Source organism: Cyanistes caeruleus, chromosome 6, assembly GCF_971803275.1.
Source record: "Cyanistes caeruleus chromosome 6, bCyaCae1.hap1.1, whole genome shotgun sequence".
Classification (NCBI taxonomy): domain Eukaryota; kingdom Metazoa; phylum Chordata; class Aves; order Passeriformes; family Paridae; genus Cyanistes; species Cyanistes caeruleus.
In genome coordinates this window covers 1,350,136-1,472,031 of record NC_141706.1, presented here as the reverse complement: position 1 = coordinate 1,472,031, position 121,896 = coordinate 1,350,136, and the positions used below count along the sequence as shown (strand labels likewise).

At 42.3% G+C, this 121,896-nt stretch overlaps 3 protein-coding genes and 1 long non-coding RNA gene across 67 annotated transcripts; 3 read left to right on the top strand and 1 right to left on the bottom strand.

Annotated features, from left to right (window-relative positions):
* The first annotated feature begins 2,021 nt into the window (after positions 1 to 2,021).
* Positions 2,022 to 7,753, top strand: PTH (parathyroid hormone). Its single transcript, XM_023929106.2, has 2 exons — positions 2,022 to 2,107; positions 2,830 to 7,753. Exons 1-2 carry the CDS (start codon positions 2,022 to 2,024, stop codon positions 3,089 to 3,091), a joined length of 348 nt encoding a protein of 115 aa, XP_023784874.1. The 3' UTR covers positions 3,092 to 7,753.
* BTBD10 (BTB domain containing 10) lies at positions 2,994 to 35,684 on the top strand. Of its 33 annotated transcripts, none has more exons than XM_086893751.1 (11): positions 7,827 to 7,883; positions 8,594 to 8,628; positions 14,038 to 14,136; positions 14,830 to 14,959; positions 27,381 to 27,574; positions 28,242 to 28,527; positions 30,183 to 30,285; positions 30,983 to 31,103; positions 32,107 to 32,304; positions 32,902 to 33,012; positions 34,689 to 35,684. In XM_086893751.1, the coding sequence occupies exons 4-11, from the start codon at positions 14,859 to 14,861 to the stop codon at positions 34,997 to 34,999; spliced, it is 1,425 nt and encodes a 474-aa protein (XP_086749877.1). In that variant the 5' UTR covers positions 7,827 to 7,883; positions 8,594 to 8,628; positions 14,038 to 14,136; positions 14,830 to 14,858; the 3' UTR covers positions 35,000 to 35,684. The 33 variants fall into 33 exon arrangements, with proteins under 33 accessions (XP_086749855.1, XP_086749870.1, XP_086749859.1 ...); XM_086893736.1 differs by having other exon boundaries at positions 7,837 to 7,883; positions 14,801 to 14,959; XM_086893732.1 differs by lacking the exon at positions 8,594 to 8,628 and having other exon boundaries at positions 7,755 to 7,883; positions 14,801 to 14,959.
* Positions 35,685 to 35,973: 289 nt separating this feature from the next.
* BMAL1 (basic helix-loop-helix ARNT like 1) lies at positions 35,974 to 83,200 on the bottom strand. 32 transcript variants are annotated; one of them, XM_086893704.1, is made up of 21 exons: positions 83,083 to 83,142; positions 72,568 to 72,716; positions 71,343 to 71,480; positions 59,555 to 59,678; positions 58,727 to 58,874; positions 55,971 to 55,991; positions 55,030 to 55,068; positions 54,656 to 54,697; positions 53,961 to 54,118; positions 52,527 to 52,606; positions 51,456 to 51,548; positions 50,368 to 50,485; positions 48,256 to 48,405; positions 46,036 to 46,282; positions 41,889 to 41,995; positions 41,399 to 41,549; positions 40,720 to 40,808; positions 39,835 to 39,943; positions 38,110 to 38,203; positions 37,011 to 37,113; positions 35,974 to 36,669 (listed from the first exon to the last, which is right to left on the bottom strand). In XM_086893704.1, exons 5-21 carry the CDS (start codon positions 58,864 to 58,866, stop codon positions 36,509 to 36,511), a joined length of 1,902 nt encoding a protein of 633 aa, XP_086749830.1. In that variant the 5' UTR covers positions 58,867 to 58,874; positions 59,555 to 59,678; positions 71,343 to 71,480; positions 72,568 to 72,716; positions 83,083 to 83,142; the 3' UTR covers positions 35,974 to 36,508. The 32 variants fall into 32 exon arrangements, with proteins under 32 accessions (XP_086749830.1, XP_023784899.1, XP_086749833.1 ...); XM_023929131.2 differs by lacking the exon at positions 83,083 to 83,142 and adding an exon at positions 78,689 to 82,580; XM_086893707.1 differs by lacking the exon at positions 71,343 to 71,480 and having other exon boundaries at positions 83,083 to 83,150.
* A 105-nt stretch (positions 83,201 to 83,305) lies between these two features.
* LOC111930854 (uncharacterized) lies at positions 83,306 to 86,246 on the top strand. Its single transcript, XR_002865342.2, has 3 exons — positions 83,306 to 84,313; positions 84,743 to 84,863; positions 85,926 to 86,246. It is a non-coding gene; the product is annotated as an uncharacterized LOC111930854 (long non-coding RNA).
* The last annotated feature ends 35,650 nt before the right edge of the window (positions 86,247 to 121,896 follow it).

The following is a 121,896-nucleotide window of genomic DNA, read 5'->3' as shown; positions in this document are numbered from 1 at the left end:
GAAGTCAGAAGAAGCATCTAACACAGGAAAAATATCTTGCAGCAAAAATGATCTTTCTTCATGCATATGGGTAAGTACTGCTGATTTACGCGTTTCACTTCTTAGGAATCAGACAGAATTCTATATTTCTTTCCTAAAATTTATAAAGTACTAATTTTTATCTCAGTTGTTTCAAATGTCTTCATTCTACTTAGCACATTTGGGATATTCAGGACTATTCACAGGTATTGGTAGAACAGAGCAGTGAGGGTCTAACACCATTTCAGCAACATTTCAGTGGCCCCAGCTTCTCATTAAAAACTTGATCCTCTATCATTCTTGGGGCTCCTGCTCCTTTCCAATATATTCTTTCAAAAATAAACCTTGCATCTGACCTGAAGTGACTCTTCTTGTTTTCCACAAGTATTATATGTATTATCTTCTCAGTATTTTGTAAAAATATTTAGTTGCAATCTTTCACTTGTAGATCACTAACCTTAGTGTCTCATTGAAGTTTTACCTGCCTGCATCTAACAACTCAAAGTTTTCTTTGCAAATCCTTCCAATGGCTTCAGAGCTCACGTTATCTTAGGCACAATTCTGAATTTCAAACTTGCCAGGACTTTCTTTCTGTTGAGGCCTCTTTACCCTGTAAATGAAATGTCAAATCAACGAAAGCATCTGAGGGTGGGTACATGAGGGTCAGGAGGGTGTGTGTGACAGTGACATCAACTGAGACAATAAAAGGGCTTCCAAGGTGCTTCCAAGCTCTATTTTAAAGTTACATTTAAGGGGTCCACTAAACCAATTCAGTGGTCTTTAAATATACTTGACATCAAGAGACAGTCATCTGCTGACATACCCAAGCCAGAAATCTCTTTAACATTCTGTCTGGTAAGTATACTCTACTTTTTTCCAAGTTCTCTGGAAGACTTATTAGAATGTTTTATCATTGATTCTTTACCCATTTTTATGTTAGTTTCTTTTCAGACTGTCTTAAAAAAAAATAAGTGAATATTAATAAGATCAAACTGTTCTGTTTTCTGAAGTAAATTTGTGAAATGAAGAAGTCAGGGACAGCGAATGAGCAATATCTTGAAGTGAATTCAAGTCCTGAATTTATAATCCTGGGTTAGATGGACTGCCAGGACCTTATTGATACTGCCATGTAAGAGACCGTGTTATAAATGCTTTTCTGACCTAGAGCAAAGCTGCAGAAACTATTGCAAAAAATGGCATTGTGGAGTTTTATATCTCCTAGGTTTCAGTTAGTCTGTATCAAATTTATTAAGTGGTCACAAAAAATTCCTTTTCTGCCTGCTACTACTGAAAATCCAGACTAAAAACTGACATTGGAACTGTGTCGTTTCTGCCTGTTGCGGCATCATCAGTGGTAAATATTTTCTAAATATATTCCAAATGGCAGTTCTGATGATGATGTAAAAATCAGAGGGGAATTCATAGAGGAAATGCAGGATAATCCCTGAAAAAATGAGGGACTTAATTCTTCTGTAACTCAACTTCTGCCTCTATGCAAAATCGTCAGGGAAAGTGTCAGCCTCTTCGTTCTAAAGAATATGCAAATGAAGTAGAGAAATAAAGAAGGTTTAATCTACGGAATTTTTCATTTGAATAGCTGTACACAAGTATTCCACTGGACTTGAAGGCTACAAAGTCATTATTATGATGGTGATGACAATAATAATAATACTGGAAGAACATGGTGCTTTTCACCCAATTATGCAAGAGATAGGTATAGGTACCTAGATGATGATGATGATGATGATGGGCAGCTAAAAATTAACAAAATCCATGGAGTTGCCCAGGAAATAAAAATGAGCTGCTCACAAAATTAGTATTAGAAGTAAGTCCTTCATTTGCATTCCTTGCTCTAACCTGTTTCACAAAAAACAAAATTATTTTTCAAAAACTCTTGTCTGATGTTTTTAAACTTTTTTTCCCAGTTTAAATTTGTTTGGAACTAGCATAAATAACTTGAATTACAGACTTTACATGTATTCATTCCTACGTTTGTAGACAAAATGACTGCTGTAAGAAACCTGGCCCGGGCTGCAATCATTTTATGTGCCATGTGCTTTTTTACAAGCTGTGATGGAAGACCGATGGTGTAAGTACATTATCTCCCACTGGATGGCTTTGGCTGCTGCTGGTTTGTCTGTGCATGTGTGTGTGAGTTCTGTCCCTGCTTTTGAACCTTCTGGCCAAGCTCTGTCCTCTAGAAACACCTATAGAGGTCTCAAACACTCTGAGTGTACAAATATTTTCTGAAAATAGGCAGCTGAGCAGAGGGAGAAGAAAAGTATAAATCTTTTCTTATTATTCAAATGGGATAAACTTCATGTCTTGGCGGTCTGCACAGGTGAAAATCTTTTGTGCTGTGAGAATCTAGCTGTAACTCACATTTGGGCAATAACATCCACCAGCTGAGACACAAATCCACAGGGAATCATGCTTCTTTAGCTCTAATGATCCCAGAAAACTGCCACTGAATAAATGCCATTGTTTCATTTATCGCTTACCTAATATTGGATAAGCCCTAAGCTCCTCTACAATAGCTGAAATAAATTATAGGGACAATATTGTCACAAAACTGAACTACTTCCCATTTTTGATGCCTTCTCACTGATATAACCATTACCAATAACACATTACCTCCCACCCTGCCTCTCTGCTCCAGATGTCATTCTATGCCTCACAAATCAGCCAGGCAGCTTCTACAGCTCTGTATTGTGGTTCCTTGCAGAAGTTCCCAAACCTGGCCCTTTGAGCCAAGTTCTGGAACCCAAGAACACCCCCATGTGCCTCTTCCTCTGCTTTGCTTTGCTGCAGGAAAAGGTCTGTGAGCGAGATGCAGCTGATGCATAACCTGGGCGAGCACCGGCACACGGTGGAGAGGCAGGACTGGCTGCAGATGAAGCTCCAGGACGTGCACAGTGCCCTGGAGGACGCTCGCACCCAGAGGCCCCGGAGCAAGGACGATGTCGTGCTGGGCCGGAGGCTGCTCCCGGAGCACCTGCGGGCAGCGGCGCAGAAGAAATCCATGGATCTGGACAAGGCTTACATGGATGTCCTGTTCAAAACCAAGCCATAGTGAGAGCAGCCGGAGCGCTGTGTCTGTCCACGTGAGCACGAGGCTGTGTAGCTTTGATCAAGTAGGGAAATTCATTCATATTTATTCCAGCTGCAGTAAGGATTAAAGGCTCTGTTCAAGGTTGTAGCCCCCGCCCCGAGTGAGACATTTCACAACCAAACAATAAAATGTATTTACAGTCTACCCAGGACCACTGCTGGGTACCTTTTGGCTGATGTATCTTGTAAATTGCCAGCATAAAAGGAAAAAAGAAACCCAAGCCAGTAAAAAAGTTGAAAAACCATTAAAGGGCAGTTGCACAACTCTTACACGGGCAGAATTTGTGTGTAATCACTAGGCCTGCTTGAATTGTTAACCAGCAAGGAATAAATGCAGGGGAGCCTGTCTCCAGAACAGAGACTAGGGTTAAACTTTGTTCAGCTTTGTACTAATGGAAATACATAAATTAAACCCACACCTATTTTCAGAAGAAGGCCTGAAATCAGAAGAACATTAATTACATAGCAAAAGTTGCACAATAATAATTTAGGATTACAGAGCGCAAACAGAAAAGAAATAGGATAGGAAGGCAAAGCTTAAGATTAAACTACAAAGGGATAAAATTAAAACAAATTCTGAAGAATTTTGCAAAATACAGAAATGGAGGGAAGGTTTGATTACCTTCCCCTCCTCCAAAAGTTGAAAGCCTGTAATTAACTGCAGAAACAGTGGGAGCAGAGGTGGTAGCACATATGTAAGCATGGCCCTAACTATAGAGCTGGGAAATGATTCTGCAATTGCAACTGAAACAAAAATCTTGTGGTACATACTTGTTGTCCCTCATTTTCTCCATAAACTACCGCTCTCTGAACTCGTGTATGTTGTGCTAGGCCTCGTGTGTAATTTTTTTGTGAGACCAGTGGCTCTCATGAATAAAATTACTCATTTCCATATGCAGTTTATAGGAGAATTGGGATCTTGGTTTTCCAGACCTCCAGAATGAGAACCATTAACATGCAGAAATCAATCTGGGAGAGGAACCATTAGCTGGAATATATTCAAACCCCAAGCAAGACTCAGAAAGAGATGTAGGGAAAAATCAATCACGGCAACAATTCTGCAAAGCAGCAAATACAAAATGACTCTGCACGGTCTAAGCACGTACGTGCTCAGGAGCCTCGGTGATTTCTGATGAAGAAGAAGGTTTTCCCAGCAGGAATACTGGTGGCTGCCTCCAAATTTGCCAGTGGCAGAGCTCAAAGCCAGGTAAATTGCTGCTCTGAGCCCAAGTGGATGCATGGATGTTGCTCTGATTTGTTTGTTTGATGTCTGGCACTCCCTGGGGAGCCTGGTAAACCTCTCCTAACTCCCTCCAAACAGAAATGCAACCTGCTGAGGGCAAGGGATGTGTTTGTAGCTAGAGACCTGCAGCCCATCCTTGTAGCAGAGCAAAGGCCCTGGTGCTGGAGCAGACGGCACAAGGGTTCTGTGCCACCTGTCTGGTTGTAGGGTCGAGGCCTTAAGGTGCACTTCCTATTTATTCTTTAATCAGGCATCTGTGCTAAGCTCAATAAATAAAATTGCGTTTTTGTACCTATGTCTCACTTACATATTACCAAATAAAGTGGACCAAAAGCTCTTGGACATTATTTTAAAGCATAAGAACTGGCTGGCCTGTGACTGTTTGGATATAATTTAGCATTTGCAGTAAGACTATGAAGCCATTTAATTTTATGACAGCAAAATAAGCACAAAAGTAATGATGAGAGTAATTTTTATTTTTCCTTTCATTCTTCCTGCATACAAAATCACAACAGTGGTTACACAGAATGGGGTTTACCTGGCACAAACCAATTTATGTCCCCTTGCAATAATGACACACGCAGAAACTGTATAAACTTCAAGCGCCAAAGTCATTACTGGTTTCATTTTGATCTAAACAAAAAAATTCTACTCTCCAAACAACAAGTCCTCCTAATCCTCAGCTATCCAATAGATGAATGATGATTACACAAATCTTTAAACTTGCTGTAGACTTACAGTATGACTTTTCAGGACTAAAGACAGCACAGTGGCAGATTATTTGGTGCTAGGTAATGCCCATCAAAAATAAGATGTAATATTAATATGATTACTTACTAATTGTCTAGAACATAGATTTGTTATGGCCTTTCAGCTTAAACCTCTGATCAGTGTAGCAGCAGTTAAAACAGCAAAAGGTTCAGCATGGGGCAGAGGATGTTATCAAAAACATTTTAATGTCAAAAAATGCCAAGATTCATCTTCACTGGACAAATGTGCAATTTTGGTCACCTCTCTTTCATAGACAGAGGAGACCAGAAAGAGGATGGTGAGAAATTATAGGACCACAGAGACACTTAAATATGATAATAAATCTCATCATAATAAATTGTAACAACAGCAGTTGTTAAAGAAATAAAAGCTGCACGATAAAGGTATATCAAATTGTCTGTGATGGAAGAGACAGGACCCCGTGGTTTGCAAGCATGGAGCCGTTTATTAATCCCAAAAGCTCAGTATTTATACCTTTTCAGCTGTAGCTAAAAATAGCAGTGAGTACAATATGTGTGTATCCCAGCAATGGTGCTGAATCACAGCTTGGTACAGATCCCCACAGGCGTGTGAGCTCTTGCAAACACAGCACACCAGAACACATCGTTATCTCTGCATTCAGAGTTCTGCTAAAGCAAACACATCCACTTGTGTCGTAAGCTGAGCAGCGCTCCCCATTCTGCTCTCCAGCTGCAGTCCCACATTTAATAACCAGATGTGGCCTTGCTAGGGCTGAGGAGAGGGGAAGGATCACCTTGCCTTATCACCTGACAAAGGGCTGTTCTGCCAGGACCTGTGGCCTCGAAGGCCTAGCCTGTGCAGATGCATATTGACTGTAAACACCTGGTTTTTATAGAATCCTCAGTGAAAATCAATCGTGTCTCTCACTGGTGACTCACTGAAACAAAAAGCACTAATATCAATATCGATCCTCAGGGGAAGCTAAACAGTAGCACATGAAAAAAAAACAAACAACAAGCTCATGAAAATTTAGCAAAGCCAAAATCACAAGAAGTCAAACAGAAACAAGACAGACTGTGAAATCTGTAGCTTAAAACTCCTGCTGGCTATTTGGCTTTCTAAGATGCTCCTGCCTGCTGCAAATGCTCTTGTTTGGTGTTGCTCAGTTCACCACTGGGAGCATGGCATCTGACTCCTTGCCTTGTTTGCACATTCTGACAGCTTTTGTGCCAGCTGCTTGCCCCTCATTGTTCTGCTGCTGGCTTTCTAGAACTGTGTGGTTTGTCTCTCTGGCCATTGTTGAAGGATGGAAAAGAGAATTAACTTAACAGATTCACGGTTTGCTGTCTGCTGTAGCAAAGCTGCCATCCTTTATGGGGCATTTGGATATAGCAAAGGCACAAGCCTTCACTCTCTTGCCCCCTCTTCCCCTCCTGTCCCCAAGGAGGGGCATAAGGAGTTCTAAAGTCCTTTCATCTGCTATGGAAGTCAAACCCTGCTTGTATTTAATGATGATGCATCATTATGAGATATTGATTTATATGAGAATATATAGAAAAATTTTATTAAAAATGACAACTATTTTCTTTAGATCTGAATCTATACTGATGGGGGTCACTATTGAGTTATTCTTCCTCCTCTGTCCCATGAGGAGTGGGAAGGTTTTAGTGCCACTTGTGACATTTCAGTATACCGAGGATGCCTAAACTGTGGGACAGGGTAGTTCGGAATGACAGCCACGTCTACTAATTGTATTCCTTAACAGGCTACACAGACTCTATATTTCCTAAAGGGCTGTACAAACACAGAGTTGTGATTTAAACCAGGAATCAGTTTGAGGATGAAGGTTGAGGTATCGGAGTCAGGTCACCTAAATATAAACTGTATTATATGGCAGCTGGCCTGCAGTCATTCCCTCAGTGCTGCTCTTTAGCGGAGATGCCGGCTCCACAGAGATCCCGGCTTTTCGGGGAGAGCCCGGATCCACAAGGGAGATCCCAGTTCCTCAGGGGAGATACTGGCTCCACAGAGATTCCAGCTCCTCAGGGAGATGTTGGCTCCATAGAGGAAATCCCGGCTCCACAAGGGAGATCCCAGTTCCTCAGGGGAGATCCCGGCTCCACAGAGATCCCAGCTCCTCACGGAGATTCCGGGCTCCACAGAAGAGATCCCGGCTCCTCACGGAGATCCCGGCTCCCCCGAGGAGATTCCGGCTCCGCAGAGGAGATCCCGGCTCCTCAGGGAAATCCCGGCTCCCCACGGAGATCCCGGCTCCGCAGAGGAGATCCCGGCTCCTCACGGAGATTCCGGGCTCCACAGAAGGGATCCCGGCTCCGAGGAGGAGATCCCGGCTCCTCTGGGAGATGCCGGCTCCCCCGGCTCGCCGCTCCCCATGGCCGCTGGGCGGCGCTCGCTCTCCAGCACCGCCCGGCCCCTCAGACCGGCCGGCCCACTCTCGGCGGAGAGCCGCGCGGAGGATTTATCTTGTTTCTACACGACTCGTTGCGATTTCGGCTTTGTTAATTCACTTCATTGGCCGTGCTGTTTTCCCGTCGGGTTTTTATCCACAGGGCGCAGGTTTTCCATCCCCCTCCCCTCGGGGAGCCCCCGGCCGCTCCCTGGCAACGGCGTCCCGCGCGCGCCCCGCCCCGTCCCGCGAGTCTCGCGAGATGCGGGCGCTGCCGCCGCCTCCTCTGCTGCGCGGGGGCGGCTCTCGCGAGAGCTGGCGGCGGTGCCGGGCCTGGCGGAGCGGCGGCGGGAGGTGGCCGCGCCGGAGTCGGTGAGTGCGGGCGGCCGGGGGCGGCCGGCGGGCCTTTGGCACACTTCAGCTCCCTTCAGCGCCCTTCAGCCCGGCATCCCAGGCCTCCCGCCGGCCGGGCCTGCACCGTTTCCCCTGCTGCAGAGCCTTTAGGATCGGAAGGGGTCCCCGGAGATCCCCCGCTCCGAGGCGCGGCGGGGTCAGGCGGAGCAGGTGGCACCGGAGCGAGTCCAGGTGGGTTGGGAGTGTCCCCTGAGGAGGAGGCTCCGGGAGCTCCCCGTGTGCTGCCGGCTGCTGCGCTGTCCTCACCCCCAGAGCCAGATGTGCCTGCCCCGGCAGCTCCGTGTCATCCGCAGCTCGAATTCCTGCCTTTCGTCTGTATTGTTTCTTGTGGCACCTGCAGTCGCTGGGAGGCCTGCCGGGAGACAGTGGTGTTGCTCAGGACTGCCTGACAGTCGTCGTGTAATTCCTGAGCATTTAATCAATTTCACAATGGGCTCAGTCTCTTTATAATTTTTTTTTTCTATGTAACCATATTTTATTTGCAGAAAATATCAGCTGTTTATATGATGAATCTGTCATAGTACGATTACTTGTTGCAGTTGCCTGTCATTAGGTTTTTTTTTTTTCTTCTTTACGTTCACTGTTGCCTGTAGCTACCGTGTCTGCATCTTTTTCTTCTTTATGTCTGGTCCCATCCAGTGTGTCACTTTAGAACCCTTTTCTTTCAGAATTTGGATCGAGCTCCATCATAGACCTCTCCCAGGTTTGTTCCTGTCACTTGTCTGGCTTCTTTGTCCAAAGGAGTGGTTGAGCCTTGTGTCTTTTTGTCCTTTATTATTGGCTGCTTCTTACAAATTTGAATACATGCTTAAAATCCGGCTTCTCAGTAGCCTTTTGACTGTTGAAATGGTTCTCCTGACTTCTGTTTGCCTATATTCTTCACGAATCACCTTCAGTGATTCATTTAAAGAGTACTTAGCTCTGTTGTTGCTTCAGCTTTGTTGATCCTTTCCCTGGAAGATGCTTTCTTTCCCTCCTAGGTTTGCCAGAGAAGCCCAGTGTCCCAGAGAAACAATTCAAATTATCAGCCTCACACTATTCAGTGTTTATAACCTGGTGGTGTGCACTTGGTATCTTTTTTCTGAGCTAAACTCTGCATCATATGGTGTTGGCTACCTGGAATTCCTATAGCTTGAACACAAGTACAGTCAAAAGGAACTGGATGGGGGTTTTTTTCCCTTTTTTTAATCCATTTTCCTGTAATTAAGGACGACTGTTGCACCGTGTCTGGCCAGTCTGTCTGTGTGTCTTGCACCGAGTCTCTCACAAAACATCACAGAGATTCTATTTTCTTTTCCTATTAAAATCCAGATTACCAGAAGCCTTTGAGTATTATCCCAGGATCTGTACCATTTCTGTCTCCAAACCTCATCATGCATCCTGCCTGTGCTCGTTGTTGCCCTCTGTGCAGATGGTGCTGTTTGAGGCTGCTCTGGGAAGTGTTTTCAGCACGTTTGTGTTTGTGTGTTAATGCCAGGGAGCCCGGGGGTTAAGAAAGACAACAAGCTACAGCAGCTTTCACATCCTACTCTGAATTCCTTCTTGAAACCCACTTTTCCTTTTAGGCACAATTGCATTTGAAAATGGTGAACAGCTGATGTGTGGATGACATTGTGTGTTAAATTAGTAACAGATGTCATCACTGTTGGGTTTTCTGTCACTTTGTTATAAACTGTGTGTTTTTGCAGCTTGTGTGCTTCAGGCTGGGGCTGCTTTGTCCTGTATTCATACACAAAAATCAGAACCTCATCCTGTGCCAGTTCATTTCAGCACAGCTTTCCTTCAGCAGCGTTGCTTAAATCTTGGCCTTGTGCTGCTGCTTATCAACAAAAGTATGTATCTCTTTCAAATATGTATAAAAGCTAATTTAGGCTTCATTTCAGGTGTGAAAAACTGTGTATGTGTATTGTCTTGCTCACTGAGATGTGTTGTCACTGCTGGGTGCAGCCATGGGTACAGACCTTGCTTGAGCCTTCAGGAAAGGTGGTTTCTGCTCCAGTGCCAGGTGTGATGGAGCCCTGTGCCTTCCTGCTCTCTGTTGGAGGACCACCAGGGCAGGGGGCAGTGGAAGGGAGTTGACTTCTGCTCCCTTTTCCTGCTCTGAGAGCCACGATTCTGCTTTTGGAGGGAGAAGTTGCTCCCTCCACTGGGCCTTTGACAGGTGGAGCTGGGCAGGTTTCACACAATGAGCCTGTATACGGAGGGGGAGCTGGGAGTCATCTGCCTCGTGCTTGTTAGGCTTCCAGTGTCACATAGCTGTTTTATCATCGTGTTCCTTTGGGAGTTACAGAGTTAAAGCTTGCAGGCTAGTCACTAGATATCTGTTGTTTATGCTGCTGTAGATAGGAATACCATTGCTGGTTTTTTTTGTTTTCCCCACTTGCTCATTAGGAGGAGCTTCAATCCTGACCTGCTATGCTAATGTTGAGCCTGTATTGCAAAGGATGTCTGAGCTGTGCTTTAATCAGTGTCAATTTGATAATATTTTAGTGATGATAATTTATAAAGCTATTTTGTGTGGCTGAATTGTGACTGATGTCTGCACTAGTTTGCAAGAAACTCACTTGACAGGTATGGATTTCCATGGTATGTGGTGTTTGCATTATGAGCTTGTGTCCTTTGAACTGTATTTCTTAATTAGGATGTAATGTCACCATGCTTGCATTCCCAGTAAATCTGACTTGGAAGTTCCTTTTTGTTGTTGCTTTGATGACTAGCGGCAGTGCACAGCAGACTGTCACCCCTTACAGAAAGTCTAAATATTTAATCTGAGTCTTGCAGTTTATTTGTCACAACTAATGCCAGGTTTTGTTCTTGCTGGTGACTTGTGTGTTGGAGCTTCCCCATTATCCTGGTCACCTTACCAGTGCATTTGGTTGAGGGAGCAGGTTAGAGCAGAGGAATTTCTGAAACCTGTCCTGCTTTTGGAAATGCTTCTGACCAAAGCTCAGAGCTGAGTAGATGCCTGAAGAAGTACATGTTAGTTATTTGAATGTTGTCCTCAGTACTGACAGCAGGAGCCATCAGATCTTTGCTCTACCTGATGAGCTGGTGGCCAGAAGACATCTTGGCCCTCTGCCTCAAAATTGCAGGGTATTGTAATCATCTTTTTTAGCAAGACTCCAGATTTTTGCAGCCTACAGGTACTCTCAGCAATTACAGAGTGACTGGCTGGCTGGAAATGCCTTGATGTTGGTTTTGATTAGCTTTGATTTTATTCCTGAAAGATTTCCAGAGAGCATTTTCTACCCCCTGCTGGCCTGCAGTGCCTTGAAAAATGCAAGTTCTGCATTTCACAAAAGTGCATGTCCACTTCTGTCCAGCACCTGATGTTGTCCAAATCTTGCTTGATCTGCTCAGCAATCTTTGTGCATTCTGTTTTGTCATGGCACAGAACTGAACATGCTTTAACTATTATTTTAAGTAATCTGTTCAACATCTATCACAAATTGGTGTATGATACATCCTTTCATGAGCTCTTTAAGTAGTGCTGTAAACACATTAATTACTGTATTTTGCAATGTCTGGGGTGGATCTACCATATTGACTTTTAACTTCTCAAATCCCCTGGGTCTTTTCAATTCCCTTGTATTTCAGTAGCCTACAACTTTCATAAATTAGTGCTGATTCTGGCTTCAAGTTGATGTTAGCAAATCTGAAGTGTTCTAGCTGTCTGTGCTGAAAGTTTTGAAAATTAAAGTTTGCTTCCTGATTTCCTATTACTCCCTGTGATGATTCTCTGGAGTATTTGCTTTCTGCAGAAGGGTATGAAATTCATTCTTTACACCTGGAGAATTGCTAATTAGCTACTTAGAACATCAACCACTTTGGCCAATATGCCAGTGTTGTGTGATCTGCTGAGGGTATTTGGATTTGATTCTTTATTTCATGTGCTCCCAGTGCCTTTTCACCTTCACCAGTGTTTCAGGTGTGGTTCCTTCTTTTCATGGAAAGCTTGGAACAGTATTTGGGGCCAGGAACTCTTGCTGGGATTTTTGTTTTTTTCTTGTCCACAAGGTCAGAATGTTCCTCAAAACATGTTTTGTTTATTGCCTGCAGTGTGGATCCATGCAAAAAGCCCAAAAAACAAACCACAGCTGAAACATTCTTTTCTGCTGCAGGAAAAAGTGGGTTTGCAGAAGTGTTTAAAAATTAATCAGGATGACTGATTAGTTACTTCACAGAGTTTATACAGCATTTTCTAGTTCAAAAAGGAAACTATTTTCTACAGAGCAAAACAAAAGAGTTCTTTATTTATAGTCTTAGAGATTTGTTAAAACTTAAAATTAAATTGAGGAGTACATTTGTTTATAATTTGCACAAAAGCGCTATCAGCAGCAGTCAAGGAGAAAAAATTGTCTGCGCTACAGCAAATTGCTTTTTAGAGAATTGTTAATTGTTGAGATCCTGTGGAGTGGAGGAGGATGGAGGGAAAACTGTTCATAGTGTGACACCCTTGGAACTGAACGAGAAGTTTCCCAAGATGTAGCTTTGGATGTTTGGGATCATTTCCCCTCTTTCCATAGAGGGAAAATACACCCTGGCTCTGAGCTGGGTGCCAGCCTGGCACTTCATAGTGGCACTGCTGGGATTCCCCAGGAGCTGGGAGAAGGGAGAAGGGAATGCTGTTGTTCAGGGGAAGCTGTTCCATGTCTTTGCTTGTGTCCTTCTGTGGCATCTGTTGTTTGTAAGGGCTTAAGTGTGGAGCTGCAGAGCAGAGCACATGGAGGAGCTGATCTTGCTCTGAACAGGCTTTTTCCTTGTGTGGATCTGCATCTTCCTGCTGAATTTTCATTGTAAGAAAGATGGGGAGAAGGCAGAGAGCGTGAGACAATTTAAATTGCCTTTAAAAGGCTTTAAATTGGCCTTTCATCTGCAGTTCTCATAAAAGCAGCTGCTTTTGCACATGTTTGGAGTAAAAAAACTAAATTCAAACATTGGCCTCTATGCAAAGAATCAGAACTGGGTGCCTCTTTGTCCTCAGGTGTGTACCTGAGAGGGTGAGGTGCCCATAAAGCTCTTAGATAGTTTAAAAAGGAAGAGAGGTTTTGTGGAACGAAACAAAAGCTTGTAAGGAAAAGCGTGGTGCTGCTTGAGCCCTGAGCTGCTGCAGTGCTTTAGCAGGGCCCAGCCAAGGTGGGAGCTGTGGCTGTGTCCCTGGGACCTTGCTGCTCCTGGCTCCCTTCCACAGGCTCTTGTTGCCTGGAGCAGCAGGGCTCGCTGTGTACCTGGCTGGAGAGGCTCAGTCTAATGAACACACTTGGTTTCAATCAAATTAGGATACAAAATGTCTTTATTCTTCTCTTGCTTGTGTGCATGGTTGGGAGCCACTGCTCCTGGATTTTGAAACCAGCCTTCCTTCCCCTGTCTCTTTAATACTGCTTCTGTTCTGACACAGGTTGTAGGTTTCTCCTTGTTTCTCCTGATAAAAGTGTGTAGATCCTACAACCATCTCTGTGTAATATCCTCACAATTGGCTGTGCTTTGCTAACCTGACTTTCCAGGTAAAACACAATGAAATGCTTATCAGGGCTTCTTTTTTTTTTTTTTTTAATGAGAAATTTGAGTGTTTCCTGTAATTTTAAATAAAATGCTATTTCCTTTTCCTGACTCTATATGAACACCTGACCGTAGGGGTTTCCAATCAGACTGCATTTAATTATAGAAACTGTAGCAAGGAAAAGACCCAGCCCTGTGGTGGAGACTGTATACTTTGTATTAAACCTGTTTGCTTGCGTAAAACTGAACATGAAGGCAAAACTTGGATGCAAACAACATTTTTAAGAAGTTTGCTCTCTTCTTCCCCTGTAATAAAAACTTTTGGGTCTAAATTTAGCTTGGAGAGTCTAAATTTTCCAGGAGAGCTATTCCATGTTCTTTGACTTAAAGGACAGTTTATTTGAGAAGTGACTTTGTTTTAAAGAGGCCTCAATTGCTTTGGGACCCACTTCCACGTAGGATAAGTTTAATTGAATGTAATGCAAGTCTATTGAGGGTGGGGTGAAGTAGAGAGACGCTATTTCTACAATATGTAGCTTAAAATTGTAAAGAAACATAATAGATTACCCATTACTAGGAAGCTTTATCTATCTGTAATTCAATTTTTTTCCAGATGTGCAGTCATCAGCTGCTCACTTGTGGCTGCTTTATGGTTTTTGTAACCAGGTCGTTGTGAATTATCCAGCTCTGTTGCCACAAGTGTCACTTAGAGGTATGATTGAACACCAGTCTGGAGATTGGCTGCCTGCTGGCAGTCACAGGGTGGTTTGATCTGTCAGAGAATTCTAAAGGGGCTTGAACATAACATCAGATCCCACTTAAGGAAGGGTACTTATTATATCAATTTTTATTAAGTTTTTGTGGCTTTTCTGCAAAAGTCAGTGAAGCTGGACCACATTGAGTGTTTCTAAGGATTGCTGTTGATTCCATTTTGGTGTGAGGACTCAGATATAAATGTTAATTCTGTTTTCCTCTTGGTCAGCCATTCAAATTGTAAAACTGTTGGTCTCTGTTCTGCACTTGGGATCTTCCTTTAAATTAACTTTATACATTTGAAAGAAAATCATGATATGTTTGTCTTGTGTTTTATAACCGGTGACTTTTCTGTTTGGACCAAGTGAATTTAATTGTTCCAAAATTGAAGTTGCCTGACAGCATTTCTAAAACTATTTCTTGTAACAAAATACTCTTTTTAGTGCAGGTATCAGCAAAATGTGTAAAATATTATTGTCATGCAATTTCTGCTTCAGTGTATCCTAATTTTCTGTAATCTGCTTTTAAAAAATCTGAACCTAACAACACTAAATTCTGCATGTCTGACCTTTTTTTTTCCTGTGTGGCATTACTTAAAGGTAAACACTGCTCTCTTAATGTAGGTTGTGAGTGCTGCATGTGTGCTTTTCAGAGCAGTAGTGTGAGGAAGCTGGCAGTGGAATGGCAGGACGGCCTCATCCTTATGACAGTAACTCCAGTGATCCAGAGAATTGGGATCGGAAATTGCATAATAGACCTCGTAAACTTTGTAAACATTCAAGGTAGGTGCTGTGTCCCATCTTTTGCATCTCAAAAACTACACTGAAAATCCATCCTAAAGGCTACTGTATCTGGTTGTGGCAAGTCCTGTCATAAACGTTGTAATTCTTCTTACAAGGAACGCTTCTTAATTATTTTATAAGGTGTTTTCTGACCTGATTTGTCAGCTTCCCTTATCTGTGCTTAGATTTGTTTTGCCATGGGTTGCATTTTAACCCTTTAAAAAAAGCCAAAAAAGCCAAAAAAAGCAAAACAAAAAAAACCCCAAATGCCTTGTGTGCATATCAAAACACCGGTTGAGTGATTAAATACATGAATTTTTTGGGGGTGCTTGATAGGAGTTGCATCCCCAAAATATGTGCAGTTATCCATGTTGAGAGCTAAAGGTTGCTTGCATGCCAGTATCACTTTCTGTAGCACTTTCTTTGTTAAGCTGTGTGTCATATCTTGCTTTTGCTTGCATCCCTCACAGTAAATGTGTTTTTTTTTTTAAATGCTTCTTGATTTGACAAAATGATGAAATTAATTAGTGTTTTTCCAGCGTACAGTGTTCAAAAATGAGCTAAGCAAAGCAGTTAGTCACCTTGCAAATGTATGAGAAGAAACATATTGCTGGAAAGATATTCAAGCATCCAAATAAGTGTGTATCTTTCAAGTACTTTGCCCTTTTGGAAGTGCTAAATATAACTGAAACATCTCTGTTAACAAGCTAAAATTGTTAGTTATTCAAGCTTTCCTACTGGCAAGATGCTAGGAAAAGAGCTAAGGAGCAAATTCAACTCATTTCACATTTTAGTTGTATAGATGCAGATAAACTAGACTCAAGTGTTGTCTGAAGTATTCTGTAGGCAATTAATATTGTGGGTTATTTTCCTGCCATTAATTCTTGAATGATTGTGAGAAATCCAAGAGGGCAGGACAAGAGAATGCAGCAGTAATTAAAAGGCTCACGGGGAGACCCGTGTAATTAGAGGCTGTGAATGATGGAGTGGTGAACAGACCCGAGGAGGGTGGCTGGTGCTGCTCAGGGTGGGTTTGTGGGGTGGAGCTTTGTACAGCTGAAGATTTTATTCAGGAGCTGGTGTCTGGTGAATCTGCTCCCTTTTTGGGGTTTCTGTGTCTGGTGATGCTGCTCCCTTTTTGGGATTTCAGTGTGGCACAGCCAGGGCTTTGGGTGGGAGTGAGGGCTGGGCAGTGCCCCCAACTGAGCCCAGTCCAGCTGGTTCAGCCCTGAACCTCCTGGGGATGTGGAATAAAACCTGAAACTGCTACAGGACAGAGCTCTCTGTGATGGAACTCCGGGTTTAACAGCAGGGAGCCAAGGACAGGGGCCTGGTTTGTCACCTGCCAAGGACAGGGGCCTAGTTTATCACCTGCCAAGGACATGGCACTGCCACTGCAGGGAGAGCAGAGAACACAAGTCTCCAGCAACATCATGTGGTCTGAAGGGCTTTTGGGTGGGCAGTGGAGTTACTGCAAGTCTGGTGTCAGCAGTTGAGAATTGCCTCTAATCAACATCTGCCCTGAAGGTTCAGAAGCTACCGAGTATCTTCAGAGACAGGGAACACCCAAAGGTTAAAGAATGATTTCTTGATCAGTCACAGAAATTACAATGATGAGCTGTAGTCAGTGAGCAAGTTTGAAATAAAGTGTGGTAGCTGGAAGCCTCAGCTGGGTAAATCCAGCCCAGAGGAACAGGACACATGTCTGACCATGTGTGGTCTGGGGTGGATTATCTATTTTGGGGAAATGTCTCAATAAAAAGCTGTGCAGCTTTCTGCAAAGATTATTGATGTAGATAGGAGTTAACTCAAGGACATCCGTGGCCTGTGCTTTTCAGAAAAGCTGCTCTTGGTCATTTCATGCAATCTGAATTCAAGGGTCACACATCAAAAGGTAGGAAATCTATGCCTCTAAGATAATTGCAGCTATTTGCCATATTTCTGGCAAAACACAATTTGTTTCCAATGCTGAATAGCATTTTTATGGAAACTTGACTTGTATGCTAGGCATAAAGTACTCAAGCTAACATCTGATCATTTTAATTTTTTTCCCCAAATAAAGTGTTTTTGGAAATCCTTGAGAATGAGAATCTAAATAATAGTTTGACGTTGTAATAGAATAAGGGATAAATAAGGATAAATATTTTGTTACCTCATTCCTTTGAGATACTTGATTACTTCAGAGAATCTAATTATTAGGAAATGGTGTACTTTATTCAAAAGCCTGAACAAAATAATTGGATTTTCTGTGGCTAAATATAGATATATTACTATAGTTTCTGACTTAATTGACACTTTTTCCTCCAGACAAGTGAAAGTCTATGTGAAAAATACAGTGTGAGAGGGGAAAATGCATTTGGGAGTATAAGTTGTAATAATATAACAAGAATTGTTCTGTTAAAAGGTTTCCAGTATTCCAGTATTGTTTGTCTTACTCAAAATACACCTTGTTATCATCAAGAGAATACTTCTGGTTTGGAAAACATAATGGTGAAATAAGAGCTTTGTAATGAATAATCTCAACTGGGGAGTAATATAGGAGATGGATGCTTAGCTTGTCACTTCTTGGTGCTTTGGAGTGTTTAATCCTCCTGCCTTAACATTCTTAAAATAGCTTAGATAATTTTCTTGACTCATAGAAAACATAATCTGGGCTGTGAGCAGCTCTGTGTGTAGGGCTTGTGTGGCAGCAGGGAAAGCCACGGGTCTGTTTGTGGCCGAGGACAGGGGACAGAAATGTCCAAAGGGGAATGGATTGAATCCTCGCACAGGCCAGCATTACATCCTGCTCTTTCTAGCCTGGTGAGTGTCCACTTTATCAACCTGCCAACATGTCCTGCTGTTTTCTCTCCTCCTGTTCCTTACTTGTTCTGAGATGGGCAATGGGATGGATAGCTCAGAAGGGAGAGATGTGGAAAATAAGGACTAAAAATATAATGCGTATGATCCCTGCTGTAAATCTGCAGGGCCTGTCAGGATGAATTTATATGGTGTTAAAGATGACTAAATAATCATACAAACAGCCTTGTTTGTCCAAGCTATTACAGAAAATTCTTGCAGATGCTTTTTATTTAAGTACCTGAATAAGATGAAAGAAGATGTTCAGGATCCATATGTTGAATTAATAGTGGTGAAGGTTTAAATAAATGGCCTCTGAATTCGTATTTTCATTATTAGCTATTGCTGGTCTGTACTTTTTTTTCAATTTTTCATCAGTTATTAGTTTCCCACATGTAATTTCACTATAGTGTTGGAGTTTTTGTTGTTGTTGGAAGACTTTAATTCTAATTCTCTTGCAGTGAGTGCATTTCCTAGAGTTGTGGTGAAAAACCTTTGGCTTAAATTTGTCTCTTCCTTAAGATTTGTCCTGGATTTAATTTTCTAAATCTGCTTCTGTTTTAGTCCCTTTTGACAGTTTCTTATTTGTTCATTCTATTTAGATATTATTAGATCTTGCCTGCACTGCTGCATTTATGAACAAAATGTGACTCTGATTCTGTTGCCATGACTCTTTGAAAATCTTCAATTGCTTTTTAAATCTTGTCCGTAGATGAGAGGTTATTGTGCAGATGCTAAATGCTGGGATTTTTTGTTCCCCCAATATTATTTTTTGCCTGCTGGGAGGATGCATTCATGGGTTGTGAATGGAAGTGCCACGTGTCTCAGCATTTTGTGAAGTACATGAGGCATCCCCAGAAGAGTCCCTTTCTCATCTGTGGAAGGATATCAGAATGTATAATCCGTTTTCCACTGTGGGGACAGGTTTTATTTCTCTTCCTGTGATTTCCTGAAGATTTTCTGCAGCTGAACATTTTGCAGCATGGGGCAGGCCTGCACAAGGTCTGGCATGAAAATAATGAGGCCTGATTTGCCATGGGCTCAGGTCATAGTGTGCATCACCCGCTTTTGGTTCTCTGCAAATGTGTCTGCTCCTGATTGCAGCCTGGCACTGGCAGGTCCAAATCGCCTCATCCGGGCTCTGTAGGCACCAGGATGGAAAGCCCTCGGGAAGATGAGGTGGGCTGGGAAGAGCTGGGCTTGGAATCCAGAAAAATGGGCTGCACTCAGTGTGGTAGCTTCTGAAAAACACCGATCTGTTCATCTGTTGTAAGGTACCCAATGTATAGTGAATGATCTTAGAGTTGTGAGGACTTATTTCCTTTTTGACATCCTTCAGGTCTGCAGTGGCAGCTTGCTGACACTGCTGAGAAGGGAACCTTAGCAACTTCCCGGGCAAAGGCACACACTAAATCCTCCTGAACTTCTTCAGTGCCCAAATTGCCTTTCCCAAATGTTATCAGATATTATTTGTGGTGGACTGCGGCACATTTCATTAGGACACAGCACTTTCCAGGTGGCTATGCTCAGAACTAGAATTTTTTTATGGACAGCTCTTCATTGTTTGTACCTTTAATCTCTGAGAATTGAAACTGTAATGGCCACACAGAGTTTGTGTTTGGTTCTGGTTCTTTTGAATTTAAATTTTGAATTTCTGAAGCTATTTTTTAATAAATAGAGATCCTTTCCAGTTCTAAGGAAGATAATTATACTCTGAATTTCTTAGTCTGATTTTCATTTAACATCCATGTTGAAAATGGAGCAGAAATTGATATATAAATAAAGGCAACCAGCGTTCTTTTACGAAGGTCTTGTGTTTGGTAGAAGTCATAAGGTGTGAATGTGTTCCCTCCTAAAGGTCAAGTCCTTGCTGCTTTAAGAAATCCCTTTGGCAACTGAACACTCCACTCATGAGATCCTTTCCTGAAATGGAACTGCATTACTAAGAAGTACATTACTCATGGCTGAGAACCCACTGAAGACCAGAATTATGTGAATATTAAAGAATTTTGAGGGTGGAAAGTGTTGACAGAGTTTCTGCTTCGAGCTGAAGTAAGATCCTGTGGCAGCCCCCAAATGAAGCAGTGAGAATTCTTTCCGAGGGCTTCCTTCCATGGAGCCCCAAGTCAAATGTGGCTCCTGGACTGTGTCTCTGTAGGATTTTGATGGGTGCCTGTCCTGTCGAGAGGTGGTTTTGTGGGATTTGGGAGCCATGCATCCAAGGCACGTTCTTTCTACTTGATGTAGGAGTAAAGAAGAAAACACATCCTAATTCTGCTGTGGAGAAGAGACCCCATGTAGGGAGCCAGGGTACTTTCTCTTGCTGTTGGGGGCTGCTCTATGAGAGGCAAAAAATGCTGGAGAGAGGTTTTTTTCCAGCATGTTTTCCATGCAGTTTATTGTAGCCATGTCTGTCTTGGCTTATACTGAAAGAGGAAGGAAAGGCTTACAAGGCTGATGGTTATTCTTCCCCCTGGGCATGGGGAGGGTGCTTGCGTGTGAACCATCACAAGACCCCAAAACCAGGAGAAAATTCACTGGTTCGGGTAACTGAAATTGTATGAGCAGGAATCTTCCTTCCATGTGTAAAGAGCTGACTCTTCAGCCTGGAATGCTGATGTTCTCCTGCCTTTCTAATCACAAGTCTCTTTCCTACCGACTTCTCTCTTTATTACAGCAGTCATCTGCTGAACAATCCTCCTCATTTCTCCAGCTTGCATCATGTTTTAATCTCCACCTTACAACATCTTTCTTGGCTGTTATTTATTGCAGGACTTTTAAGCTATTCCTCCGGTGTATTGTGACTCCTTAAAACAGCCTGCAGACATTCTAAAGAGAATCATTTAAATAGAGCTGTCTCGTAGCGCCTAGTTATCCTCCCGCCAAAAAATCATTTAACACACGAGTCGCTCAAATTTTCTAAATTTTCGCTTTGTTGCTTTTTGTGAGCTTGGTGGGCTCGCCTCGATGGCCCACTGTTGTGAAAATGCACAATGATTTCTGATGGGTAAATGTGCCGATGAATATAATTATATACTAACGATGTTTATTGCAAAGAATATTGCTGGAAAAGGGGTGCTCGTAGGAGCGACCTCAAGAGGCTTGATGAACTCGGTGCCGGGTGAAGTCCCTGGAAGCATTAACCGCGGCGGGTTTAGGGGGGCACAGGTGGCTGGAGGAGCGGTGCCGGGGTGCTCGGGGGGGAGCGGTGCTGGGATGCCCGGGGGGGAGCGGTGCCGGGGTGCCCGGGGGGGAGCGATGCCCGGGTACCCGGTTGAGCGGTGCCGAGGGAGCGGTGCCGGGGGGAACGGTGCCGGGGTGCTCGGGGGGGAGCGGTGCCCGTGCCCGGGGGGAGCGGTGCCCGGTGTCCGGGGGGGAGCGGTGCCTGTGCCGGGGGGAGCGCTGCCCGTGCCCGGTGGAGCGGTGCCGGGGGGAGCGGTGCCCGTGCCCGGGGGGAGCGGTGCCCGTGCCCGTGGCCGTGCGGGCGGCGGCAGGACCCAGCCCAGCGGCAGGACCCAGCCCGGCGGCAGGACCCAGCCCAGCGGCAGGACCCAGCCCGGCGGCAGGACCCAGCCCAGCGGCAGGACCCAGCCCGGCGGCAGGACCCAGCCCGGCTGCGCCGCTGCCTCCTGCCCATCAGCGGCTGCGGGTCACACGTCAGCCGAGCTCCGCGCACGGCTGAGTCAGGCTCTGCCCAGAATCCCGGCTCTGCCCGCGCTCCATGGGCTGCACGCTCGCTTATCCTGCCGGAGGAAGGTGATGGAGGGAAAAGTGAGGCTCGCTGACGGTACCGCGGACTGCTGAAGAAGTGATGGAAATATCAAATATGCCGAACTTAACAAGTAATGCCAAAGGATGCTGATCTGGCTTTCAAAGCTGCCTTTTTGGGAGGAACAGAATTCCTTTGTGCTCTGATCCCGAAATTGTTCCCGTGCTTCTGTGTTTCCTCCCTGATAGACACGAGAGGAAGGTGCGTATTCGTTATGGGGAATAACGTGTGGGCATTATTGAGGAGAAGGAGGAAAAGGCAGGGTACTGTCCTTTGTGTGCACAGGTCAATTGAAATGTCTGCTGACAAAGAGCAGGCTGGAGGGGGAGGAAGAGGGGCATAAGCGCTGTCGTTGTGTAAGTCCTGGCAGGATGAGCAGAAGGGATTTCTTCTAAAGCCTCAGAGCATGGCAGCTGTAACTTAGTGTATAGATAAAGCTCTATAGCCTGGTTCTACAAGTGTTCGTTATGGGAATCACCCTAGCAAAGGGTGGATCTAAGTTTATATTTTAGGGGGAGTTGATGTAAGTTTTAGAAGATAACAGGGGGGGAAAAGGGTAAAAATCTTGGTTAATTTTCCACCGCTGTGTCCTTTTCATTTATTTAAGACGTCAGGGTGGGTTTGGGAGTAATAAGTATATTGGTTAAGCACCATAATTCTGTGTAGACAAGAGCTGGTTTTATAAACAAGTATATTTATTGGCAGGATTCAGTAGGATGCACATGGAGTTTTTATGTTGGAATACATGCTAATTGTTTTGGCAGCAGAATTAATTCAGTCTAATTACTTCTTTTAATAATTAGTAATACATTCAAAGCAATCTGTTGTTATGTATAAAGACAAACTGAAGCTCTCCTTCCACAGATGACTCCAAAGCATCATTAAATTGAAGAGCATTTACATTTTTTAGAAACAGCTCTTCCCTTAACTACAAAAATAGGAAGCCTTACCAGTATGACAAGTTGCCATTTTGATGGTACTTTTTTTTCCCTCCTTCACATCATATTAAATAGATTTGCTTAAATAAAACCTTGAGCTTATTTGGTTTTCTTCATGAGGCAACTGCTTTTAAAGAAAATGCCTCATTCCTTTACAAAGACAGAGCTTCCTTGATCCCTGTCTGAGGGGGGAATATAATGACTGACTTAAAGTTCTTGAATGGGTGTAGTGCACATGTTCCTTTGGAGCCAGGGAAAAATCAGTATTGAATTTGTGAATATTGCCAAAGCACATGAATATTCATGAGGTTGCTCAGTTGTTTTGGTTTGGGTTTGTTTATTTGGGGGGAGGTGTGTTTCTTTTTTCCTCTGTGGGAAAGTAATTGATAAAGCAAGATATTCTCCCCTTTCATGAACTTCTGGGTACTAGATGATCTTACATACAGGGGGCTTTTTCCAGCTTTAGTGAATGAAAGGGTGAGGGTTTAAAATGGTGTTTTCTTTGTTCCTTTTCCTCTCTGATGCTTTTAAATTAAATGGAGTGTCATTCAGCACATAGGAGAAAATTCTGCTTATGGGTTGGTGCTTATGGCTTCCATAGCCAGGAGTGCAGCTGGTGGTCATCAGCCGAGGAATCCCCTGAAAGCTGACTTTGCACACAATTCAGGGTGAGATGGTCTCCTCTGAAAGCTGACTTTGCAAACACTTCTTTTCAGGTTGAGATGGTCATTGGAGCTTCAGAGCTCTTCCTTGGAGGTTTGAAGTAAGGCTCTGTGTGGGCTCCACTGGGTGCTGTGGGTGAGATTTTGGGTGAATGCAGCATGGCAGCCGTGGCTTCCTGGCACTTGGAACTTGCAGTGTTTCACTGCTGTTGGAGGAAGGAGTCCTGGTGGTGTGTCTGGTCTCTGTGGTGCTTCTGTGGACCACAGGAGTTCCTGTTGGCCTGTTCTTCAAATGGGGCAGCTCTGCTTTGGTCAGTCCTGTGTCCACAGGTGCAGATTGGTAGGAAGCTGCAACATCACGGCTGTGGAGCTCCCCAGTGAATGCCAATTTGTCTTGCCTTTGTCACTGGGGCCAGGTTTGTAGTCAGTCTTGCTTGTGAGCAGTGAAGGCTTTGTGCATTCCCTGCAGAAACAGCCTCCTGGCCCCACTGGTTTGTTAGAGGGGGAAAAGAGGATGTGTGACCAAGTCCTTCTATCAAATAAATCAAAATTACTTGGTAGTTCTGATGTCTTCCTTTTCCTTTGAACACTTGCAACCTCTTCTAAAGCCTCATTTCAGGAAAATGAAAGTCACAGGTCTTCTTTCATACATCCTGGCCACAAATGAGCTCCTTTTTCAGAGTAACATAGAGCAGCTCAGGGACACAACTTTCCTGGTCAGGTATCGCAGGGTAAAGCCAATGCCTGTCTCTTCTGACATGCTAAGCTCCACCTCTGTCTTTTCTCTTTCTTCAGATTTAAACTCACATTCCTTTGCTTGTTCATTGTAGAGCAAAGTTGTATTTAAGGGGTAGCATTGATCCAAGTGCTCATGCTGTTGAACACATGGAACTTCAAGTTTGTTGAGTATTTATCCAACTGATCAAACAACTGTTTTTTGTGAACTGTGACTCAACAGTGATGAGATTTAAGATTGACATTTTAAATTGCTGTTACTAAGATGAATGAAGATTCATGATTCAGCCAGAGCTTTCTCAAGCTTTCTCAAGAATCTTGCAATTTTGGCTTGCATCTTGTGGCTAATAGGTGATGTGTGGGTCTCACAGTTAGCATTAATCTGTACATTAAAGGAGGAAAGTACAGCATAGGAGCAAGCAAATGCAAGTGCTGTGGCCAGCTGCAATTTGAACAGCCCTTTGAAATTATTTACTAATCTGTCTGTTTCAGAAGCAGGTGATTTACTATTCAAGGATCGTGTCCTCCTCCAGCTGGCAGCCTCTGCCTCTCGCGGTGCGGAGTGCTGAGCTGAATTGATGGCCCAGGCTCCGCAGGGATGGCCGTGCAGGAGCAGGATAGATGATCCCTGAGCCTGCCCCTCTCCTCCAGCCTTGCACCGAGGCAGAAGGAGCCCAGTTGCCACTGAGGGAGGTACAGCCATGCCTGCCATGGCCCTTCCTTGGGGCAGGGCTCAGGAGGAAGCGTGGTGCCAGCTGAGTCAGTGCCGCTTCCTGCAGCACCTGTTCTTATCGGCTGCTGGGAAGAGATTATTAGCTAGGGTTTGCCCTGCTTCACTGGCAACTCTGAATCACTGCTTGGAGGGTAATGTGGCTCTAGATGGTTTTCTGGATTAAGAATCACATTTTAATTGCCTTCTCTGTTAAAGGGGAATTCATGTTTGCTCTGCCAGGATGTGTGATAAGCCTGCATCCCATTACAGTGGTTCAGTTTCATTTTCTAGCGTGTTTCCCTTATTTAAAGCAAATAGAGCTCTTCAGTTCCTGAGAAACAGTGAGTCATGCATTTTGATACTATAAAATGTGACACCTGCAAAACTCTGTTTTCTCACAGCATGGTTGGAAATGTTATCAGGTCTAGGATCAAAGCTGTGCTTCAACAGAGGCCCGATCACATGAGGCTTTATTGGGATTTGCAGAGATGTTTTGTCACCAGTCTGCTATGTAGGTGTTTGAGTACTCCACACTTACCCCCTTTTGTGGCACCCTTGATTAGACCATAGCATGCAAATATAAATGCACAGATGAGATACAAAGCTTCTTTTTTTTTAAAAAAAATAAATAAAATCACCATTTTTTGGAAGTTCAGCTGTAGTACTAATGAATATTGTCATGTTTAAACTGGGGCTAGACTTTGGTCTTGAATTTGAGACAGTAATCCATGTTTCTAATAATTTATGAGCATATTTTGTATCTATTTAAACAGTTATATTATGTAGTTATATATCTGTCTCAAAGGAAAGGTGCAAAGGTTTTCCTAAATTGTTGATGTTGGTTTTGTGTTGTGGTTTTTTGTTTTTTTTTGAGGTTTGCAGATCTCACTCATGCAAACTTTTGAACATTTCTCTTTCAAAATAAAGAATTTACCCTTCTCTAATAGAGAGGTGAGACAAGTAAGGAGACATGTTAGCCATGCTGAAATGTTATAAATCTTAATACCTTCAGAACTGCATTGGAACTACATCCTCAGGAAATTTCCTTTTAATGGAAGTGCTTGGATCATTATTCTTGCATTGTAAATCTGTGTGTTTTCAGCCAGAAGCAAAGCTTGCAGTTCTTTTCTCTGATTCAATAGACCTTTGGCTGACTCCACATCCCAAAGATGCATTTCTTACTGCAGCATATTTTAGGCTTGGCAGGAAACAGGATTGCAGTAGATTCCCTCTGCACCAAACTTGTGCTTTGTCAACAGGGAATCCTGCCCTCATTCAGAGAAGCTCGTGTGCCTTAGTGAGAGGTACATTTCTGACTCCTTGCCTTGTGCTAAACTCTCATCTGTCACAGCCTTTTTGTTCTTCTGTTCACCTAAACTCCTCTTCTTATCAATCACTGAAACTGCAACATCTCATGCTAATGGAAATCCTTGATTATTTTTTTTTTGTCATTATTTTTAAGCAACATAAAAAGAGGATGCTGCTCAATCTGCTTGTCCAGTGAATGCTTTTATATTTGTTGTGCTTGTCTTAGCCAAGCCATCATTCTTCCCTGTCTGTGTTCTCCTACAGCATTCCTGCAGTCATGATTTCAGGTCTCTTGGTGGGAGTTATGGGATCTGCTGGCTGTAAGCAAGTGGGGCATTGAGGTTCCTCTGGGAAATCACAGCTCTGCTTTGTCTGTCAGACCTTGTAGCTGTGCAGGTGTCTGTCTGGGTTATCCACTGCCTGGGGCTTTGGGAATTCCTTCAGTTAAACCCATAAATAAGGAGTGTTGTCATGCCCATACTTGAAAGCCAAACAGCAAAAGAACTGCTTTAGGAATTCTGGTGGGGTGCAAGGACACAGACATGTCTGTGCTGTCCAGACATAAATTTGTCTCTTTTTTAAACAGTATAAATAGAAGATTTAAGGATTTTTGGTAAATTCAGCAGCTGTTACAAGTTGATTTTTAATTTTTAGGTAATTTCTGAGAGTTACAGATCTCAAAACTGACTAGTTTTGTTGGTTGTAGTTTAATAATTGCAAAATGTAATTGATAAATTGAGTAATGTAACTTAGTCACAGTCTAAAGCATCTTAAACTATTATATTAAATTTGCTGGTTTGGAACAAATACCCTACTTGTTACTGACAGTCTGGTAAGTCGTGGCTTTGGTAGTATAGTTCATGTTTGCTGCCTGGGTTGTGGTGGCTTACTATTGTTCTTTGTAAGAATAAGTGAAAATTTAAAACAGAATGTGCAGAAACAAACTCTTGCATGGTGTGTCTTGATGTATCCCCTCATTTCAGACTGACTACCTTGGCAAAGGGCAACTGCAGGAAAAGTGTGAAGCCAGCCTGTGGTCTGAGAAGGTTTTGCCAAAATAGATGGCATTGGGGAGAAAAAAAAATGACCCCTAACTTCTAATTTAATTTAACAGTAAATTTAACATTTAATTTAACAGTAAGAATCAAACAGAAATACTAATTTGTATTTGACCTACCCGTTCTGGAAGGGATTTGTGCAAATTCATCTTCAGAGGCAGGCTCAGCTGATCAGGTGCTGTCTGTAAATCACACAGCAGCAAACAGGTAATTCCTGCTGCCTGCCTCATGTTCCAAGTTAATTGTTTGTAAATACAAACATGAGTACAGCTGAGGAAATGGAGCTGGATAATCCTAATCTTGGAAACATGTCCATGGACTGTTGAATGCCTTGAAAATTTAGGTGTGTGATGTCTGTGAGATTTTGAAATGCTGAACATGTCGCTTGTTTCTGTTTTCAGCACCTCATCCCGTGTTGCTAAAGGAATAGACTACACCAAAATGAGCCTCCATGGTGCGAGTGGTGGACACGAGAGATCGAGGGACAGGCGCAGGTCCAGTGACAGATCTCGTGACTCGTCCCACGAAAGAGCAGAGTCTCAGCTCACTCCGTGCATCAGGAATGTCACTTCACCCACAAGGCAGTATCATTCTGGTGTGTGCAGTTCTCTGTCATTTCAGGATTAAAATTCCCTAAATCTGAGTACTGTTTTGGCAAAGGAATACAATAAAAAGTGTTATTAGTAGAGGGCACAAGGTACAGATTTCTTACGTGTGTCCTGGTCTGGGTATTCCCTTCTTTGATAGGCTGTAGCTCTTTTTTCAGTCTGCAGTGTGTTTTCCTGCATGATGCTCTTTATTTAGTTCAATCACAAGAACAATCTAATTTTTCTAAGGCAATGGACTGAACACTTCCTCTTTACTGTGTAGGGTCTAGGTATTTGGAAATAGAGGAAATAGGGATTTTTTTAAGTGGCAAATCATGGTTTGTTCCTTTGAACTATAGCACCAACTGTGATGCAATAGCTTCTGTATTATGTTGAGTTCCTTTTTCAGTACTAGAGCAGTAAGTTTTCTTTGTAAAGCCTTTTGGGGAAGGTGAGGTGGGTTTGATGTCTAGGTGATGCAAACTTCAGACTCTCATAAATGAGAAGTTATTTTTGAAGGTGTCTTTACCCAGAATAGATTTAACCAAAACAATTTGTACTTAACTTCTGAAATCGATGTGTTTTGTGCCTGGAAAGGCACAAACCGTTCAGAACTCCCGTAAATCTTTAATTTAATTTCCTGTTTTTGCTCCTTGCACCTCGTTGCCACTAAAGATCGGGAGAAGGATCACAGTTCGTCTCGGCCCAGCAGCCCCCGGCCCCAGAAGACATCCCCCAATGGTTCAGTTGTCAGCATGGGCACCAGCAGCAGGAACAGCAGCCAGTCCAGCTCAGATGGCAGCTGCAAGGCTGGTGGGGAAATGGTGTTTGTGTATGAAAATGGCAAAGAGGGAGCTCGGAACGTCAGAACTTCCGAGCGAGTAACGCTCATCGTGGACAACACCAGATTTGTTGTAGATCCTTCCATCTTCACTGCACAACCTAACACCATGTTGGGCAGGTTTGTATCTTTTGTTTTGGGTTTTGGTTTTTTCCCTTAGTCCCCAGCTGTTACAGAGAAGCATGAGTCCTTTGTGGATATTTAACTGTTTAAATAGCTCTTGGACTCATATTGCTGCAGCTGGTCTTGCTCTTGTTTAATATTACCAATTTTCAAATGTCTTTAAGTAAAAATCAAATGCAAGTTCTCTGGTTTTGGCAGGGAAGCCAAGAGATGTCTATTACCTAGAGATGACAGCTGATAAATAAATTACCATTTCATGATGTTCCCATTTCTTTCTGCCTTCCTGGGCATTGCTTCTGTGTTCAGTCTGCCTCGTTCTTCCTCATTTTTAATGCTTCATAAAACAAAAGCTTCATAAAGTTTCATAAAACAAAGTGGCACAGTGAGTGTAGACAGTCTCTTCCAAAACAGCAAGCAGGAAAATCTTGGAGGAATTTATTTTGCTTAGTGGGCCTACCCTGACAATGTTCAAGCTCATCCCATTTATCTTCTGAAATGTCAGATAATCAGTATAACAGCCCTGAGCCGCTCAGCAGAGAGGCTGAATGCTCAAAATGATCAACACTTGAATGCAAGTCCACAATATGAGTGTAATGTTCTCTGTAGAAACTACCATGAGCACCATATTTAACATGTTTGCATGGTGGGAAAAGATTCAATACTTGCCTTGCTGCAGCCAGTTCTGGTTGGTTTTGCCTTGTCCAAATACAGAGGGCACCACTTAAAACCTTGCATCAATAAAAGGAGAGAAAGGTGTGTCTGTGTTGCTTTGGATTTGGCTTTTTCATTAAAATACAGCTATTTCTCAGCACACAAGGATATAATCATATTCAAAATACATGTATAGAAATCTCTTTGCCACTGTACAGGTAATAAATGTGATTAAACAATTTCTGCTCTGTTTAAATCACCGCAGTGTGGGATAAATAGTACCTTGGATTCCCGTTTTGTGAAAAGTTGGGTGAGTCACAGGGAAGGCAAGAAATACTTCTCTGTCTAAACTGTCAAAGGAAATAAATGGAAGTAAGAACCAACAGAATTAAATAATTGATTTAAAGCACTTGGATACTATACAATACATGCGTGCATGTAAATATCCAGACAGACTGGAAGTGTATCAGCTGAGATAAAGCCTAGGAAATAGTTTCCTTTTCCATGCCCAGCCTCAGAGTAAGTGGTGCTGCCTAATGCACTGGGTTTTTTGTGCATGTATGACGCTGAGTTATTCTCCCTTCGGGATTGGTTCAAGGAACAAGCTTATTTTATCTTCTGCTAATTGAAAAGTAGGTTAATAAAGATACGGAAATACTGCTCTAACACGCAGGTTATTTATAAAGCCACTTTCCCTCAATGTCAGTCTGCAGGGCACTAAGCAGGGACAGCTTGGGAGGTAAAAGTAACTATAATAAGAATGTATTATTTGCCTTAAGCCTGTATCCTGTTAGACTACCTTTTTCTAAATATTGTTTCTTGAAGAGTGGTCAGAAAAGACACGTCAGGTGGTGAAGTGAAAATCGTGATTCCAGCTGAACAGAGTGCCCTGCTTTCTCCCTGCAGTTTCCATGCAATTCCTGGCATTCTATTTTTCTTACTTACAAACAAGAAAACCACAGTAAGGGATTCTAACCCAAATTACTTTCATTCTTGAGCAGGATGTTTGGATCAGGCAGAGAACACAACTTTACACGGCCCAATGAAAAAGGAGAGTATGAAGTTGCTGAAGGAATTGGTTCCACTGTGTTTCGTGCTATTCTGGTGAGTTTTCAGGGGCAAATGCTGTTAGGACAAGCACTGTTAAGAAGTGAAACTCTTGGTTTGACCCAGCTTGCATATTCAGATTTTGTGGATGGCATAGATACTGCTCTTTATATTGTTTGATAGAGGGGGGATCCCCCTTTTCCTAGACATGAACACGTGAAGCTGGGGAGAGAGAAAGTACACATGAAAGAAATCAAAAATTACTGCTGCCAGCAATCAGTTCACCTTCTCCTGTGCATTTAGTTCACCAAACTCAGGTATATTCTGTCCTTCTAGAGCTGAAATCAGGTGAAACAGAATACTGAGAGTGAACTTCCCACAGCTAAGAGGAGTAAAGCCAACTTCAGTCTGAGATGGAAATGGCCCCTTATTTAATATCCATACAAGAAAGTAGAGCTGCTGGACTGCTTTGTCAGCAGCCTTGGAATGGGAAGAGCTCAGTGAAGTCCAGATAAAAGACAGCAAAATCATTAGTATGAATAGTTGTCACTTAAATAACAATTTTAACCAGAACCAGCTGCTCTGAATGCAGCTCTGAAAACTGATAAAGCTGAGGACAGGAAGATTCACAAAGTTTAACATTTGTCTTACATTTTGGGGACTTTCTTTGTGGAGAGGGTGTGATGAATGAAATGATGAAGTGTTTCTGTTGGTGGGTGTTGTGCATTGTGTTATTTCTCGGTGCATTCTGCAGGATTACTACAAGACTGGGGTGATACGCTGTCCTGATGGGATATCTATTCCTGAGCTGAGAGAAGCGTGTGACTATCTCTGTATCTCCTTTGAGTATAGTACCATAAAATGCAGAGATCTGAGTAAGTACAGAGCTTATTGAAATAATTTGAATTATACAAATCGACTTCAGTGTGTGTGTGTTAATTCCAAGTCATGTCCTTTATTGAGATAAAGAAGATGGCTGGCACTACATGAATAAAATCCATCCCTTTTTATCTCTTATGTAATAAAGCCCTAAAACCAATGGCTTTATGTTCTTTGCAAAATAATGTCTGATATTTCAGCATCTGATTGTGTGCTGCGGCCACCCTGTGGAACACTTAGCTGTGTGATTGCATTTGCAGTACAGATACAGCAGCATTCAGTGGTAGCTGATTTTGTAGAGGACAGGGAGGATAATTTTTTCAGCTCCTCACTTAGGAGAATGAAGCTGTGTCCCTGGTGGCAGCAGCACAGCTTTGCTGGTGGAGTGGGCAGCTCCAGGCTTCCCAGCACGTGCTGTTCTCTCCTGCTCCTTCACCCCTGAGCACAGCCCAAGCCTTGGCCTGTGCCTCTGGTGCTGTGCTCTCCCTGTGTGTGCAGTGGGATTATTCCCATGGCATTCCTGCTGGGAACGCTGTGCAGGACACCTGGGCCTTCCCCAGCAGGGCCACAGCCCGAGCTCCCTGTCCTTACAGGGATTTAGCAGCTCCTGCCATGAGGGCTTTGAGAAGCTTTGGTTTTAAGCTGCTGCTTATGAAACGTGGGTTGTGTGCTCTGCTCTCCCAGAAACTGGCTCAAATGGTGTTTCTTTTAGGAAAAGCAAGAGCAGCCTTGCACAGTTACTGAGTGTTTAGTGGTAGTAAAGTGCAGAGGAGCTCTCAAAGTCACTCCCCTGTCTGCCCAACACTATGTTCACATCTGCAGGACAGGCTGGTGGATACTCAAATGAGGTCTGAACTTACATAAGCTCATAGACTAAGTGTCTTTACACCTGTCTGCATTAATACTTCAAGATAAACACATCTACTCTTTCTTATTGCTGCTTTCTTCTCTTTACCAAGCTCTCAAATGTGCTCTCAAATGCTTAAAATTTTCTTCTAGGTGCTCTGATGCATGAATTGTCAAATGATGGTGCTCGCAAGCAATTTGAGTTTTACCTGGAAGAAATGATTCTGCCATTAATGGTAGCCAGTGCCCAAAGTGGGGAGAGGGAGTGCCACATCGTTGTGCTGACAGATGATGATGTTGTTGACTGGGATGAAGAGTATCCCCCCCAGATGGGAGAGGAGTATTCACAAAGTGAGTTTATCCTCATTGTTCCCACCAAGCCACGCCGTGGTAGAGGTGGCAGTGCATGTGCTGATTTAAAGTTGTTGTACTGAAATACAACAGAAAAAAATGTTGTACAGAAACCTCTCACTTTGGGTAGCTCTGCTTAGTATTTTGTTTCACAGAAGCAAATGCTGCTTGTTATGTTCAAATGTAATTAGAAAGAGAAGCTAATTTTTATTATTAAGGTATTGTCAGCCAGTGAGGGGGAAGAAAATACTTCCTCAGAAAGAGCTTGAGGACAGAAATGGGTAGGAGTCATGTTTACTGTGGGAGAACAACTAGAGGGTTTTTTTGAGGAAAAAAAAACAAGTGTTACTATTTTTGGAGTATTACAGTTGTGTGGATGATGAGTTCAAGCACCTGTAAATGGACTGCACAAGATGTGCACCGAACTCATTCCCCTGTATCTTCAGCTGTTTTTCTCTGCAGTTCTCCAGTTTCTCCCTCTCTTCTGAAATAGAATTACTGGACTAAAGCAAAACAGTGGAAAAGATAAACTTTCTTTAGGCTAATAGGTTAATATTTGAATACAGAGGGTTTTTTCTCATTAAAATGTATTTTTAGTTATTTACAGCACAAAGTTGTACAGATTCTTCAAATACATTGAAAACAGAGACGTGGCCAAATCAGTTCTGAAGGAAAGGGGGCTCAAGAAGATCCGACTGGGCATCGAAGGTAAGGGAAGCATGGCTTGTACTCTCCCTCCTTGGCCTTCAGGGTCTGCTGCACTTCTCTGCTTTATGGTTTTCTCTGTAGCTGGAGAGCCAAGGGGTTGGTGTTGTCTTTCCTGCTGAGGCTGGGTGACATTCCCGAGGGGAAATGGTACCCAGCAAGCAACAGGCCCAGCTAGAAAACCTGATTATGGGCTCCAGGCTGGTGTCCAAGCTGTGTTTGGCTGATGGGCTCTCTGCAGACAGGTGCTTTTTTTCTGCTGCCTTCATGACTTGCATCTCATGCCCTTTACCCTTTAGTTTGCACACAAAATCTTCCCTGGGCTTTGTTTGAAGTAACAACGCGTTTGTACAGATTTGGATATTGTGTTCTTGGGCCGGTGTCCTTTCCAGGGTGTGAAATGAAAAATGTCCTGTTAAGTGGCAGGCAAACATTGTCTTTCAGGAAGTACAAAACTATCCAGTGGATGAGTGAAGTGCAAAGAAATACTGATCTAGTTAAACATCATGTAAGTTAGGAGGCTGCTCTGTAAAATCTCACTGAGTAATCCGATTTTTATCATGAATGTAAGAACCGGGTTTCTTTGCATTACATTTTTCTTTTGATTGTTGACCCAGATATTTTAGAATCCAGCCTTTATAATTAGCAGGATTTCTATCATTCACTCACCAAGTTGTCATAGTTACGTTTGTAATTTGCCAAGAAAAAGCAAATGCTTTTAACTCTGAAATAACTAATTTCAGCTGAACAAGGTGGGAGTCTTTTAGCTAAACAAGAACTAGCCCTGCCTTTAATGCTGGCTAATAGCAGATTATTTCTGCTGGCGTTTCTTGGTCTGACAGGGAACAGCTGTGGCAGCGAGCTGTGCTGCTGGTGCCCTGGAGGAATGTGTAAAATGGACATTATTGTTGGGCACAGGGGAGAGGTGACTTCAACACAGCGGAACCACCTGCGCTGGCAGTGCCAGGGGGGCTGTGCTGTGTCCTGCAGGGCTTTCTGGGGCTGGGCTTTCTGGGGCTGGGCTTTCTGGGGCTGGGCTTTCTGGGGCTGGGCTCTGCAGGGCTGGGCTTTCTGGGGCTGGGCTCTGCAGGGCTGGGCTTTCTGGGGCTGGGATCTGCAGGGCTGGGCTCTGCAGGGCTGGGCTTTCTAGGGCTGGGATCTGCAGGGCTGGGCTTTCTAGGGCTGCGATCTGCAGGGCTGGGCTTTCTAGGACTGGGCTCTGTATAGTCAGGGCTGATGGGCTGTGCTCTGTAGGGCTGTGTGTGTCCTGTGGGGCTGTGTATGCCCTGTGGGGCTGTGTGTGCTCTATAGGGCAGGGCTGATGGGGCTGTGCTCTGTAGGGCAGGGCTGATGGGCTGTGCTCTGTAGGGCTGTGTGTGATCTGTAGGGCTGTGTGTGCTCTCTGCAGTCAGGGCTGATGGGCTGTGCTCTGCAGTCAGGGCTGATGGGGCTGTGCTCTGTAGGGCTGTGTGTGTCCTGTGGGGCTGTGTGTGCTCTCTGCAGTCAGGGCTGATGGGCTGTGCTCTGTAGGGCAGGGCTGATGGGGCTGTGCTCTATAGGGCAGGGCTGATGGGCTGTGCTCTTTAGGGCAGGGCTGATGGGGCTGTGCTCTGCAGTCAGGGCTGATGGGCTGTGCTCTGTGCTCTGTGCTGACGGGGCTGTGCTCCTGCCCTGGCCAGGTTACCCCACGTACAAGGAGAAGGTGAAGAAGCGGCCGGGCGGGAGGCCGGAGGTGATCTATAACTACGTGCAGCGGCCTTTCATCCGCATGTCCTGGGAGAAGGAGGAGGGCAAGAGCCGGCACGTCGACTTCCAGTGCGTCAAGAGCAAATCCATCACCAACCTGGCGGCGGCGGCCGCCGACATCCCGCAGGACCAGCTGGTGGTGCTGCACCCCACGCCGCAGGTGGACGAGCTGGACATCCTGCCCATGCAGGCCGGGCCCGGCAGCAGCGAGCTGGAGGCCGAGGGCCAGAACCCCCCGCTCTGAGCGCGCTGCCCCGCACAAGCATGCTCCCCGCAGAGCCCTCCCCGCCGTGCCGCAATGCCCCGCGGCTCTCCCCGCTCCGGGATGCGGCGGGGCCCCGCGGATGCTCGGGGAGCAGCGCTCCGGCGCTGGGCTCGCTCTCTGTGTCTGCCCGTGGGTTTGTGACCTTGGGGACTCGAGAGCCGGCCTGGCCCCGCCGCCGGGGCTCGGCCAGCGCGGTGGGAATTGATAGTAGCACTTTACAAATGGTTGAGAAATGGAATTTGAAGCCATTTTTTATAAATGTATTGCACAATACTAACAAAAGTGCTTCTATCAAAGGTATTAACTGTACATAGTTTTGCTCTGAATAGATTGACCCTTTTAAAGTTATTGTATATGGTTGAGCACAAAACTACTTGCTCTTGGGTTTTTGGATTGAGGACGTGATTCAATGACCCGTGCAACATCTTGTCCGAGTTCTTCAGTGAATTTTTTCACTCGTTTGCAGCGTGAGCCATGTTCAAAAATTGTGAACAACGGACAGGGGCTTTATCTTAAATTTTGCCTTACCTTAAGCTGTTCACAAATATTTATTTAATACATTTTTCATAAGTGTCATGAGATAGGAAAATGCAAATGGTTCATTCTTCATTTATTAATGATTGTAAACAGGTTTTTCATGCAAATAAAGTTTCCATTATTTTAATGGCCTTGAATTATCTGTGAATTATGAATTTGGCAAGTAGCTGCTTTTCTTTCCTCAGGGGAAGGATGGTTAATATTAAGTGAAAAACAAGTATTTCGTAAAGATAATCGGCCTCCTTCAACGCACCTGCCTGTTGTGCTTTTCTCAGGCTAAATCTGGATCCAGGAGTAAGTAACAAAAGCTCCTCTGGGAATTTACTGTCATGACAAAGCGGTGGAGGTGTAGGTAAGGCACTGGCTCTCCTCCCTTTTCCCCCGAGGCTAAAGAAAAGATAAATACCAAGCGCTTCTGGCATGCACCTTCAGCAGGGTTTTATCAAATTTATTTATCAAAGTAAATGCTCCATCTTAGAACAAGGGAAACATTTATTTTAAAAATATTTAACTGTCTAATACATTACACTTTAACAATATTTATAGTAAAGGATTCTTACAAGAAAGAATAAACAGCTTTATGGTACAATTAGTATAAGAAATATCCACATGGGGACTGTTTTGCAGTGTAAAAACACACCATACATCTGAAATGGTCATTTGCATATAAAAGCTACCACTGATGCCAGTGAGTTGCACAGTGATTTAAAAAAAATTTCAAACAACAGAATCCAAAATATACAAGTATTGCAAGCTATACACAGCTAACCAAATCAACACAGAACACTGTAGCAGGTTATTCCACTTTGTCTGAAGTTACACATGGTAGGATGAGTCGCATTCTGACACAGCTTTTATGAAGTTCCCACATAAAAGCCTCTCAGTCCCGCGAGTTTCACAGACTGCAGAGCTCCACCATTAATGCACTTGGCTGTTGGGGTGCTGGGTCATTTACAAGGGCCAGGGCAGGTCGCTGAAGTCCACGGGGCCGCCGAGCCCCGCGTCGGCCTCCAGCAGGCTCATGATGACGGCCATGGCCGCCTCGTCGTTGCTGGGGCTGCTGGAGCCCTGCTCCGTGTCAATCATGTCGATGCCGATGTGGGAGTTGTCCCCTGCAGGAACACAGCCAGCGCTCAGTGGGGCTGGCCCTGAGCTGCCCCTGGGGACAGGGGGGACAGGAGGGACAGGGCTCACTGCTGCCAGCCCCAGGCTGCACTGCTGGGCTCCCTCCCACTGCCCCGCGAGGGCACCGAGCCTTGCACGCCCCACCCCGAGGAAACCAAGCTATTAACAGAGTAAATAAACCCTGCAGAATAAACCCTACAGAACAGAGGCCAGGTGCCTCTCTGGGCACACACAGCTTGCTGTGGGCTTTGTGCTCAGAGCCAGCATCCCGCTGCAGTGTCCCTGTGCTGAGCTGGGAGGGAGGCTGCTCACCTGGGACTCCACTTACCCAGGATAGAGGAGTTGTCGGAATACGGGTACCCAGAATTATCCTGGATTTGCCCGGACAGCAGCCCAGCTGAAGAAATGTCTGGAGTGCCACCATTCAAGATCTTGAAAGACAAAACAGAAGTTCTAAACCAGCATGAAATGGTGTGTTAATAAGTCTTAAATTGTCCAATACCAGAATTTTTAATAAAGGGTAGATGGACTTCCCAAAATACCCATGTGGTTAAGAATTGTTTATAATAATTTCTAACAATCTCCTACACAAGGAGAATTATCAAGGGGGTGCTGAAAACACCCAACCCTCCACCTGTGCTTTTATGCCCTGCCAGCAACCACTATTCTGTCCACATGTTGAAAGAATAACTAGAATTACTAGAATTGTAATGCTAGTAATTGGAAATCTGTTCCAACTCGGGAGTTTTATTTCAAGAACAAAGAGAGCTGGGAATAGACAGAGATTTTTATATTTAAGAAATAGTTACTGTCTGTTCCAGTACAATTCATCATTTCTGAGAAAAAAAGGTTTAAGTAAGCCTGAAGCAGTGCACAAGGATCAGGGTAAGTGTTCTTGCTTTGGATAAAACTTCCATAAGCATTTAGAGATTGCTGGAAGCAGCCAGGACAAGTGGCTCAGTGCTGGTAATGGCACCTGAGTGCTACTCAGGCAATCTCAGAGCAAGGCAGGAGCTCGGTGTTGACTTCACAAGCACCTCTCAGTGCTCCAGCAGCTCAGAACTGGCCCAGTTTGGGCTCCAGCAGCACGGAACTGACCCAGTCTGTGCTCCAGCAGCACAGAACCAGCCCTGTCTGTGCTCCAGCAGCACCAGTGGCACTCAGTCGGGCACAGCCGGCGTGCAGCAGCAGCACTTCCAGCGTTCACCAGCACGGGGTGTCAGAGAGGTTTTGGAGGTGGAGGGAGAGGAGGAGAGCAGATCCTTGCAGCTCTGCTGAGAAAATATAACCTGAGGGGCAGGGGAGTGTCCAGGACCTGCTGCTGCTGGTGAGCACCGCAGCGCTTGGGCTCTGCTTTGCTGCCAGGAGCTGTTCCCTGGGCACAACCCCACGTTCCCTGAGCATCCCCAGACTGGGGAAGCTTTTACCTTCTTCCCTCCTGGAGAGGATGTGTCGGGCGGGGGGGTGCTGGTGATGTTCAGGGGACTGGAGCCACAGCTGGAAGGTGATGAGCCTCTTATCCTAAAACACACAGAAAACAGGGCATGGGTGTACAAGGGACTCAGAGACCTGGGGTTTTAGATGCTGACTTCGGTATCAGGTGCCAAAAGCATGAGCTTCACTTTTGTAATCTCCCTTTTTCAGTGTTCCTCACAGCCAGACCAACAATCCTGTGTAAATCCAGCCTGCTTGGTCTGCAGCCTTTACTTCCTCCATGGTTTTTATTCCTGGGCAGCCTTCACAGAAGAGACAGAAGGAAAAGGTCCTGGCAGCTAAGGAAAGGCTCCTTTTTGAGTATTTCTCTTCTATTTCCACCAGCTACGAGTTCCAGCTGCCTCAGTCACAGTAACCCAGACTCCCCCAGTGAGCTCCTGTTACAGAGGTCCACTGGACACTGGAGTGTTTGTAACTCATTGTTCATCTCCATTTTCCATAGCTTGATCAAACATCGTTAATAATGAATAATGTATTGACAACAAATCTCCAGCCTAGAGGGAGGAGGGGTAGTTACAGAGAAAAGCAATGGAAATGGGAATCTTCTCCTTGGCAGAGTTCCCCTGGGAAAGCTGAACAGAAGGCAGCTTTGGAAAATAGTAACAGCTGCTGAAAAAGGACTGGAACTAACCCAGGGTCCGAACTGAAATGCAAACACGGGTGGAAACTGCACTACTACGCTCACTTGGGCTAATTAATTAAATGTTTCACAGCTACTGAAAGGGATGGTTAAGCTTCAAAGTATTGGCTCAGCCATGTTTTCCTTCTTTTCCTCTCTCCCCTTTTTCCTACTCCTCAGAAAGGATTGAAGCCTTAGGGACAGGTCTGCTGCTGCCTTCAGTGAGGGTGGAGGGAATCTCCTGCCTGCAGCAGGAACAAACCTGTGGGAAACAGACTGGATGAGCTCTGCACTGCAGCTCAGTCCAGTTAAATCGCTACCACTGCACAGCTGCTGGCTGAGACCCCTCTTGTAGGGAAGGAAACAGTTCCCAAGAGGAGATCCGTGAGCAACAGGGATTTTTAGCCACCAGAAATGAAGTGGTACCCACTGAAAGCAGCTGCTCACACAGGTGAGAACTCCAGAGGCAGCTGTGGATCCCCAGAGTCCCTCAGTGACCCCGTCCCTGGCCCAGCCCCACATCCTGACTGCCATGGGAAGGCCCCAGCGTTGTGTCCTTGCTCCAAGAGCTGCAGGGGAGCTGCACAAGCTCATCATGCACATCTAACAACTCCACAGAGTGAATGGATTGCACAGAAACAAACACTGCTGCTCTGGCACACAGTCAGCAGCTTTGGCATTTGGAGGCTGTGCCACTCACAGCCTCAAGTCACTGGGAAAAGAACAGCCTGGAATGGATTTGTTTCTAGGTAGCTGCTCTTTTTAACTCATGTTTCTGGTGAACAGGCCATCATCATCATCACCACTGAAAAAAAAATGCCAGCATCAGTCTTTTGCAACAGCAAGGATGTAACCTGATGCCTTCCCTGTGGGGGCTGACTGCTCAGGGATGCTGAGCAGGAACCTGCAGCTGTCTGAGAAATACAGTTGGATCACTCCTTATTCAGCTTGAATAAATTGTTCTTTCAGAGGAAATTAAAGAAGTCTAACTCCTCTTAAAGAGCAGTGAAAAAACAACTTCCACACCATTTTCACTCACCTGTGAATCTCCATGATTTCTTCAGCAATCATTCTGCCTATTTTACCTGCCCCAGCTCTTGTTCCACCTGGAATTCCAGGAACAGTGGGATGGGTCCTTTTGGGGCCACCTGAAATGAGCAGGAATTTTAAGGTCAGAGAAAAGCTTCCAAACCATCTCCAAAGGGAAATTGTATTTAGGCTTTGAGCAGCTGCAGGACCTTCTGAACTGGATTTATTGGCAGTTCCACCAACTGGTGAGTGCCTTCAAATGGATGGAATTGCACCGAGCTGTGCTGGGTCTCAAATGTCCCTCTGTGCCAGCAGGGGCAGAACAGACCCCAACTCTTTTAGAATCTGGCTGTTCTCTCTCAGAATTCAGCACCTGGTGCTCCCTCCTGTCCAGAGCTGCTACAGAATGGCCTTGTCAGACCTGCCCTGTGCCCAAACAGGCTCTTCTCCACACACAACAGCATCTGTTCTCTGCTTGTTGTGAACAACTTGCCAGAGAATATTCCATTCAAGATGGGATGACTGCAAAGAAAGCCCCTGGCAGGTAACTGCAGGAATCTGAAAGTGGGAGGAAAAGTGAGGTCTGACCAAGTTGGGAGCTGGTGCTGTGATTTCACACTTGCACAGCACTTGGGAGGTTGTCAGGAAGGAGCCTGATACACTCCAAGCAGAGAAGAGCCCACATTGAGAGGGCAGGAAAGGCCTCAGCATGGATAATTGTAACTGGATAATCCTGCCTCTGAAAATGCATTTTTAACACCAGCAGCCCTCAGCAGGTGCGGCTCAGAGCTAAACCTGATTTTCCTGAGGCTATTGGGCAGTGCAGAAGGGCAGCCCAGGTGTGCAGGCAGGAGGAGCTGCCCCCTGGCAGGGATTCCCTGAGCACAGGAGTTACCTTCTCCAGCCTGGAGCACGCTGTCCATGCTGTGGGGGGACGCTGCCAGCTGGGGAAAGGCGGCGTCCCCGCTGTCCAGGACCGCCGTGCTGCGGAGGGCGAGGGTTAGAAAAGTCAGTCAGAGAAAACCCTACAGGTGGAAAACCCTAATAAAGTGATTAAAACCCAAGTCATGCAGCCAGAGCTTCGGCATGGGGTGCTTCAGGGTGTCAGCAGTGTGTGAGTCAGTGTCACCCCTGTGGCTGACACCAGGGCTGGATGAACAACAGGAATCAAGCGCCCTGTTCCACCCCAACGTGTGCAGAGCAGGACCCCAGCAGCTCCTCTCAGCACACAGCTCCTCTACAGCAATTATTCTGCTGAGAAGTCACCTCAAGAGGAGGGAAAAGGGGAGGGGAAATACCTGCCAAAGCAAAGGAATGCACATCCCTTAAGTCCCTACAGAGACCGAATCCCAGCTTTCCCCCCAAGCAAGAAAATATTTCTATTTTCTGCAAGCTTTAACAATTTAACAGAAATCAAATTCCTGCAATTGTTAAACCAAACCCCCTCTCCCCAGGGTGCTATCTGGAGAAGACACCCACTGAGATACAGAAGGTGTGCACATATTTTGGGTCAAATCTCCCAGGAGAAAAGGGCCAAGCCGTGGGCACCCCCAGGCTGAGGGAAGAGCACTTACGAAACCACCGTGTTTGTGGAGACAATGTATTCTACTTCTTTGGTCCAAGGGTTCATGAAACTGAACCAGCGACTCCTCAACGTAATAAAAGAGCCATCTTTTATTTTAAACTTGTAGCAGTTAGTTGTGATTTTTTCTCTTGTCTGCAAAACTGAAGAGAGGCAGGAAGCAAGTCTTTTGTGTCAAGCAGGCACCACAACACCAACACTGCCCTTGTCAGGGAAAAGCCAGTTTATTTCTCCCCACATCCCTCAAGAAAAATGCTATTCCTCCCTCATCCCACCCATCCTGAAGCTCAAATATCCCCTACAAATCCATGCAAATCTAAAATAATCACAGTGCTTGGCACATCCAGCACAATGCTCTCGACTAAAGCATTTGCAAACAGCAATACCCAAATCTTTTCCAGTCTGTTTGGTTCCCTTAATGCACAACAACTGCTCCCAATACTTTGAACAAAATTTCTCTGCTGAATTATTAATGACTGTACCTTGTCTGTGACATTCTGCAAGATGTGCTATATCATCTTGATGAAAATACTCGTAACACGAAGTACCTAGAAGCTCCTGGGGTAAGTATGCCAGGATGGCTGTTGCCCTGGGGAAAGGGAGGGAGAGGAAGAAAATAAAGAGAAAGAAAAAAATAAAAGAATCTTTTCAAGCTGAGGTATTAGTCAGAGATTCCTAAAGCTCACACTGAGGCTGGGTAAGGCTCAAATAATGCAAAAGGGAATTTTCAGCTTAGAAGGTAAAAAAAAAAAATAAATTCCTTGAGAACACTACTTTAAATTCTCAGGTAATTAAAAAGGTACCTAACAGCCAGAGCTCTCAGGCATTACATCTGACCTAGCAGAGGGGATGTAAGACTTTCTGAACAGCTTTGCAGATTTGCTGTCATTTTGGAATTTAAGCCTGAAAAAAGGGGCCTTGTAGCAGCCACAAGATAACACGAAGCTTTCTGCATGGAGTGCCACTGCAAAACTGACATCAAAGGTTTGGAGAACTCAAGAGTGGGACAGAACAGCACCACACCAAACTCAACTTGGATTTTGTATATTGCTTAGAAGAAGAAAATTCCAGAGGGAGAAGTGACAGTTCCTTGAAGAAACTGAAGTAAGTGTCACAATTCCAAAGTATTCAGTGCAAGTTAAACACCATGGGCAATAAGGAACAGACATAGACCAACACCCCTTCTGGAATCTCAAAAAAGCCCAAATTAAGTATTATAAAATATAGAAATTAGTACATATTAGCAATTATGAATAAGAAGAGAAGGAGAAAAGCTGCAGCACAAAAACCTGGGGCATTTTTGTACGTTCCCAAACACAGCAGGAGAATTCAGCAGCAGCTGAGGACACCCCAAGCCCTCCTTGACAGGGAGATCTGACACCCTTGGAGAAGGAAACAAGAATTCCAGCTGAGTTTTGTCTGGTGAGCCTTATCCCAGGACACCTAAAACTGAACAAAGCAATCTCCCAGAGAACCACCAAGCAGCAAAACCAAACCTGTCCTGAAAATGGAAGGGCTGGGAACCAAGTCAAGCTTCTCTGAGTGTTTTCCCCAAGAACTTCAGCAGCCAAGGCTTTTGGCAGCACTGCTGTGGTGGGACACACAGGCAGCAGCAGGGAATTTGTCCACCCTTTTCCTCCCACTGCAGGATGAACAGGTGCTGTGGAAAGGAGAACCTGCACCAAATTGCAGACATCAATAGGCTGGGTGCATTCAATATCTGACCATGTTCTATTATGCAAGGGAGGAAATTGTTTGGGTCCTGCTGGAATTTCATCCTCTATTTCCTTTTTTTCCTCAGCTCGCTTCTCCTACTTAACAAAGCAGCTCTGAATCCCTGAATGGCATCTGCATAGATAATAAACTTAATTTCACTCTCAAATTCACCATGCAGACCAATTAGAAGCCCTGAATAAGTAAGAGGGGAGATGATTCTCTTTAAAACTCTGCTGCCATTCCAGCAGTGAATTGTTAAGCAGTTCCCTGGCTGTGGCTGCCTAATCCACAGCTGGGATTCTCCAGGAATCATGCAATCCATGAGGACATAAAGGGGCACAGGGAATTTAGGAAGTGTTTCTTTCCTGAGTTCCTTGGACAAATGATAAATGAACACAGCAAGCCTATAGGAACAAAACAACCTGACTTGGAAATAAATGGTTTTCAGCTTTTACAGGTGCCTAAATATTCTCCAGGAGAAGCAAGGATCATTGGATGTCAACTTCAGGCCTACAGATGAGGCTTTCTTCTAAAGAAATTCCCTTTCAAAGAGCCCTTTGAAGTATCACAGACATCCCAAGGACTGTAAACAACAGCTGGAAAGCGATTCAATAAAAGCATAAGTGTTTAAATCCAATGGGTCAACATTTCCTGAGTCTCATTATTTTAGAAATGCCTCAGAACTACACATCAGGGGAATATTCCTGATCTTCTGAAAATAAAACTTGTCTATAAACAAGACAGAATGGCATTTTGTGAGCAACAGAAAGCTACGAGTGCTCCCCCAGCTCCCAGAGTGAGCACCAGCTCTGAGCTTTCCATCAAATTAAAACCAAAACCACCCAACCTAGCCAAAACCTACAAATCCAACCACCCCAAAACAGCATAAAAAAAAAATAAATACATATTCTCCATACTGCACTTCCTCCCATGACTATCCTCTAAAGGGGACTAAAGCCCAGCTGAGTCTCCCCTGAAAGCAATTCCAGCAGGTTCTGTCAGAGTTTGGGGCTTTTCTGTGTCTGAAGCAGCTGAGCCAAAGGCAGAGGGAAAGTGGAACAGCCTCAATCCCTGGTGCCAAGGAAGGGAAGCACACAGCCCCTCCCAGAGGAACCTCTCCATCAACACCCTGCAGCCTCCTCCTCCTCCTCCTCCTCTGCCCTCCACCACCCAGCAGTTTTCGAGGAAGATTCAGGCCACCTGTGCCTGCCACTGAAGAAAATCCAAGCCTTTTCTTTTGGGAAAGGCAAGAAGGAGCCTTTTAGATAAGAGATGTGTGTTTGAAAGCAGATAGCACAGGGGCACAAGGTTTCCAGGAGATAACCCTTGTGCAAAGCTCTCCTTGCAGGCACACGGGGTCACGGGGAGGAGCACTGAGGCAGCAGAACGTGTCCTAGTGAACAGTTACATAAGGGTACGTGCCAGCAAAGCCTAACCCAGCTCTGCAGCCTCTTAACTCAACCTCTGCATCTGCAGGAGGCTGCAGGCAACACAGCAAGCAATCAGGGTCCAGTTTCCAAACATTTTCTTCTGAAGATTACCCACATACACAATCCCCCCCTCTCCCAGGAGCTGGCAGAAACGATCCTGCCGTTTTTCTGCCACGTTCTTGGGAAGTTTGGGGGATTTTTTTTTTTAAAATTTCATCAGTCACACTGAATAAATGTGTAGTAACAGCTTTGAGCTGCACCTCAAAAGCCAGCCCAGCTTGCAGTAAAAAAGCTAAAAAGGGCAGCAATTTTATTTTTATTTTCACTGCTGCAAGGGAAGCTGTCCATGAGGCAGTGCCCCAGGGTGGAAGTTGTTAGGGGTGTTATAAATAACTGCAGTTATCGGCTTTTGCTAGCACATACTGACTTTGGCAAATTATTTTGCTATAGTACAATTTGTAATCACTTCTAACTGCTTTTGATAAAATGTAATTTGGGGCAAATTCCCTGGCCCTGTGTAGTTTATGTATTTTGGTGTGATAAATATGTTATAGTTTAGGCTCTGGCACAATACTGAAATAAAGACTGTGTGCTGTGTATTAACTGTTGCAGAAATAATTAATGCTTTTATAACCAACTGACACTGGTAAGAATAACTCATCTAGTTCTGTGAAATAGATAATGGTGATTTAATGTAATTATAGAATACCCTATCTGAATAAGAAAACCTTGAAAATAACCAGGACACCAAGAAAAAATGTACTACTGACTCTCTGGTTCTCAGGAAGTGTCAAACAAACAGAAGAGAGCCTTGAGAAGAAATAAAATATATTGATTACTTTATGATTTATTTTTATACTGTTTTTTTTTAAGAAGTTCTGAAAATGTGTAGAATTTTTTTTATTTATTTTTTCTAATTTTTTGATTATTTTTTTAATTGTTTAATTTTTAAAATTTGTTTTGTTTTCATTTTTAAATTTCCTTTATTTAATTTTTTTTAATTTTTAAATTTTTTTTTAATTTTTTAAAAATTATTTAAATTATTTCTAATTTTTTAAATTTTTTATTTTAATTTATTTTAAATTTTTAAATTTTTTTAATTTTTTTTTATTTTTTCTAACTTTTTTATTATTTTTTTAATTGTTTAATTTTTTTAATTTGTTTTAATTTGTTTTAATTTTTTAAATTTCTTTCATTTAATTTTTTTAAACTTTTAATTTTTTTTATTTTTTAAAAGTTATTTAAATTTTTAATTTTTTTAATTTTTTATTTTAATTTATCTTAATTTATTTTAATTTATTTTAATTTATTTTAATTTTTTAAAAAAAAATTTAATTTTTTTTTATTTTTTCTAATTTTTTTATTTTAATTTTTTTAATTTTTTTTTTAATTTTTTTTTTTTTTCTTAAATTTTCCTAAACATTTTTTTTTTTTACTTATTTCTTTCCCAAAAAATCCCTGTGGCTGGTGGTTGGATGCTGACCTCTGATCCACAAAGACGAACTTGCCGTCGATGGCGTGGCGCGACACGTACTCCGTGGGCTTGACGCGGATCTCGCCGTTGGCCGGCTGCGGCACCACGTGGGGATGGAGCCTCCCGATGGCAACCAGGCAGCTTAAATTGCAGCCCTCGTTATCTGGCTCGTTATCCTCGTCCAGCCCCATCTTGGTGGGAGGCCAGCTTTTCAAGTAGCCCGTGCTGTGAATCGTGCAAAAGCTCTTGCGGTCTGCTGCCAAGGGAAAAGGGAAGGAAACATCAACCAGCAGAAGGGGTTGGGTGGTGGGTGCAGCTCTGGAGAACTTCAGCTCCGTTCTGCCAACAACAGCTCCTCTCTCACCTGGGGAATTTGGGATGCTCTGCACTGGGCAGGGGCTGGGGGTGTTGGGGCTGGAGAAAAGGAGGCTCAGGGGGGACCTTGTCACCCTCTAGAAGGGGCTGACAGGAGCGGGGAGCCAGCTGGGGATCGGCCTCTCCTCCCAGGCACTGGCACAGGATGACAGGACACGGCCTGGGGCTGCAGCGCTTTCCTCACCCAATGTGGACACGATTTTCTGAGCCTGAGAGGGTTTCCAGCCTGTCACTGGCTGATCTGTTTCACAAGGGAAAGGCTTTTGGGAAACCTTTCTCTCTCAAGGACTGCTTTCTGTAAATAGGTTTTGGTTCTCAAAACCGATGTTGTACAGATGTTCTAGATGTGTTTTTCTCTTGTCCCACCAGTGGGATGAGAAAGGTGTTGTTCCTTGTCCCAGTCAGGTTAACCTGTATCAGAACACCTCAAAAAACCCTGAAATAAAGGCTTTTGCCTCCATGGGATTGAAAAGCTCTGCTGCTGTGACTGAACCCATTGCTCCCATTTCTCTAGTGACAACTGAAAGGATTGTCAAGCCTTGGAAGGGGCTGCCCATCCCTGGAGGTGTTCAAGAAGTGACACAGCACCTGGCTGACGAGGGGATCTTTGGTCAAAGCCTCAATGCCCTTGGAAACCTTTTCCAGCTTGAATGACTCTGAGATTCAGAGGGATTTTTCAGCACTCCTGCTGTAATGCAGCTGATCTCAGATAATCCAATAAACAATTTCTCTTGGCAAAACTGCTGTTTATGCTGAAGGATCACATAGCTGAGAGCAAGGTTGCTCTTGGTAATTTTGAGCAGAAATTGCATCACATCTTACTATTCCAGCAAAGGAGGCAAATAACCCAAATGTATGTATGAAGGAATTAGTAGATTAATAAATAAAAAGCCTCTTTCATCTTACCCTGAGGCGCCTACAAAACCCATTTGGTTTGGCAGAGCACACACTGCCTGGGGTGTACAGGGGACAGCTGTACACAGGGGTGATGATGGAGACCTTGCAGTGGCCAGCAAAAGCCAGTATCCAAAAGGAGAATTGCTATTCTTCAGCACTGAGCAGGCCTGCAAACTCCAAGGAAGCTGACTTTGGTGGGGAGGTGGAGTAAAAGGCTTATCCCAGCTACACAAACCAACCTCCTCAGCAGCCAAGCTGAGCCTGAACCTCACAGGGAGTTGGGAGTTTGATGTGTTCCAGAAAATACACCAAAACGGCCTCTGTCCTCTTGCTGTTTGTCTTTTCACTTTGACTAACACCAAATTCACAATAGTCAAAGAAGAAACCTTGACATTTGGGCTAAATATATATTTCAATGTGCCCAGAGTAATAGCCTCAGATAAAAAATATTACCACCACTGCTAATGCTACCAGCAGATATTCCAGGTGTAGAAATGCCAGGTTTCCAGTATGCAGAAGGTACCAAAGCCACAGATGAACTCAGAATTACACTCATTTTTTGAGGTGGATATCCATCCCCACATCACTGGGCAAATATGGAGCAGAGAACAAGGAGCACTCCCCTTTACTGGAGACACTGGCCAGGTGGTGAAGACAGAACGTGATCTGACCGATGGCTGGAGATGATGCAAAACCCCCAGAACTGTCGGCACAAACTGCCTGACAAAGTTTCAAAGAAAGCAGAGTGGAGAATTTAGCTTTAAATGCTGATACAGGTGTGTAAGAGATACTGCAGGGGAACGAGGAGGAGCTTGAAGAAGTAACACATCTAGACATAGTTCAGAATCTTAACAAGAAACATCAATCAACGTAAAAAAATTTAACCACTGCAAGCAAGCAGTATAAAAAAAATAAATAAAATCCTGACAGCCTTGGTAATAAAAGCATGATGGTTACCTTTCTTCTTTGAGCAGGTTGAAGGGAAATCCTTGTCTTCTACTTTGACAGAGGGCCTGTTGCACTTCATCCTGCAGAAGAAGGAGCGGCGCGCTCCGGAGCAGAGCCGCGAGGGCCCGGGCGTGATGTCCGTCTTGACCGGGAGTCCGGCTGTGCGAGAGCGAGGGAGGGAGGGTCAGCTGCAGAGAGAACTGCCCCACAAACCCCACCCCACACTGCTTCCACCTCGCTGGGCTCCTGTTTCTGAGGTTTTGGGGTGTGTGAGCGGGCAGGACCCAGCTGACCACAGCACACTGCCGCTCCTGACTGCGCTTTCTGCTGGTACAGCACTGAGGAGAGCTCGAGGACACGGGGCTCTGAGTGCAAGAGACTGGACAACTCCACACAAGGCCCGTGGTAAACACTGCCATTTCTCTGAACTGGTTAAAAATAGAGATTACTTCTCCATAACCAGAGCAGAATTCCACACACAGTCACTCAGGAGGCTCCTGGCCCCTCAGACTGGCGCGTTTCTATCACAACACCCTCCCAGAAAACACACAGAGCCAAAGAGCCCCATGACAGGGCACGGATAGAAGGAGGAAAAAAGGTAGCAGGGATCCACACAGGAACTGAAAATCCCCAAGACCTCCAGTTATGTCTCAGAAGTCTCTCTTGCCTTGCAGAAACAAGTGCACATGGACCTGCCCTGACAACAAATCCTGACCTTTACCATATTCCCACAGTGGATTATTGTTCCGTGGGAAAACCAACCAAAAGCCATCCCTCTGGTGCCAGCAGGGCTCTGGGAAGCCATGGAATGCTCCCATGGCAGGCATCAGGAGCACAGGTATCAGTGCTCAGCACAAGGCCAGTGCTCCAAGGGCTGATGGAGGATTGAAATCCCACTTTTCCACCCCCTGCCATGCCTGCAGGGGGATGTGTAAAATCAGGCAGCTGCCAACATCAACTTCCCAGGCCTTGTGAGCTTTTAACATAAGGAGGAAGAGAGCAATTCCAGTGTCTGAGTGGGAAGTGTGGCTCCCTTACAATTCCACTGGAGTGAGGTGATCTCCAGGAGGTCAGGCTGCCCTGCACCACATGCCCTCCAAACTGCTGCACCGTGGTGTGAGTACAAGCTGTGCTGAGTTACTCATGCCAAGACAAAAATAAATATGTGCATACATCCTCATACTCTTCACCAGTATGACTTCTTGAAATTCTACCAATCCGTCTATCATAGCAGATGGGAAGACTGTAATTCATAGTATTTATTTTTGCCCTAAGTTTGTCAGAGGCATACAAAAAAAAGGAAAAAAAAAAGCAAACCAGGAGGCAGCACTGGATATTCATGCTTGACAACCGATGAAACCAGGAGCCAGAAAAAACTTCAGCTGATTCTGCTGAAGCCTCCAGGCTCCCTGCCCTCGAATGATCTCTCTCAACTTCAGTTCCTGAAGTTGAGCTGGTGGCTTCTGTGAGCTGAGATCCAGGAGATTTCTGCTCCTGACAAGCATGAGACTTAATGACCTGGAAATCTGCGGTTGTAAGATTCCACCTTCCACTTCAGCAGTGCAGACTCTTGTTATGAGAGGGAATTAAACACCCACTCACCCCAAGAGCAGCAGAGATACAGAACTACTTTAAAATACCAGAGTGGAACAGAGCTAAGAGAGATGGCAGGAAATGATTCCAGAGTTAAAAACCTTCTGAGAGAAAGGCTGGGTCATTGATGGCAGTCAGCAATAAATAAGTAGATAAATCAAATGAATCCTCTATCCTGGCTGACAGCTAAGGCCCACCAAGACAATACTGAGAGCATTCTGACCATTTAGAATGATGGATTAGAACAGAGGCTTCACATGTACAAATGCTCTCTCTGGAAGAGAGAGGACACCTCAAAGGAGAAGCCAGTTCCAGTAATGCCTCTGTGCCAGTGCATGCCAAACCAAACAGCTTCCAAGTACCCCTTTCACACGTGTTTTTTTTCTTTTTATTGCTTCTTCCTGTCTTTAAGCTACAACTTCCTTGGCCTGAGACAATGCAGAGAGCATTCCCTCACATCTGACAAGAGGCACAGCCCCAGCAGCAGTGACTCTAGAGGATATTTTCCCCAAAATTGGTAACACTCACTTTTTGCGTCTATCAGTCTTTCTCGTGGCGCGGTGTCAGAAGAAGAGAGCTGCTCCTTCACTTTGGCAATGTCTTTAGGATGGAGATAATCAAATAAACTTTGACCAATCAAATCATTCTGTAGAGATTGAACATTCAGTCAAAAAGTAAAATAATGGCTCAGAATATTTTCTTCATTTTAGCATCCAGTATGAACAATCCCTTTGCATATAGGTGCAACCAAGGAATATCAAACATCCAGATCCAGCCTCATTGCAGGGAGTTTGGACTGGATGACCTTTAAAAGGTCCCTTCCAAAAAAACAATTTTATGATTCTGTGACTTGATGGAAGGTTCTTCTCTGTGTATTGAAGTTATGACTGCATTACACAGTAATTTCTGTCATCATTTTCAGTACGAGTTTTGCAGAACTGGCATGCTCAATTCCTCCCCCCCAAAATATTCTACTCAGTCTTATTTCTTCTACCACACATTTGAGTGAACAAAATCCCAACTGCAAATATTCTCTTTCATTATTCACATATGAATAGAGATTTAGTAATACCTAACTAAAGGCTGGCTGAGGAAAACTTTTGAATAGAGGTTTTTAATTTGATGAGGAGTGCAGATGACAGAAAGAATGAAGATTATTTACACAATGCATTGTCCAAGTTAAGCCTTATGTTGAGCATATATTAAAAACCTGGCTTTGGTGTAACTGCTTTCCAGTTTCCATCAGTAAGCATGCAAGCAAAACCAGAACAGATAAAAAGAAAGCAAAGTTGAAAAATGCATGGGAAGCTACTGGAAGAACCCCAGACTGATGTTCCAAAATTTGCTTACACTCCCAATTAAGTAATGCTTTTGCAAGCCTGAGGGTAAATCCTTGAGCAGAATGCATCTATCAGTGAATTAAATTTAGTTCCTTTTCACCTCCTTGCTTTGAATGGAAACCAGAAGCAATCTTCTGTAAAGGCATGGCAGAGAAAAGCTCTCTCTCTTTGCAACACCTCTCAGCCTTCAAGACAGACTCTTCTCATACCCAGATAAAGGCAAAACCATCAAAAAGCTCTCAAATCTTTTAATGTACTTAAAATGGAAAAGAATACCTGACTGTAGTTGAGGATCTTGAAGACAGATTCTGAAACAAACAGTATCTTTCCTCTGTCACAGCCCACAACAAAAAGAAATCCATCTGCTGCCTAATTGGGGGTGGGGGGGAAAAAAGTCAAATCCCAAGTTATACATCCTCATTGCATTGTTATAACCTTTAAAAACACTTGGTGTACAGTAGAATTTCTACACTAGGAGAGCTGCCTTAACATTTAGAGGTAACTGAGTCAACAGGAAAAATGTGAAATTACAATGAAGGGGTTTTTTGCATCTGCAAACATTTTTGGCATCATTCTGGGCATTGTGCCCAGAATGTAAAATAACTTTTATGAGAAGAAAGAACCCATGTCTTGTCCAATAATATTATGATTATGTTTAATAATGCCTTCAAATTAAAATGTTATTTTAACTGTACTTATAAAAGCTCCTCTTTTAGAAACCAGCCATAACCTGGATATTTATTTCTGTGCCTGGAGGCAACTAATTCCTATTTGCAAAGTACTGTCTTTCAGTCACACACAAGCATGCAGGAATAGGCCCCAGTTATGTATCTTCAGAGTCACAATGCTGCAGAAATTAAATTCTGCCCAAGCTGCACCTGGACACTTCAGAGCTTCAGCAATTACAGGGCCACTAGGAGAGCTTAACTAGTGACTACACTGTAAATCAGTGTAGCAACAGGCAGCCAGGCTAAGTCATGTTACATCAGTGACCTCAATAAAAAGGTGTTCATTGTATCACTGTGCACTGAAAACCATGGCAAGGGAACCCAGGGCAGCAAGACTGCAAGGAGACAATTCATGTGATTTGGGTTTGTACATTCAATAACTGCAGATTCTGATCCTTCCCATCTAAATCACCCTCTTCAACCTTTCTGCTTAAATTAAGAAATGCTAGCCATCATTAAACTCACTGACTCTGTGAAGCAGTCTCCAGATTTCTTAATTATCCTCCATAATCAAAACATCTTTAAGCTGAGATACAAGGCAGAAAAATACCAGTGGTGTGCTTTGGGAGAGCTACAGTCACATATTATTAATATCTCTTAATTAAAAGCTGGAACATACCCTGAGAATGAGATGTTTTAATTCATCATCTGATAGAAAAGCAGGCTTGTAGTTTGCTTCTGTATATGGGTTTGTAGCACCTAAAGAAAACAAACAAACAATTCCCATATCACCAACACTGCACACTGAAATGAGCAATTTTCCTTTGGCTCCTTCTTATATTGTTGTTCATTTAAAATGAACTTATTTGGTTTTGTTTTATTATCAACATGAACTCTGTTGGTATTAACTTAAAAAAGGATGAAGCTTTTTTTGCTAAGACACAAGTACCACATTAGGTAGAAATGCAAATTAAATGCCTCTGAGATATAAAAGTATTCCTTGACATATTTTTGAGCCCAAAGGCTGCCTTTGATTTATGGCCTAGTCTCAGAATTAGAAATTATAAAAATATTAAAGAATAAAAACATTCAGACTACTTCTTCTCTTTATAACTCAGTAAAACATAGAGCTCATGTAAACAAACCATCACTTGGGAATTTACAAATCAATTTCCTCATTCCAAGGCAAAGATAAAACCCAGCATTACAATGACATCATCTTACAATGCCAAAACCCCAAAACTGGCAACAAATGAGGCAGCTATTTATTAAGGAGCCATTCTTCTCATTCCATTCCCTTCACAAAGGCAGAGAAGAGTCAAATTAGTGACCACTGAAGTGTTATGAAGTATTAACCCCATCAAATGACAGTGGCAGGAAAGTTAAGCCTTTCAAAACCACAAGGTTAAATATGACTGAAGGCACCAGCTCCCCTAGAAATGAGAAGAATCACCAGGATCTTTTTTTACCATTTGCTGCATCCCTTTTTTTTCCTCATTTCTTGAAGGCTTAAGCTTTTAACATCAGCACCAATTGCACCCAAGCACTGATTCACTCAAACAAAGCTTTAGGAACACCCAGAGATTTCTCACAGCCTCAACTCTCCCAAACCTGTGTGTTTCCTTTCAAGTGCTGAAAAAGACCAAAACTGAGTTTTCAAAGCACTCATTACTCTTTCACACAGAGCTAAAGGTACAAACACAAAACCTCAGAAGTGCTGTGGGAATATCATACCTGCAATCCAACCTCTCTATCCCACAACTTGGTACATTGCCTGCTTAGAGCAGCACTCAGGGCTGCACCAGAACCAACTGTGCACTGCCCTCAAGCCCTGTTCCCTCTCCCCACCTGCCCCAGCAGTGCAAGCTGGCAGCAGTGATCAATAGGTCAGATGGTGGAAAATTATTCTTTTCTCATGCCCAAGTTCCCCCAGCCACACCAGGGTATTTACTGGACCATCAATGAGCAAGCTGTGAGCATCAGATGCTAAGAAAAGGGGAGGAGTCCTCCCAGAACGAGCTAACTTACCCCTTTTTGGCAAAAAAAGGGAGAGACAAAGCGTGGCTTTTGGAAAATGCCACTTGGAAGGGCCCTGCAGCCCCAGGCAACTCACCACGAAGCGTTTTCATGTGCTGCACAGCCATCCTGAGCACGGTGAGCTTGTCCAGCTTGCGGGACATGGCGTTGCACGTGGGCACCAGCGAGGCCAGCTCGTCTATGAAACTGTTCATCTTATCCCTGCGCCTCTTCTCGATCTGGCTGTGAGCCTCCCTGCACACACACACAGCAGGGCAGTGTCAGGACACGCAGCACTGCCCAAAAACAACCCCCTCCAAGGGACAGCACAGCTCCTCCAGCCTTTTGTTGGAATTCCTTGGGTAAGGAACCGTTAGAAGCAACAGGAAAGGTTGCAGCACAAAAGCTTCTGGCTTGCCAGAAACCACACCCAGCGCTGGTCAGGTTTGTGTTTTCCCATATTAAGATTCACTGCTAGCACCTTCACAAGTGGAAAGTGATTTTCCCACCTATGGAGTTTGAAAGAAGAAAGATGAAGGATGTAACAGCACCAGAGATTTATCTGGCTTCGATTTCAACAGCAGTGAACTGACTGAAACAAAAGTAACTCACCAGATCAGCTGTTTCACTCTGTGCAAACTGAATGAAAAACATGAACAGTGCAAAGATACGGAAAAATAAGGGAAGGTCAAAGCTAGAAAAAGGTCTTTTCAGAAGGAACACGCACAGATAATTCATACATGGCAAAAAGAAAAAGACAGTCCTTTAAAATGTATAAGTTTAGAGCATTACCTTGCATTTTTTATCCTGCCTTGTTGGTCTGCATACTCCAATCTGTTGAGAAACGACATCACAAAGTTATGGCGTTGAAAGCACTCAACCCAACTCTTTCACTGCATCTCACATCCTACTGATCCTCCTTAAGATCAGTTTTTTCACAATCTGAATGTTTATTTAACCTTTCTAGAGCACAGCTCTATAACCCTGTGCCTCAGACGTGGGGATGCTCTAGCTTGTCTGCTCCATGTTGTTCAAACTAAGATTGTTTAGATTATTGCTTCACCCCAGCAAAGCAATAATCTGGGACCACAGTGACACTGAGAACAGGCATCCACAGTCAGGATCCTGTGTCAGAACTGAGATTTCAGTGACTGTATCAACAGTACCTTCCATGTTGGTCATCTTTATCTGTATCCATACCTTCCCTGCAGAAACAGAACAAAGCAACACATCACAAATTCAGCAGCACTGGCAGAACTGTCATCCAACTACCACAAAGCCAGAACCAAGTACTCCTGCCACCTCTAAACCATAAATACAAAAATAGCAGCATAAAAACAACAACCTGGAAGGACTAAGGAAGCTGGGTGGTTTTTTGTAACATTAAAACACTTTCTTAAATTAGTTGTGTCTCCTTCAGAACTCACTAAATGGCACCGTTTGATGTGTTTGACAGTAAAACATGCTGCAGTTCAAAGATATCATCTGTTAACAAAAATGTTTTTCAGTTAACTAGAGGAGGGGGGGGGAAAAAACCCAACTTTATGCAGATGCCTGTATGTTCTGTAGCTCAGTTTGCCTTACAGTAGTTGATTTTGGGGTAGAAAATGGTAATACACTAAATTAACACACCACTGGAGATGGCCCCATGCGTGGAAAGAACAAAAGTCTGTGTGAAGCTAACCAGGCACACTGGAAATTAGTACAACCTCCAGTGTAGATACCTGGATTGCTTTTGGTTCAACATGAAGAAAAGAAATAAGGAAAGAAGCATGAAGAATAGAAATAATCCCCCTTATTACATTTAATATTGCAGCCACATGTGCACAACTAAGCAGGAGAGGAGAGTGTAACTTTTCATAGTTGTACTTGATAAAAAAAGCTAAATGCCTTGGACTACACATCTTTTTTTAGACAAGATAATTAGGAAGAGAATATTTTGATTTATTTAAATCTGTACAACTGTGCTTAAGTGGATATTCCTAGGCCTGCTCATTCTGGTTTAATTTCTACCCATGAGTTTTAAGTCTATGGAAGCAAAAGGCAGGGAAAAAACACTGGGCATCTTTTTCCAAGTGAAACCAATTACTGAAATATTTATACTTACTCAAAAGGAAAGCCATCGAGTCTGAAAAGAAAGAAAAATAAAGTACACCATATATAGGAAATAAGAACAACATCTTACATTTTCTGCTGAAATTCTCAAGCTAATTCATATTCTATTTGAAATGACAAGCACAATGAAAACAGGACAATAGCACTGAGTTTTCTAAAGGAACAAGCTTGTTCAAATTAATCTACTTTCTGAAAGAATAATTCTGCTTTTTAAGAAAAGAGAGCACAGTTCATTACACTTAAGGTGAGAAACTAATAAAACAACTAACCTAAATTATGTTATGCAAATCACTGAGATATTGTTTCATCTTCAGAAAGGAAAGATCTGTGCTTTATGCGTGTTGTCCTTGTGGTTAGATAAATGGGATTTCAGAGGACTCTAAGGCCAGAAATAAAACATGAAAATAAAAATAAAGTATCCCAAGTTTCTCAGTTTTTGATTCTTGCCCAGCAGGACAGATGCACATTTTGCTTTAGTCAAAAGTCCCAAGCTGAACTCTATACAGACTTTATCATATCACAAGGAAATTAAGCAGAATTTCTACATGCAAACTAACTGCTGGCATCACTTCAAGACTCTAAAGTGACCTGAAATATCACTGAGCTTTACCATGATAAGAGTTATGTTTCACAGAAGCCTTATGAAAAAGTCTTCTCATCTCAGCCATACCAGTTATTCCTGCTCAACACTGGACACAAGCCTTCTTAAAAACCAACATGGCAGCCTTTCATCTACTATTCACAGCACTCTAATTATCTTTCTGATCAGTTTCCAAATCATAATGATCATGTTAAATGTTTCCATCATCTCCCAGTGTGCACACCTGAATTATTGTCTTGGCCACTGACTCCTGATGCTCACAGTTTAACAGCACTTGAGCCACCACCTTTAGCTCTGGGATGTTTGTGTGTAAAAACCCCCAGAAAGCAAAACCTAGAAGGGCTATGAGGTGAGTTACTAATGCATCAGGGGAGTTTGTTTTCTCATCGTGTAATATTTCCACAGAAAGCATTACTCCCAAGAAAAGAAATTTATTGTTCATAATCCTGTGCTTGAAGTCCTGGACAACAGCATTTGACCAGCCCTTGCTGAAGTGACAGCAATAACCTGGGCAGGAATTTTCCTGGAGGAGTTGCAGCAGAAAGAACTAAAAAGCTGCAGTGGAGAGCTGGAAGTGCAGCTGATGACTCCCCTTGCTTGTAACTCAAGAGGTGAGCAAAGAACCACCCTAAAACACTGGTTCTGCCTCCCTTATTCCCTGGCTTCACTGGTACGTGAAGCATCAAACTGGACACTTGGATAATTTATAAATACAGTAAAATAAATATTATAAATAGAATAAAATCCTTAACAGGTAGCAGAAGTTGAACAGTAGCATTTCTGAACATTTTCCCATACATACACACATAAGGAGGGATAAAGGTGATCTACCTGAAGCTCTGCTTTCCAAGAGGAACATTTAGTAGCCACCATTTACTTTACAACACAAAATCAACTGTGGCATGACTACATAGTAAGTAGTGGTATGTAGTGTATGACTACAAAATAAGTCAATTTATTTTACTAAGGATTCAAGGAAACACAGTTTGCACACATTTAAAAAAAACCTAAACACAAAACCTGAAGGGCAGAATTATACCTCACAAAAACAAGCTGTCTTTTGGAAAAGAGGACCTGAGTAATGCTTCCTACCCAGAGGACTAAAAATGGAGAAATCCTTTCTAGAGAAGTTGGTAGGATTGAGGCTGTTCACTCAATTTTGTAGTAGTCAATTCTGCTAGAGGGACACATGTGCTTTCCAGGGAGGTATTTAAAGTTTAGTGCACAAGTTCTCCTAAAAGGAATCAAATCCTTACTTGTGATGCTCAGCATGGATTAAAAACTCTGCCCCTCCTCGTAAAAAGAGCTGCCAACAATCCAAAGGCCCCCAGCAATAAAATCTGTGCTAAGTTCCATAAAAATGGGCTGGATGAATAATGGATGTGGCACACTCAACTCAGTGTGAATTCCCAGTGCAGGGGAGGCTTGCACAGGTATTTACAGGCAGCAGGCTGCTCTTGGTGCTCCCAGGGCAGGAGCCACCCCAGGTCTGGGAGTTTGGAAAACTCTGAATTCCCAGTGCAGGGGAGGCTTGCACAGGTATTTACAGTCAGCAGGCTGCTCTCGGTGCTCCCAGGGCAGGAGCCACCCCAGGTCTGGGAGTTTGGCAAACTCTGCTGTGCCCCTCACTGCTCTGAAGCAGAGGTGCTGGGCTTTCCTTCCACAGCTGAGAACCACTACAAGATTACCAGCTGGTTAAAAGAAAGGCAGCTCTAATGCCTCAAACCAGAGACTGTGCAGATTCATATTCAAATAGAGATCAAAATAGCTTCACCAGGCAAAGGCTGGCAGCACGTGGATAGGAAGTGACTAAACAGGCAAAAAAATAGGTGAGGAAAGGGAACTACTCCTAGTTCTGCTTCCACTTTTCAACAGATTTATTATCTTCCCCCCCTCTGTTAGTCAGACATTGTATTTCCTATGTAAATGGTCAATATAATCAGCTTTCACACTGTACATTTCATCAGTGCTAATTCCACTCCCCCACCAGCCAGAAGATTTCTCCTCAGCCTTACTCCTTGTGATAGCCCTCAATTCTAGCTGCACTGAGATGACAGCTTTATTTTCATCAACATCATTATTATTATTATTATATGAACTTTCCTCTTAGTGCACAGTAGCTTTAAATCAAGATAAATTCAACTTACTGATAATCAGTTGAGCTTCCCTTTCTTTTCCTATTACAGTCCATTCCTGAAGTGCTAAGGGAACTGGAGATCAAGTCAGCAGGGTCAGGTGACATAAAGTCACTAATTGTAGAAGATATGTCCATCCTTTGGTCTGCCATTGGACTGTCTAACATTAGGGAAGAAATTAAAAACAACCCCCCAAACAAAAAAAAACACTGCATTAATAGAAGCAGATATTTACATATTTTTAACCAAAAAAAGTTATCTCTAATTTAGCATTCTTAAAAAACTGTAACAGTCAGTTCCTATTTTTAACTCTTGCTGTAAAAATAACAGGAAATTTCTCCTTTTCCAGTCACTGCTGTATGGAGTATTGCACACAAACCATGACCATTCTCAAAAGACATTATGTACCACAATTGTTTTTAGAGATTTGTCAGAATGATCTTGAACTAAACCAGGTTTATGTTATGTTACATGGCCAGCCAATTGTTTCTACCTAACAAGAATATTTCTGACAAGAAACACTTGTTTTAGTGTTGAAGACCACATTAGAGTTCACCAACTTTTAAAGTCCTATTTCCACTGAATTCAGAACATTTCCATAGAAATAAACACCTCTGCACAGCAGACTCCATAAATAAAAACATTATAACCCAATGGTGGTCTAAGAAGTCAAGTTAAAGGTACAAATGAATCAAATTGGCTTTTTAATCCTCTAGACTGCAAATAATTCAAATCTTCACTATTTAATCCCCTAGACTGCAAATAATTACACTGCTGGAAGAAACCCTGTGAAAAGTTCCCTGCTAAATAGCACCAACTGTAAAAGACAAGAGGTTTTACCTGAAGGCCTGTCTTGGAAGCCTAAATCCACTTGGGCAAAGATGATGATGCTCAGCCCAAAGCAGCTGATAACCTTAGAACTCTTCCATGCCTCATGTTCTGTTGGTCAAATACTTCCAAAAACCTGAATGGGAGGAAAAACAGCAAGCTTAAAAAAACACCTTAAAAACAATTGGTTTAAACACAGTTGACAAAAGCAATAGGTTTTGTTTCCAGCTCAAGGATCAAGTATTCATTTCCTTACAAAGTGTAGAAGCTTTATCCATCCAGCCAAAGGGTTATCTGCTGGGATGTGCATCTCCAATGGACCAAGCTCTGGGCAGAAGGGAGCTCTGGCACCACCTCCTTTCAGACCCATCCTCTGGACTTTGCACAAACCCCCTCTGCTCACAATGGTCCCACGATGCCAACCGTGAGCACAGTTGCTGTCAGATGCTGCCAGAAAGGGTTAAATTGCTGCCACAGTGCAAAGGACAGACTCACCCTTCACTCCTGACTGCCTGACTCTAAGGGTGGTCCTAAGTTTGGGCTTGGCTTACTGTTTTGTTTGCCAATGTAACAGCATTCGAAAGCCAGGGGTGAAATATCGTTTTATTCTGCAGGCTTCAGGATTTATATAAAATCTACATCCCACACTACAACTCAAGCCTCAAACTGTCTCCCAACTACACTACACACATGTGGGTGCCCCTCCCTTCTACACTTCTGTCACAGAACAAGTTCTTCAGCAAAACTTACTATGGAAGACTTAGAAACTGTTCCACATTTTCCTCTTGCAAGAAAACTTCCAAAGTCCATTGGACACAGATTTCTGGCTGAGCACCTGGGAGCATCCTGACTGCCTTTCCCAACCTGTGACAGCACAGCTTCCCAAGTACACTGAACACTCTCAGAAGTTTACAATCCTGTCAACATACCACAACCAATTCTGCTGAAGCATGTATGCAGACATGAGTTATTAGCCAAAAAAAAAAAAAAATCCAAAGTTGCTTGTTACCATTTTCTTCAGCTCTGCCAGAATAGCAGAATTCAGAATTTCACAAGCTTCAATTATCTAAATTTCTGCTCCTGGCAATGTAAGGTCAGGTAAGCCATTGTCTTGGTACCCCCAATGGAAAGAGGATCACTGCTGTTCCAGAGCACCCAAACTGCTGCTTGGGCTCATTGTACATCTCACCCAACAACTCCTCTGCTGCCCTCTCCCAAATAACCCAGCCCCTTTTCCATGTCTGACACTGTGTGGATGTACTGCTAGAGGCACATTAAGAGGCCAGCTGGCACCAGAACTGACCAAAGCTAAACCTGCACCAATTTAAGCCAAATTATGAAATGCCATGGAATCCACAACCACATTTGCTTTCACTCACAGCAGTAGCTATTTGTAGGCCAGGCCCTACTGCCTCCCTGTGCCAGCCTTTTCCCAGCCTCTGCTTCGTCTCTCTCACCCCCAGCAGCCCAACAGCTACAGATAAATGGTGTTACTGTGCTGGATGAGCTTGCTGCAGCTCCATTTTCCAGTAAAACCAGTCACTGGCCATTGCTCAGACCCATGATCTTCAGCCTCAGCTGATGTGCAGAAATTAGTTTTAGCTAAACTCAGTGTGCTCCTGAACACCTCTGTATGTGAGGGTTCACATACAGCTATGTGAATGATATGATGACCTCAGACAGGAGGCTGGGATGAGATGGAATGAACAAATTAAAAAGGAAGTAGAGGAAAAAGGGTTTCTAGTTTTATCACAGTTCTCTCTCTTTAAGAATGCCTGCAACAGTCAGCATTTCAGCTTCAGAACCAGAACACTGCACAAGTCACTGTGCACTAATGCAAAAAACAAACTGTTGTTCATCTCAAAAGTTTCATATCGGTTTTATAGAAAAAAATCTTGAAATCAAGTATACAGTCAGCTGTGCTGTTTTATACCTGTCTATATTTCATAGTTTCAAAGCAGCTATTTTAAGTGTCTTGACCATTTAAGCAGAAAAAAGTACACAAAGTGGAGAATTCTCAATTTATTTTCCAGTCAGCCCTTTCTCTACCATGTCCCAAATGCTCATCCAGTCCTAACAATCACAGTCCTACATTTTAGCATTACAGGAGTTAAGAACCATGAATGTCTCTTGAAATGAGTTCTAAAGTTAAGATGTCAACTCAATGATCAGAGCAAAAATCAGCATGTCCTACTAAATAACGCAGTTCAGAGAAATGTGGGGTTTTTTTCACAAGGCTTTCTTAAAATTCTAGGAAATTGAATATTTTTCTGTCTTTTCAGCCTCCATCTGCTGGATGTTCAATACTTAAAAGAAATTCTCTCTGAAAAGGAACACAAAAGTTACCCATGTATATAAGCAAAGTTCAAACCTTCCATTTATGATGCCAAACCTGTTGCCAAAGTGTTCTAAGGACCTACTTGAAAAAAAATGCCATGGAGTCTACTTTCTGATTGAATTCTCCTGCAGAGGAGAATCAAATGGTATTTTGTCACTGTACCCAAGACAGTTTGTCTCTACAGCCTGTTTGGGATAATTCCTTGGCATCCCTATTCCCTGCATTCCACCTTTCTGCGATCCCCTGGAACAAGGCTAATGAGACAGCAAAAAGCAATCTTAGCAGAAGAAGTGAGATGGCACGTGACCAGCTTAATCATGCAGCAAAGCTGATCACGAGCGCACAAACACCTCTGAGAAATCAAGGTCACTGCTAAAGTAGGTCAGCTCCACCAGCCAAGCACCCACCCAGAGTCAGGACCTCTTTCCACAAGCCCCAGCAGCTCTGGCTCCCCCAGGCAGCCCCGGCCAAGGCACACACACAGATTGATTCTGGAAGAAATGCCATTTGTAACTTTATGAATCACGAGCGTCTCGTGGCTCAAAAGCGCGATTTCGCAACGACGGAGGAAAACCGTGGCGCGGTTTCCTGAAGAAGTCATTGAAGAGATACTGGCTGTCCCTCTGGATAATGACCGAGCCAAAAACAGCTCTGAAAAGGAAATCATCTACTTCCCTTCGCAGCAGTGTTCCGTGGCTGCAGTTCAGTGTCACAGCACCAGCTGGTACAAAACACAAGGAGAGGTTCTCCACCTTCCCCAGTTTGCTGCTGCTGCTCCCCAGACGCTTGTGCTGGGTGATGGGGAGGTTCCAGCTCAGCAGCATGAGGGCTCCCAGTGTCCCCAGGATGATTTCAACATGCAGACCAGCATCCACGGGCTCAGTGCTGCAAGCAACAGGCAGCTCCTACGTCAGAACATTTATTAGGGAAAACTCCTCAGCAATGACAGGAAGATCCCTGAAGTAAAGCAGGGTGGTTTCCTTTGCCCTCAGTACTTAAGGAATACTTAAGTCAGAATAGTTCCTATCTTTCCAATATATTGATACTGTGTGGTTTTAATGGCTCCCTAACACCATTTGCAAGTACTGTGCAGTCCCAGAGGACAAAAGCTACAAGATGAACAATTTTGACATGGAGGGGGAAAAAAAGTCTCCAATAAACAGAAGAAAAACTCCAGGTGCAGTTTCTGTGTAGATCTGTCCAGGTACACTCCCACACCGAGAGCATCTGTTCATCACCAGAGTCTCTGAGGAAAGGCACAACAGGTCACATCATCACAGCTTTCCAGACTCTCACAGTGCTGAGACAGAACAATGCATTTCATCTTCACAGAACACCGAGAGCTCCAGACCAAGAGGGGTCTCGGCGCCCATCTCTCCTTGCTTGTGAGGGAAAGTACCTACAACAGCCTTTACTTCCAGCTACTTTAACAAAGGACTTCTCTGTTTTCTTCCCTCTGCCTCAAAACCAAGAGTCAGTGCTCACTAAAATAACTTTCTCTTGCACGGGGGAGCTCAGAGCTCAGCTCAGAACACAGAAGTGTCCCAGCAGTGCTGAGTACATGGCAAGGAAGGAAGGATCACTTCCCTCAGCCCAGCACAGCTCCTGATGCAATCCAGGAGGCTCCTGCCCTCCTCTGCTCCAAGGGCACCCTTGCTGGCTCACAAACCATCAATATCTTTTCTGCCAAGCTCTTTTCCAGCTGGTCAGTCCCTAACCTGTACTGAGACGTGGGGCTTTTCCCTTTCCAGGGGTAGGACTTGGCATTTCCCTTTGCTAACTTCCTCGGGTTCTTTCTAAGATTTTTGGTGACCCTTTTCTCTGGTCTGCAGAGATCCCCCTGCTTGGCAGCACACTCATGTGGGGTCTCAGACACTGCTCCCAGTTTGCATTTGTCTGCAGCTCTAAGCAGAAATTCCAGACAGCGTGGAAGGAAATGAAAACAGGCTGGTTCTGCAAAGGGAATTAAACAACTTCCAAAAATCCTAGCTCGTGCTCTTAGTGAAGCGGATAAATACGTGTTTCAAGGGGGTGTAGTCACACAGAAGTCACACATGGATAGAAGGATGGATCACCTTCGAAGCAGAAAAGGAAAAATGGATCAGAACCAAAGCCAACCCATGACACTTCCAGGAACCAAACCCGTTTAGACCAGCTGTGCTATGGATGAACTATTTCCCTCCTTAGCAGGGCACTGGGACAGACTGCAGTGACAGAGCTCAAGGCCTAGCTTACAGTTCTACAGAACAGCCACGGCAGACACGATCAGAACCAGCATCCTGATTATCCAGGTCCTGATTATCTGGTCCTCAGCCACAGGAGAGCCCATTTCCCCTCACATCTCAGTGTCTGCCCCTCTACCTGCCCGCTGAATCCCAGCTGCAAGAGTGTTCCAACACAGCTTGCTAGTTTGCAACCATTACTGAAAGCTTGATCTAGTGTAAGCTCCTCGTCAGCCAAGATTAGACTCTGGGAGCTCTCATTCTTTGAAGTGAGCTTATGCTGCCCTGTTTGCATATTTCATTCTGGGCAGCCACCAAAAGGAAACATCACAAGGGAACTAATGGAGCCCTTGTGAAAAGGTGGTGATGCACGCTCTTGGAAATCAGTACCAACACGCTGCTGTTACCAAAGGAATTTGGCCTGCCTCAATAATCAATCTGCCAGCACATGCACTGCTCAGGTTCCAAGAAACTGCTTCCACAGGGGAAACAGAAAGGGACCTGCCTTTCTTGGAAGGCCAGGTTTGAAGGGATTTATGAAACCCCTACACATGAAGCAAAGTGTAGCCTCTCTACAGGCCAGTGGAACCAAGAAGTGCTGGTCATCACATCACCAGATATTGGGTATAGACAGCTCCCAGTGCTGCAGGAATTCCTAAATTCAGCCCCAGCACACAGAATGAGACTGGACCAGCACTTTGTGTCTCCCCTGAGAGCAGGAAGCGCTGAATTCTGTCTCAGAGCTCTGCAAACTGAGTTACTGGGTGCCTCATGACACGCTATGGACACGCTGAGGTCACCACAGATATTCTAGGAACACATGTTCACATTCCACCTCTAAGGTCAACAGGGATGCATTAAGGAGGCTTTTACCAAAAATGTGTACCTGCCACACATCTGTAAGCTAACAGCTGATCTCCTACAAAGGGTTAAAAAAGTTACACTAAGAATTACACCCAGGTGTGTCAATGAAAGATCCACTCTCAGTCAGAACACTCCTCTGGATTTCAAAGGGTCCTGCTGTTCTAAATCATCCAGACTGATTTCACTGGAAAGGGATACAGCCATTATTCCATAAAATGGAATGAAAATCAGTCATCCTGAGAAATCCAGCTGCTTGTAGAAAAAGGATTGAGCCCAATGTCAGAAGTGTTTTAATTATTTAAACCCAAGACACCCAAACCAACATACTCTAAAATAATGCTTCAGAAATGTTGTTCAGCACAGCACCCTAGAATTTCTGAAACATAAGTTATGGAACAAAATAACATTACAAACAGGGTCCACTAATGTTAAATGTTGGTGAAGTAAGTTCACAAAATCTATATTAGGAAGCTATATTTAATATTAATTTAATCCAACCCTTTGGAAGATTTTGTGTATGTGTGAGAAGAAACAAGGTATTGAATTTTCAAGACTAGGGAGAATGAGAAGGCTTAAAAGACAACAGAAACTTTAAGTCCTTTGGGCCAGTTATTTCAATCTACTCATTTGACATCAGTATCAATTACTCTTTTAGTAATGACAGAGTTAAAAGAAACGAAACCAGGCACAACAAAAGAAATCTAGTCCCTCAATTACTACAGTCTAAACTTAGCCAAAATCCTGAGTTTCCAAGCCAGGTCCAGCCTCTAATGTGTGAGGGACATTTCACAACTGCTGAATGCAGTTCTTGCTCACCAACCCTAAGCCAGCCAAGGGATTTGGAGGGTGGGAGGCAGAGCAGGGTGTGTGAAAGACAGCAAAATCCATCCTACCATGTGGGTAAATGAATTATCCAACACTAATGGGCTTCAAGGAAAAACTTAATCGAAGCTGATTTCTTTAATAGCTTAGGTACTTCCAGCATGCTTTGATCAGAAACACACACCCAAAGCCACAGAACAACAAAAACCTTCTCAAGTGAGGAGGAAGCAGTTCTGTGAAGTCTCCCCAAGTTGTACACGTTACTTCTGATCTGTCAACAACAGAAGATGCACTGTAGAGTCGACTTCAAAGCCTAAATTTTTACAAGATTAGAAATTTCTCTGTAAGAGGAGTGTACACAACCTGGAGTGACATTTCTGGAGCAGGAGAAGCACATAAGATAACAAGTAGGTAAGCTACTTAACTCACTCCCCATGTTATACAAACAGTGGGAACTTGCAGTCAGTGCCTCTAACTCACTGTTGGAAATGCCTCCTTTTTGCACTTGTAGTCCAAAAGATGCAGCTTTTTGCTTCAAGATTTCATCCAGCTCCTAAATATGAGCAGCAGTTTACAGCAGACAGATGTTTTAGATGAAGGTCTTAAAGACTTCAATTAGCCAAAGAGAACAGGTAAGTTTCATATTGTTAAATGCACATCTTCTAATCTAAAGATGATGAATAAAGCCCAACTGCACACTGTAAGTATTATTATGACTGTGATATGATCTGGGCAAATTTAATTTCCTTACTACAGCTCAGTGAAGCTCATGGATCCTCAGCAAATATACTTCCTGTAGTTCATAATCTCAAAAGCTGTCTTTCAGTGGCAGGAAGGCAAAATCCTCTCAGAAGTTCAAAGAAATGTATCTTTTAAATGAAACAGCAGCCTAGCAAAACACTTCCTCATTTATGTCAAAAGTAGAATTTCACCCTGTGATCAGTGATTTGGCACACCATGGAACCCCTTTCCAGGGCTTCTTCCTCAAGCTCAGAACTCCTGCTTGTATTTTAATACCTCTTGTAATAGGATACCTCTTAAATTTAACATTTCAAGTGAGCACAAGCTTTAACTGCAGTCACTCTTCCCACTGGCACAGCGCTCCACCAGTTCCTGCAGCTTCCAGCCACCAAACCCTTCCGGGCTTTTTCAGCTCCTCATTTTCTTCCCTCCTCTTACTGCAGCACTGTAGGCATGCAAACCAAACAGCACACTCAAGCCATGGCATGAATAATACTGCCCAAGCAATATTTTCTCACTTGACTTTTATAGTTCATGCATTATGGGAAATTAGCCATTTTTCAGCTGAATAGACTGAACCATTACTCACTTCTTTTAGCCTCTGAAGTGCATCTATTAAGGTGAAAATCCTAGTTCTGAGTTGAACCACCTGGTCCAAATACTTTTAGAGATATTGCACAGATTATTTGTCATATTATTACTACAACAAACCCAAACACATTTGGCATGTGCAAGACCTTTCATTCAGATATCTGTTGCCAAACTGCAGCTAAATACTTCATATCTTCAGGGAACAAAGCATTGGAACAAGAGGGCAAAAATATCACCAGAAGGAGCAAAGACAGGTGGTTCTATTCATAGCTGATACTTTCATTTCCAGTTTCCATCACACCTTTTTGTTAGGTGTACAAATAGGTAAAAAAGAAAAAAAAAATCCAGAGAATGTACAGTGATGGCACAGCTACTGTACAAAGTTTGTGTGGAAACAGAAATTTACAACTCTAAAATTACTGACAAATTTCCAGTTTTAAGAAAATCTCTGCCCACACATGCACCTGTAAATAGCTGCAGCTACCCCCGTGTGCACCTGGAGTCCCTCTGTTGGTGGAGCACCAATAAACACTGACAGAAATGAGCTCAGCAGCTTCCTCTCCTGAAGTCACACTATTTGCCAGTTAAATCCAAATCAAACCCTGACTCTGAACTGTTTCATGGCAAACACGTAAAGAAACGCACGGCAAGAAGAGACACGGGTCACTGGCAGTCTCGGTCAGTGGAGGTAACACCACCACCAGGACCTGGAAGGCAGGTTTTGAAAGGAGGGATTTGCTGCTCAGGCTGAGGAGAGCTGCCTTTCCAAGCCATGGGAGCTCACCCTGGGGCATTATCCCTTTGGAGAGAGCCACACGAGGCACTTGGAAGCGCAGCCACAGAGAACACACAGAGAAGTAGGGCAAGCTCCCAGGGCCCCCCAGGCCAGCACTAATATTGACACAGCACATTAGGAGCACAATTGCTGTAGCTGACAACTCCCTGTCCAGCCAAAGCAGTGCTCAGGACTGCGAGGGAACAAGGCAAGGGATGGCAGGACACGGAAACCACAGTGACAGCCCAAAGGAGCCCTTCAGCAGGACACTAAAGTCAGATGTCTCACTGCACCACATTCTGAACTCTCAAGTGAATGGATGCTCTTGGCTTCTACTGCAGCACTAGCTATGTTTCCTGTTTCCTTCTCTCCTTCTTGGACAAACTGGAATTTCTGTGCAATGTGACCCAGGTTCAAGGTGAGCCCCCAACGCCCTACAGTGTGAACCTCACCAAAGCCAGCATTTTGAACAGATTTGCTTTTGAGGCTTTGCAATCACAGCATTCAGAGCAAGACTTGATGGAGCAGAGCAGTGATAGTTTAGGGAAAAACCATCAGAATATGGCTTGGAGAATGTTGTGTTTGTCTAGCTCAGGATAAGCATGAGACACTGCTGAAAACCTCACAGCAGTTTCACAGAACAGCTGATAAACCACCTTAGTGCCAAAGGGATGGCTTTACTTCCCTTTTTTATTCTCTTGCCACTCTTCCCCCAGATCTCACTTCCAGTACTCCAGCAGAGACTTTTCTAAAGTCCCCAGAGCCTGCCTGTAGAGTGTACTGAATTCATCAGGCTGAACAATAACTCCAGAGAAAGCAGAGTCTTCTGGGGGTTCAGAAATCTCAGCTGCCTCGCTCAAAGGTCAGATGATACCCAGAAACAGCTCAGAGCAGGGGGAGGAGATGTGGCAGAAAAGGGGAAGGGAAGAAATGTCCCAACTACAGTAAGCAGCTTAAATATCCATCCCTGTTACAGCCTTTCTGCACTTCCCAGATATTTTCAGCACTCCCACAGGACTTGTTTTCAACACACAAATCCCTCCTTGGTTTGAGCAAAACAAGGTGTGCTGAAACCTTTTTGCTGATCCACATCTGCACTGTGACATTTTCTCTGCTCTTTTGTGAATGACGAGCTATGAATATACAGACACGGTACAGGAGTATTTCCATCCACTCTGCAGTCACTGCTGCCGTGGGAGTAGAAGCTTTATTTTCTTGAGAAATGCCTACAGCAATAGGACAGCCCTTTAGAGAAATGGCTGATACAACATATTCCTTTTTTTGTGCCTCTGAACATTCAGGCTGATGTTGAGAACCACCAAATTTCCAAACCTGTGACATTCAGCAGCCAGAGATACAGCTGGATACAAGCCTCAGACTTGCATTTTCTAGACAGGCTTTTAAATCTGTGATTTCTAATTTAAATCAAGTCAAGTCTGAATGCATACTTTTACATTACAACTGAAACTGAAGTTTTAAAATCGCTGCTGTATTTGGAACAAAGACTCGCGTTCCCAAATCATGACAGCCTTTATAAGGGAACACCAGCAGTTCATTTAATGGGATCCTTATTGCTATGCAGACATCTCAACCATTACAAAATTAAAAATAATGGAAATGCAAGCAGGGAAGAACAGCGTGTAATAGACACACACATACAAAAAAAACCCGAGAGATAAAAAATCCTGCCAAGACCAAACACGGGCAACAGAGGAAAAAAACCTGTTCAGAAAAAAACCCAACGCAACAAATCACAGCCACCCACCCCAAAAAGGAACTCTTCAGAAAACAGAAGGTTGCATGCTTGACTTTTTTTTTTCACGAATTCTTGTCTTTATCCATCCACACAACAACCTCCTTCCCCTCCTAATCAAGAAGGGATGCACCACAGAGCAAAGGGACATCTGACTAACAGTTGTAACCAGAAGTTTTTCCAACCTGGTGTTTTAATTCCAAAAGAGAACATTCCATGACCTACGCAGTCTGATCCCACTGGACCCAGGAAGGATCACTAGACAGTTCACATTCATCCTCAAAAAAGCTTAAGTAGGTTTAGATGATTTTATTTCTGCAAGTAGCAGACTTGTGCCAAATATTAATAATGCAGTCCCTTAGTTACCACTTACAAATGCTCATAATTATTTACAGCTCCTGAACAGAGGATGGCTTGGATATCACCCAACAGATCCACAGCAGTTAAATTTATTAGAAAATGGAAAACCTTCTACTTTCACTCAGTAGAACAATAGAGGCAATGAGTTCTGCTTGAGGAACAATGAAAACACTGGCCTTCTTCAGCTTAGAAAACTGGCCAGGACCAGGATCTACAAACTCATCAAATGTCATGGGGACATCAAGCAAAGCTTGGCTGAAAGGCTCAAAACAACACAGTTTTGTGGAAACTCTCTGCCAGGTAGCAGGAGGCCAGGAAGCTCATGTGCTTTGCACAGAGAGACTGGAGCAGCTCATGGAAAGGGATTCTGCTGAGGGTGAAGTCCCTGAACTGAAGGTAATTCTGGGCTCTCATCCTACTCTTCATCAGGAGCAACTCCCAGCCCTGCTGGAGACTCTGGGGACAACAGCTGGCTCTTGCTGATGGCACACAATGGTCTTCCAGTTGTTATCAGAAAAATAACATGACCTCCATTATGTATTCAGAGAAACTTGTATTTCCAAGTATGATATATATGGAATACTCATAGGGAAAGTGTGAAATATACAACATCCTCAAAAAACCCTTCCAGGTCAACTCTGTTTTAAGTTAACTCACCTGCAATTATCACCCACTCAGCACCAGGTGGAACATTTGAACTGAATCATTAGACATTATGAATTTAGCAAAGCAGCTTGTATAAGCTTAGCTTATCAGAAAAAAACCAACCTAGTACAGGAAGCCAGGTTTGTCTGCTTTCGTAAGCGGAATTTCAAACCCAGTTTAAACAGTTCAACTCCCCTGCAGCACCCAGAGCAAGGAGCCACAGGAAAGTCAGCAGGCACAAAGCAGCCAAAGCAAACACCAGAATGGCAGGGCCAAGCCTCACCTTGCCAAGCTCTTCAGTCCGTGAACACTGCCCCACTCACCTCAAACCTCTCCTGCACCACCACATCTTCCCCATCATTAAATACAGCTCTCAAATCCTTTTTGAAAAGAGGCTAAAGGGCCCACTAAAGCAGGCAAACTTACTGATCATAGAATCATTAAGGTTGGAAAAGACCTCCAAGATCATCAAGCCAAACCTTTGACCTTTGATTACTCATGGGGTAAAACCCAACCAGACAAACATGCTTAGAACAGAAAAGCATCACATATTTCAGAGGATCATGTACTGAACAATAGATACAAAGAGTTCTGGCTTTTTTTTTTTTTTTTAAGAGTCCTACTTTTCTGAAATGCTCACTTCAATCTCATGCACTACTGTACCCTGACTTTAACAGAGAAATACATACTCTGCTTGTATGTGTGTTTTCTTCAGTCACTCATCTGGTGCTCAACTGAAATGCTTTTTTATCTGTTAAAGTCCCTTCAGCTCTCTTCAAAGGTTCTGTCTCCTCTTCCACAACATGCATTGAATTTATTTGTTGTTCCTAAAGGTACAAGCTTAAATTAACATTCTCAAAATTCTGAAGTAACTGACTAAACACAAAATACCTACCCTGAGTAACTGACAAATATAAAGGCATTTTCACTATCCTCATGTTAAATCATAGTAAATTCCTAAATATGAATATCAGCTCCTCAGGTTTCTCTCCCACTTTTGTCTCCCTCCAGTATCAGTGCTCAAAATTTTCACCTTATAGCAAATCACTGGTCTTAAAACTTGACATTCTTATTCCAAAATAAAGAAGTGCTATATTTTGATCCATTGAAATATTAAGATTACCGACCAAAAGTGATGTTTGCTTTGCATTTTACTTTTGCTGAACAGAACTCATAGGCATCACATTCTATGAATGCTTTAAAGCATAACAACATGAAAACCTCCTGTAGTAATTTTAACCTTTTGACTTGTTTTGTTGCAAGAGTCTCTGTAGTCCCCTTCTCTCTGTCCTTCTCAGCCTGGTAAAAGCTCTATGTCCTTGCACTCCCTTCTACTCAAACAGAGAGTACAGATAAGCAGACAAGTTTTATCTCAACTCTGATACCAGATTCATTCATATCTGTTCCCTTGTACAATCGTGTTCTGCTCTCCTCTGCTGCACAGGAGGCGACCTCATCTACCCTTTTATAGGACACACTGATAGGCAGCAATTCAGGTCAAAGTTTACTTTGCAAAGATATCCTGGAAGAACTGATGTGTTGTAAGAATCCCTTACCCGCCTCTCACCTTTTCTGTTCCAAAACTTACTTCTTGCTCCTAACCTCCAGCTTTTCCAGCCTGAATTTCACCAAGGCACCTATCTGCTACTAACCCTCATTTCATTTTCTCCTTCCAGATAACGTTATCAGCTCATTGACTGCAGGATGAACCCAGTGAATTGCTTTTTCCTCCTTTAAGTAAGTTCAGTTGTGCTTCCTTCATCTGAGACTCTAAATTTACATTCACCAAACAGATCATGAACTGTTTTCGGTTTTGAAAACTTGAACTCCTGTCAGTTTCCTACTCACGCTTTATCAAATCCGGAAAAGCATTAAAGTTATGACATAATTAACATCCTACATTGATCAACCTACCTTTGAGTCCAGCTTGATATCCTTGTTTACCAAGGCACAGAAACTTTTGTGCACCTCTCCAGCGCTGCCCTGGGAACTGCAAGTCAATAAAGTCCTTCCACCCTCAGTCACTTCCTCTTGGAAATGTGACATACAGAAACAGGACCTGGCTGCCAGATAGAAAGGGCACATGTATTTCTCAAGCAAGCCAAGTGGAAATTGCCAGAATTAATGCTACTGACTAATCCCTGCTCAGCTCACACACAGTAACTATGAATCAGCTCCAGAGTTTATTTAATGCAGGGCTAGGTGGATTTTTACAGTGCAGCACACACTTGGGGAGATTCAGGTGACACAATTCACACGTTTCATTAGCTCAGAAGCTGAAACTCTAACCTTTTAACCCTTTCTAACTGCAAGAGCTTTTGACCTCCTGGCTTCAGCATTCAGCTGGGTACTCCCATACAGCACTGCTACTCACCTAACCCCACAGTGAACTGTTCAGAGATCCAAAACAGATTAAAACTAACCCTGTAGAGAAGTAACTTTTTTAAAAAGCTACAAGTCTGAGTAGATGCCAGTGAGGTGATTCAGAAGTCAAACAGATACCAGCTGTACAGTGGAGAGATGATGAGCTCACCAGTGAGTGTCCATTTAACATCCCTTGCACACACACACCAGAACGTGGGAGCATCCCAAAGGCAGATCACAGCACAGGTAACCCCACAAAGCCTCCAGGGTAATACAAGCACACAACAAACACTCTGAAATGTCTTTGTTTTGTTTGTGAGCTGCTGCTTTGGATAAACTTGCCCCTTTTCTAGGCTGTTTCATCAACACCCAAGTGAAATCTGTCTCCCATCCACAGCAGCACAGTGAAGAAAGAACCTGGATGAATGTTTTCATCTTAAACCTAACCCCTAACATGGTTTTTAGGTTTAAAAACCATGGCTCAGGGTTGGGATGGCACATGGAGCCATCAGCTCTAACTGCACTGAGATGACCGATGCCCGCAGCCTGAGCAGGGGGAACGTGCAAATTCAAAGATAAAAGCAGAGCACAACAACACAAGGAGCCACCAGGAACGAAGTGACCAGCCCTTTGAAGGGTGGAAAACAAGGAAAAGCTCACATGTGGAAATGATTGGGATGAGTACACTTCTGGAAGGATGTGTGGAAAATACAGAACTACACCGTGAGGAATGATTGAAGAGAAACTCACCCACTGCTGCCAAACAAAGACTGGGCCAAATTCCGTCACAGGGAGGAGTTACAGAGGATATGCTGGCTCGTATTTGGAGGTGAAAAACCAACCTTTCACTGCAACATGCAATGAGGCTTGCTAGAAAGGGCAACCAAAGTCAGCTGTACTTGTCCCTAATGTTTCCCCTCTAAGCTAGCGCATCAAGATTCTTCCAGGTGCTGGAAGGGCAGGGAAGTTTCTCTTCCTCCTTCCTGAAAGTCTTTGAAATGCACTTGGCTGCCACTCCTCCAGGCAAACCCGAGAAGCTGCCCCAGTGTTATTCTGTGAGCTGGTTGCCAGCACACCATGGCTCCAAAACATCGTCACCGGCACAGGCGCGCTCCCAGCACCGACACGGAAGGACACAAAGACACAGGCGAGTCCAAAGGGGAATTTTTGGGTGTCTGAGTCTGTAAATAAAGACATCAGCTACCAGGTTTTCCAAAGTCACCAAACAAAATCCAGCAGAAAAAATAGGTTTCCTTGACAAATAACAGAAACCAGTACTTTTCCAGGTTTGTCAAGGGACACCATCATTCCAGGGTTAGTGGCTACAGGAAATCAGAGAACCACAGAAATAACCTAAAACTAGGGGGCAAGTCGGATGAATGACCAAATATTTGTTTTAAAAAATAAGAAGTCTGCATCTGAAATGTGTGCCAAAGAAAGTAGATTACACAAGGGTTACAGCACACCACAAATGAATCCAGGCTTAAGCACTTGCCTGAGCAAATCCTGTTCTAAAAGGCACGCTCGTTTTGTCTAAAAAGCAGCAAGAACACTGCAACACCAATTTAAACACTTAAAAGAACTTTAAAAATCTTAAAATGTTGAATAAATTATCATCAATATGCTACAACATTACCTGGGTCTCTAATGAGATACCAATAGGGCACTTTTCACTCCTTTGTTACATGGAAGATTTTGATTATTATTTTTTTTTTTTTTATTTTTTTATTTTTTTTTTTTAGTTCTGCTTCTTTCTAAGCTGTGTAACTATTTGGTCTTTATTAGTGTTCATATGCTCCAGGAAAAAAACAAGCCAATCCACTTTAAGTAGAAGGCATGGATTGTCCTGTTATCTGCTGAGTTAAGCTTTGTCTTTACATTCCATTTATATTGCAAATAAAGTTCAAAATTTTTAGTGAATCTCTTTAATAAGGGCACATTAGAGTCTCAGAAAGTTTTTCATGCCACTGAACACAAGAACAATTCTCCTCAACAGCTATTTGATAAGAACATGAAGAACAAACTATGGTGCCAATATTTCTCTAAATGGAATCCTGGGTAGATTTTAGAAAGCTTTGCTTCTTGAAAACAGAATATTTAAACCAACTGGCAGCAAGATGAGATCTATGCCAAGTTTAAAACTCGTTCTTAAACAGCAATTCAATATTCTTCTCATTTTGTATTCAAACAGACAGGCCCCTCCCCTCAAAGGCAGCAGAGGTGTCAACAATTGATGGAGTTTAAACCATGTATTGTCATAGAAAAAAAGCTTCCCCCCCTCAGTCTCTTTCCTATATTCCACTTCCTCCAGACTTCCTGGCAAGTTTAACTGGAGACATTGCTGGGTCTCTGCCAATTTTACATAAATTATCAGTTTGACAACAACTTGGACACTGAAGTGCTCAGCTCTGGCAAAGTCAGGTGACGGTGGTGAATGAGCTCCTGAGAGATTGGAGCATGTGAAACACTTCTGTATTTGCTCATCTGGAAACCCAGGGGCACACAGACCACTGAGGTGAGAGGGAAAAGAGTCAGAGATCTGCCTGAGTTACTCATCCTTATTATAAAAAAGAATTTTTTTTTAATGGCATAATAAATACCAAAAAGCTCCCCTGTACAGCTCCAGAGATGAAAGTAAAAAGTTGTTTATTTTCTTGGCTGCTGGGTTTCAGTGCCAAAGCCAGACTTTGTCATCAATTTTTTATGTAGATTTATGAAAGAAATGACCCACCACAGCTTAATCCAAAAATATTCTGTCACAAAGCCTCTTCTTGCACATGAAGGTTGCAGTGTAACACATTTAAAACAGCACTCTTCACACCTCCTGCCTCTCCCACCTCTCCTTCAGGAATACTCACTTTGGGAGCCGCTTCCTAACCCACGGAAGCAGAAATGTTTACGAAGGCCAAGCTGCACGGCATCAGCAACCTCAAATCCCTCTTCAGGGGGAAGCACCCAGCCCTGAGCCCCAGCAGACTGCCCAGACCTGGCTCCCTGCCCGGACAGAGGGACGGGGAACACGGATGGGAACCCTCAGCCAGGAATGGGCTGGAGCACTGATGGAGCCAACACTGCCCATGGCAGCTCAAATGGTCACCAAAACTGCTGTCCAAACTCATCCAGCTGTCCACAGATGAGGCCAAGGACTCACAAACCTAACTGCTGGGCACCAAAACCAGCATTTTGTCCCATCAAGGTACCAGAGCCCTGATGAGCCTGGCCTGAACCGTGGCCTATTTCCCACACGCTCCTGGAAAATCTGCAAAAATCCATCAGTCAGACCAGAATTCTTGGGAGGAAGGAAGGAAAGGACCAATGGATGAATGCTACTCGGGGTAACTCACACAGAAAGGACAGTCAGAAAAGTTGCATCAGCCGTATCCAGTTGTTAAAATTTGCTCTACAATGGTGAGTTGATAATCTCCACCAGGAATGGGAATGGAGAAAGTTTCTCCAATAGCTGACTGCAGTGATCTTCTCCTCTGCTGTTTCCCTCCTCATCATCTTATTCTTGATAATGACAAAAGCATTAGAGTAAGACAAATAAAGAGCCACTCCAGGAAAATAAATGGAAAATAAAGGAAATATAAAAGAACACAGGAAAATAAAGCAGGCATTTGCTATGGAAGAGTCTCATGGTCAAGTCAGATAAATGAGGACAGGAATTACCTCATTCAACAAATGATGCCAAGTACAGTAATTGAGATCTCATTTTTGCCAGCTGGGATATCTTAAACAGACTGAACTAGATTTTTAAATGCTGTAATAGGGAAATACCCATCTTTCTTCAGACTGTCTCCTGGCCAGACAAACTGACCAAGCTGCACATGTCTCAGATGGAGAAAAAACATATTTACATAAACATCCTAAAACTCCTAACAGCACTGAAACAGAAAATCCCAACATGAACCCAAACTAGCAGCAACTCTTATATCTGTCTTTCTGCTTAAAATAGCAATATCCAACTGCTGGCCTTGTATTTCTAAAATACAAATAACTTTTAGTACTTCTGGAATTTGGACCCAAACTGCATAGAAAGCATTTGACAATATTTTGAACAGATTGTTCTTTAATTACAGCACACTTCCAGCAATTTTAATGTTTTATATGTGACAAGTCCCTCTAAGAAGTCACTGAATCTGACTCGATAGGTTTCAAAAATAAACTACAATATTCAGAGGCTGGTTTGGTCATTGCAGTGAAAATGTATTTTAAAATAAAAAAAAACCAACTCTATAAAAATAGGAAGAAAACAACACTATTTGTAATAGAAACTTCCAAGCCATAGTAAATTTGGTATAGATTAAAATCACAGTAAAATGTTACCCTAGGGCAGAAAATTTGCCTTATATTCTTTATCAGATTGATAAGGAAAACAATCGATTGCAGGTATCAGAGGCTTCTAAGATCACAAACATGTAAATTTCTGTATTTATGAATTTGGGCCATACCCTGACTATAACACAAAAATATTCTTAAGCACGGTGACAGCACAATGTTGATACTGACTTTTTTCCACTAACTCATTATGAATTAATTTCACCAATAACAAAGCAATTTGCAAATGCCAAGATGACATGAAATGCCTTGGCAACAAAGCACACTGGGAAAGGGAACAGAGGAATAAATGGGCCTCCTCTGTTTCTTAGTCAACAATTCTAACTTCAAACTGGAAACCCCAACGTGGCCAAAACAAGGTTAAAAAATAAATCTCCAAAATGAACAACTGATTTTTTTATTTTTTTTTTTCAATCTATTCTAGACCACACATTCTACCCCTGAAAAATGACCAGACCATTCAAGTCTATAGGCAAAATAACTATTATTTGCCAAGGTTATAGAAAAAATAATAAGGCAGTAGGAGAAGTGCAGCAGAAAGCTCAAAACTCAAGATTTAAAATACATTTATCAGAGGTCCTTGAGTGAAAGATAAAAATATCAGTAGAACTCAAACCAAAGGCAACTTGCTGCCACTCTCAATGACTACAGTGCATATGCACAACATGAAAAATTAAAGTTTTGATATTTTAATAGATCATTTTTCTTCAAACTGGAACAGAAGTCCTAAATTTCGTAATGCTCCAAGAAAAATCCACAGACAACAAAGAAATCCATTCATAACAAGTTAAAGGAAAATAGAACCCAACCAAACCAGTTCAAGGAAACTAAAAAATAACAGCCTTAAAGACAGAAAAAAAAACATTCTTACAAAAAAAAAAAAAAAAAAAAAAAGAAAAGTTAAAATAAAAGTTTATTAGCTTTATTTTCTCCTGTTTTTTTCAGGAAGCAACTTTTTCTTCTCACTTCACCTGATAAATATTCTGCAGTACAGCATTATTTAGCGTTTTCTACCAGTCTTTTTGATTTTGTCCATTTTGGTCAGGCAAATTATAAAAGGCAAAGGCACCTTAAGGAAGTCTCCATGATAAAAAGAACTTGAGATCAAGAATAGTAATAGTAATTTCTGAGTCCTCTGACAGTCTTACTTCATTCACCTTTCATAACCTGCATCAATCCCAAATGGATAATAAAAACTTAGATTTTCTGAGTAGTCCTGTAGCAAGAATACATCCAATCTTTAAAACACATGGATTCCATTTGCTTATTTTTTAGCTGATGTAGAAAGGAATTAAAGCACAAGGCTGCAACTGAACAAGCACTGAAGAATTACCATAAAATGCCATCCTAGGAAGGTGATTTCAGAGATGTGGTGCCCAAAGATGCTGCCTAGGAATCACCAAACATCCTTCCCAGTGCTACAGCAGCTGCAAGGTAGATTTCCATCCCATCCAGTTCAGGATTTAGCCATGTGTCTGCTGCCCTTCCCAGGGCTCTAAACTGCCTTGGACCTGTGGAAAACAGAGCCCACCAACACCTGCAAGGGAAACCCAGCCAAAACCACCCCAAAAACTACAACCACCTGCCTCAGCTGCTTGGACTCATGAATGGGCCCCTTGAGCCAGTAGAGAACATCAACACCTTGGGCCCCAAGAAACGTGGCTTGTTAGTTCTCCCCTCCCAGCTGCTGCCAAGGAGATCTCCTGCTCTGAGCAGCCCTGCTGGCACCATTCCTGCACCAGGCCAACCCAGTGAACTCCAGCACAGCCCCAGCACAGGGTCACAAGCGGCTCTGACATCAGCAGCTGACCCAGAAGCGCATCTGACACAGCAGACGTTGAGTAACAGCTTCTCAAATGGCAGCAGACTGAAAAGGTTACAAATTCTCCATGTGCTGCCTAAGAAATAGCTTTTTGCAGCTGCACAGGAGAAAGCTGACCTGAACAGAGAGAGAAGAAAGACAAATCCTTGCAGGGATGGCTCCTCAAACAATCCTGCACTTTACCCATGAAGAACCCATTATCAGCCAGTTCTTGAATCGAATTAAACTATCAACCAGGAGCTTGAGCACCAGCTAAAATAAATTTGAAATAATACCAAACACAACACAAGCTATCAATCTTCTTTGGGGCAAAGACTGAAATGTCAGATTATTTTTTTAGGCAATGAATATTCCAGACTAACAACGCCTGAAGATGCTGTTTTGATCTGCGTGCTTCTGCAGAATGGATTAAAAAAGAAATTACATTTCTCAACATCTGGTGAAAGATCAGGTTTCCAAGGAGATGAAGTCTGGGCCTTGGATAAGTAGCCTTACTGCATTTTTCCAACCAACTGAGGTAAAAAAGGCAGGTGCAGTATGCAGTTAATGGCAGTGAGTTACCTCAATATCCACCCCATTCAATTTAATAGATGTCACAGGTTGTCTGACCATGTTCAGAGTCATTAAATACAAGTAAAACCAACTGGACGGTCACAACTGAGATTTCTTCCTCACACACACACCAAAAAAAATCCTCAAAACTTAAACAGGTTTTCTAAATAACTCAGTACACCAACTCTTAGAGAGAAAAGCCTTCTGATTTTTTAAGTGCTTCATTTTTCTGCTCCAATGTCTTGAGTTTCAACTACATAACACCTGAGCATCAGCCTGGATTTGATCTGAGTAAAGCTGGAACATATTTCCTAGTGCAATGCAAGACCTCCACATCCATATAAGATATTTACATCCACCTCACAGGCAGAACACTCCCTTGCTTTGCTTCATCCATCAGCAATCTACTGCCCAAAATCTATCCACAGCAGCTCTTAGAGACACTGAAAGCTCTTGCACCAGATTGAAAATGCCATCAACCACCTCACTTGCATCTTCGAGCACTTCCAGAACACAGACAGTAATTTCTGTGGGTTGATCAAGCAGAACTTTCAATAACCAAATTTCAAAAGTTGGTAGCTGAGTTCCAGTCAGCATCATCCAGTCAGCTACTGCATTTATCAAAATCAATTATTTCAGGCTGAAGCTCTCAAAATATGATGACAGCCAAAAATTAAAGTTTCAAAACATGTTTAATGTATCAAAGTAAATAGATAAAGCTTAAATATTGCATTCTGTAAACTTTGTGAGAACCAAAAAGCTACACAAGATTAAAAATAAGTATTTATTTTGGGCTTCTCTTTGCAATCATTTGCATATGATATGTCTTTATACAGCTTTTACTGAAGACAACTAACTTCAGAGAACTCCCTAACACTTGGGGATACAGGCAGCTGCCTTCTACTACTTTTCTGCCCTTATTCAGAAACAGAATTATGGCCAAAACTGATGGTAAAGGTTAAGAATGAAAAGCATGCAGATTACAGAACTGAAAGTCACTATTGGATGCACCAAATTCACTTTGTTTCACTTAATGTATTCCTTCAGGTTTTCCTGTAGCTCCTGTCAAAGTATAACACAGGCAATGGGCTCCATGCTGAAAACATCTTAAAATATTGTATTTAAGCATGCAAACAGCACTTCTGTACTGATGTAAACTAAATAGTCTGCATGTCTCCTGCTATTTCCTGCATCCTTGATAGCCATTCCCTTGGAAAACCTGCCTTCCTCACCTGCAGCTCTCACAGGTCTCAGTTTTGCCATCAGTCTTGTCCAGCATCAAAGAACTGTGGGCAACTCTAAGCTCCACCAAATAAATCCAGTGAATGCTCTCTGTTCTTACCCCTGACTGTCCAGGAGAATCCTTGAGAGCAGGTATTTGAAGGAGAACAACAAATCTCCTTTAAAGCTCCCCTACAAACATCACCAATTTTCCCACTCCATCCCTAGCGAGGGTCCCCAAACAGGGCAGGGCTCTCAGGAGCTCATGGTGACAGGGATGTGGCAGCAGGCCCCAGTTCCAGCTCTGGCTTTGTGGAATCCCAGCTCCCCAAGCAGCTTTCCTCACCTTCTTCACCTTCCCTTCTCCTGTCTACTCTCCCAAGGAACTTCTTTTACAGAGCTTGATCCCTCGCAGCCCCACTCACCACAGCTGGAAATGCACAGCGTGGAAGAGAATATGGGATAAACCAGCATAAAACCCCCATGAAATGCTGTGGCTGCAGATTATTCTACACACTCAATTTCTACAAGCAGGGATAAAAACCCACGAATGGTCACGAGAAGCACAAACCCACAGGAGTCAAGAGGAATAAAGCCTTTCTCCTTAATAAGCAGCTGTGGTTTAGAGTAACCAGAGAGGTCTGTAGTTCCTGAGGCTTTAAAAAGCTATTTACATTTGCATATTCCTGGAGGATACAAAACATACATTCTGAAGAGGGCAGAGTTTAACCTCAGCCTTCTGCAAGACCGTTTACAGAGACAGTTACCTGGAATTAATACTTCATTGAAACAAACACTCTTTTCTCCCTTGCATGCTTAGCTGTGTATTGTCAGTCACTCACGTTTTAAAAAGCCCTTTTATTAAAAATAATAATAATAATAAAAAAAAAAGATAGAACAGGTACTTTTAAAACGAGAATGTTAAAAAAAAGAACTGTAGTATTTGGAATGTTGAAGCTCCAGAATTAAAAATAAAATTCTACTTAAAGACCGAATTTTGAAAAGAGATTAGATCACGCTCTGCAGCTGACCCTTTCTACCTCCCATACTACGGAAATACTTTAAAATTCCAGTAGGCATATTTGCTTCCAAGGCAAGGAAACACACCCACTTGTTCCTTCACCGTTGTTTTTCAAGTACGAAAACCTTCCCAAAAGTGTTATAACCGAGGCACCGGAGTAACAGAAACCTCAGCAATTAAAAACGCCAAGTGATTCCCTCGCCTCCCCGAGCGCAAAATCCCGACCTCGGGCAGCCGCCCCGGTGCTCCCGGTGTGTTTCGTTCAGAGCCGAGGGAAGCCCTTCCCTCCCCGGCCAAGGCAAGGCGCACACAGGTGTCCGGCAGGGCAGAGCCGCTCGGGACCAGGGGATCCCCAGGAAAGAGCCCCGGCAGGTGCCCGGGATGCTCCGGGGCCGGCACCTGCCGCCGTGCCACAGCCACAGGGAATTCCCGAGCACCGCCATCCCTCCGGATCGCACGCGGGGCCTCCCCGCTGCCGGAGACCCCGCTCGGGCAGGGCCGCTCCCGCGGCCGGGGAAGGGGCACGGTGCCCTCTGCGAGAGCCGCCCGAGCCCGCCGGTCCCTGGGGGCGGCTCGCAGGGGAGGGGGCACAGCCCGCCGCGGCCCCCCGAGCCCCGCCACCGCCCCTGCCCGCCGCGGGACCCCGGCCCGGCTCTGCCCGCGGGCCCGGGCCCGCCCGCCGGCCCCGTACCCCCCGCTGCTGCCGCCCCGCCGGGCCAGCCCGCCCCGGGGCCGCTCCGGAACGGGGCCCCCGCTCCCGGGGAGAGACACAGCCCGGCACCGCCGCCGGGGGGGTCCCGCCGCCGCCATCTCCCGCTGCGGGCCCCCCTCCGCCGCCCCTCCCGGCTTTCCCGGCTCTCCCGCGGCCCCCGGGGGCGGCGGCTCCGCCGGGGCCGCGCTGCCCCCCGGCCCCCCCCCGCCGCTCGGCGCCCCCCGCCCGCCGCCCCTGGCGCTCACCGCGGCTCCGCGCGCCCCTCGCCGCGCCGCGCCCGGCCGAAGGGAGGGCGGGCGGGGGTCGCGGCCCCCCGGCAGCGCCGCACGCCCGGCGCAGGCAGCCCCCGTCCCTGACCTACTTTCCGCCTGGCTTGCCACCCGACGGCGCACCACTAACCTACTTTCCAGCCAATGGCACCCTCCCCCGGCCCCGCACCGGACGCGCCCGCCCGCCAACGGGAGAGCGGCTCCGCGCCCGCCTCGCCCAATGGGCGGCCGCCGAGCGGGAAACGCCCGCCCCCCCGAGCGCCGGCGAATCCCCGGGCGGGCCCGCGGCGCCGGCCAATCGAGAGAGCGGCTGCCGGCCTGGGTCCCGCCCTCCGCCCGGGGGCGGGGCTGACGGGGGAGGCCGGCGGGACCCGGATGTGGCGGTGGCGGCGGGGTCGGCGAGGGTTCGCGGCGGCTGTGCCCGGGGCGACGGGGAGGGCTCGGCCTCGCCCGCGTTTCTTGCCCCGGCGGCGGCGCCGCCCGCTCCCCTCCCCGGAGCCGGGGCTCGGCCGAGCCGCTGCGTCACCGCCTCGTGACGTCATCCGCGGCCGTGACGTCACGCGGCGAGGTGTGAAGGTCGTGGCCACCCTGCCCCGGCCTCGTCTCCTGCCCTCCCTCGGCGGCGAGGGCTCGGCCCGGCCCTGGACACAGCGCCGTGCCTCAGGGAGCCGGTGCCTCAGGGAGCCGGTGCCTCGGGGAGCCGTGCCTCGGGGAGCCGGTGCCTCAAGGAGCCGTGCCTCAGGGAAGCGGTGCCATGGCCTGGCCACCTTTGGGGTCAGCTCTAGGCCTCAGCACCGGCCAGCGGTGGAATGCGGTACAGCCATCTACGGCACCGCGTTCTAGTCTAAATTTAGACAAGGCAGCAGCGTAGAGGGGATGTGTTGCAAGAACGTAATCACGGCGGAGCTGCTGTCAAATGCAAACATTTGCTAAAGGTGATTGCGTGATCGCTGCACGGGATTATCATTGCCACATCCTAATTGTCTTTAACATTTCCTGCCCTGCGATGCCACGTCCCAGAGGTTTGGTTGACGTTTCCTGGTGGAGGATCCCCAGGGAAGCGAGGATTGCAGCAGGATTGCAGCAGCATTGCGTCACGGCGGGCTTGTGGCTATCCCAATGCTCAGCCCTGGACAGCATCAACAACTCCACCTGATTTGAGTGGGGAATAAACACAGGCAGCAAGTGGCCCCTGCTGGATACAAACTGTTCACATCAGGATGCTCCTACCCGGGAGAATGAAACACCCTACATCAGCAGGAGGGAAATGTACACCATGGAGAGAGAGGAGAAGATGTGTCCTTTTATTTCCAGCAAAATGGTGCTGCTTTGATTCGTTTCAGCAACCAGAAGTTATGGAGGTGGAGAAGTCTCCTTGACTACTTATTTCAACTCAGCCTTTGTAGTTTTGCTCATTGTTTCTACCCATCTGTAGAAATAATCTTCCTTATGGGTTCAATCACGCCCTGTGTGTTTTAACGAGCCCAGTGCCTGTTGTAGGGAGTGATGCCAGGAGTAATGATCTTTAGCTATTTCTAGGAGAGCAGCTTAGCAGGCCATATGTCAGATTTCCCAGTGAGCGATTGTTTTGAGTTGTTTTTACACCGTAGTTTCTATTCATGAGATATTAAAGAAAATAACAGCATCTGGTTAATGAAATCCCGAATTTCACCATATGATGATGCGTATCAATCCTGTTCTGTGACTTCCCTTGAAGCAGATTGTCAGGTCATTGCGGGGAATTTCTGTCTGTAGGTGAATCAGACATCCTATACTTTGATATTTTAAAGGTGAAGAGCTAAGAGATGACAACTTGAAATTTGACAAGACCTGAGTTCAGCTCCTGACGCCAAAACAGCCTGCACCACCCTTCTACCACACAGTTGAAGAGACAAAAGGCAGACAGGAGAGGTGAGGACTGACCAAAGGTAGAGCGTTTTCTCCTTGCAAGGTACTTGAGGGAGCACTTGAAGTGGAGCACCCCACGAATCGTGGGAGCTGCTGGGCAGAGCAGCTCAGCTGTGTGCTCAGGGCACTGTGCACTCATGTGTCCAGTACAAGAGCAGAAGCATTTCCCCATCCAGACAACTATCACATGATGAATTTTCAGATTTTATGCTTTTTCTTTCTAAGAATGTAGTAAAGTAGACCTTGGGCAGAACATTAACTGCCCCCCCCAGCTTGTTAATATGTGAATGGTTACACCATGTTTAAACACCAAAATTTACACTCATTTTTGGCTTCAAATGACAATTTAAAAGCAGGAAGAGGGTGTGCTATGCGGCAATTGTACTGAAAACTGTGGTTTATTCATAGAATATTGGGAAAAGCAGCTCATGTCCCAGCTGATTTTCCTTCCTGTATTCACATTTGAATGCTACAGTAAAAGCTTTCCAGGTCGTAGGATTTTGACTTTGTGTCAAGAAGAGTGGCAGATATGATCTCCATTAAATGCAACCTACTTAAGGTATGATAAGGCCATATCAGTGGTTTCACTTTAGCATCTGCAAGTCTTTAATTCTAGGTGACTTTTTCACTGTAGGAAAAGGAGTCTGGTTTATCACCTGATAACCCAAAAACTAATAGGTTTTCTTTTGTTTGGGTTTATTTTTGGGCAGGGGTTGCCTTCAAGCAATCTTGATATATCTCTGGAACACCCACAGATGTTGAGAAGTCACCAGCCAAAATAGCTCTTTGATGTTTTAGATGTGTTTTCTCTCAACCAGGATTCATGACCCCAGCTAGAGACACAGAGGACGCAGATCTCCGAGTCTTTGGAGGGTGAATATAATTATATGTGTTCATGTTTTAATGCCTTCCAAAACATGTGTGAGATAGGACATCTATTTTAGCACCTAGCTGTGGATCCAGCTGCTTTAGAGCATTTTTACCAGCTGCTGTTTGTTCATAGCTATGCAGTGTTAATTAACCTGTCTTACCCTTTTATCCAACCTCCTCCTCTTTTGTTTCTAGACATACAAGCTATGATCCTACCTACAGCCGGAGGAGTCAAAGCTCACGGAAAAGGAGACTGAATCGTTTGAATCTCTGGATTTCTTGTTCTGCCTGTACATTAAAATCCCCAGAGATTACTGAGCCCTGTTTCTGACCCTGTTACACAGAGCTGGTGCCTTGCTTCAACCATGTTGTGAGGGCAGAAGAAACTGCAAACTCAGGCTTGGATTGTTTGCAAACTGATGCAAAAACCCTCTCAGTGGTGACCTGTTACCTGTAGTCTCTCACAGCTCCTCTGTGGCTGGCTCAGACCTCTTCTAAATAAAGGTTTTACCAAAATAAGCTATTGCAGACTCATTCTTTTCCCAGTTCATCCAATTCTTGAGTTATTACAAAACCTAAACCAGGGGGACATTAGGTTTTTCTGCTTTTGTTTGTATAAACACTTGCTGCTTTAAAGGGTGTGCCTCCTGCCACAATGTTTCCACATTTGAGCATTAATTTCATAAATATAAAGCAATAAATGTTAACTTTTTCATGTGCCTGCTTCCTCCTGAGCTTTTTAAAATCCATTCCTCTTCCTGCTGGCCTTTATCTTAATTTAATGGGCTAAAAACTAGTTTCAGGCAAAAAAGAGAGGATTCCTATACAATCCATTGATTTCAGCCCTGTGGTCCCTGAGAACACCAATTAACATTCAGAGACTCAATAGGAACTCCCAGGAACAGGAGGAAGAATCTGAGGAGGAAAATCAGGCTAAAGCCAGGGAATTAAGAAATTCTAAGTACTTCTTCACAATATATTTTCAATCTTTACACAAGGTTCAGGATAAAGAATTCTATCTTTATCTGGATTTGACCTTAATGAAGGTTAAAGCACTTCAGAGTTTTTACCTCATAAAAAATATATGGAATTGAGTTTGTATTTCAGAGTCTGGAAGTCTGAACTTGAAGAAGATGTGGTAAACTGTAAATATGTTTAGAAAAATTTAGTGAATATAGTATTTTAAGTTGAAAATTCTAAAAGGCTGCAGCCTTTTTTCAAAGAACAACATATTTTTAATTTTTTTTTTCCCCTGGGATTTTATTAAAATGTTTCCTAGAGTTTTATTTATCATTTTTGTTGATAAGAAATCAATATTCATTCTTGGGGTAATTTTGAGTCAACCCCATACTTACTGCTTACATTTAATTCATCACATACAAACCTAGAGTTAGCTGGTGTGAGATTCCTCCCTCCCTTCACAAAAAATAATAAAGAATTCTAGAAGCTGTTTTGTGGCCAAAGACACTCTTAAAATTGCTGACACTGTTTCTTCAGGATTTACTGAGGACACTGAAGATTCAGGGTAGAGTTTTTCTGCCCTTTCTTGGTAGGGGCCTTAAAATTTTCTAAGTTCCATTAAACACCCAAACTTTTGGTTTTGGTACTGAAATTAAAAGAGGATGGATTTCAACCAGCCTCGATTTGCTTCTTCTGAACTGTCAATAAGGAACAGAAACAGTTGAACAGAAAAGTATAGCTGGGATTGTAAATGTCATTTAAATAGTATTTTTTTTTTTAACTGAACAGTCACAGACTGCATTAATTACACGAGTATAATATCCTCCCTTTTAGATTGGAAAAACAGGACTGGAGATGAATGAGTTGGTCAGGATTACACCCACATATTAAACCACAATTAGAGCTGGAGCAACTCACGGCAGCCTTCTGAAGAGTTTGGGGAGTCCCTCAGCACCTCCACTTGGTTTTCCCTATCAGCTACACAAAACAGTTCACTTTCATGAGGAAATCCTGAAGCTTAGGGCATATTTTGGAAAAAAAAAAAAAGCTTTGCAAACTATAAAAGTGAGGGGCTTGATTCTCTTGTCAGTTGGTGCTGATAACTCTTCATAGGAACTTAACAAGCCGTGGTGGGAGGATGGATTCCCAGATTGACAGGCTATAACAGGACTTTATTTTTGGGTTTTTCATCTTGTAAATAGACTAGACCTTATTCTGGGGTTTTTATTTCATTTTTACACAAAGTTCAGAGTTAGTTTTGTGCTTGTTCCACAGAGACACCTGCAAGCTGTCAGGGTTAAACACATGACATGGGTGGTTCATCCCCTCAGCATTCCACCTTTCTGTCCAGGGTTTTATAAGGATTAAGATGCTTTCAAAGCCACGAGTGGCTGCAGACAGGAAAAAGGGAAAGAGCAATGAATCTTTCATGTTTCGTGCTAAGCTACAACTTCTCCGTTGTCTACTAATTAAGCAATCTATTAATACTACTGTATCACATACTAATGTTAGACAAAATCCAGTTTGGTTGCTAGAGAAGAAGCTGCTATTTAAAAAGCAGAGCAAAAGCAGACTAATTCTGAGGCTTGTATCAACCAGTAGGTGTGCCTGGAGTGTTGTAAATGGGAAAGGTGGGAGGACTCCCTCTTGTTATTAGTGCATGTAGAAAGACAGGAAGCACTTAGGGAAGGTTTCCCTCTTGTTCTGAGTTCCAGGAAAGTTATTCAGCCAAACACATGAATCACAAAGCAGACTAGAAGGGAGTTTCTGTGTGGCATGAAAATAACAATCTTGAAGCCTGAGAAGTGAAAGAGTTTGATGCTTTTGTTCCGCTGCAGATTTTTCATGGAAAATAGCAACCCCACGGATATCTGACAATGAAATGTCTTAGTGCATGAAATGTGAAGTTTATATAAGAGAGAGTGTCTTACTCATCAGCTGCTCTATTTTAAGCCCTGCTCAGCTTGAGGACTTTCATTTTGTGATCTATTTGGACAGCAGCTGGTGCATTGGAGTTTTACGTTAGCTGACATCTTTACCATCTAAAGGATCCTTAACATAATCCTGTAAAACCCATTCTCATATTTGTGCTCAGTCACTCATATTTCATCTTAGTGTCTTGTCTTTCCCCATGGACATTTTCTGTCCATTTCATGTTAAGAAATGGTCGGTGTATCAACAGCATTAAAGGGATGTTTCGTGGTGATGTGATCGAAAAATATATATATATATACATATACAGCAGATGTCATAAAATGGATGTGCCATTTTGGTGACTGCAAAAGGCAATGGAAAGGAATCCATAGTAACATATGTTGGGAATAAATTCCAGCAGCTACCACAAATAACAAAAAGGATGGTATGTATTAATAATTATATACAAAGATGAGCTGCATGCAGGATTTAGATTCACTTGGAAATATTTACACCGTGGAAGTGTGAAGTGGATGCCAAGTTGCAACCTAATTCCAAAATCCAACAATTATCAAGTAGTTTTGGTCTCGCCATAAAGTCCTAGGACTTCATCGATCTGTTCATGCAAAAATAAAAAGTCATTTCCATCTTTGTGGATTTAAAACCCCAGTCAGCTCCAAACAAATGACAAAGCAGTCCTGAGAGAAGCTGGAGTTACCTGTTCCTGGAGATGCTTGGGGAAAAGACTGAAGTGGAGAAAGGGCAAGACCAGGCGCTGTTGAGGGGTGGCAGGCACCAGAGCCTCGAGCACAGCGTGCAGTGGAGCTCCCTTGCCATGTTCTTCCCTGAATCCCACACCTTGTACACCCTGATGTCAGCTCCGAGCACACTGTGCTGCTGTGCTCCGGGAGATGTGAGCTGGAAACTGAGGCTGGGAGGTGGCAGGGTGTCCCACTGATGCCTGCAGGTGCTGGGAGGGAGAATTGACTCTTCTCTCAGCAGCAGAAGTTGCCCAGGAAAGGTGGAAAGCTACTTTCCTTGGCACGTCTTGTTTCCCACGGGAGCGACCTGGCACCCATTGTGTTTTGTGTGTTTAGCCGGCTAAAGATTCCAATTACTCCTTGAAGTCTTGAGCACCAACGTCACACTCAACTTATTCTCACCCAGACTGCTGCTGCAGACCCTTGGGCTTGAAGGGAGGCATTTCCCAAAGGAAACCAAGGGGACTTTATCCTGCCCTTGCTCCCCAGGAGTGCTGGCCAGGAGATTCTGCGCTGCCAGTCCTCCAGCTCCGCTGTCACACCGCACTTCCACCCACCACTCCTTTCTCCTGCACTTGCCCAAACAGCTGGAACTTGAAGCAAAGCTACAAAGCTCCCTGGCAGATCTGACACAGGCCCCAGCTCCTCTCCACACCCACCCACGCCTTCGTGAATCTGCTAATTAATTTCCTGCACCTCACTGGGAGTGGCATCGATTTGAACTATTCTTGCACTTCTTTGATATCAATGGGATGTTTATATTTCCATAGGTGACCACAAACATGAAAATTAGGGCCTTTATAGAAATGATTTTGACTCATATCTTGTATTGTTTTATGCTGTGAGAGCAATTATTTTTTCTTTTTCCTTCTGAAACAAACCCCTGTAGCTCTCAGAGTGATGAGCAAAAGGACGCTCATCAAAGAGACCTGTTACACTGTTTATCCTAAACATAACACAAACCTATCCCCAAATACGTGTTTGGAGACAAAAGGGGCGTGGAAGGACCGGTCTGGACCACAGTCATGGTGTTCTGAGAGTCCTGCTGATGTTTCCTCAGTGTGTGACCCAGCAGCGTGGCCGTGGAGCCAGAGGGAGCGGAGGGAGCGTGATTAAAACATCCATTGTTGCCAGAGAAATGAGGCCCAGTCGAAGCAGATGGTTGTGCCTTGCTCTGAGTGCTGCAGATTTCTCTGATTTGTTAATCAATGTGAAAAACGAGGTTCACATAATTTTTATAGAATTTAAAAGTTTAATGAAAAAAAAAAAATTAGAAGAAGAAAATAAAGTATAGAGATCCGGCCGGGTGTCTCTGCATTCACCTCACTGACAGAGGATTGTCCCTTAAAAACAGAACCCTGCTCCATATCCATAAATTCTCATACAGATCCATAAATTCTCACACGTATTCAGACATTCTTCTTAGGATCTTTGGTGTTCTTCTGTTTAGTTTTCTCTTGCCCCCTTCCCAATAGATCAATCTTCTTGGTGCCAATGAGATTTACATTCCCTGATCCCAGAAATGCAATAAATTCCTCCCCCCCAGAGTTCTGGTCACTGCTGTCCTCATCTGGATAAGAGAGTTTACAAAAGGAAAAAAAGATCTCCAGCTATCTTTTTCAGTCTTTGGGTTATACAGACAAAAGTAGTTTTTGTTTTAATGCTGTGTCATAGCCTAACATACATGTATTATACCACTATTTCTAAGTTTCATCAATAATAGAAATAAAGAAGACTATATTATTACAGCTAAATTTTTCTAATCTTATACATATAATATTCATTATAATACTTGTGAAAAACCAATAATATGATATGCATTTATAACATCAATGACCAAAACAATGCAGGTTTTTTAATAAAAAATGCCGGTGGGCAGTTGCACTTTTTGTCCTGTATCACTTCAATGACTTTCACACCATGCCAATGAAATTTAAGTTGATCTGTGTATGCACTTACCGTGTTTATTCCCAAAGGAATTTCTTTGCTTCCTTGGATGTGCTTCCAGGAAGTTGTTTAGTTATCAGCTTTATGAGCCAATGTTTGAAACAGAGATGGAGAAGCGATGCATGAGATTACAGGGGAGCCTTAACAACTCTAATGACAGACAAACGTGCATCACCCAAGAGAATAAAACTCTGCTCAGTGTTTCCTCACATCTCCTCGTCCAGAGAGCCCAGCCTTGGTGTGAAACCTACAGCTCTCTTCCTTCTGTGCCAAGAAAATCTGTGCTAAAAGTCTTGCCTGCCTTCTCAGGAGGGTAATCCTTTTAGGTATGTGGTTTTCTACACTTGATCTTCTAATTAATTCAGACTCCAAGGTGGAAGTAGCAGCTTGGGGTAGCCAATTATTCTGAGTTTCCTCAGGTTTACTTCCATAATCCTTATGCTGTGTCATACTTAATTATGTTGGTGGCATAAAACAACATAAAGTGTTATTTTTTGTATTTTTAAAGTCTCTCCATCTCCTCCACTGAAATACAAGATAAAAATTAAAATCATTGCTCTTTTTGCTGGTGGTACACCTAATTCTTTTTTCATGGTATCTTTTTGTTTGTGATTTTAGGTACTAGCTTGAGGTTCAGAGGGTAAAAGGCTAAAACAGCACAGATAATAATGTAAGTTAATCAGTAATTATATTTATTGGCCAATGTGAAGATTTTGCACTAATGAAAAACTGAAGACTTCTATTACTTGGCCTGTATTCAGACATTTCTACCTGTTGCATTTGGTATTTCTCATGAGTATTGAGTTCCCAGATATGATTAAAAGAAGAAATCACACAATGGAAATATGAAGGGTAGCCAAGATTCTCTTGGCACATTAGAAATGCATTTTGTATTTCTCAGTAACACCATAGATCCCATCTGGATTTTGTAATAATCTGTGGGGTTGTGTAATGAACCCTAGCTCAGCATATCTGCCAAGGTGTACAAGGTAGATCTGAAACTGAAAGTACAAATAAAATGACAAAGAAATTACGAGAAAATGCTGTTCAGATGGTATCTTCATTTTTCATGGCATTAACCTGACCCTGAGTTTAAAATTTAGTGAAGACCTGAAAAACAATTGTGGCAAGTGGAGAAAATAGACAATGGTATGATGACCAAACCAGAGCTGTGAGAGGCAGTAAATGTGTATTTCCTCCAGCCCAGAATGTCTCACTCTTAACCTACAATAATTGGAATCATTGAATTGTTTGAATAATTTGAAGACAGTTCTGATTCTGCAGTTATTGGTGGGCTAAAGAAAAGAAAGTGGTGAGATTTGGGCAGTTTGTCTGATGCTGCCAAGGGAGTGAGAGAGTGTCTGATTGATTGTGCTGCAGCCTTTGGCTCTTTGAGTCACCCTGCACCTGGCTCATGTACCCAGTCTGTAGGGGTTTTTTTTCTGTATTCATTATTTTATCTTCCAAGCAGATGTAATTTGCTGAGAGAAATTATTGAAGGGATTTTTTTTTTTCTCTGTTGTTAGTCATGCCTTGCTTGTTACAGCAAAGAATGGACACGTTTTCCTTTTTTATTCCAAATATGTCTCTTTTTCAGGATGGCTGTGCTTGAGGAGTGGAGTTGTGGCTGGTTAAACAGGGAAGTCAGTTAAATATGTCACAGGGAAGGCAGTTAAATATTCACATTTATTATTATTATTATTATTATTATTATTATTATTATTATTATTATTATTATTATTATTATTATTTTCTATTTCTATTTCAATTTATATTTCAATTTATATTTCTATTTCTATTTCTATTTCTATTTCTATTTCTATTTCTATTTCTATTTCTATTTCTATTTCTATTTCTATTTATATTTATATTTATATTTATATTTATATTTATATTTATATTTATATTTATATTTATTTCATTATTATTATTATAGGGTAGATCAGTCAATAAATCCTCAGGTGAGTGTTTGCTTGCCTGGGGTATTTCAGTGTCTGTTAAATTTGGGTCTGCCAGCAGAGGATGAGGAAATTCTTGATGATTCTTGGTGCAGGCAATCCTGATCCATGAAAATCCTGCTCCTTCAAAAGGGCCTTTCCAGCCTTTCCATGCATATTGTTACTCTTGCTATTCACTCAGTAACCATTTTCACTCGTGCTTGTCTCTGCTTTTAAACTACTTCAGATGCACTCAGTGCTTTCTAAACAAACCCTTAAAGGCATTTCCCTTTATTTTCTGTGGAAAGCCATGCTTTTAAGCAATTAAATGGCTTTGTGACTTTGTTTTTTAAGTTGTTAATGCAGCTGGTAGAGATTCAATGGGCTTTCATGTATAGCAAATTCATCATATATCTATTTTCTGTCTCCCAGCACCTCTGGGAGTTTGAAGTTGAGCTCTGAGTAGCTCTTCATATTTCCATGGTTACAAGTAGTCACAAGGGTTTTGTTAACCCCCAAAAGCAGAGTGATTATGTCTTTTTTTCTTTTTTTTTTGGTCATAAGAAGCATAAAATGAACAAAAAAAAAGAATAAAATGAACAAAAAAATGAATAAAATTAGACTATAGATATGAAAAGATTGTTTACAGCACTTCAATAAAAACTTTTAATTTTCACTCACTCCAGAAGTGTTGGAGCCTTTTGCCACACCTGTGGCTATGTCACACTTTTTGCAAAGGTGAGTTTTTACCTGAAGACCTGAAGGATCTTCTTTCTTGCCCTTTTAATTGTGCATGGGGTTTACAATCAATTTACAATTTACAAAGTGTTGAGGGCAAACAGTGCAGGTTCAGAGCCCTGCTGTGATTAAATAATCAGCAGTGACCATTAACAATTACTATGGGTATTATTCCTTATTGTTAAAGACAGAACAAGTGGAGGTAAGAAGCTCTTCAGCTTGCAGAGGAACATACATGTAGGCACATCCACATCAGAATTTCAGACCTCAAATTGCTGCATTTCTTTCAAACAAAATGCTGACAGAAAGTCCCTTCTGACTTTCAGATCTCACCTCTTGTTAAAGCCTAGATTCTCCCTAATAAATCCTATTTTTTCTTGATAAATCAAGTGCAGGGAGTTGCACCTTCTGTGAGTGGATAAGTGTTAGATACCCTTAGCAGGAGAAGGCAGCAGGAAGGAGCAGTGCTTTTTCTGAGAGGCTTTCTCAGACTGAAGCAGGTTTTTTTCCCTGTGGAATAGTCTCAGGGAGCTGTGATTTGTTACGGTACCCTGTGAGGAAGAGCTCTAAATCCAAGGGAGGTTTCTGGATCTTCCCTGGACAGAGCAGGTAGTGAGCTGCTGAGGGCAGGGAAGTGACAGGGAGTGATAAAAGCAAGCTGGAGAAAAGTCTCTAATAGGAAGAGAATATCTTGTCTACTGAAGAGGTTTTGTACAGTGATAGAAGCACTGACTGGAACTGGAGAAAGGCTGAAAGAAAGCTCTGCCAGGGAGAGAGACTGAGGCTCTGTTACCACCTCTACAGTGTTACTGCTTCAATGCATACAGCAAAAGAATCTTCCTCATTGAAAGGAGAAAATGCCTCCTTTTCCTTTCCTTCTGGCAGGTTTCTTTTTGGCTTGAAGTACTACAATTGCTGAGTCTTCAAGCCAGTAGAGGCATAAGCTGGTTTGGTGGTAAAGTAACAGGTGACACAGTAAAATAATGTTTAAATAGTACAGCTACAGGAGAAAGAGGTCTGTTAATGGGGGAAATGGACCAAAACCCACCTATTATAGTCTGTCTACTCAACTGAGAGGGAGGCAATGGTAAAACACAACAGCTTTATCCTCAGAGTGAATTATGGATGTTGATGGAAGCCCAGAATCACAGCAGAGTGCATGGACACACAGCTTATATTCAGAGAGGATGTGTCAGAGGATGTTCCATTGTACAACAGATCCAAACACTTCCCAGCACAAACCTCATCTGTGGATGAACAGCTCCTGGAAATGGAACAAAAACACCTCTGGAGTCTTGAGCTGGCACCTCACTGTCACAGTTGTTGGGTTGGATGGGCAGGGAACGTGTCTGGGATGTTTGAGGTGCCAGTGCCCATCTCACACCCACTGAAACAGCAATTAGGCAGAGCAAACGCCAAGGTCCTGCTCCCAATCTGCCACTCAGGCCAAGGGAGCTGGCTTGGTGGCTCTGAACCTGCCTGACAAGGCGGTGGCAGGATGCCACAAGTGCCACCAAGCATCTGGAAAGGAGCATGAGAGCACCCAGGGCAGGGTTTGCTGGGGAGGGTTTGACCTGTGACTTCACCAGCTGGATCAGGTGCCAAGAGATGGCAGCTCCTGGATCTCAGGATTTTCTTTCTGCCAGCTTTAAAGTGCTCAGGAACTTGCTTTTTTTTTGTTTGGGTCTTTTTCAATCAGGGTTTTGAGGCTGGTGGCTGCTGCTCCCTTCATCACCGAGTTCTCTCCTTGCAGTGCAGTTACCAGGAGATGAGAATGTCCTTTCACTTCTCCTGTGACCGTCTTTTTATTCAAACCAAGCACTTTGCTTCAAACCCTTTGGCACACAGCAGGATTCTCAGAGTGTTCCAGGCAGTAATTGCCAAGGTAGCAAAGTCAGAAAAGGAAAATATCAGGTAGATGCATAATTAGTGTGCAATCTTTCTGGAATCCTGTAAATTGGCATGAGAAATTCAAATTATAGGTCAAACCAATTCTTCTGTCTCCAGAGTAAGAAAATCACCCCTTTGGAATTTCAATGGGAAATAAATTCATTATACACTTACTAACAGGATACTAGAATATCCTAATATTTGGTTAAAATATTCTAGTATTTTATAACATGTTGTTACATCAGTGCTTCTAAAACTATTAGTGACTGCAGTAGAACTTGTGTGTAGCTTGTGGATCTATATGTATAAATATAATCCTTGTTTCTGAGCAGTTTTGCCATTTGCCTGGGAAAGATCCTTGACCCCTCTATATAACAAAAATTGTTTTTAAGGAAAATGTTCCTTTATAGACTATTCTAGCAATAGGAGAATGACAAAAGGCAAGGAGAAGACAAAAACTATTTAATAGAAAAACAAAACTAGTCCTGTTAGGGATGGGAGATGAGAGCTGATCCTTTCCTGGGTTCTACAGCCTTGGGGTCTCTGATTCTCCCAACACTTTGGGCTGAGTCCCTCTGTGAGGAGCTGTTCAGTTGTTTAAAACCTTTTACTTCCTGCATTAAAAATTGGAAAAAAATTGTTCTTTGGTGCCCCCAAGAACATTAGTTTGTTCTAACCTCTCTTCACTTTTCCAGCTCTTACTCTTTGGAAGGCAATATTTTTAGGGGGTTAAAATGTTTATTTTATTGTAAAATCTTGTTAAGGTTCTAAATCCAGCTGCAACCTTTGGATCACCACGAGAGTCCAAGGCCCAGAGATGATCCCTTTGCAGGGTTACTTTCAGGGAAGTGGGAGAAGAAAATAAGGAATTATTTTCTGATAGAAAAAAAAAAAACAAAGCCTAAGAAATAAGAGCTTTCTTGTTATTCTGCAATTCTATTCTGTTCTGTTCTATTCTATTCTATTCTATTCTATTCTATTCTATTCTATTCTATTCTATTCTATTCTATTCTGTTCTATTCTATTCTATTCTATTCTATTCTATTCTATTCTATTCTATTCTATTCTATTCTATTCTATTCTATTCTATTCTATTCTATTCTATTCCATTCCATTCCATTCCATTCCATTCCATTCTCAAAGCTATCTCGTTATCTAAATGTTTATAGCAATTACACAGAGAACCTCAGTTCGGATAAAGAGACAAAATACTCAGCAATTATAAAATAAAGCATTAATTAAGACCTTTCTACAAATGAAGTGAGAGCAAAACCAAGTTTGCCTTTTATTTCATTGTGTAAATACACCATTTAATTTCTCTAATGTTTGGAAAGATCCTTTTGGAGCCACGAAATCCACTTAGCAAGGGATGGATCAGAGCCCAGGGAAATAATTGTCAGGCAGTTCAGTGCATTCAGGCTTGTGCTCAGGTTGGCTGCTTTGTTGTTCTGCACAAAAATTGATTTTTCTGTGCGTTTGCAGTGTCTGCTGCAGGTGCTGGGAGCACCAGGAGAGGGCAGAACCACACAGGGAGTGCTGGGTGCTTAAAGGAAAAATGGGAAACACGAACAGATCTGTTGGCAGCTGTTATTTAATAATGTAATAAATAAATGTAATTATAGAAATAAATGTAATTTAATAATTTCATAATGTTCACCTGAACTCAGATATTCAGAGATGATGGATTTTCTACCTGAGTGTTTTATTGCTGCTCTGCTGCCAGGGAAGGTTTGTGAAGGGAAGGATTTCTGGGATTAATAGTGCTGTGAGCAGAGCTGCTGCTTTGACTGGGTTATTCAGTGTCCACTTGAAACAGAATTCTCATTTTCACTACTGAAGGTCACAGGAAATCTGGTTTATTTGGCTTTTTCCTCCCCTTTTTTTCCCTCTAACTATAATCTGGTTTCTCATTTAATTATTCTGGGAGTTGTTTTTTTTTTCCCCTTTCTTCAGGTTTAGAAGAAAAAGTTCAAAACCAAAGCGCCTATTTTTAATATATATTGTAAAATATGAGCCCCATTAGCTGTAAAACATATTAAAATCAGCTTTTCTCTCAAAAACCTGAACAGAAGATGAGAATCACTTTTATTTTCTGTAGAGAACCTGACTTAAAGGCACCTCACTCAGAGGGGCATTTCTATTTCTATTTATATTTATATTTATATTTATATTTATATTTATATTTATATTTATATTTATATTTATATGTATATGTATATGTATATGTATATGTATATTTATATTTATATTTTTATATTTATATTTATATTTATATTTATATTTATATTTATATTTATATTTATATTTATATTTATGTATTGTATTTTATCTACTATATTTTATATCATATACAGTGTACCATGTATTTTATATATTGTATATTGTGTATATATTATATATTGTAATTCATCTACTGGTATTTGAGCCTGCTTTTGTTTGTTTAAAGAATGGCAGGAGTGTGTTTAAGCAAGTTCTTGAGATCTGTAAAGTGCAATTGGCTCAATATATCATCAAAATGAAGTGGCAAAAATGGTGTCAGCTGGAGGTAAGTAGGCAGAAGGATTTGGGGGCTGTTTAAATCACTCACAGTAAAAGCAAAACAACTTTTTGCAGGCTAAAAACCACCAATATTATCACAGGAGTGCTGTTTTAGGAGCTGTAATGGATATTGAGCTCTGGCTAAAGGAAGAGAGGGTTGGTGTTTGCTCTGAGCTGTGTCTATTCTATCCTATTCTATTCTATTCTATTCTATTCTATTCTATTCTATTCTATTCTATTCTATTCTATTCTATTCCATTCCATTCCATTCCATTCCATTCCATTCCATTCTTGTTTTGACAAGCTTCCCTTATCATTTTTCACTCTTCACAGATGTCCTAAAAACGCCTGAAGTGCGTATCCAAGAGTTTCACAAAGGTTTTTAAAGCAGAATCTGAGCCTGCCAGGACCCAGCTGTGCAAAACAATCTGCAATTCTTCCTTCTCCACACGCTCTGGTTCTGGTGGTGAAGGTGGAAAACCTCTCACAGCATCCACCAGGTTGAGTTTTGTGACCTGTGATGTTGAAATTCCCGTGAGGGGCTCACACAGCTGTGCAGTATTTTCACACCAACCCCACCACAGAACACATGTGGCTGTGAGGCACAGCCCCAGCACCTGCCTGATGTGAAACCACTCGGATATTTCATATATTGCAGGCACAGAATGCCCATCTTCCTGTAGAGCCCTGCCTCAGGATCCAGCTGCTCCTTCCAGCAGCCTTGTTATGGGGAGACAAATCTTGGAGACCTGAGCTGAGTGTAAACTGATGCAATTTGTGTTTCTGCATCTGCAAGCCAAACATTTTGAAAGCACATCCTCCCCTGGTTCTCAGCATGAGAACTTGGCAGCCCAGGCTATTCCTGTGCCCACATCCATTTTCACTTAACTCACTTGAACAAAAGCATCCAGCTAAAGTTTAAAAGTGCTTCTAATATTAACTCTGTTCCTTGGCAATTTCATCTGACAGAACTTCCAGCTTCCTGTTTAACATTTTCAAAAGGGAGTTGTGTTCTGAAGGCCAAAATAGCCCTGCACTGAAATCTGGATGTAAAGATCCAGATAAATATAGCATCTTGAGCTAATTTTTAGTGTTTGAAATGCAAATAAACACAAGCTTTACTTGTCAGGATGAACTTGCTGGCTGATTTGGCTCAACAGATGAAGCCAAGGCTGTGATTGCCTGGAAATATTGTTTTGAGAATTGAATCTGATGAATTTTTTAGACCTTTATCTTCTTTATACTGCTTCACTTTTCTCAGTGAAAAAAAGCATGGGGTCCAAGTTTCTCTTGGTTTTTTTGTCTCCTTCAGTCTGACTACAACTTTAGTAGCACACAAGATATCTCTATGTAAATATTTTCATTCATGACTTCTAATTCAAAATGCTCTTCTATTATTAATGGTTAGTGAATGAATAATGTTTGAAGCCATGAAGAATTACGGTAGATTTATTCAATTTACTTTCACCTGGAATCTGGAATATTTTTACATTACCTGTTTGGAATTTTACCATCTTATGAACTGCCTCAAGCATTTCTTCTGGTGTTCTGTCAGGTAAACTGCTGTATAAACTAATAGATTTTAGAGAAATTAACTTGCTGAGACCCTGTTTCTTTCACAATTCTCAAGATTTGTACTACAATGAATTATAAAACTCACTGATCTCTCCACTAGGAGAGAATGAATGAATGAAAAAACTTCATTACTAGTCACTATCAATTCCCTAGCCAATTTTCAGTCACTTCTTCCAAAATAGCCTGGAAATGCTTCTTGACTGGGTGGAAGTTGCAAGGTTTATTCTCAAATACAGCAATCACATGGAATTCTGCTTCCAACCTAATGCAGATTATATCTAGAGTGGGTTTTTCTTCCTGAATTTCCATCAGTGACTCTCAAGAGCTGACTCAAATAAGTGGACAATAGACAGCAGCTGGTGTTTTCTGTTGTCATATGAAAATGTCAATTATTTTGTTCTTCAGGGAGATAAGAGTGTTTCTGTGGTACAACCCTTTATTCCTGTATCTTGAAAACAAATAATCTCCTATTGCTGGAGATCAGTTTGTTTCCATCTCCCTGTTTATGAACTTCTGGCATGTTCAAGAGAGATCAGAATTCTACCTACAAATTTCTGCTACTTCTGAAAAGAATACTTTGTTCCCCTGGAGTTCTAGGAAATATCTGTATTATTCTGTAGCTGAACAAATAATCTGTATCTAATCTGAAAAACTTTCCTCTGAGAGCTTTTTTTTTTTTTGGCTTCTTGAGTCTTACCTGAGTTGAATTTCTGAAGCTGTGGATTAGATGTAACTCAGTATGTTGCTTCTCAAGGTGTTACATTTTCGACATGAAGTGGGAAATCATTTTTATTTTAATTCTGTGGACAATTCTTAGCCTTGAATTTTCAAAACCAAGATGCCCTGTTCAGCTCCCAACTCCTTAAAAGTTGCAAGGATAAAAATTTTCTAGGAGTTTAAATGAGCTCAGAAACTCTTGGGTGCTGCACCTCCTGTCATCATTTGCTCATGACTATCTGTAATTCTGCCCTCTGAGGTATCACCTCTCCCAATTTCTGCTCCAGTTTGAGATCAGGTGTTCTGATGTCTGTTTCCTTCTCCAGACTATTCATGGCATGCATTTTTGAGGGCTAAGCTGCTTAGAGGTTTGCTGGTTCAGGACAGCTCTGGTTTCATCCATGTTAAGGTGAAAATTAAGTTTTTGGAAGGATGCTGATGCCGTGATGTTTGTTACAAAACAAAAGGAAATGATTGTGCCCAACTGGCAGTGCCTTAACAGCTACAAAAGAAATTATCCAGGAGGTTTTTGGAGTTGCCAGGTTAATTTGCATGGAGGAGATGAAGCCCATGAGGGAGAATTTCTGCTGTGGGAGAGGAAAGCAGTTCATTCTATTTCCTTCTTCATTTATTCTATTATTTCATTATTCCATCCTCATTCATTCATTTAACCTTTATTTACGCTTCAGTCTTGTTGATTCCCCCTCTCTCATTATTTGTGTGTCCTCACTCCTCTGCTCTGCAGTGTTTGTCCATTTTGGGGCAGATCCACCAAGTTTCTGCTGGGCTGAAGGTTATGGATGGGGTATCAACCCAAAATGGACCAATTCTGTTAAGCTGCACTTTCTGTTGTTTTTTGGAAAATGGGGTGGAATTCAGGTGGGTCTATTATACCTGGACTTTCTGCTGCTGCTGCTCCAGGAGGCCAGAGAATAAAAAAATTAACCTGGCAGGAGAGACATGAAAACTTAGAGGGAGTGTTGTGCCTTATATGAGCTATTCCTGCTTTAGGGAAAACCACTGGCAGCCTGGATAATTCCATTGTTTATTCACTGCAGAAGTAACTTAGGGCTCTGCAATCTGCTTCATGTGCTCCATTTAGAGCTGACTGCAAGAAGTTGTCAATGAAATGTTGATTTCAATTCTTTAAAGCCATGAACTGCTGTTCTTTTTGTAAGCAACAGACAGATGCTAAATCTTTTTTCTTTTCATCTAGTTGTGTCTGTGATTAATGTTTATGTTAGCTGTTTACCAGCAGTATGTCTGATTTTGGCCTCTGCCCACCTGAATGCTGGGGAGTTACTTTTGGACTCAAGCACGGAGTAGAAATGCTGAAATCTGTCTGGAATTGGCACTGGAGCATTGCACATGAATTCCCCCACTGCTGAATAATTTTACACTGCTTCTACAGGAACAAAATGGTAGCACTCAGAAACTTGTTCAGCTTCACTGTCCTGATGGTAGAGTCCATTTTCAGACTGATACACTGCAATAAAATGTGATCTTTGTATTTCACACAGAGACAGCAGGTTAGAATTTCACTTCCCATCTAAGCTGCATGAAATAGTATTGTGGTGTTGCATGAAATTGTGTAGGATGTTTCTACCTTTCAAATCAAACTTACCTCATTAATTGTCACCCTGAAAAATAAAACTCCTGATTTTGTTTTCGTAGTTTCTAAACACTTTCCCAGGAAAGTAGCTGCAAACATAGATGTTTATACATTCCTCCTAAGAAATGTCTTTTGATGGATGTTTCACATGCCCAGTGTGATTGGGAAGGTGGTAACTTAATTATCCAATCCCTGCTCATTGTTGAGAATCTATAAATACTGGAGTCAGGAAAATAAAGTTCTTTTTTTTTTCCTATCATCCCACTGACATGTGTTTGTGTGAATCATTCTGTGTCCTTTAATGACAATTATTGTGGAGATTTTTGCTCCTAAGTCACTGAATTTGTTCTGAAAATCCCATGAAGCAGCATTTGAAGAATTTATAGTTTCATGAAGCTGCCTTCAAGCTGTTCTCTGTATTTTGGGGTAACCTCCATGAGTCAGTTTTTCATCTTTGAAGGCTTTCAGACTAAGGGTGAAGTGACAGAACCAAGCTGTGCTGTCATCTCATTGGGGATGGCCAAAGCTTAGAAACAGTTATGCAATATTTGTTATTTAGATTATTCCCTATGAATCCTACAGTCCATATTCACTGCAATATCATAGCCTATTTTTAAAGGCTATGAATAAAATAACAACTGAAACTCAATTCTATGGTATCTACACTATATAATATATAAACCATTTATCCTAGAAGAGTAAACAGCTTCTCTGAGTTTGATGTTTTTATAAGGACAAGTAATTCCTTTCCTTTTTTATAATTAAATTTTCATCTGGGTTCTCTAGCATTTTTATACTAAGTGTTATCTACTTTAAAAAAAGCCAATTGCAATCATTACTATACATATGGATTGTATATATATTATATTATATTATATTATATTATATTATATTATATTATATTATATTATATTAATTATATTATATTTTATTTATTTTATTGTATTTATTTTATTATATTTATTTTATCATATTTATTTTATTTTATTATTATTTTATCATGCTTATTATATTTATATAATATATAATTTACATAAAGATATAATTATCATATTATTGTATATAATTATATTATATATTTTTGTATATAATTATATTATATACTATCTATTTAATGCATTTATTATTTATTATATTTTATTATTTAATATATATATTATTCTATTAGATTATTATATTAGATTATTTTATGGATGCTGGATTCCAAACTGCTGGAGATGTTCCCTTGTCTCTGTTTTTCATACTTATTAAGATATGATTTAAAAATTCATGACCTTGCTTTTACTTTTTGATGATTTTTATTTTAAAAGTTGGTTAAGTATCATTTACATGTAATTTTTTAAGTATCTGTGATAATCAAAACAATGTAATTTCTTTTAACTCTTTGGGAAAGTTCAGTTTTTTCTAGTCTAGTGCTTGGAGGGAAGTATTGAATTGTTTTTAATACCTTGTGAATGTAAGCTTTTTATATGAAACTTGGTTTTGCTGAAGGCTCTATGTTTGCATTTTTAATATTTAATTGTATCTTGAGAAATGTGGGCAGCAACTTCTCCATTGGATTTGTGAAATCAGGAGTTTTGTAGTCAGCTTCTACATCTTATTTACTGCCAGATGCAGATCTTGAATTTTGGCACACATATCCCTGATTAGTAATCTTTACTGAAAAACAGTTATATGGAATTATTTTAAAACATTTCACTAAAAGGTTATTATTCCTGCTTTTTTTTTTTTTTTTTTTACAGAAAGTTCAAAATATGAATCATAATAAAAGGATTTAGCTTTTACCATAACAATTATCTGTGTGTCTTATGCTTGAAATCTGTTCATATCTTATGTTCCTTGGTTTATTTTCAGTATTTCCAGTTTGATTCCCTTCCCATCTGAATATATTTATCAGCTTCTGACATGGTTACTACAGTGGGCATAGCTGGCATCACACGTGGATGTCAGGAACCACAGGACGTGGGGAATGGCTTCAAAATGAAAGAAATGGGTTTAGATGGGATGTTGGGCAGGAATTGTTCCCTGGCAGGGTGGGCAGGCTCTGGCACAGGGTGCCCAGAGCAGCTGGGGCTGCCCCTGGATCCCTGGCAGTGCCCAAGGCCAGGCTGGATGGGGCTTGGAGCAGCCTGGGACAGTGGAAAGTGTCCCTTTTCCTTTTCCTTTTCCTTTTCCTTTTCCTTTTCCTTTTCCTTTTCCTTTTCCTTTTCCTTTTCCTTTTCCTTTTCCTTTTCCTTTTCCTTTTCCTTTTCCTTTTCCTTTTCCTTTTCCTTTTCCTTTTCCTTTTCCTTTTCCTTCTCCTTCTCCTTCTCCTTCTCCTTCTCCTTCTCCTTCTCCTTTTCTCCTTTTCTCCTTTTCTCCTTTTCTCCTTTTCTCCCTCTCCTTTTCTCCTTCTCCTTCTCCTTTTCATTCTCCTTTTCCTTCTTCTTTTCTCCTTCTCCTTCTTCTCCTTCTCCTTCTTCTCCTTCTCTCCTTCTTCTCTCCTTCTCCTCCTCCTCCTTCTTTTCTCCTTCTCCTTTTCTCCTTCTCCTTTTCTCCTTCTCCTTTTCTCCTTCTCCTTCTTCTCCTTCTCCTTCTTCTCCTTCTCTCCTTCTCCTTCTCTCCTTCTCTTTTTCTCCTTCTCCTCCTCCTCCTCCTTCTTTTCTCCTTCTCCTTCTCCTTTTCTCCTTCTCCTTTTCTCCTTTTCTCCTTCTTCTCCTCCTTCTCCTTTCCTCCTTTTCTCCTTTTCTCCTTTTCTCCTTTTCTCCTGTTCTCCTTTTCTCCTGTTCTCCTTTTCTCCTGTTCTCCTTTTCTCCTTCTCCTTTTCTCCCTCCTCTCCTTTTCTCCTTCTCCTCCAATGCAAGGAAAGTCCCCAAGGTTTTCCAGGTAGCAGTCATGGCTCACACACCATTACGCAAATCCAGGGCTCAGAGCACCCTTGACAAACATGTTGTGTTTATTGAGATCAATAGTTATCATTTCCACTTCCTCTTTCTGTTTTTACACAATGAGTGGCACTCGTTTTTACAGAGTGAGCACTGGCACCGATACCCCCAATCAACACTTTCTCTCCAATTAATTACATCCTTAATTTAACGGCTTCTTGCAATGGAGTGTTTCGGACCCCTTTTCCCAATGAGTAGAAATCCACGCTGCTTTTGAAAGTGTCAGGCTCTGGGCCATGCCCAGAAATTCCCTGACAAACAACTAATTATGTCCAGGGACAAAAGTCTGACAAAGAAATCGCTGCAAGCCACAAGTCAGAGGCTTAACCATTGTCGGTGTTTGGTTCCTTTCCAGTGGGACCGGGGCGCGTTGGGAGGGAGCAGGGCTGGGAATGGGAGCCCTTTGTTGGGGACACGGGCCCCAGCTTGTGGAGCCATCCCCAAAACGCCCTCTTTGCTTTCTCCTCCCGGGCTGCTGCTCACCTTTCTGCTCCGCTGAGCAGCGTTCCATGACTTCACAGGCCAGGAATCGGAGCCTCCCGCACAAAGGCGGCTTTGGCAGCGATTGTCCGTGGATTAAACGGGATGCCCGGTTCTGTAGGGCGCGGATGGATGGTGTCCTTGCTCCTGCCAGGAGGAGGCTGGGAAATGCTGCAGTCCTTGGAAGCCTGGCCCTCGGTGATTCCATGGGATTTTGTGTGTCCAACGGGATGTCAGTCCCATTGTGAAAAAAAATAGCTTAGTCCGCTATTAAAGCACCAAAGTGTCTTAGTGCTGCTGCCAGCAGCTCAATTTTATGCTGTGACTTCTAAATTCCTTTCGTTGCAGTGTCTGGCAGGTTAAAATTTGGATTTTTGTCTTTGTTCAATCAATAAAACTCAGGTTTCTTTCTCTTTTTTTTTTTTTTTTTAATTAGATACATTTGTATAAAATAATCCTGGCTGCTTTAAGTTCTGCCTTTTTCCTTTCACTCTTGTGTGTTATATTTTTCCAAGTGGGGAGTATAAAGCTATGAATTTCAGGAGGAAAACATTAAAACATAACAAAATTAAAGAGCCAGTCAGTTCCTGCTGGTGTGAATTTATGTATTTCTTTCTTCTATTTTTATTTTCTCCTGGCTGTTTACTGTGTAACCAAATTGTGCAACTGCTCCATAAATTCCTGACTCGGAATGTGCTGCAGCCTGCTTTTTTTGTTTAAAAAAACTGATCTCACCACTGCCTGTCCAGCTGGTGTGGCTGGTGAATAACAGTTTGGGGCTCACCATCCCTTTTCAAATTTCACAACCTCTAATTTCTCATTTACAGCAAGCTCCCTGGTTGCCAAACTTATCCCAGCAATCTTCCAAAGACCAGGGCACTGTTGCATGAGTCAATATAATCCTTGCACAGTTTCTGGAAGGATGTTTGTTATATCTGAAATTCCTCTCTAAAAGTGAGTTTGGGGTCACCAGCAGCAAAGATGTAAAGAAAACAGGGATGTAACTTCACATTTCTTAAGGCAGGAGAATCTGGGGAAAAGCTGATCCTAAAGCACTCAGTCAGATTTTACAAATGACTCTGAACTGATTTTATGTTTGGGGGTTTTTTTTAATGAAAAATGCCAGAATCTCTCCTTTCAGAAGAATGGTGCTGTCTTTAGTGACACACAGCCTTTGGAGTGAGTGCTTTTTAGCATTAAGGTTTTCATTCTTCCAAGTTTTAAAATATTCTTATGAATCCACAGGACAACACTGAGTCATTTAAGAGTGGGTCAAGAATTAAAGTACTGTTTTAAACTGCACAGAGTTTTGTGTCAGAGAACAAGAAAGAACAGATTTCTGAGAATTAAATGCAGGCTAATTGTCTCCTATTCATATATTTTTTTAAATAGAAGTATTAAGCTTTGTTTAGTTGTATAAAATACGAAATTATTTGCTGAAGGAAAATGAAAGCCACCTCAAAAATTTTTTTTTTTTAACTGATTGTAAAGATTTAATGCACATGGTGCCAGGAGTGGTCTAGAGGAAGATTGCAACAAAGCACTGGAAGTCTCCATCAGCTTAGTTGTGGATGTACTTTAGTCAGCAACACAGGAAGGACTTAGAGAAAGAAAAGAGGAATATGAAGAGTGTACTTCTAGCAGGATTAGATAAAGGGAAATATGAAGAGTGTACTTCTAGCAGGATTAGGGAAAGAAAAGGGGAATATGAAGAGAGCATTTCTAGCAGGATTAGAGAAAGAAAAGGGGAATATGAAGAGAGCATTTCTAGCAGGATTAGAGAAAGAAAAGGGAAATATGAAAGTATATTTCTGGCAGGACTGTGGCATCAAAGACTTTCTTAGGAAACGCTTGAGGAGCTGTCCTGTGCCTGCAGCCCCAGCTGCACAGCCTCCTCCCAGCACCTCATCTCTGCTCCCAGCCTCCAGTGTCTGGTTGGGCAGCTGAAGCTCTCAGTCCAATGAGAACTGGATGGAAAATGTTGTTACCTGAAATGCCACGACACCAGGGCAGTGTGAACATGATCACACACGCTATTCCACACCAGGCTTCACCGCCTGCTCATTTTTCTCCCTCTTTCTGCCATTGCTAGCATGGTACATTTACTCCTTCCTGCTCAGTCTGATTCAGCCCTTGTTTTCCATTCACATGACCAGAACTCTCACTCAGGCCCTTATCATTTCATGTCCTGACAGCTCCATTCACCTTCCTTCTAGTCCCAACAAATACTGGCTTGCAACACGTGTATCTCTGAAAACATTTTTCATCTTGTTACGCTGACGTGCCATTGTTCCCTCTCTTGTGCTGTGGGATTATTTTCCTTAACTTTCTAGACCACACCTTATTTGCTTATTTGCTTGCACTGCTGACTGTGTGGCATCTGCCAATCTTTGCTGCCCTTTCAAGTGTCTCCAGCAAGCAGCTTTAAACTTCCCCCTGTGGTATTTAATGGCATTAACTGAAAATCTTGAGTGCTCTTTCACGGTCCTCTGGTTCCTCCTGAATTGGGAGCTGAGGATTCTGCTGCAGGCTGGCTCTGTAACAGCAGTGCTGACCTGACCTAACTCTGCAGAGCAGGGGAGAACTCCTGGCTGCTCCCAAACAGCATCAAAAACCAGAGCCAGCCTTTTGTTAGATGCACTTTATTAGTGCCTTTTATTAGATGCACTGCAGTGGGACACCTTAAACCAAACTCACCCATGGCAGCGTTGTACTCAATTATCAGAAGGGTGAATTGTCAATTATCCCTGGCAATAATAAAACTCAGCAGGAGATTGCTGCAGCTGAGTGTCCCAGGGATATGAGCCCATGGCATGGCATTTCCTGGCCCCAGAGTGCTGCTCTCCATCCCACTGCAGGACATCAGGCACTGCACAGCTGCAATGGAACAAGGCTGAAACCCTTTAGGGGATCCTGGAAGAATCCTCACCTGAGAAAGAGAATTAGAGTTATGTTTTCAAGGATCTGGAAGTATTTCTAGGTGGTTTTCTATTGGAAAATTAGTTCTAAGCAGGTTTCTATTTAGATTTCTAAAACAGTGTTTCTAATAAAAATACTATTATTTCTAAAGATATAATAGAATATTTTTTATTATATATATATATTTATATATAGAATATATACAGGGGATATATTATATTCTAAATATTTTTATATAGAACATATATAATAATATATATTAAATCTATTATATTCTAGATATTGACATATAAGATATATATAATTATATAGAATATATCATATTCTAGATCTACTTATTCTAGAATATATATAATAATATATAGAATATATTCTATATATATTATAGATATATATTTATCTATATTTATATATTATATATATATAAAATATATATAATTATATAGAACATATAATATCCTAGATATATTTATATCTAGAATATATATAATGATATATAGAGATTATATTCCATTCTAGATATATTTATAACTAGAATATATATAATAATATATAACAGAAATCTAGAAATATTATTATAATCTAGATACTATTAAAAGTATCTAGAAATACTATTATTCTGTATATACTATAATATAATATATATACTATATATTATACTATATATTATAATATATAATATATATATTATATTATATTATATTATATTATATTATATTATATTATATTATATTATATTATATTATATTATATTATATATACACTATATGTTATGTATATATACTATATATATACACTATGTATCTATATATATTTTTATATAGAATATATAATAATATATAAATATATATTCTTTACATATATATATTTATAGAAAATATATATAATACTATATAATAGAAATCTAGAAATACTATTATTTCTAATAGAAATACTATTTTAGAAATATAGAAATTTCTGGATTTCTAAAGTAATAGCATTTCCAGAGAAGTATAATCAGCCTATGCAGTTTTTTTAAATTATAATATATTTATAATATTGAATATATTATTGAAATAAATATAATATTTCACTTATTTCTGGGTCCCTCTCCTCATTTTCTGCTGTGAAATTTTCTGCCTGTGAAGTTCCACAGTTCTGTAAGAGGCAAAATATTCGGGTGATGAGCAAGTGGAAGGGAAACTCATCTAATTATCTACTTATGTGTGGCAGGGGCTTTGGGCTACTTCATTAGGTGTTCATTAGTTCACGTTACAGTTGATACCCAACTAATCCCATCAGGACTGAGAATGTTCCACGGCTTTGGAAGGGATCATGTGGGAGATTCTGCAAGGAGCAGCAGCCTCAGCTTCCTGGGGAAGGTTTCTTATTTCTTACCACAGGAAATTTTTGGTATTTGTATTATTTTGTTTATTTTTGGGTTTGTTTATTATTGTTATTTATTATTATGTTATTTATTTATTTATTTATTTATTTATTTATTTTTATTATTATCTTTATATTATTTGTGGTTTTGTTAGCAGCACACCTACTACTACAAAATAGCAATGGATTCAAGGAAATGTCCCAGACAAGGTGAAGGAAACTTCCCTGATTCTGTTCGGTTTAGTTTTTGCAGGGAAGTTGGACCAGATTCCCCCACAGTGGTTCCTTCCAGCCTTTCCCATCCTGTGGTCCTGTGACTCTTATTTATATTTATATTATTTATATTTATATATTAATATATTTTTATTATTTATATTTATATTTATATTTATATTTATATTTTTATATCTATCTTATTAATATACTATTTATATTTATATATTAATATATTTTTATTATTTATATTTATATTTATAATATTTATTATACAAATAATATTTATATTTATATTTATATTTATATTTATATTTTTTATATTTATACTTAATTCCTATATTTATTATTCCAGCCAAAGACAACATTAATCCAAGAAATTAATTTCCAGATGCAGTCAACCTAACCTTTCCCTTCTGATTTAATTTTGAAGAGGGAATTGCATTGAACTTCTCTTAAGCAAATTGGTTGAGATTTCTGTTTAATCTGGACAAAATAATCATAGAAATCGGTTTTGGTTAATCACTAATATGGCAAAGCAAATTTTGATGCATTTAATTTGCAAGTGTATAACTACAACATGTCAGTGATTGCTGATAACTTGTAATTGTAAAAAAAACCTAGAGAAAAATTAATTTGAAATTTAAATGTGCAGGTAAGTACTGGATGAAGAGTTAGTATGAAAAGCAGAAATTAAGGAAAGCAAGGAAATAAAAATGGTGGGATAAAGGCTGTTAACAGTCTGCAAAAATTCAATTGCAGGGTATGCAAAAGTGCACTAGAAAGTGTTTGGATATAAATTTAGCCTATTTAAAGAAGCATTCCTGAAAGAATATTTGGGATTGGAAACAAAATTTGTAGACAAATATCAGTAAGAAGGAAGGCTTGTGAAATGGACCTTTATTAAGCTTGATCACCAGAAAATAAAGATCCAATTAAGGCATTGAGAAGATAAAGAAAGACCATCTGTGAGGGAATTTGCCATAGATCTAATGATAAGCTAATTTTCCAGATAAACTGAGTGCTGTGCTGTGCAGGGGGTGGGCTAGAGAAATTAGAAATCATTTTAGATTGCATTTTGGGCAGGAACATGAACAAATTGGACAAAGTTGGACAAAATTGGACAAAAGCAGCAGGAGAAATGCTCGTAGGTCAGTTAAACACGAGGTTATAAACACATTCTTGCTTTCTAGGTAGTGACATGGCACTGCCCTTGATGCTGGGGGAAATGTATTTTACATTTTCCATTAATGAATGTAATTTACATTTTACATTTCTGAGCCATTTCACCTGATTTCTAACAGCCAGAAGTAACCATATGCACTAAACCATTTAGATTATATTATATATAATATATATATATATTATATTATATATAAGTGTTTATAAGATTATATTATATATCAGAGATTATAAGAGATATTATGTTATGTTATATGTTATATTCTGTTATGTTGTATTATGCTATATTATATTGTATTATATTGTATTATGTTATATTGTATTATATTATATTATATTATATTATATTATATTATATTATATTATAGTATAGTATAGTATAGTATAGTATAATATAGTATAGTATATTATATTATAGTATAATATAGTATAGTATATTAAGTATATTATATTATTCTGTATTCTGTAATCAGGATAAAAAGACTTCAAAAGCACAAGTAAAGAACCCTGCTATGGGATAAAGGACCACAAAATATATTCTACTTATGTATATTAATAAGCATTGAGGTATTTAATCTCTGGATATAAAATCTACACCTTTCTGATCATATCATTATGATTTTTAATATCATTCTGATTTTTAATCATGTTAAGGCTCCATGCATCCCATTTTCTTTAACTTCTGTAGTTATATTATTTCAAAGGTGGCTCTAAATATTTCCCAGCCTTTGTAATTGACTTCTTTATTTTATCTAAGCTTTTCAGGTGGAGTTAAATATGTTTTCAATGCTAGTGAAAACTGTAGGTGCCACCTGCCATGGCAGGACTCATAACTAATCCAGTATTTGCTCATCAAGTGAAAAAATTCAGTATTCCTGTAAAGTAAGCTGCTTAAATACTTTGTTTCATCCATCTGCTCTATTTTTTTTTCCGTTCTTTTCTTTTCAAAATGAAGTCACAGCTACTTTTCATCCTGTCAGCTACTGAACCACACTTAACAGAGAGAGAGGTATGTTCCTGGGCAATTCTTGAGCCTTCATTTCTTCTCCTGAAGTGTAAGTCCTTGTTTTAATATAAGGAATAATATAATAATTAATAATTGTTTTGCTTTCCTGTTACCTTCTCATCATTTTAGGACAAACCTGAGTGTCTCTGTTCAAGCTGGGGGAATCAAGGGGTGTTCAGATAAAGCTTGCAGAACCTGTCTCTGAATTTCCCACCCCAAAAAAAAAGAATGTTTTGTTGGCAGCAGTTTTTAGGTACAAAGCCTCAGTTCTGACCTGCGTGAGGAAATAATGAGTGGTAGACAATAAGAGACCAAATTCCAACTGTATTTGTCACCTTTTGCAATGGTGCTTAAGCAAATTAAGGTGGTGAGAGCCCCAGAACGTCCAGAGGTGGCTGTAGACAGGAATTGCTCCCTCTGCCACAGCAGTTTTGGTTTGTGGTTGCCCAATCTGCGAGCCACAGTGGCCAAAGTGAGCCCAGAAGTGTTCCTGTGGCTTGGGTTGGTGTCACCAAAGGCAGAGGCTGAGACTGCAGGGCTCATGGACCTCTGTTATTTATCTTTTATGTGTTTTCTATATCAAAATCTGTGCTGGTGTGTTCCCCCATTTCCTGCCTTTTCCAGTTCTCAGTGATGAAAACTCCCCAAGCACTCACACCACTCTGGAATATAAAACCCAGCGGACACCTCGGTGGTTTTTAATTCATGTCACTATTGCATCTGTGTAAAAACTGCAAAAAAAAAATAAAAATTGTGCTGTGTCCATGTGTGGTGGTCAAATTCTTCTTTCTGATTAACAAAAGATACCTTAGACACAACAAATGAGATTTATTTTCCAGTTTGGACACAAGTCCTTAGTCACTGAAGAGAAAATTAAAGGGTTTTTGACTGATAAATGACCCCATCAAAAGACAAATCAAAATATAGGAATTATATTTCTGCTCTAGTAGAAGCTGAGGTCTGTTTTTATATTATTTAGTTTATTCTAGAAGCCACTCAGGCTCTTTGTGCAGGTCTCCTAACTCAAAATTTGCTGTCAGTAAGCCTCCTGGCATTTTACAAGCAAAGATGATCCCGACCAATTTCAGATAATGCGCTTAAATCTATAGTCCCAAAGAAAGACTTGTTTTTTAATAGTGGTAATCCTTTAATTGTCTGGGTGTGGAAACACCACAGGGCCTCTTCTGGGTTCCCTGGTGAGAGGCTTTCTGTATAATCTGCTTTTTTGTTGGTTTTTTTTGGTTTATTTTAACAGCCCTGTTATAAAGCTCAGTGAGTTTTTCATCTGTTCTTTGAATATTTGTAAAGCTGCTGTGCTCAACACAAGCCATGACACAAATGCACTTTATGCAGTGGATATTTAGAGTAGGTATTGAAGGAAATAAAAATTAAATAGAAACCAGCAGCAAATTTTGTCCATTGGGAGAAAAAGTCCCTGTATAGAACTGCACATAAAGAAAACAGAATTATTTTGGAAAGGGGATGAGAAGATAAGGGGATAGATGTCTTCATTTTTATCAATGTTTGGCAGCTAAGAAGAGGTTTAAGTGTAAAGCTTCAAAGTTTTTTGTGTCTTTTAGCCCCAGTAACTTGTCCCTTTCTTGGGCTCCAAGGTAATTCCAAGTGTCTTGCAAACAAGTGTGACATATTTAATATTTAAAAATTTTTAATTTAAATATTTAAAATTTATTTTATATATATATTCAAATATTATCTATATATTTAAATATATAAATAACACATATTTGAATATATATACAATATATAATAGATATTTAAATATAATGTAATATATAATATAATGTAATGTAATACAATACAATACAATATAATACAATATAATATAATATAATACAATATAATACAATATAATGTAATGTAATGTAATATAATATAATACAATGTAATGTAATGTAATGTAATATAAATCCATATGATATAAATTTGTATTTATTTAATATTTAAAATATTTAAAATGTGACATATTTAAATATTAACATATTTACTAATGACACTCTTTGCTATCCTGCCTTCCTGAGCACCTGAGAGCTGAATTAAACCAGGAATAACCAGCAGCATTTTTTGATACACAACAGGTTGAACCAACAGAATAATAAAATTCTCCTGGCTGTCAGGAGCTGGAAACATGACATTAACTCAGGAAACCTTATGCCACATCTGCCAAATGTGTGATCATATTACAGCACATAAAAGTGCATTGAATTGTACCTTGTTTAGACTAAAGTACATTAATACCTTCCTTTAAACTTCTTTTTTGCACTGTAAGGTATTTACAGGTAGTGAAAGAGCTCTTTTTTCATTCTCCTGCAGCTTTAAAGCTAATTTCAATTAATAATTGTTTATTTCAACTGGAACTTCTGTGGCAAGTTTGTAGTAGGAGGGGCTGGATCTCATTTTGAAACTGAAAGGAAGTACTTTAAACACAGAAATGATTCTTGGTAAAACAGGGCAAACACTTAGGAAAAGCTACCATCAAAGTTTTCGTTTTGGTTACTTTTTCTAACTAAATTTCTGCATTTGTCACTAGTTACTGCATTGTTGAGAACTTAAGGGAAAATGTTGGTATCTCTTTCTGTCAATCTTTTGAAATATATTTTAAATAAATAAAATATGGTCATTTCTCCCAATCAAGAGAAAATATTTATATATTCAAAAGCATCAAACTTCTGATGCACTTTACATCTTCTCCCTTTACTGATATTCACTCAGGCTTTCTATTTCTATTTCTATTTCTATTTCTATTTCTATTTCTATTTCTATTTCTATTTCTATTTCTATTTCTATTTCTATTTCTATTTCTATTTCTATTTCTATGTCTATGTCTATGTCTATGTCTATGTCTATTTCTATTTCTATTTCTATGGTTTCTATTCTTGGCCTCATAATTCTGCACACAAATTTATTTTTTATTATTATTTTTTTTATTTGTCCCATTCTGAAGATTTTTCATTAAATCCCCAAAACATATGTTAACGGACTGGAAAAATTTAAGCTTCTTTTCCTTTTTTACTGTTATTTTATGGGATTTTTTTTTTTGTCAAATGCACATGTTATTTTCCTCCAACACTTTTTATATAAGATTATATATATTTATATAAGATTTATATAAGAGATTAATTCACTGTTTAACATTCCATATCTGTTCAGGTCACTTCTGCCAAGGTGAGGTATTTGAAAATAAAGGAGGATACAATTTAAGCCTCTTTTAATCATACAAGGAGAGACATCCTGGTCTTCTGCATTGTTGTAAGCAAAATGAAAAATATGCAAATATTAAATGAGCCTGGGTCATTTGGTAATTTAGGTAAAAGCTCATGTGAAATACACAGACATGGAAAAGAAATAAAGTCCAAGGTACGTTCTGGCATAAGTTATGGGGAAAAAATTAAGTTTGATGTAGTCAGTAGCCATTTCCCTTCTGTGTGGCATCAGAAATCGGTGAGGAACGACCACATTGGATGGTTTTCATTCCTACTGACCAATCTGGGGGAAATCCCTCACAAATCAGCATTTTAATTAAGTTTTTAAGGTCAATCTAATATAAGCATAGTTGGTCTAATACAGATATACATCTAGTGCGTGTATTCTGGGATTAATCATAAATTTGTTTTCTGGAAGTTGGAATTCCACATGTCGAAACACAAAATGCCAGAAAGGCGAATTTCTGAGCTGTGCTGCTGTTTGGAGCTGCAGAGAAGCACAGAAGCTCTGCAGACACATGCCTGCTTGTGAATGTCCACATTGCTTGGAGGAAATGCCTCAATTTGTATTAATTTGGGATGGTTTGTGAAACATGCCTGCAATTGGTGCTGTTGTCCTACCCTTAAGTACTTAATTGTGGTTGTGTTTAATGATTCAGTAGTGGAACCTGCAATAATTAGCAGCGTTTCACCTGTCTCTGTCTCCATCTGTCTTTCCATCACCAGGAACATCCTCTTGCTGCTGGCTCCTCATCCAACCAACCTCAACCTGATTTCTCCCCCAGCTGAATCATTTCTGCTCAATAAACCATCCCACATTTCTTCTCCTTGTTTCATTGGCCACATTGGCTTATGCTGCTTCTTGAACTATTGAAAGCTGAGAAACTTTCATGACATGAAATCAATTATCTTTTCAGGGAGATATGGATGGGTTACAGGATAGGTGTTGCTGTGCACTCTTGACACTCTGAAAAAGCGTGTGCAATCAGTAAAACTGCTGCACCAACCTTTAAATCTTGAGGCAACATTTGTAATTCTGGTCGTAAGTTTGCATTCTGTTTGAAATACTCCAGAAGAGATTGCAAATAAAGTAGTTCCATGAATACCTGCAAAAAAATAAAAAATTAAGAAATCCCTCAATTTGTGCCCTTGTGTGTAATTATTTTTATGTTTCCCATGCAGCAGAAACAGCAGACAGCTGATTTGTAGTGGCTCACTTGTGTTCATGAAGTTTTTTCAGTGACTTTTATGACCCACAGCCTTGTTCTTGGAGAAGTTCCCACCCAACCATTCCTTTTCACTTTCAGTGTGTGGAACTGGATTCCAGTTTGGAAGTGACTTCTTGAAAGCCCTTCTGTCAATGCCCCTCTGTCAATATGTCAATGTTGCTTTGAGATTACAATTTTCACATAAAAGCTCTTTATCTACCAGCTCTGCAAACTCCTCCTGGCTGCTGGGAGTCAAGGCTGGGCAGCCTTCAGTGGCAAACACACATCAGACAGGGTGTAGGTACCAGTCACAAAAATTGCTTGCAGGCCTGGGACACTAATTAGCAGCTCTGTTAATGATCCACGAGACAAAGCAGCCAGGTAAATAGATGAGACTAAAGACACAGAGAGCAGAAGTTTATGGTAGGAACGCTCTACTTCCACAGAAACACTTCTGCATTTCCATTTTGCTCTTATTAGCTTCATTAGGAATGAGAGTTTTTCCATTTTATGACCTGCCTGACAGAAAACGAGCAGGGGTGGGAAGAAGCTGGCAGGAGAGGGCAGGATAAAGGCAGAGCAGGGTACTGGATGGATTTTTGTGCACACAGCATGACTCAAAGCCATCAGGGGCCTTAAATCTCCCGAATCCCTCCCCTCCTGCTAATTCCACCCCTTAAGTGCGCGGGCAGCAGCAAGTAAGGAGACATTCTGCTGCTGAAGAGGAGGGAAAATCTGCTGGGCTTTACTCAGAGCCACATGAAAAGGAGAGCCTGCTCCTTCGTGATGCTACTTGTCACTGTCTAAGCACCTTATCCTCCGTGTGTGCTGAGACATTTGTTTTCCGTGCGTCATGGCTCGGCGGCATGGGAAATCACAAAAACTGGCATCGCTGCCCTAATGTGTGAGGGGAGCTCCTGGCTCCCAGCTGAACTGGCATGGATTTCTTTCTCTGGCAGAGGGCATCCCTCCATGGGCTAAAAGCAATTAGGGAGAAGCAGGATCACGGTTTATTTTTCTCACAGGTTTGTACTCGGTGCTGGAGCCTATCTGCTGGCGGTTCATCACTTCAGGGTGTTTTGGCAGAAGCTTTTGTGCCTTACAAAGGCTGTGCCATATGGGATCCCAGCTCCCCTGAGTCTGGAAAATGCCCCCGAGTCTCACACAGCACCAGGCCACTGACACATTGCGTTTTGTACCTGCCACTGTGCTCAGAAATCAAATCTGGTTTCCCAAACCTTTCTGGGCTGCTGAAGAAGCACAATGCCTGTTTGGAGCAACATTGAAGATGTTTCAAATAGACCTACTGTGTTTGCATCACAGCTGCTGAGAGAAGGATCCCTCTACATCTGCCATCTGCCACAGAGGATAATGTGTTTTGCAGCCGGCATTTTTTATTAATATTGTAGGCAGCAAACCTTGCAGACAGGGCAGGAAACAGAAATAGGACTCGTGGTCTGATCTGGACTGCTGGTGTTCTGTGCAGCCCTGGGAAATTGGCTTAAGCTGTCTGGCCTGCTGACTTTTTACATTGTGTAATCAGAATAATTTTCTACTGTTTTGTCATCTTCTGGTGAGGGAAAAAAAGAAGAAAGAAAAAAGCTGTATGTCTGTGTAGAACATGCTGGGGTGAAAAGCTGCCCGTGAACTTATAAATAATTAATGCCTTGGTAGAAAAATTCAATTGCATCTTCAAAACTTTAAATGTGAGTGAGCCTCACTAATAAGGGAAAGAGGGTGATGATATTCCTGCTTATCCTATAGCTCCTATCACCATTAACAGCAAAGTTGACTGCTGCTTTTGTGGTCAGTCAGCATTGCTGAGCTGAGAGTGAAATGAAGGTCCCTGCCTTCCACGTGGGCTCTCCAGAGCCCATTTTTAACAATCCCTTCCCTGGAGCAGCACTGCTTTCCCACAGAAAGCTGCTGAGAGCAGGGAGTGCTTTAGAGCAGCTGGAACTGGGGCTGCAGCTCAGGGCTGTGGGATCCTGGCCTGGCACTGCTGGGGTCTCCGTGCAGCTGCAGCACCACCACACAAAGCAGAGGTGCCAGGGGAGCTGGCTGTGAGCAAACCCACACCTTGCCTCTTGCTCTGGTGCTCTGGGTGGTTATCCTGGGTGCTAGTGCTCATGGCAGAGAGAAAACCCCTCTGGGGATAGCAGAGAGGGGCTTTTTGGTGACAACTCTTGTGCCCCTTCTTTTCCCAGCTCTCCGTCTCTTGGTGAGGTTTAAAGAAGCCCTTGAGGGTTTAACAGGGAACAAAAGCAAAGTGCTGGCTCCCCCAGCACAGGCTCCCCCTCCACCTTCCTGCACCCCAAAGCTGGCTTGTGCTGCCTGCTTTTGTCTCAGCTGGACCAGAGAAGGAGCTCTCACGTGGCACAGAGAGCTGGAAATTGTCAGTACCCTGAGAGGCCCTTGTCCCTGACATCCTGCCAGAGGAATTTCTGTGACATTCTCTCCAGCCACAACAAGGCACTGGCCTTTTGGAAGTGGTGCCACAAGCAGCTCAGGTGGTTATCCAGCACTGGAGCACCTCGTGCAGACTGAGCTTCAGAAGCCATCAACTTCTCCCAACACACTTAGCCTTTAGCTACTGACTTCATTCTGAGCATTGCTGAAACTTTCTTGCCAAACCAACAATGTTCTGCCTCTTTCCCATGGCCTGTGTTTAATAAATACCTAATCTGTACCAGGGGGTGCTGTTACTTGAAAATCAAGGAGTGATTTATAATACTGACTTATTTACAAAGTGTTTGCATCTATTTTTGCCCTGTTTTAAGTTCTGCTATAGCAAAGGATGTTTTCTTCAGTATAAACTCCTGCCAGTACCTAAGACCTGCCTCATTTACTTTTCAAAAACCAATAATTTTACTGCCACTAGTTATGAAGCTTTTTTTTATTTAGAAAACCTGGCATAAGAGATATCCACCGACCATTTAACAACCACAGCAGATTAACAGCAGCTTCACTTTTGGCAGTGCTGCCAATCACATTTTCGTGGTTTTATCATGCATTAAAGCTTTGATAGGTGCCTTTGATAGTTCTGGCATAGATTATTAAATGGTAGAGAGGGGCAGAACACCTGGAGCAAGGAGGATGAGGAGGAAGTGGAATTCCTGCACCTCACACTGTGAAAGCTTTAACACTGCTGTCACCAAAGGCTCTTCAGTGCAAGAAGAACCAGACAAGTCTAAAGCTCCATTTCTCCTGCTCTGCCCAGCCCTGGCTCCCAAGGAGTCCCCAGCAGAGGCCAGCTAAAGCCCCTGCCTGACACTTTTGGTACCTTTAACACATTTATTCAATCCCTCAGGCCTGCTCAGCGTTCTCAGTGCTGCCTGCTGTCAGATTCCTGCAGGTATCTGAGAGGTGAGGCAGTGCTGAGGTGTTCCAGAGGCAGCCCCAGTAGCTGTGTTGGTGTGTTTGCTCTTTGGAATGGCCTTGCCAGTGCTACAGGCTGGGCTAGCTCAGGTGCAGGCACAGACACGCTCCTGTGGGAAGTGCTAATGGATGGATAGACACCCTCTGGAATAATGGCTTGCACTACATTGAAATAAGGAATGGGCCTCCAGCTGATCTGTAGTAGAGCTGTGATTGTTCTAGATTGTTTCAGAATGACTTCTGGGCCGTTAAGAGGTCAAAACAAACTCTCAAATCTGTAGTGCAGGAAATAGCAGCGCTAAGAAGTTTATGTGGGGTGATGAGCCCTGACCTTGTTTTGGAGAGTTCTCCGGTGTTTGTCCATGAGTCACTGCAGAATGAATTTCTGGAAGCTTTCCCTGCTCAGGTTGTTCTCCCCTTTCCTCCTCCAGCTCGGTGTGGGTGAGATAACTCAGCATTGGCAGTTCTGGTGTTTCCCTTGGCACCGGCAGCCAGGGCTGGGGATGTCTCTGCATTGGTGGCACGGCTTTGCTCGGGAGCCCTCGGCCTCCCTGCAGGATTTCTGCAGTCCTGCCTTCCATGGGGCTCCCTCCAGACAGACCCAGCTCCCTGCCTGCCTGGGCTCTCTGTTTTCTGCAGTCCTGCCTTCCATGGGGCTCCCTCCAGACAGACCCAGCTCCCTGCCTGGGCTCTCTGCATCCTCCACATCCCCAGAGCATTTGGGATTGCTGCTCTTGCTCTGCACCCAGGGGAGGCTCTGGGATCTGCAATTCCCACCTGGGGAAAGCTCCAGGCTCCCAGGGCTCTCTGGGTTTGTTTCCTGACTGGAGCAGTGAATGTATTTCTTGTCACTCCTCCAGCTGTCTTGTGTCCCCAAACTCACCTCAAGCACACTCCTTCTCCAGTAGGACCAAGCTCTGGAAATCTCTTTTGTACTTGGCCAGCGGTGAATTCACCAGTCACCAATCCTCTGCTAATCCTCTTGGGACACGACAATTGTCACTTCTAATGCCACACAGACATCTAGGTACCTTCACAAAGGTTTGTCATCTCTTCTGGGTTTGAAGCAGAGAAAACTCCCCCACTGCTGAGGAGGAGGAAAGAAGTGGAATTCCTGTTTTTGCAGCAGCTGCTGGTAGCAAGGAGTGAATAAAAAAGCTCTGGGGCTGCCTTGGGAAGGGAAGCTTTGTGTGTTTTGTGGGGACAGACAAACAGCAGCCCCTCTCCTCCCTGCAGCTGGAACTGGAGAGGCTCACAGGGTCCCTCAGGTCCCTGACAGAGAGACACCAAAAGAGGGTGCTAAGCCCATTTTCCTTGAGCCTCCATCCACGTTTTGTCCTGTGGTTTTTCTTTTTTAAGGGGCAGTAAAGCTATAAAACTTTCCTCCTACCTCTCGCTTTCGTTGCGATAGGATTTAACATGAAATTCTGGTTTCTTTCGCCCTTTGATAGCCCGTCCGAGTGATTTACACAAACTTTTACAGAGGCACCAGCATCTCTGGTGCTTTGTTAGGAAGCCAAATCCCTCCAGGTGGCTTAGACAGATGCTCGCACCTCGGCTACGCCCTGGTTTGTATACTGCTCTAATAGTTACTAATTACCCACTCAATGTCATTACCACGTTTCTGCTCTTGGCCCAGAGCTCCCGAGCAAGTTGCAACAATCACACAGAAAGGTGGATG

Excerpts from the sequence above, each read along its gene's own strand:
- PTH (XM_023929106.2), top strand. The coding sequence starts at position 2,022 with ATGACTGCTGTAAGAAACCTGGCCCGGGCTGCAATCATTTTATGTGCC. Across the intron at positions 2,108-2,829 it reads TGTGATGGAAGACCGATGGT|GAAAAGGTCTGTGAGCGAGA; the intron begins GTAAGTACATTA and ends GCTTTGCTGCAG.
- BTBD10 (XM_086893729.1), top strand. The coding sequence starts at position 7,468 with ATGCCGGCTCCCCCGGCTCGCCGCTCCCCATGGCCGCTGGGCGGCGCT. Across the intron at positions 28,528-30,182 it reads CCTAACACCATGTTGGGCAG|GATGTTTGGATCAGGCAGAG; the intron begins GTTTGTATCTTT and ends ATTCTTGAGCAG. Across the intron at positions 33,013-34,688 it reads GATCCGACTGGGCATCGAAG|GTTACCCCACGTACAAGGAG; the intron begins GTAAGGGAAGCA and ends TGCCCTGGCCAG.
- BMAL1 (XM_086893701.1), bottom strand. The coding sequence starts at position 58,866 with ATGGCAGACCAAAGGATGGACATATCTTCTACAATTAGTGACTTTATG. Across the intron at positions 46,283-48,255 it reads AACCTGCTCAAAGAAGAAAG|CAGACCGCAAGAGCTTTTGC; the intron begins GTAACCATCATG and ends TTCCCTTGGCAG. Across the intron at positions 37,114-38,109 it reads CCTCTCCAGGAGGGAAGAAG|ATCTTGAATGGTGGCACTCC; the intron begins GTAAAAGCTTCC and ends TTGTCTTTCAAG.